The sequence below is a fragment of the Chrysoperla carnea genome, chromosome 1 (genome assembly GCF_905475395.1).
Source record: "Chrysoperla carnea chromosome 1, inChrCarn1.1, whole genome shotgun sequence".
In the NCBI taxonomy this organism is placed as follows: domain Eukaryota; kingdom Metazoa; phylum Arthropoda; class Insecta; order Neuroptera; family Chrysopidae; genus Chrysoperla; species Chrysoperla carnea.
The window spans coordinates 99153308-99277263 of NC_058337.1; the positions used below are offsets into that span (position 1 = coordinate 99153308).

The 123956-nt window shown below is 27.9% G+C and overlaps 4 protein-coding genes across 5 annotated transcripts; 2 read left to right on the forward strand and 2 right to left on the reverse strand.

The window, feature by feature from the left end:
• Positions 1–54592: 54592 nt before the first annotated feature.
• Positions 54593–55180, reverse strand: LOC123300600. Its single transcript, XM_044883200.1, has 2 exons — positions 54826–55180; positions 54593–54763 (listed from the first exon to the last, which is right to left on the reverse strand). Exons 1-2 carry the CDS (start codon positions 55135–55137, stop codon positions 54680–54682), a joined length of 396 nt encoding a protein of 131 aa, XP_044739135.1. The 5' UTR covers positions 55138–55180; the 3' UTR covers positions 54593–54679.
• A 450-nt stretch (positions 55181–55630) lies between these two features.
• Positions 55631–61170, forward strand: LOC123300586 (eukaryotic translation initiation factor 4E-1A-like). Of its 2 annotated transcripts, none has more exons than XM_044883181.1 (5): positions 55631–55768; positions 56505–56728; positions 56788–56965; positions 58801–58888; positions 60777–61170. In XM_044883181.1, exons 1-5 carry the CDS (start codon positions 55682–55684, stop codon positions 60938–60940), a joined length of 741 nt encoding a protein of 246 aa, XP_044739116.1. In that variant the 5' UTR covers positions 55631–55681; the 3' UTR covers positions 60941–61170. The 2 variants fall into 2 exon arrangements, with proteins under 2 accessions (XP_044739116.1, XP_044739125.1); XM_044883190.1 differs by lacking the exon at positions 55631–55768 and adding an exon at positions 55834–55979.
• Positions 61171–69837: 8667 nt separating this feature from the next.
• Positions 69838–71325, reverse strand: LOC123305570 (fas-associated death domain protein). The gene is made up of 3 exons (XM_044887336.1): positions 70927–71325; positions 70515–70855; positions 69838–70146 (listed from the first exon to the last, which is right to left on the reverse strand). Exons 1-3 carry the CDS (start codon positions 71249–71251, stop codon positions 70012–70014), a joined length of 801 nt encoding a protein of 266 aa, XP_044743271.1. The 5' UTR covers positions 71252–71325; the 3' UTR covers positions 69838–70011.
• Positions 71326–73499: 2174 nt separating this feature from the next.
• Positions 73500–121554, forward strand: LOC123305004 (elongation of very long chain fatty acids protein 6). Its single transcript, XM_044886593.1, has 4 exons — positions 73500–73899; positions 118172–118294; positions 120632–120766; positions 121266–121554. Exons 1-4 carry the CDS (start codon positions 73574–73576, stop codon positions 121519–121521), a joined length of 840 nt encoding a protein of 279 aa, XP_044742528.1. The 5' UTR covers positions 73500–73573; the 3' UTR covers positions 121522–121554.
• The last annotated feature ends 2402 nt before the right edge of the window (positions 121555–123956 follow it).

Here is a 123956-nt window from a genome sequence, read left to right on the forward strand (position 1 = left end):
TCAAGGCAAGCTAAATGGATTAAAAAAGTTCTAGTTTCCTAGGTAACCTACATGTTAGATTTTGGTGTCTGTTGCACTTTTTCTGGTTTTAACTCTCCCAACCAGCAAAAAAATCATAACGTGCGATAAGGAACATACTCCCAAAATTATCACAGTATTTATTAAATACGGTTGTATTACCTATACAGCAGAAGTTTCCAATCTGTGATCCGCGAAATGGTATATTGGAGTCCCTTGAAAGTTTACAAAAAAAAAGAAAAATAATGCAATACCAACCAACACTTGATGTATTCGTTGTGTGCGTAATCATGGTAGGGACAATAAAATCGATGTCAGCGCTTCCAGTGAAAAAATTTTGGCGAAAAAGGAGGCTGTTATGACTAATTTTCAATTCTTTACATGTTAATGTTATAGAAAATGTCAAATTAAAATTATTGAAAAACACTAATTAAATAAACTTAATGCATAAAAAATTGTGAAAATAAAAAATCAAATTGCACAAATAACATTTTTCTAATGTAAATTATTATTTATTTAATTTTGTGAGACAATAATATTAAATTTTGTGAATGCAATCCATACAATTTTATATGCATCCATACAATTCTATAATTAAAGTAGTGTATCGTTACCATGGAAATATAATAAAACTCACGCACGGTGCGAATAAAGCAAGGCCAAGACTAAGACTTAGTACTTATGCTAATTATACAATGCCAATACCAAAGTTATTTAATAGAAGGATTCTAAATCAGTTGTTTTAAAAACATTTAACTCCTTGCGAACTGGAGTATGCGAATATTATACATATTTTGTCTGTATTTAGCACCGCCGAATTAAAGTCTACACTTTATACATTTTCCATCTTTTATATAGGAAATTTTAATATTTATATGTTCTTTAAATACAGAGGTAAAAAAATACATGCATAATATGAAATGCCCATAAATGTAAACCAGTCCTATTATTAACAAAAATAAAATAATTTTTTTTTGTTTCAAAAAAATAAAATAAATCATAAAAAATTAAAACGTAAAAGTGATATGTTGAAATGAAACTGAGATCTCAAACGGCGCTAAAACATATTTTGTAAATGATATTATAGAAATACGCTCTCTATTCTTTTCAAATATTGCAAAATCATTCTAAAATAAAACAAAAAAAGTTTGTTTAAAAGAAATTGTTGTAATAATCGTTACAAAATGATTATAAATAGGTTTTTTTGTAGGTATAAAAAAATTCCCATCATATAAAAAGAAACCCCAGTCGCATTCTGTTTTTTTTTTACTAATTTTTGTAAATTATGTCAATTTTTTTAGGTAATCGAAAGTATAATTTATTTTATCACGATTACATACTTAAGTAATTTTTATGGGAAATGTCTTTCAGTTAAATTGGTTGAAGATTTGGTAGAAAAAAGTTCTTAAATTGTTGTTCAAATTTTTGCAGTAATGGTTTTAGAGATGTTTGAGGTCAAACGTTCCTATCTTAGTATGGACTTACAAACCTGTAAATAAAATAAAAAAATTAATTAAAAAAATTATTAACATAAATATTTTTACGTTTAAATTCTAATATTCCATGCCTGGAATCAAAATAGATTTTCGAAATTAAAAAAAAAAAAAAAAAAAGAATTAAACTGAAATGACGAAGATATGTGACATTTTCTTCTGTAGAAATAATTTGACGAGCGTAGCTAGTACAGTACAATCTTAATAATCTGGCCCTTCAATAAACCGATACGCTCAATACTACGGCGCCCTTCGACAAACGAATTTTATTTAAAAAAATTACCAAAAAAGATTGTTTTCGTACCAGTAATTACATACAATTAGTTATTAAGCTAGGATATGGATTTGCAGACTACTGAATTTCTATTGTTATTAGGATATTATCGTTAGTCAAAAATAAATTATGAAATTTGAAAAAAGTTAGTAAATATTCTGATTTCGAGTCATAAAAGCACATTTTTATTGTAAAATATTAAAATTAAAAATCGTAATTTTTTAACTGTATATCACGTGACCTAAAACGCGGGCACACTCTGCTGTGATGTGATATCGGTATGAGCCATAGACCATCAGTTAGTTCAGTGTAGACAGCTGGGTATAATATATCCATAGATAATAAGTATTTATATTTATTATAATAAGATGTCTATGAATATACCTGTCAAACTTATTTGTGTTATTTCGTATAGTGATACCCATATTACGTCATAAAATTGGATGCCCGAGTTTTTGGCAGTTTAAAAAAGGTTTAAAATTTAATTTAAATTTTTGGCAAGAAAGCGTGTGTATTTTTCCGACATAAATTTTTGGCGGCTTTTTATTAGCATAATCAACATTTTGAAGTACTTTTTCAAAAATATTAGAATACCTTTATCTCTTCTGCAAAATATATTATTAATACTTACAAATGCAGTTAACTGAAATCTGCATACAATCTCTACATCAACTCAGGTTAAAAATCCCTTAAAACACTGAAATCAAAATCAAGATGAATTTAGTTCAATTTTGGGATGAATAAATACCTACATATAACACCCCTTTCTTCTCAAGAGATGAAGAATAGGAGAATAAGAAATGAAATTTGGAGTAGAGACTACAATTAATTATAAGAATGGCACCAAATCATTCAAATCGAAAGTAATTTTTTATACATTTGAATTACAAATTTGCAATAAAACAAATAAACGATTACATAACTTACATAATTTTGACAGTTCTTCAAAAATCATTTGTTTTAATTATTAAGTCATAATTTTAAAAAATAAATATAATATATAATAATATAATATTTAAAATTAAAATAAAAACTCACTGAACTTTAAAACGAATAAGTAATATCAATAATAAATTCAAATATACATAAAATTATTATTTATGATTAATTAACATATCCATCAATAAAATAGACAATAAAAAATTATTATTTCATTAGTAAATATGGCACATAAGTCAATATTGAAATTATTTCATAATAAATATTATAATAGGTATTATAATAAAAGTACCTATCTATACAGGATGACTTTTTAAAAAATTTCACGCTACTTTTTCAAAAATAGATTGAAATATTAATTAACGGTAAAATCCCGGCCTTCTTACTTGTAGGAATTTAAAAAATGTGTCCAGTTTTATTTTCCGGATGAAATGAAAATCAAATTTATTTTTTAAATAGATCTACATACTTTTTGTAACAGTTTCTCATTCTATTGTTACAAAAAAGCAACTTTTGTCTGAAAAATCTTTTTATTAGACTTCAATTTTTCAGGGATTTTCAGATTAAAAAGTTGTCAAAGAAAATTTCACAAATCAGGCAATTCTCATAATCATAAGTTGTTTTACAAATACTTTTTTTTTCAAAACTTTTCAAACAAAACTTTTTTTTCGATAAAGAATCAGAATCTGCTACAAAAATAGATAGTTTCTATTAAATAAAAAGTTTAGACCGGAAGGCGTCCTCGAACAAGTTAAGTTAGGTTAAACATCGCTAAGAACACTCTTCATTAAATTACCTTTCAAACAAAACCAAAAAATTCAAAATCGGTTCATCCGTTTAGAAGGTACGATGCACAACCAGACAAATAGACAGACACACATAGCGATCAAACTTATAACACCTTTCTTTTTGGTTTGGGGGTTAAAAGTAAGCCTAGATACATTTTTTTAGTTCTCCATAAAAATAAAAACCCGAATATGATCGCTTTTTGACATTCCAGTTCGCTTTTAAAGAAATTAACCGAAAAGTTTCTAATAAATCACCTGTATAAGTATACCTATAATAATTCTAATTAACTAAGATTCAATACAACAAAGATACTTTCATTTTTTTGTTCATATTTCAACATGATATTCAAATAAATTTGGTTTAATTGATTTTTTTGTTTTACTTTGATTCGATCAAACAAAACCGTCTTCAAAACCTAATAACATTAGCGATATTCTTCTAAAATATTTGCTTAATATAAGAAAATATCTTTTTTGCGAATCTTATGTGATTTTCCCCATAGTCCAGGCAATTTGGTAATTAGTGTAATTTCTTTAAAAACTTACCTTCATAGCACCTGGCAAACTATATAGTATTTTGATGTTTATAGCTTAGATAACGAAAACAAAAATTAAATTATGAAAAGAAAATAATATAAATAATTAGCTCATGTATAATTTTAACCATAAAATGCACGTAAAACCCCCCAACATGATTTTTAAAGCCTCAAACAGATTGTTTAATTCTAAAATCTCAATTTTAAATTCATAAAAAAATGTTATAATTTCCTTTTAATAACGACGTCTAAAGCAGAGAGATACTTAACATATCAATCTTACGCGTTTCTATTTAATGGGATTGAGCATCGTAATTACTCTTCAGAACTTTATAAAATATATTCAGAACATTTTATTATTTTGATAAGCTCAAAAATTTAATTTTGAGCGTATTTTTATACCATGCATATATGTAATAAGCAAGGTATACTAAGTTTAGTCCCAAGTTTGTAACGCTTAAAAATATTGATGCCACGCACAAAATTTTGCTATAGGTGTTCATAGAATCACCTAATTAGTAACAAATTTCCGGTTGTCCGCCCGTCCGTCCGTCTGTGGACACGATAACTCAAAAACGAAAAAGATATCGAGCTGAAATTTTTACAGCGTACTCAGGACGTAAAAAGTGAGGTCGAGTTCGTAAATGAGCATCTTAGGTCAATTGGGTCTTGAGTCCGTAGGATCCATCTTGTAAATCGTTAGAGATAGAACAAAAGTTTAAATGTAAAAAATGTTCCTTATCAAAAATAACTTTTGCTTGAAACATTTTGTCGTAAACATCACTGTTTACCCGTGAGGTTGCAAATTAGGCGGAAATTTTATAGTATGTACCATACTTTAATATCAGTTATGTATGTGTCACATGTATGTATGTGTTATGTGATAAAGAAATCAACACTGACTATGCATGGTATTTCAACAATAAATTCAGTCAATTGTTTGTTTTCACTTGTTTAACATTGTTTTTCAGCTTTTAAAATGGCTTTTGTTTGAATTAGTTGCAAATTTTGTAGTATGCACCTATTATATAGGAATATAATTCATGTGTGTGTGGCTATCTAAGAGCGCATATCTTTCTTTACTTATGTTTACTCAGTCAATTGTTTGTTTTCTCTTGTTTAAATTAAGTTTAAATAATTTGGATTTTGCTTAACATCCAGGAGAGCGAATACATAAAAAGTCTATGACACACAAGCTGTATGGATACATTTTACTGCTACATAAACTTACTATAAAGCGTAGGTTGTTAGTATGGAATTTTTTTTTTAAATTCCGATACTCACATATTATTGTAATGTTATAAATATGTCCATTTGTATTCTTCATACTACGATATTATTACTACAAAATGAAAAACCCGTTGAAACGTTTCACATTTTCAGTTTTACAATTATGTTGTTGAATAAAAAATAAATATAAATGAGATAAATTAAATAATGCATCAGATCAGGACAAGAAAACATTTTTATTTTCAAATAATTGTATTGAATGTGTAAAACAAATGTATAGGTATAGATATTAATTAGAAAGATATTAATTAAAGAGAATTAAATTATTAAAAGTAAACAACAACAATAAGTAATAGATAGATATATTTATAAACATAAATTATTTTAAAATTAAGATTCATGAAATCTCACATTCTTGTAAAAACTTTTCGCATGTCGTTCCCACATTCGCTTAATTTTATGGAAAAGCCATGAAAAAAACCGAATTAAATCAAATATTAATTAAGGATGTATGGGCGTGTATGATCAAGTATAGGTAATTCCAGGTATACAAATAAAAAAATATATTTTTTTCAAATTTGATAGTGAATTAGGTTAAAACTTGATGCTATGAAGACGAAAACTAGTAAAGTAGTTCAGCTTTCGATATGTCGAAAGCCAAAGTAGATATCGAAAAATTGTGTTCGTATTTTTCGTCTACATTCAATTAAGTGATAATAAAATTTATCATCAAAGTTGAAAATAAGAAAAAAATCAACCATGAAAACAAGAAAAAAATACCCTACTCGTTAAAATAAAAATACCCTACATCCCTTATATGGACGAACTTTTTTTTTCCATTAAAAAGTCTTTTTTTTGTTTTCATTCGTTTCAAGAGAAAAGTATCCAAAACTTTAAAAAAATGTCGTTTTTTGAGATTTCTTCACAAGACCAATGTATTTTATATGGAATTTTAACGATTTTCTTCTCAAAATTTGCATGAATATCTAAGCTGAAATTTTCTTTGAGTAAAAGTCTACCTATAAAAAAATTTTGATCGTTTGATCGTTTAAATCAAACATTGTTGTCATGCTCAATACATCCTTAAGTTAAATAAGAATGCGATTTTTTCAATTTACGCGTTTTTCTATTATTATTTTTGTCTACCGTACAATGTTAACATATAGTTATAGGTGAGAAAAAATACATCCAAAAATGGTTTGCTGCTGTCGATAGATATGAAAAAAGGTTTTGTTTTTTACAATTGCACTCAGTCTATTTTCAACTCTTTCGATGATTGCGTTTCAATCAACTTGCTGTCATATTTTTCAAGTATTTCGAACTTATTAAATTCCTTTCAACATATACGGCAGACAAAAGGAAATCGTATGAAAACAAGAAAATCGAAAGACTCAAATATCATAAATTGGACATTTGAGATTAAAACCTGAATTTTCTCTGTTATCAAACTTAGTTTCACGGACTAACTATATAACTATTAATGAATAATAATTTACTGAATCAAAATGATACTAGTTTGGTCTAGTTTGCCAGAGCTTGTACTTTTGAGCTATTTCAAAGAATCAATGTCAGTGGATGGAACTTCGTACATCGTATAAATGTGTATTATGATTATTGTAAATGGATGTTTAAAATTATGAACAACAATTTCTATCTTTGAGAACAATATAACTACTGATTGTATTTTATATGTTGAAAAGTTATAAATTATTACTTTATAAATGTTATTTCTATTGCATACCTTTCATCATAATCATTATGATCATCATCTCACCATCATCTTCTTCTTTTTTGCATTCAAAAACAAAATAATAACAAAGCCATGGTGAAATTGACTTTTAGACGCTAGATTAATAACTTTACTTTCTACAACTTTACGTATGATAAACATTTCCATTTTAAACTTATACTCAGAATTAGCAGCTACACTTGGTCGCCCGCGTGCAGTCATTATAAACATTTCAAATTTATTAATATTAACTGCCGAAATCCACAAATTTCAATTTGATCGAGAAATTTCCATCTCAGAATCTGTTTTGCGCCTCGTTTTGACTCATAAAATGTGATCCTTTTGATTGATTGAAATGTGATCCATTTGATGCGATGAAAATTGATTTCACACAATGTTTTGGCTCGATAACGGGAACTGTCTTTTAAAGCAAGAAGAAGAGTGGTAGTAGGGTTTTCTGTTTGTTTGTTACGCTTTCACGCAAAAACTACTGAATGGATTTGAATAAGACATTAGCTATAATTTATAAAGATGCAATAAAAAAAATTAAGTTTAGCCCATAACCTTTTTCTACACATTCTGAACAACAAATTAAAGATTCCTGTAAAAATGGTGAACGAGATATAATTCATGGCCACCTGTTCTGCTATAATCAATAAATAATAACTCATTTTATGGCTCACTATATAATGTTAATAATATAGCGCGCTATAAACTGATAAATTTGCGCGTAATCTTTCCACGCCTGGCGGAAATACTTATTAGAGTATTTTTTTTTTAACTGTTACTAATATATCATTTTCGCTTTGAAAACTTGCTATATGAACCTTACTCTATTGCTAGTTGTTATTAAAGTAAGCAATATTCTAATATTAATATAATAAGTAGGTACATTCCTAATATTTATTATCGAAGTAGAAACTGGCCAAACAATGAAAAATTGGATTGAATTGCAATTCGATTTGTTTAAGTTATTTAATCGGCTGGATGTAATTTTTAAATTTTTTTTAACATGTAGTTTTTTTTATATAGATTGAAACATTTAGGAAAATTGAACGAATGAATTTTTATACAATAAATTTATAGCCAAATATATTTATTTTTATACAATATTATGAAATTGTCAATCTCAATACTGACTGTCTCAACTGACGAATTTGAAGATGGTTTTTCACGTAAGTAACCACAAATTATATCGAATGCATTATACTCAAACATCAAACAAGTTTCAGTTTCAAAAACTTAAACATATATTTTATAACTTTTATATAGTTTATATATGTTTACTTATATACATGGATGCTTATGAACAACAAAGAATAGCAAAGTTTGAGGTTATTTGTATTTGTGAAACGTGGGTGTACAGTGATATAAGTGAAAGGTTCCCCGGCTTAGAAAATTATCAATTATTCAGTGTAAAAGCCACTAAAGTGAAAACTCAAGGCCGTGCAAGTGGAGGTCTATTGGTGCTTGTCAAAAAACACATTATATGTTTATTAATTAACCAATGTGAGCATTGGGTGTCACTCAAGCTAACATTAGGACATAAATCATATGTCATAATTTTCGTTTATTTCAAACCTTCTCTAGACATTGATTTTATTATTGACTCACTCAACGATCATATTCTCTCGATTTATAATAATTTAAATAAAATTCCTGTACTTCTGATAGGCGATATGAACTGCAGAGTCGGTTTACTGGGTCAAACCTATAAAGAAATTTTTGAGCTAACCAATCTAAATGAAGTAAGGAGTTCCTTAGATAAGGTTGCCGATAGAAAAGGAAAGCTGCTAACTACCTTTCTAGAGGATGTTGGTTTTAATATTATAAACGGCAGGTCAAAATCCGATGATAGGGGACAGTTTACATTCCACAACTCCAATGGACACAGTTTGTTGGATCTTGCATGGGCAAATGATTTGGCATTATTGGAAATATTTGATTTTAAAGTAAGCGATTTTATATTAAAGTCAGATCACTTACCCTGTATAGTAACGTTAAATAATACTGATAAGAAACAATCGCACAGAGTAGTAAATCATGTCCCTCAAACTTATACTTTCAAGAACCTAAAGTGGAATGATGATCATGCTGAATTATATATTGACAGATTAAATGAGTCTGAATGTGCACTTGATAAATATTCAGCCAGTGATATTTACAACGTGATAGTTCAAAATATTACAAGTGCAGCTCAAAACTGCGACATGGTTCAAGAGAGAACAATCTACATCACCAATACTTGCACTATTAAAAATAACAAACCTTGGTTTGATGAAGAGTGCAAAGTTCATAAAGCAAAGGTTAAAAATGCGTTCAGGCAGGCAAAGCTTTCTCATTTTGATATGACAACATCTGATGGGTATTTGGCTGTCAAAAAAAACTATAAAAAGCTAGTCAAAAAGAAAAAAAAACTCATACTTTGACTTAATTAGAGACAGGTTAGGAAATGTAAAGGACGGAGGACAGTTTTGGAAAGCGGTAAATGATCTAAAAAGAAAATATAAGCTTAAATCTGATAACATATCTCTCGAAACGTGGCAAACTTACTTCAATACTCTATTTCCGCCCAAAATTCCCACAGACTATATTTTCTTGGATGTTCTTCATCCTTCTCTAGACGTGCCATTTCGTAAACATGAATTATTCAAAGCCCTACAGCATATCAAAGTAGGTAAGGCCCCAGGAGTAGATTTAATCTCAAATGAATTTTTAAAAAATTTACCAAGTAAATGGCAAAGTGTTCTACTAAATATGTTTAACGAAGCCTTCAATTCTGAAAAGGCTCCCATACATTGGTCCATTGGTAAACTGTGTCTTATATACAAAAAAGGTGATATGAATGACCCTAACAACTATAGAGGTATCACTCTGCTAAACAGTATCACTAAGATTTATACGTACATGCTTAGCGAAAGATTACAGCAATGGGCACAATTGTCTAATGCCATTCCAGAGAACCAGTCAGGATTCAGAAAAGGAAGAGGTTGCCTGGATAACATATTTGTTTTAAATAGTTTAATAAATGATCATCTCACAAAAGTTAAAGGGAAATTGTTTGTTGTATTCGTGGACTTAAAAAAGGCTTTTGATACCATAAACCATTCCTGCCTTTGGTACAAATTACATGCATTGGGTATCAGCAGGAAAGTGATATCTGTGATTTCCAACCTATATAGTAATGCGAAAATTATTTTTACTGCCAGAAATCATGAATGTTTAAACATCCACATCTCGCAAGGAGTTCTGCAGGGAGATTCGCTAAGTCCACTTCTGTTTAACTTTTTTATGTCGGATCTGCAAGACTACTTCGAACAAAATTTAATAAAGGGAGTTAAATTAGATGAACGTACGTATGTGAGTCATCTGTGTTACGCTGATGATACCACGCTTTTAGCTAACTCTGCAAAACAACTGCAAGAAAGCCTTCACGTCTTTAACAATTATTGTGTTGCTAACAAACTTATTATCAACCCTGAAAAAACAAAGGCAATGGTGTTCAGAAAAGGTGGTAGGCTACAGAGTGATACTCAATTTCGCATTGAAAATAACCCTATCGAAATAGTGAGAGCATTCAACTATCTAGGAGTTATATTTACTAGCTCGGGCACTTTCACAGAAGCGGCAAACACTGCGATTAAAAAAGGAAACGTAGCTATTGGTAGCGTCAGGGAGCTATTTGTGAAAGCCAGATGTAACTCTGAGCTAGCTAGAAATAGGCTTTTTACTACAATTGTCACCTCAACAACATTATACGGTGTAGAAGTGTGGGGTCTGAGGCATCTAAGTGAATTAGATAGGGTGCAAAGTTGCTTCTTCAAAAGAATCTATAATTTACCACGTAATACGCCACATTATATGATTCGCAAAGAACATAGTAGAGATCACTTAGGAGCGTATGCTCTTGCTATGGTTTTGAATTGGTGGAGCAAACTTCTTGCCTGTTCTGACACTAGGTTTGTGAAAAAATGCTACTTACACCTACTTCATAATGCAAATAGTGATAGCGTTATTATAAAATATAACTGGGTATCTCAACTAAAACAAATTGTTTTAAGCTTAGGGTTTGAGTCAATCTGGGCTAGTCAAAGTCTACATGAACTAAAAGAAAACCAGCAAGCCATGGTCCAGAAATACATAGAAAATATAAAAGAACAGGATGATTCAAGAATTCTTGAGTCTTCTTATTCTTCCATATACAAATATCTTCTGTCAAAATCATGTGACTATCTAACTTTGCCCATTAACATAGAACACATGAGGTTAATTGTCCAACTACGCCTAATGGGAAATTTACACATCAGGCTCCTATTAAGAGGAGTGGTTTACGAGTGGAGCAGCCAGGAGGAGTGTAAGATTTGTAATACCGGGGAAAATGAGACGCTAGAACATTTTATCCTGAAGTGTCCAGTTTTAGCACATTTGAGATGCGCATATTTGGGAGAGATAGTCAACAAACAATCATTGAACCCACTAGCCGAATTGCTTTCCCTCTCTGGACCTAATGAAGTCAACAGATTGTTCTTTTTTTGTATAAATGCTTTAAAGCTTCGAGCTTTTTCTCTAGAAGAATAAGAAACTAGCATCTGTGTTGTTTCAATTAACTTTGTGTTTGATCAGGGTACACAGTGCTGTGATTGTGATGGTATCTTTTATTATTATTATTACTGTTGTTATTGTTACTGTTATTGTTGTTAGTGTTATTATTGCTATTATTGTTATTTTTGCTATTGTTGCTGTTATTTTTGCTGTTATTCTTGCTGTTATTTTTGCTGTTATTGTTATTGTTATTATTATTATTATTAGTATTATTATTATGTTTTTTTTTTTCTCTCGGATGATATTCCTTGAATTTAATTTTATACTTGCTATGTTTTATTTTTTTTATCAATTTTATAATTCAATTCAATCAAATTTTCTATTTATTTTTCTATTTAATTTTTAGGATTAATATATGATTGTGTTTCTCTTTTTTTTTTTCTTTTTGCTGGTTTTTTTAATCAAGCAATAATAGATCTTTTTTGTATGATAAATGTCATCTCCTGTAATAATCTAATGGATTTAAATACAGTAATTTATTATTATTATTATTATTATTATTATATGTTTACTGTATAAACAATAATAAAGGAATTATTTAAGTACACTGAAATTTATAAAATTTAAATCAAAAACAAATAATTAACGAATAGGATAAAAGCCTAAATCAGTACAGTAGATTGGATCATTGTCAGAGAGATGCAAAATACTTTGATATGTTTTGATAAAGATATGAAATACTACATCGCAAACTTTCGAATGTATTGGTTTAAGCGAAGTGGGAAAGAGGACACATCCTGTAACCTTAGCCAAGCTCTAAGTAGTATAATAAATTTGAACTCCGCCTATAGCATTTCAATTTTACAGGATGCAACTTTCTGCCCATATATTGGGAAAATACCTAATATATATTTTCGAAAGTCGGCAATCATATTAATAATATCTCTCTCGAATGGTTTTTGCCTACACTGTTTTTCAGTCAGTTTTAGTTATTTAAGTTTTATTTTAATTTTCTGAAAGAAATTTTTGTAATTTGTTAAATCAATTTTCTCCTTGAATATCATATTTTTATTTTTGTAAAATATTTTGATTTTCATATTAATAAAGAATAACTCTAGGCTCTATTTTCCGAACGACCTGTTGCCCGTGATATCAAAACTTCTTGTTATACCTAAAATTAACATTTTAGGTATAACAAGAAGTTTTGATATCGTCGATTTACAGTTTTTTTGTCGTCCTGGTAAAATGTCCATCGATTCTACCAAAATATGTATAACAGCAGGGCATCATAAAAAGACAGACGAAGTTAAAATAATGATAATTTATCAATACACTTGCTCGGTAATGCTGCACTTTTCTAGATACAGGGAAAATTCTGATCGGGATCAACTCATTCGAAAGCTTATACTTTCTAATTAAAAGCTTTGAAAATTGTACATCGCTTTCTGTGTCTATAAAAGAAAAAAAAGTGATAGCTTAACTTAGTAAAACTTAAGGAAATGTTAAACTTAAGTAATTGAATAAGCATTCATCGTTTTTATTGATCATGGCTGTATATGATTTAAAGAGCAAGCAGAAATAGTAGTTGGTTACTGCATATAATTCTTTTTTCTTTATCTTTGTAGTATGTTATAATATTAAACAATAGTTCATTCATTTATATCCATCTTTATGTAGTTGTTGTTGTTGCTATTTCGTTGTTGTTGTTTGTTGTGATAGAATTGCTGATCTGAATTGAATTGGACTGAATCGAACAACTGTGAACTGACTGACTGACTGACTGTTGTTGTTGGCGCTGACAGGCCTCATTCGCATTTATTTCAAATGAATGATTGTCGATAATCAATTTTATTATAAATAAAATGTATTATGAACATTTAGAATTATACAATTTGTTACAAAATTAAATAATCATTTTTATTTTACACAAATGTTTAATTCATCATTATATGATTATTGCTTTTATGAAAGCAACAAACATTAACCTTAGATATTCATTAACGAAATGAAAGTCGATCCGTTCAAAAATAAAGACTAACTTTTTTAATCCAACCTTACCTAAACTTTTAGTATGTAGACATATAACAAGCAAGTAAAAACTACACTCTTATGTTCATTTCGAGGCTTGAAATGTATTGAATCAGCAATCATTTCCCATCGTATGAGATACAAGTATTGAGGAGATTTCTTGGGAGAAGTAAAACAAGAAGATAAATTTTTCTGGTAAGCCATTTGTACAGCATGTTTTAAGAAAATCCTTAATTTTAGCAATATTAGACCTTAAAATGACAACATAATCAAAATAATCATTATAGGCACAATATTTTAAACAGCTAGTTAAGGTAGTACGAGCGCCAAGGCAAGTTTAGACTGATGGTTGAAATTATTTGAATCTTATTTTCAACTTTAATGATGAATTTTGTTATTCATGAATTTAGACGAAAAATAAGAATAAAATTTTTCAATATCTGTCTTGGTTTTCGAAATATCGAAAGCTAAATAATGAAACAAAATTTTCAATTTTAGATATTTTGAAAATTATTCTAGATATCGAAAAATTGTATTCTTACTTTTCGTCTTATATTGTTGTGTAAGTTATAACATAATTCACCATCAAAAATTGAAAATATATATTTTTCTAAATTTGTGTCCCCACTACTGTGCTCATACATCCTTAATTAGCCGGGCACAAAGGGTTTTTTTGTTTCCAATAATTTATTAAGGTTTTACCTTTAATTTAAATAAATATTTTACATGGAAACTATCCTTATATTGATACACCAAGCTTTCCTATGTTAATAATTGAAAAATTCCCAAATAAAATAGGAAAACATCCCTTTTTCTATGTATAATAACGCTAAAATAAATCTTAATTCAAAAATCCATCTTTCCTGGAAGAAAAAAAGTTTTTAATCAGTATGATTGCAATAAGTATACGATATATGACTACGAAACATTTAACCATAATCTCATGCATTTTGTATTTATTATTTTAATATACCAGCACTTATTATTATTGAATATTTTCAATTGTTATTCATTTAAATAAATCATTATATAATACAATTCTTTTAATTTTAATTTCTTGATTAATAATTGATTACCTTTTCATAAATATTGATCTATCTATTCATTAATTTAAGCATTTTTAACACGATATTTTTGTTTAAAACTAGCTAGACATTATACAGGATATTTTTAAAAAGATTTTCACCCTTATATTTCAAAAACAAAATAAAAGTTAAAAAACAAAAAACAAAAAACACATTAGGCTCTTTTTTAAAGTATATGAAAATATGATATTTAATGTTTATACGAGGAAGTCTTCTTGGTCAAATATGGAACGACTTTGTTTTTTAAATGGAAAAACATACTTTTTGTTACAGATTCCTGTTATTTGCTGTAAAAAAGCAACTTAACGCTACTTGATTTTACAGTTTTTTAAAGCCAAATTCCCTACAATAGTATAAGAAATAAAATTTTTTAGACAAAAATTTATTGTTTCGCGATAAAAATAAGTAAGAATCTGTAAAAAAGTTTATTATTTTGGGAATTTCTTGGTAAAACTTGCTAGTTTTGGGATTAAAAGACAAGGTTCTATGATAAAAAGTATGTAGTTTCATTTGTAAGCAAACGCCTTCAGCCACATTTTTTATTTCAGATCTATTTTTGAAGATAATAAGCTTTAAAAGACAAAGCTGACCATTTAAGAATTATTATAAAACAATAATAAATTTTTGCACCGCTTATAGAGACTCCTAGTGAAAAAAGCTGAAAGCTGACATTAGCAAGTTTTTTATTTTTTTACTTGGTTTAATTACTTAAATATCATGAGTATCCGAAATTTGGGCACTGAATACCATCCATCCCTTAGCTTAACGATTTTTCACAAATGTGATAAATGTGTAGTCCAGCTCCAGATTTCTTAATACACAAACTGGTCAAGTACAACAAAATCCTCAAACGTTCAGTTAACCATTTAAAAAATAATATTCAATAGATAATATAATAACATGTTTATTTATATTAAGCACATATAAATCGAAATTTATCACCAAATGTTCGCTGAAGCTGTTTATTGATAGTTGAAATACTTACCAACCTACAATCAAAAATATAAACAAAAATACTAATATTATTATATTAGAAAGACAGAATATATAGTGTTGTTTTCAATTCTTCGATTGATTGCTTCGTTAAACCAATGTTGCAAACACTATTTAGTATAATATTTTTATCTAACACTATATTCACTTAGATAATGTATAAAAGTTGGCATTTGAAATTGTAATCTTTACGCTACAAAATAATAGTAAGAAATTATTTTTCATTTAAAGAAAGGGTCGGTCAAGTCCATGTGTGATTTGTGTACAAGATTACGTAGTTATATACAACTGATTAAGTCAGAAAACGTCAGTAATGGATGTTTTGAAAAGCCTAGTGAACCAAAAATAACTCTATCTAATTACTAGAATGAACAATATTCCGTGAAGAGCTTGTAGAAGAGAAAAGATAAAAAGTTTTAGGTTGGAATACAAGCGATCTCAATAGTTCACAATATATCGTCGCTAAGTATATTGGGAATTAAAGAAACCCGAAAAACTAGGTCCAATCTGATGTCAGAACATGATATCCCCCATTTAACTCTACAACGATTATAATTAGCCATTATAAATTAAAAGAACCCACCTTGTATAGAATTTAGGATTAATTAAAAGGCTTCAAGCAATTACGGCTCAAATCCACTTCTAATAATTTACTTCCAAAGTGTTTGTCCTTTGTTGAATCTGCAAAACTATACCTTTCAAAGCTGTTTAATTTGGGTGCTGTGCGCAAAAATATTTTACTATTTATTAGATAGTTAAATTTTCAATAAAAATTTATGATCTGTAATTTTAACGAAAAATACCGTAACATATTTTGTTCTAACACACAGCGAAAGTCTGCTCAATAAATTTACTTGGTCAATTATTGCATTGGGCCATTCATTGCTACAGACTAGGAAATCTGTTGAAGATGAAAAGAAGGAGGTAAAACCGACTTAACGTAGTTATAAATTCAGTAAATGTGCAAAATTTAGGTCATACTTGCAGAAAACAAAACCCTACTTTTCATCCATTATGTGAAGGCTCTAAATAAAACTGTTTTATCAAATGAAAAAGGCAGTTTACTAGAGTGCAAGCTGTTGCGATAGTACAAATAATGTTGTTCATAAAGTAAAAATATTATCAAACCTACTTCTTTGTAATGGTCATTACATTTATATGACACACTTCTTTATACAGGATGATTTGGTCCAGATATGGTTTTCCTTAAAAATTCAATAAAATTTAAATATAAAATTTAAAAAAAAAAAAAGAAGGATATTTTTCACCGTCTGTGGAATGAGATTTTAACAAATTTTGCATAATAAACATGCTGGAGATATCCCGAGTATAATAAAAATAGATACCTTTGGAAAAATATGGAAGAAAACCTAGACCGAAAAAAAGACACGGTAAAGACAGATCTCGAAAAAATATTTATTTATGTAGTAAAAACTTTTGAATTATTATATATCATAAATATCACTACATAATATAAAAAACAAAGTCGCTTTCCGCTGTCTGTCTCTATGTATGCTTAGATCTTTAAAACTACGCAACAGGCTTTGATGTGGTTTTTAATAGAAACAGTGGTTCAAATGGTTTTTGTGTATAATACAAGCATAATATAGCAGAGAAACATTGATAATTTTTAAATTTCTAATATGATGTCGAAAATAGACACTTTTTTGTAAATAAAGACATTCTTAGTATCAGCATCGTATCCGGTCGAAGCCGGGTGGGTCGCTAGTTATATATTAAAATCAAAACTCAATAATTTTCTTTGCGAAAAGAAAATATCAGTTATATATAGCTTACGATAATATCTTCGTCCCATTTTTGAACGCAAGGGCTAAAAACTTCCAAACAAACTCCTCTATAGTCGACAAACTCTACCTAACCAATTCGTAATTACAACAATACACAGATATCAAAAAACCATATATCAGACGTGTTTGGGATGTATACTTCCGGATCTATTGTTCCGTCGTATTTTTTCTGGGTTTATTTTTTCCGGGATTATTTTTTCCGTCAATATTTTTACGGGTCTATTTTTTCCAAGCCTATTTTTCAGTCGCTATTTTTCCGGGGCTATTTCCGATTGCTTTCGAAAACGGTTCTTTACATTATTTTCAAATACAACGTGTTGAAACATTAAATATGACGAATTTTTTGGTACCATGAAAACGTTTCTTGCTCGATTTGTCGAAAAGATAAGCAAAAAACATCTTAGTTGTGTGTGTGTGTATTGAGTATATGTACAGATACAATGTCTTAGTATACTACACTGGTATTTGAAATAGTGCAAAATTATAATAGCATATTTTAATGAACTTAACTATATCGAGTAAAGTACCTTAATTAGTTGGGAAATGTGATAACTCTGTTAAGGGTTTGAAACACTGTAAACTACATGACACAACGAACAATATATACTTAGCTGATACTCCAGAATCCTCCTTGGTATAAATTTCATATCGTGTATAGTCTACATTATAATATTTATGCATCTGGTTTATGATATTATAAATATGATGGTATTCAAGCGTGTAATCACCTATCATGTAAGATGACTTCTAATAGTACGTAAATATATTATAATACCTGAATACTAAAAAGAACTACTTAAGTTGATAACTAAATAGAATATGTAATATATTATTTTCACAATGATATTGGAATTATTATTATTATTATATTCGAGTTCAGTGGGTTTAAATACAAATATACTTATCACGGTAATAATTATTAATATTGCATTCTTGTAATGGAGCCGATGCAATGAAAATAATTCTGATATTTATCCTTAAAATAATAACACAAAATATCTATTTCTAAAGTCGTTCCTAGCTCACAAATATATTGAAGGAAACTTTTAGAAGTACAAAAAACATTTAAAAAAAACTAGGAAAATTCAAAACATTCCTAAAACTACAATTCTGGAAATATTTGGTTTTGTTTCTAATGTCTTTAGGAATATTTTCTATCTGAATTGATCCTTAATTGAAGAAAATAATCCGAAGATAATTTTTAATTCAATATATAGAAAAAAAATAAAAATTAAATTTTCATCATTTTTAATCAGTCACTTTTAAAAGTCATTTAAATACTACAATGTCATTTAAATTTCGTATGATCTTCAGGATGCAACAGGAAGTGGAGCTTAAGCGACCAATCAATTTTTTTTTTTATAATTTGTCTCGAAAACCGAACTTAGAGTTTTTAAATGTATCTCATTAAATTTGTCTTTTAATTAACTGATTTTAGTATACCTTTCTAGAAAAAAGTTCGGCAACGCTAAAATTACTTCCAAACTGCTCAAGATAAAGGCCTGAAATTTGCAAGAGTGCAAGGTTACTATAATACGGATTTTTTTACGGCAATGTCACTCAAGTAGCCTTATCTGGATAGGTTCTCAAGTTTATTTTAAATGGATTGGCTCCTTTGAAAGAGTTGAAAAACGAATACAACGGAATTTGAAAAACTAATAGTCCACAAAAAGTCGGTTTTGGTAGTTTTTACGCAACAAAAACACACGAAAAAATCGAAAATAAATTCAAAATATTCGATAATTCTTATTTATTATCTTTGATAATATTTATAAAGAAAAGTACTCCATGGCTTGCTTCTAGCTGTAATATGTTTTGTATTTGCATTGACGAACCTTTTTAAAGGAGTCACTCAACTCCACGTTCCATTAAAAAAAGTACTTTTCGTCTTCCTACCCTTCTAAGGCGGCTGTGTGAGCGGAACTCTCGATAAAAGATCTGTATTACTATGGTCCTCTTGAAATTGTTCTTGGACCCTTTAAAAGTAATTTGAGGATTTCCAAACTTTTTCCCAAATATTTATGTTATCCTTGATATATGACTCCTTGAAGAAGCATTCATTTAGGACGCCTTAAAAATAGAGTAAAACTAATTCTTAATTCTATGAAGTTTCTCTTGTTTGTGAATATGTTTGGTTTTCCGAATCTATTGATATGTTTTGTGAGGATTTTTTGATAAATGCACGCAAAAAATTTCCAAAAATTTCTAGTTTTAAAATGAATTACATTAGATACCAAAAATGTCCTCTGGCCTAATATCTATTATTACTAATTTGCATATAATTAAATTTAAAATAAACTGCTTCAACGACTTTTACTTTGTAATGTGATTGTTCCGACTTCGTTACATACATTTTCCACTGTAACTAATACTACATCCGTTTCAAACAAATTAAAGGAATATAAATAATTCAATTATATTCAAGGTTAAATTAAACAGAAATAATATAGCATTTACCCATTACATTTCCAATGAACAATACCATAAATTTAATTAACAATCTTTTTTTTTGTCAAAGATACAGATCTAACAAAATACAAGAAATAAAATTTTATGTGAAATGTCCTTAAAAAATTCTAACAGAACAACAATAAGATTATAGAAAATTAGAATAATGTGATATAAAACCTTTTTTTATAATTTCCTAAGATGATTGTGCAGGTATCTCATTCATCGTTTTTTAAGGTTGTTCCATTAACTCACAATAAAGGGACGCTGAAGGACGACTCAGCCGACTCAACGTAAGCAAAATGTAACGTGCAAGCTGCGTATAGACGAAATACCGTCTATATGCAACTTGCACGGCAGCTAAAATATATTTTCTTTCGTTTAATCTATCATCTAATTACTGCATTTCTGAAAAATTAAAATTATAGTTCATAAAGATTTTTAATTATAGCATTTTATTCCCCTCTTATTTCTTCTTCTATTGCCGATTTAATAATTTTAAAGTGAAAATTTAAGGTTTAGAATGAATTAAGCTAATTTTCGAATTTAATTTGTACTACTAAGGATTATTTTAACTCTACCAGTTTCTGTTGCATCAGATGGAAGTTTGTTTGCAAAATTACAAAGTTGTTATGATTGGAAATGTTGCTAATAGAATATTTAGATTAATTATTTGGCTATTTTGTGCTAGGAGTAAATAAATTAGGTAATGAACGATCTGTTTCTGACTCGGCTACTAATTTTTTACAAAATTGCATAAATTTTAGCTATGAATGTTTTTTTATACTACACTCCGCAAAAAAAGCGTCCCGCTCTAAAAAATACACATTTTTTGCAGTATTATATAGTCCTTTTGAACTCTGCAAAGGTTCATTTTGAAGGTGCTATTATCAAAAAGAAAAAGTTCACCGTTTGCCCTGACGCACCGCGCGTATTACGCCCCTTTTATGAAAAGTGTTGTTGGTATATTGAAATATCACATCTTCAAACGAATTTATTTACCATTAAAATAACCTTGAGGAAGGATAACAAAATTGCATTCCTTTATTATAGGAAAAGACTTTAATTCTTTCCTACACGGCAAGGTTTAATTCATGGTTTTTGCCTTCTTCAAAGTAACAAACGTCTACAAAAAGGCTAAAAACATTTGAAGCCGATTTCCCTTCTTTCAAAAAATGTGCACTTTCAAATGACTCAAAATTGATATTTGAATCAAAATATCGATTAGTTTATATATTGTTCGGATAAAAGAAATAGATGTACAGAAATAGTTGCGTAGCTAGATAAACAAAGGCCCCGTTTCATAGGGAAAAAGTGATCACCCTCGAGGCTTTTTAGCTTCGATAGCTGACTTTTCTTTTCAACGCTTAGACGACGCTGTGAGCTTCGAAGTCATGCACCACTTAGCCCTATAATAGCTATGCCACTGGATGCGCCTTTCGTAAAAATCGAGGGAGAAATCGATCTCCATTCTTAATAAAATGAGTTTGCAAGAAAATGAGTTTCATCATCTTTGCCCAGCAACTACTCTATTATGTAGTTTCAGAAACAGGGCATTATTCAAAGGTTCTTCGATTAGGCATTAGTTATCTTAATAAAATGAATTAATTTACAGGAATAAACAGTTTTTTATTTAATCCAAGAAATCGAATAACCTTAGAAAAAGATTTATATGTATAGAGCCACAAGGAGAATACACATACACTTGAATACAATATGAATTCGACGCACCCAACATTATAATAATAATCATAACAAGAAGTCAACGACGACAAATAACGTGGGCTTAGTGACGGCGCCACTAATATCGTCCCTCCCTGTACACTTCTTACCAAGTGTACAGTAACTAGTAAGTTATAATATTATATTATATTATTGTTATATGTATTATAAGCGGGTGTATTTATTATTGTTATTGTTTTGGTACTTTACTAGTTTTTATTATGCTTAAAGGTTTACTCCTCCTGTGTATAGTGTTAGTGACTAGCAATAGTGAGTACTGAGTTGTGAGTGAGTGTATTGTATGGTATTTTTCAAGTAGTTATAAATAAATACACATTAATTTTGTTTTTTTCCATTTTTCAGTCACTACCGAGTATCACACATGTTTGCAAGATTGGAATGAGAAATTGGTTAAGCCAAAGGACGTGGTATTCTATACCGACGGATCAAAGTTAAAGAGGAAAGTAGATTGAGGATTTTCTCTGAAAATCGAGATTAACGGCTTCCTAATCACTACCTGTATGAAGTTGAACTGATGGCTATTTAAGATAGAATATGAATTTATAAGACATATCATGGGCTGCGACCAAATAGCGCTAAAATCCTTCACTTCAGTCTATCTAACCTCAAAGGTAGCACATGACTGCCGAATGTCTTTAAACGAACTGGCTGAACAAACGAATTTATACATGATATGGGTATCCGGTACTAAGATACAGAGGAGTGCCAGGAAATTGTAAAGCCGGCAACTTTGTTAAAAATGGCACAGGGCTACGAACACAAGCATCAATACATATCCGGGAGTTTCATTTGCGAAATGTAAGATGCTTCTTAAAGAGGATATCTTTAAAAAGGTCAACCTTAGACAGAGGGAGAAACGTACTTTTGGGGTACTACGAGACAAATATGGTCTGAGTACAATCCTAGCATTCCTCAGTGTTTAAAATTACCTTATATAATAAGTTTTATCGAAATTGGAGATAACAAAAATTTCTCGCTTTTCACAATTTTTTTAAGGGATACCCCTTTGATAAAATCGAAAAAATCGCCAAAAAAATTTTTGTTTTGGAATTTGATGAAACTCAGTGGATGGGGTAATTTTGATCCAAAAAGTATTAAAATCAGATTAATTTAATGATTGGACCAATAGAAAGTGACAATGTCTGCGAGTATCATGGGCAAAACTTCATTTTCAAAAAAGTTAGAGTTCCCCACCAAAAAATTGAAAGCCATAAAATGTGAACAAAAGGGTGGATGAGTGAGGGCTATAACGTGATAGTCTAAAGAAGAAATTGCCCAGCAAAGCGGGTGGGTATCTGCTAGTATTCTAGTAAGCTCATGTGCTTTTCTATTTTCTAATGAGCAAATTCCAGAGAGAATTATCAATTATTGTGAAATGAAATGAATTTCTTATCCTTTATCAGGCCATGTGCAAATTAATATGTTGTGCCAGTCTTACCTTAACTACCTACGTTTTTTTTCTCTTTTTTTTAGCTTCCTCGAAGGAATGATACTGATTCTGTACTAATATTAATTCCATTTGTTGCTGCGTTGAAATGAGATAATTTTTTAGAGCAAAAACTGTTTCAAGTCCTTGAAAATCCACCAACTAACTCGTTGAGACTGTTCTGTTATGACTTCCAATATACTTTTTTTTATAGAGAATGATGAGATACTATTACAAGGTAAAAAAACAGCCCATGCCACTCCCTAGCCCGTTAAAATACTAAATAAGATTGTGCTGCCTCATGATAATATACTTTATTGAATCATTTCCTTACAGGTAGGACATCCTATATTTTCATCTAATTTTATTACAACATACAAAACATAAAGACTACTAAACAAGTGCTTTATTGTTTTAAACACAGGTTTCTCAAAAATATATTATATAAATAAAAATTAAATGTATTATGGAAGCCACAAAACCTCTTCATATATAGTACTTCCATAGAACTCAATCGAACTACCATTCTTCCTCGTTACTCCTAATCTATTACTTTCCTTCTTTCAATTTCTTATGTGTATAATTAAAAATAGTAAAAGAAGTTGACAAAAGCTTAATTATCTAAGCGTTCTCAAATTAGGAAAAGCAATTGCTAAAAAAAAATTTCGGATTTTAGAATACCTATTTTTATTCGTAAATAAGAATTTAGAAGCACCGGGTTTATCGAAGTTTCGTTTACCATGGTGACACAGTGATGTTAATCAATAGGTAATTATTTTTTCTTTTCTTTCAGCCAAAATTTAAATGGAAAGTTGTATGGAAAATATTACTTGCCAATTACGATAAATTCGACAAAAATTAGCTCGCTTTTGTGTTTATTTTAATTTTAACTAATGTCACACATTCAATATGTGCAGATCAATAGACCTATAAATATAAAAACGTTGAAAACTTATTATCGAATTTCGGATTTCCGAAAATTTTCTCTTCAAGCTTAGTTACAGATAGATTCAAATTTACCTACAAAGTATCTACATTTCCTAAAGTTAAATTGCAATTCTGCGTTTACCGTTTGTAAAACCATTAATATATTCAGGGCCGGATTTAAATTTCTGCCGCCCTGGGGCACTGAAGAAAATGCCGCCCTATGACTGAAATTTTATTTGAATAGTTTTGATACCTTATTTTTTAAGAATTAGAATAACTAATTAATTGCAGAAAAAAGAACCGCTTCATAACGAGCTGACTATCTGGTTGCAGTATGAAACTGTAAGACTTCCCAGCGATGCGTCGATGCAGTAAAAAAGTTGTATAAAGTTTGTACTGTATGAAAGAATGAAGCAGCTTCTGGGGCGCATTCTACTGCGTGAACTCCAACTAAATTCATAGAATGAGCAGCACAAGGAGCATGTTCTGCAAGATATAATTTCATGAATTCTTGCCTGTAAGCCCGAATAAATCCCTGATACATTATTAGCGTTATCATATGACTGACTTTGACAATCTGAGAGATCAAGATCAAAAAACTCAATAACAGATAATACAGCAACTAGCAAATCTTCAGCTTTATGTCCAGAGTTCTCAATAAACATGAGAAAAATAAATTTTTTTAATTCTTCAAAAAAAAAAAACTATATTTATCAATTCCAGAAAAAAAATATCAAATCTTATTTTTTCAAACCTTTATGGAAATAAATTAATTTTATTTTAATATAGTTTTCACTTAAATTTAATATATTATGTATAATATGCAAAATTTTAATTTGATACATAATGCAATTATATTTCTTGAAAGATCAAATGTTTATTTAAAAGAATTAGTTATTTATATATTGTATAGAAAATGTTTTCTCACTTTCCAAATTTTGCCGCCCTGGGCGCTAGCCCCGACTGACCCTAGTGTAAATCCAGCACTGAATATATTACGAACCAACTCCTCATGGATATAAACTTAACATCATTGCGTTGTATAAAATTTTACGTTTTTGAAACGTTAAATTTTGGGACTTCCTACAACTTTATCCATATTTTGCAAATCGGAGATATTTGCAACCAAGTATTTTTCGGGATAGGCCTCTCCTCCGAGCTCTCCAAGTGTTACCACCGTGGCAAAACTTCTTAAAATATAGAACACATTCTTTGAGTGTAAAATTAGTTCAGAGAATTTGTGTCAACAATCTCTCTAGTATACAGAGGTAAAAACGTTTATTGCTTCTTAAGTTTTATAAACAGACTGAATCAGAAATTTACACATTTATATTACAATTTTTAGAGTTTTAAATAGCCTGATGTCATCATCGTCACGACATTATTTTATAAATTGTTAAACAAAAAAAAATATATCATAATTAAATTACCTGGTTAAAAAATGAACCACATTTTTAAACGTAGTGCCACCTACTAAAATATATACAGAAAAAAAGAGTGTATAGGCATTGTAAATGGATTTTTACTTTTTATGGATAATCATTGTTACTTTACAATAGTTGACCCCCAAGTGCTTTATTTTACCAACATTAGTGACCCATCCGGGTGGCATTGGTTTTGATTTGTGAACTGTTCACATTTTAAATGAATTTTGTTATAAATGATATATGGAATATGCATCAAATCAAGGTTAAGTGGCAGCTTTTTTCACAATTGAGCAGTTCTTTTTTAACAATTGAGTTCCAAATTTGATTCTTTAAAAGAGTTTTGTTTCAGTAAAATTTTTCACCTCATTTTTACTCGCACGAAGTAGAAAGTATTGTAATTACAAAAAATTTCAAATAACAATCGGAAAGTTCATGTTGCGGGAGAGTTAGCTAGTTTCGGCTTGACGTCTACATGTATTTATATTCACCTGCAGCGTACGTTCTTAATACTTAAGCATACTCTATGTCATTATAATCGCATCATTCTATATTTTAAGTAATTTAACTCAGTATATAAGGTAATTTTGACCCAAAATGTACAAAAATCGAGTGCATTTGTTAACTGGTCGAACAGTTTTTGAGATACAGACTAAAATCGATCCAAATATTGTAATATCTAAGAAACTCTGCAACCAATCATTAAAATAACGTAATTGTTATACTTTTTGGATCAAAATTACCCCATCCACTGAGTTTCATGAAATTCCAAAACAAAAATATTTTTTCTGATTTTCACGATTTTTTCAAAGGGGTGTACCCCTTAAAAAAATTGCAAAAAATCGAAAAATTTTTTTAATCTCCAATTTCGATAAAACTCAGTATATAAGGTAATTTTGTCCCAAAAAGTACAAAAATCGGGTGCATTTTTAAACTGGTCGAATAGTTTTTTGAGATACGGACTAAAATCGATCAAAATATTGCGATATCTCAGAAACTCTGCATCCAATCGTTAAAGTAACCTGATTTTTATACTTTTTGGGTCAAAATTACCCAAAAACCTTGGTAACATTATAACATTATACGTTGATCTATATTTGTCTATAAAATTATTAACATGCAGTTCCCATATACAAAATTCGCATACCCTTCTGAGCCCATAAGGGGATGAATTCCCAAAAATCCCTTCTTAGTGCTCACTTACGTTACTTTAGAAACCTGTGTACATAATTTCAGGCTGGTCGAATAGTTTTTGAGATACAGGCTAAAATTGATCCAAATATTGCAATTTCTTAGAAACTCTCCATCCTATCAAAAATTTGATTTTTTTAATTTATCAAATTGTTCGTGGATCATCGAATACGTTGATTTATTAAACATTAAAATTTATTGGGGTACAGAAGGCAAGATGGAAATTCAAACCAAGTTCACAGTAATTTTTAGTGACTTTTTTCACATTTCTAAAGATAATATAATTACTTCGATATGTATTAAAAATTCATGAAAACAGAAATTTTTCATATTATTCAGTTTTAAATATATTTTCAAGAGAATATGGAGTCTCCCGCAAAAATTGTAATCAATACCATTTCGGATAAGTTACAAGGTTCAAAAAAAATGATCCTCTAACAAGTTCTTAGGCCGTATCGTTACTTTTGTTATACTTTGTACATAGATAGTATTTAGTTGCAATTGAAAACATTACTTGACATTTTAATGAATAATTATATAATATTACTTATTATAAGTAATATCTTTAATAATTATATAGTATTTACAATAATTCATTGATTTCCAATAAATTCTATATAATTATATGGCACTTAAATTATTAAAACATTTATTGTAGTATATAATAATTGTCAATTTATAATTTTATATACCTATAATATACATCCGTTTAAAGTAGTAATCATATTCTCTGCCATTTTATAATTCTATATAATTTATTAAAGTATTTTAATTTATTTAAATCGAAGATATTGACATCTTAAATCAATAATTTTTTTTCCAATATATTAGTTTATTGACAATTGTTACCTTATTGAAAGATATTTGCAAAAAGAAAAAATTTACTTCAATAGAATTAATTTTACAATTTTTTTTAAATGTAATAATAAATATATATAAATGAATAAAATATAATTTATTTAAATAAATTTATTGTAAATCAACTTGTTTGTTTAGAGGAGTGGATGAGCATGCGCATGACTCGTGCGCCCATAATAGTATAAATAATTAGTATGTGTTTTCTTCAGAATATTATACAAATTAATTTATTTGTATAAATTTACATGTATATAAAATATATATTGTACAGTTAATATTGAAAATATATCATACAAGATAAACTGCACAATTAATTTTTATTTGTAATGATATCATAAATTGAAATAAGAGGGCTAAGAATGAGCACAAAACAGTTTTTCTTACTTTCAAAGTGAACAATTAATTTTTAAGAGGATTAAGAATAAACAAAAAAAAACGGTTTTCGTACTTTCTAAAGTGTAAAAGTGCACTCTAAAAGAACCAACTGGATTTTTGAAAAAACCTTTAACATTGAGCTTTATACAGGATATAGCATTAATGTGGTAATTTAGTTCAGTTCCTCGACGCTTATATTTCGGTATTTTGACTGGTCTAAAAAATACCTAAAATTCAATGGGTATAATATATATTTTGATTAGTGTAAATAGGTTTCAATTTCAGTTTCAACCAAAACCAGAGGTTAAGACAAAATTTCGGTTTCTGCTTCGACTAAAAATGTATTATTCGGAAAAACGCGGAAAATTTTATTTAAAAATCAATTTTCCAACAAGTGAAATTTACTTAATTTCAAAAACCCCCGACTAATTTTGAGATATGGAAAGCTAAACTCGTACTTGAAACATGTCCAAGAACACTCTCCATTAAATTACCTTTTTCCTTAAGGCCTTTTCCAAACTGAACGAATTTTGAAGATCATTGCCAATTTTTTCAGATAGGGAACCCTTAAGTCGCGCTTGAAACATAGCTAAGAACACTCTCCTTTAAATTACCTTTCAAACGAAAATGAAAAGTGGTTCATTCGTTTAGGCACTACGATGCCACAGACAGACAGACTCACACACCTAGCGATCAAGCTTATAACAACTCTTTTTTTAAGTTAGTGGGTTAAAAAAGTAAAAGATAGGGAACAATCAAAATTTATACTTAATAACTTTTATTTGAAGTATTTTTTCTCTAAAATGCAGTTTTTAAGAAAAATTTAAAAAACCACCAAACACACGAAAAATAATAATAGGGTTAATCTCCGTTTCTCAGACCACGCCTATAACAGATATTATTTTTAATATTTATTTATTTCTAAAACTACATCAACTATGATTTCGGTGAAGTCGGTTACGACGTTCTTATTCAAGCGACGACAGTGATCGGTGATCAACTTACCGTCTCATTAACATTTTTGTTCACACTGTCGGTGCCCGGATTCAAGCCCGCAACCTCCCAGCTAGTAGATAAATCAAGTTAAAACGCCTTAACAAGAACGGCTACTAGCCTGTCTAAAATTCATATTATTCGAGTAAATGCCACTTTGTAGAAAAACGTGGAAAATCATTGATTTGTTTTAAAATTTTACATAGATGACATCGCTGACTCCAAGAGTAAATTTCACCTAATATGATTGGAGTATAATAATAAATGAAAAAATGTTCATGTAAACAAATATATAAAGTAATTCGTATTTAAAATGTACAAGTAATACAGAATAAAATATATGACATGTCCTTGAATTTAATGTTTGAAGTGTCTCCCATTCATAATTTAAATTATATTTAATAAATAGTGTATGCAAATGTATATCTATAATAAATAAATAATTTAATACTAGTTATAGTATTTTATTATAAAATCAACATTTTTATACACTACCTTTTATATTGTGAACAAACATGCGTCTACTTTAATATACAAAATTGCCACTAATAAATTTTTATGCACTGTTCATGGCGGACAGTAAAATTTCATCCCTCACAATAAAATATTTTTCCTCGAATTTAGCTCCACGCACAAAAACATTAGGTATTTATAATTCAATATAAATACTAAAATAAATATTTTCGCACTCAGTGCTTAATTAGATTCCGCACGCAATGATTATGACGGTCAAACCGAAAACAAAATAATACGAATTCATGATTTTGGTATGGAATCGTTGCCTTGTCAAAAATTCCCAATTCCCATAAATTCTAATAATTTTAGAGGGAGTTGTCCGATTATTTCAATAAATAGATGACTTCAAAAGTAGGCCTATTTAACATTGGACTTATAGGAAAACGGTAGATGGATGATATGTTGTCATAGAAAAAAAAACGATTTAAAGTTAAAGCCTTAATAAATTATTGAAAACAAAAAAAATTCGTTTTGCACAACTAAGATTAAGAATGTGCAAGCACGATAGTGGGGACACAAATTTAAAAAAATATATTTTTTCAATTTTATCGGTGAATTATGTTATAACTTGACATTATAAAACAAAAAGTATTAGTAAAATTTTTCGATATCTTTACTAATTTTCAATTTATCAAAAATTGAAAATTTTGTTTAATTATTTAGCTTTCGATATTTGAAAAACCAACGCAGATTACGAAATATTTTACTCTTATTTTATGTCTACATTCATGAACTAATAAGAAAATTCATCATTAAAGTGGAAAACATGGTTCAAATAATTTCAACCCAGTCTAAACTTGACGTACTACCCTAAAAATAGCTAACGAAGATAATGATTGATTTTTACGACATTATGACGATGAAATTTTAACTGAAAAATCTAATGGCGTTGTAAAGTTTTCATTGACCGCACCATTTTATACACTAAAAATTAATATATTGAATGTTCAAATATCAATTTTTCAATGTAAAAGCGCCAGCATATAAATAAGATTTCTTGTTTTATAAATAATAATAATAATAAACATGTTAATAAATAATAGTGGAATTTAATGAATATTAAAATTAGAATGACTCATAAGTTTGTCGTTAATCGACAATATAAAATGACATTTTATAAGTTATTTTATTTATTTATACATATACATAATATATTTAGTTATATATTAGGTTCCATACCCATAACTGTAACTGTAGGTAATACTAACTAATAACTAAATAATAATAATAAAATTTTTAAAAAGATTATTTCATTTTTATGTAATTACTCATACATATTTCGATACAAGTAAACTTGGCATATATTTTACTTATGTCAAGACTTTTGCACTTTTGAAGATACCTTGCCTATACCTTGCTCATCGTAGGATTTCTTAGAATTAAATTAAATTTACAATTAAAATCGTAAAATAGTAGTCATACAATATTATTTCCTGTAACATCTCACACGAACCATTAGCATATAGAAACTAACAAGCAGGCCATATCGATTCAACTCGGAGAAAATTGTCTTGGATTGTTGGATTTGTAAATCAAGCTTGTAGTCTAAGAACTAGTGACGCATTTAGAGTACCTACGGATTTGACCCATTAATGATTAGTATCAAAAATATTCACAGGCAGGACAGATACACTATTTACGTTGATATTAATTCATTACCCGCTTTTGGCTTCACTCTATCATAAGGACTAATTTTTAAGGGTGTCTGGCAGCTTTTTCCACCACCGAAACGATCTAGTTTTTTGACATTATTATTTAAAAAATTTACTTCTTATACTGTACTGATTTTCAGTAAACATAACTAAGAAAAATATTAAGTCAATAAACCGCATTGAACTCATTCAGCGGTCTCGAAGCTATGATATGCACTTAAATGGCTTTGTCATCGAAGGCCGAAGATGGGAAGGAAGCTAGGAAGCTATAAGTTGTATATTGCACACTTGCGCCCATTTGTATGAAGTGAAAAGAATCCTACATTTTGCTTAAGAGCTAATATTATTTAATCTGGACAAAATTGAAGCCTACTGTTTCCATTTTGAATAAAATGTTATAACATTCATCTAGTTGGGTGGCCAATTTTATATTTGATACAGTTAATTATCATTATTCAAATGCACAATACAGGCCGTGATAGGTTTGACCTTTAAGGTCCAAATCAATAACTTTCGACATGTTTGTTGATGATAAAAACTTTCATTTAACTCGGACCAAACAAGATATTCCAAAATTATTGTTTTAGAACATTAAAATTGCAAATATCTTAATAAATTTTGTTAACTGCAAAAAGAAAAGTTTAAAAATAATGTGTTCGATTTATGAAGTCGAGTATTACTTATGTGCAAAGTAGGGTTAGGGGACAACTGAATCAATCGAAGTGCTGATGTCTTATGAAATTTGTTTACATGTAACTAGTGTAATAAATGTAAAAAAAGAGTTATTGTGAAAAAGTTATATAAATTTTCAGCTCATTTGAACAAGTAATAAATAGCACAAGTTAATATTCGAAAATATTAATAAAATCTACAATTTTGTTTATGATAAATATTTTATAATATTTATAAATGCATTCAGAGTCCGAAACATGTCACATATTACAAATATAACAAGTGGAAAATGCAAATAAAAAGAATTCTTGAAATTAAGGTATTATTTGATTTTACTTTCATCAAAACAACTATAATGGATTTCCACAAATTAAAGCTCTCCAATATTTCTATTTCCAAATTTTGCGATAAGTATTGATACGTATACATACTTATTATGGTTTGTATTTCAAAAAATGATGATGTGATAAAATTTTTGATTTCGTTTTTCAAGTTGAAAACGATTACTTTCAATCAGAAAGTTTAAAAAACATAATGTAAATGTATATAAGTCATAGTTACATATTTTCAATCGCCTACCTATATATTTACAAGACTTAGTAGCTGTTAAAATAAAAAGTACTATTTTTAAAAAACAAATATTGTATACCTATGTTTTAAAATGTTTTTTACTGTCGTAATGAAAGTTTCACAATACAAGTCAATATTTATTTCTATTTTTCAAAATCGTGATTCAATTAAAATCTATTTTAAATTCTTTGATGTAATCCCTTTTTGACTAAATTATAAACTTATGGATGCTAAGCGCATTAAAACAAAAATAAGCAGTTATTTCTTTAGGCGTATTCTTCATTATAATAAATCGTCGTTACAATTAGAACAATAAAATCGTTAATTTCTAAAGTTCTAAATCCAAAAATGCATTGTAACAAAATTTATATTGTAGAACTTTGCTAATTATCAAAATTTCCATTTGAGCACTACACCGGGTGTCTGTGAAAGCTGAAAACTATAACAAATACTCGAGAAGATACTCTATTTGAAATAAGAAATAATATAATACAAAATTTTTACGTTTACTACACGAAATTAAAGCTTTAGAATAAAAGTTTAAAACAGCTAAAAGAGTATATTTTGCTTTGATGAATAATTCGATTATAAAACTGACACAGGCAATAACCTTTCGGGTGCTTTTATCAGATTTTTTGCGAATTACTTTAGTACCTCGTATACGTTTTTTAAATTCAAAAAAAATAAGAGATAGATAACTCTTGGCAACTTTTTCAACCCTCAGAGAATGCTAATTCAAAAACGTAAGTAAGTTTTCGAATGAACATGTGATTCGAAATGGATGTATCCACTGGATGTGGATACATCCAGTCATTTTTTGCGGAGATATGGCATTTTGGCCAAAAATTAAGCCTGTAATAATTGCGCCAGTTTTTTGAAGGGCAGTGTATTTAATACGCTTTTATTAGCTTGCTATGTATATATGTATCTATGTAGCAAAATCTTTGATCGTAATTTTCACTAACTTCAAAACGTCGGATTAAATTGAAATTTCGTACAATTATCAAACAACACAATACAATAATAATTTATTAATTTAATAAGTCTATCCGATTATCCTGGTCAAGATCGATTAATAACTAATTAAAAAGTCTTTAATGGTGGAAGCGCAGATAACACTCCATAATATAGAATTTAAAAAAAAAAAAAAAAAAAAAAAAAAAAAACACTTTTTGTAGCTAGCTGAACTATAAAGTATACAATAAATATAGTTAAAAAAAACTAAAAAAATGCGCTATTTTAGTCTATTATAGCTTAACTTAGATTTTTAAAAAACTTCTATAAGTTTAAAATAGGCTGATTAAAAAAAAATCATTTTATAATAAAAAGGCATGGAGTGCTTTATAAAATATTATATAATGACTTTTCTTTTACCAATGTCTGTCAATAAAGTATTCACAATAATTGAAATCAAGCATCTAACGCTTTTTTACGATAAAATGACTTTTTTCTTGATCACTATTTTTTTTAATGAATTTATTCAAATTATTTTCTACTTTTTAGTTTAGGTATATTTTATTGAGTCTCAAAAATTACTTTTTTTTCGTTTTTTATCATCAACAACCGGGCGGAGGTGATTATTACAAAAAAAAAAAAAATTTAATATGTTTTCATAAATCAACCCAAAAGGTTTCCAATTTTGCAAATTAATAGAAAATTAATGTGATAATAGTATTTTATTAACACTTTTAATGGGGTAGCAAATGAATGTTCTTAATTCTTATGTTCTTCAACTATTATTAAACTGTTTATCAAATGTGCAGATCTTTAAAATGGATTTTTTTTCTGTTTCAAAATAAGCACTACTATAAGCTATATTGTAAAAAATAGTAAACCAGTATCTAGCTAATAAAAAATATTTAATCTATAATTAAATCAAAACAGTGATGCACATTTTTTAGTACTTCTTATCTATTGTTTTTCAAAAATATAGTCAAATCTCTTCATAATAAAAGAGTATTTTAAACACGTGCCACTATAACTTACATAAAAATAAACGGGACCTCTATATCCAGAGCTCTATCTCTAAAGCCATATTCTCCCCCCCCCCCGCATTTAATATTAGAAACTGCTATGTTTTTTATTCAAATGGTATCTTTGTATTTTGTATTTATATATCAATTTTCAACACTCAAGCCTTGTTTGAAGGAGCTATACAAATATGCAAAGCCATAAAAGACGAAAATAAACATAATTTTACTGATGGAAGCTTCCAGGTAGATACCAGAGACACATCTTTGATACTTACTTTGATTGAACCGTTCTACAAACCGTTAACATCGATCCGCTTAGTTACCAACTCTACGAATTTCAGCTAATTAAAACCGGCTTAAATATGATTAACACAAATTATGATAAGAAGACATAGCCTATTTATGCATATTAGAATGCTAGACTGTATGAATCCGTGGAATAAACAGCAAATTTCTCTCCCATTTATAATAAACCAGCACGCGCCGAATCAGTTACAATTTTCTAAACTTTAAAATATCTTAAATATCAAATAAACTGTGGAACGCAATCAATTTCCCAAATCGGAACATTTTAAAAGAAATACCTTAATAACTAATTATTTCAACTATAATTTAAATGATTGTTTTATACCTGAATATTAAATTTAAATTTTATTACGAAAATCGAAAATCCCACATTTTAAATTCAAGACTTTGGGTATGCTATTTATGAAATATGGGGTATTTAGACAATTAACTCTAATGGTTGTTTATTTACTTTATTTCTTTATTATATTACGTTATCTACTTTAACAGCGTTTTATGTATTTAAGAAGTTTCACTGTTTTAAATGTGTTTAAAGAATCTATTTTAAAAAAAGGAAAACTAATAGAAGCAGGTGCATTGCTTTGTTTAATGTTTAATTTTGAAATTCAGTACCAAAATTATTTAGTTATTAAAATTTTATAGTATACATTAATACTTAATTGGCTCAAATAAAAACATTTTTAAAAATTTTTAATTTCTTCTTTAAGCTGTGATATGAATATTAAAAAATTATCTGGAAAGTATTAGCGATAATATCACGGGGTAGGTATTATGGGAAATGTAAAAGCCAAAATTCAATGTAGGCGTAGTCTATGAACCTAGAGAAACTTTAGCTACACCTTATTCTTACTTTAATACTAGTTTTTATACCATGTATATACATAGTATATTAAGTTTTGTCCCAAGTTTGTAACGCTTAAAAATAATGATGCTAGGAAAAAAATTTTGTCATAGGTGTTCATAAAATCACCTAATTAGTCCATTTCCGGTTGTCCATACGTCCGTCCGTCCGTCTGTGGACACGATAACTCAAAAACGAAAAAAGATATCGAGCCTAAATTTTCACAGCGTACTCAGGACGTAAAAAGTGAGGTCAAGTTCGTAAATGAGCATCATAGGTCAATTGGGACTTGTAAATCAATTGGGTCTTGGGTCCGTAGGACCCATCTTGTAAACCGTTAGAGATAGAACAAAAGTTTAAGTGTAAAAAATGTTCCTTATCAAAAATTAAACAACTTTAGTTTGAAACATTTTTTCGTAAACATCACTGTTTACCCGTGAGGGCGCCAATTAGGCGGAAATTTTATAATATGTACTATACTTGATTATCAGTTATGTATGTATCACATGTTTGTATGTGTTATGTGATAAAGAAATCAACACTGACTATGCATGGTATTTCAACAATTAACTCAGTCAATTGTTTGTTTTCACTTGTTCTAAAGTTAAAATCGAATCGTATGTTTAGTTGAAACACAACTAGTAGTTTCATCATGTTTACGTAACCTTCAAAGTAATTAGCTACAGCACACTTAACTGATCAACTGTTTTTGCTAATAAATAATTTATGATTATTTTTACTATAAAACTATCATCATCTTTTTATAAAAACCAAAGAGGTGTCTGTCTATATGGCAATTATTTGCTAATAGTGTGAAAACAATCAAATAATAATAACTATTAAACAAAAGATACGGTCAATCGATCAAATGTTACCTACTTTTTTAAAACTCAACGCCATTCCACAAAGATAATAATCAACATCCCAACAAGCCATTTATTTAAAATAAAAAAAGTTAGTTGGCTACTTATTAAAAAAACAACGATTTTATGCCTTTTAACCATCTTATTGATAGGTTATTGTTTCATCATTTTTCTATTAAATTTAGCACGTGTTAAATTAATTAGAACATGATTCTATAATAATAAGCGGCAAGTTCTTCTAAAATCTAAAATTCTCACTTTAAATAAGAAAAAAGAGCTGATTTTATAATTTAGATTGTAAGTTCAGATTGACTAACTGTTTATTTTTGGCGATTTTGCGATAAATTTTAAGGCAAGCATGGGGACAAAATTGGTCAACAAATATAACTTATTACTATTAATTTTTTTATTTTGTTTTAACATTTATGTGATCGATTGGCCGAGTGGATAGTGTGCTGGTATGCGAAAGTGTTTCAAAACATATATCATGGTTCAATTCCCGCCAACAATGGTAAAACTTTTATTTTATGTCCAGGATACTTCTTATTAATATAATTAACTTGTTAACATAATTTGATTTATTGGAAATTTGTTTAATATATTTACTTAAAACACAGTTGAAAAGTTAAAATTAATTATCGTACAATTAATTATTTTAATATTAGATTGATACCCGCCCACTTCAATAGGCTTAAAAGTAAAAACCACCTCTGGGTGGAGGCCTTATAGCCTCCACCCTCTCTTGATTTTCAATTTTCTTAAATGTAAAATATTCATAATTCATTGAGTATATCAGAAAAGTTGACAATGATTGGTTTGACATTTACTATTTTAAATTTTACAGAATTCTTTAATTTGTGGTTCAAAATGTTGATCATAGTTCTGATCCATCTATAATCATCATTTTGAAACATAAATTAAAGATTTCTGTAAAAATTTAAAAAATGGTAAATATCAAATTAAATTTAATTAATCTTTTGTATTTATATCTTTATAAATTATAGTTTATGTGTTATTCTGCTATATCAGCTGTGTTGCCGTACAGTTTTAGCGTGAAAGCGTAACAAACAAACAAACAAACAAACTTGCTTACTTTCACATTTATAATATATAGAGATAGGAATTTTCTAAAAAACTTTTTCAAAAAACTAAATATTTTAAAATTTTTTAATACTTATTTTAATTACAATATTTTACTATTCTTACGTTTTTTAAACTAAATTATTTAACATTTCTTAAACTAAATTACTTTAAAATTTTATCTCACCCAATACAAGTATCCCTAAAAAAATTTTTTTAATTAAAACTTGCAGCTAGAATACTGGAACTTGAGAGTCTCCTTGAAAAAGCTTTTCTAAAATTGAGAAATGAATTTAAATATGAGTTGACACAAGTAATAAAGAGTTTAAACATCCCAAAGATGTAATTTGATTTAGTTAAACACAATCAAACTTTAAAAAAAATGAAAGCGAATCTTATAAAACAAGAACGGTCTTCCAGAACACGAACAGGATGATATACTGGTGGACCGGAAATAACAAACATAATAGACTTTTTTCACATTTTTTTTTAATTTTTTTAAAATGAAAGTAAATGTCTTGACAAATGGGCTAATTTTTTTCCTCGATTTTTTGGAACCATATGATCGAGAAAACAGACAATGAAAATCATTAAAATTCAAATTGGCGAAAACGATCTGGAAGCGCACGATGTTACACGAAGGTTGGTTTGACGTCATTTAAACTTGATAATAATGATATATTAATACGACTGTTGACACTATTTTATTGTCATTGCTTGTCGGATTGACATCACAGATCACGTGTGCGGTGGAGCCAAAAAAACTCGTTTTAAATTATTTCAAATATTGTGAATTTTTACAATATTTTTCATAGTGTTTTTATTATTAAAAATGCGTAATTTTTGAGTTACAGGCTTTATTCGACCTATATTTTCATAAAACAATATCAAAAAGCATTTCTCTTTTTCACGAAAAAGGTCTATTTTGTACGGGACAAATTGAATATCATATATCTCGAAACTGTTATTGGATTCGTTAAGATGCACATATATAAATGACCTAACAAATAGATAATATTTCAAAACAATAAGATTTTTTCATAAACATTTTGATATATTTAAAACAAATACATAAATTTTATAAATTAATTTAACTGAAATGTATATTATACTTGGTTTTGATTTGAGACAAATGTTCTCACCTACGTAGATATGGGCGCCATTCATAAATCATTTACCGTCGAATACTAACACGCATAAAGGTGTATTCACATCGAATATGTATATGTATACAAAATGGTCCACATTAATATTTTATTTAATTCCTTTCTCAATAAATTATTACTATTAAGGCTAAATAGCCATATCTATATATATATACATATATATAGATATGGCTAACTGATCAAAGCTGACTGATCGATCAACGGACAGATGAAACCGCTGGGTCTAGAAACCTGAAATTATTTACACAGGTTTCTTAAGTAACGTAAGTGAGCATTGAGAAGGGATTTTTGGGAATTCATCCCCTAATGGGCTCAAAAGGGGATGCGAATTTTGTATATGGGAACTGCATGTTAATAATTTTATAGACAAATATAGATCAACATATAATGGTATGTTACCATGGTTTTTGGGTAATTTTGACCAAATATACCAAAAAATTTAGTATAAAAATCAGGTTACTTTACCGATTGGATGCAGAGTTTCTGAGATATCGTAATATTTGGATCGATTTTCGTCCGTATCTCAAAAACTATTCGACCAGTTAACAAATCCACCCGATTTTTGTATTTTTTGGGACAAAATTACCTTATATACTGAGTTTTATCGAAATTGGAGATTAAAAAATTTTTCGATTTTTTGCAATTTTTTTAAGGGGTACCCCTTTGGAAAAATCGAGAAAATAATTTTTGTTTTGGAATTTGATGAAACTCGGGGGATGGAGTAATTTTGACCCAAAAATTATAAAAATCAGGTTACTTTAACGATTGGGTGCGGAGTTTCTGAGATATCGCAATATTTGGATCGATTTTCGTCCGTATCTCAAAAACTATTCGACCAGTTAACAAGTGCAGCCGATTTTTGTACTCTTTGGGTCAAAACTACCTTATATACTAAATTTTATCGAAATTGGAGATTTAAAAAATTTTTCGATTTTTTGCAATTTTTTTAAGGAGTACCCCTTTGGAAAAATTGAGAAAATCGGAAAAAAAAATTTTGTTTTGAATTTGATGAAACTCGGTGGATGGGGTAATTTTGACCCAAAAAGTATAAAAATCAGGTTATTTTATTAACGATTGGATGCAGAGATGCTTACTGTTTAAATTTTCGAACTTCAGTGCTTCGTTTCCGCGTCTAAATGCTGCAAATATGAGAGAGACATTTTTAATGACCACTCTGCAATATCCATATATTTCATTATGTTATACTAATAAAAATTGTTAATACTAGGTGTATAAACAACAACACTAAACCAGTCAAGCTTTCAGCAAAAGTCGTTCACTGTTAAACTCTTTTAAAATACATTATTATTTGGATGTAATCTTTAGAATATAGTCAATGATAATTACAATTTATGTTTATTATTGCAAATAGTGGTTTTAATAACTTTTATTTTCATATACTTAGGTATAGTATTCTAGTACAAAGACTTATCACTTTTACATTGCAGAACATCCATTAAAAAATTTAATTTTGTCTTGAACAAGTGAAAACAAACAATTGACTGAGTTAATTGTTGAAATACCCTGTATAGACTGTGTTGATTACCCTGTCACATTACACATACATACATGTCACACACACATAACTGATATACCTACCCATATAATACTACAATTTGCGCATAATATGTATAATAATAATAGTTGTTTAATTTTTTATAAGAAACACTTTTTACATTTAAACTTTTGTTCTATGTCTAACGGTTTACAAGATTGACCTATGTTGCTCATTTACGAACTCGACTTCACTTTTAAGGTCCTCAGCACGCTGTATAAAAATTTCAGCTTGATATCTCTTTTCGAGAGAATAATTAATTATTAATTAAAAATACGCTAAATAAATATCTAAAATCTTTGGAATCTAAATGTTTTTTTAAACGAATTTTTAAACAAAATATTTCCCGCCTAAAATTGGCCCCTATGAAATAAGAATCATATTACTATAGACTCACCACTATTTGAAACTATCTAGAAATTTTCAACTCTCTGTCTTTAGTAGTTTTGGAAAAATGGAAACTATAGTTTTGTCTTAATTTGTACTCTCAATAGAAAAACAAAGATATTTACGAAAAAATATTTCAAACAAAAGTTTACTTTTTGAAAATCAACAGTTTTTACACTTAAACTTTAGTTCTATCTCTTACGGTTTTACAAGATGGGTTCTATGATCCATGATGCTAATTTACGAACTGAAATGCACTTTTTACGTTCTGAGCACGCTATCAAAATTTTGGCTCGATGTCTCTTTTCGTTTTTCAATTATCGTGAGGACGGACGGGCAGATGGACAAACGAATATGGACTAATCAGGTGATTTTATGAACATCTATAAACAAATTTTGTTTGTAGTATCAATCTTTCCAAGCGTTTCATACTTTGGACTTAATATACTCCACACATAGGGTATAAAAATAGCTATACAAGGCTCAATAAGCATAGTAATGTTCACAAGCCACTCGACTACACACATACCTGACTAAATACAATATAATTTATGCAATAACCAGATGGACATGATACTTAATTAGATTTTTTGATTAGATAACAGATATTTACAATGTTATAATGTTATTTCATTCAACAATACAAATTGTGAATAAACTCTATTGTAATTACCTTTTAATTATTTTATAATTAGTTCAATAGGTATTATCAATATGTTTTTTATCTCATAAGAATTTCATACTTATTTAATTAGTTTCTTTAAAATCAATCAATAATTTTTAAAATACTTAAGTGGACAAAAAAACTCCTATTTTTCGAATCAGAATCTTTATAGTAATATATTATCCATTAGTTGATTCCAGTTTGTGTAACAAATCCACAACAAGATATTTCTATATAGGGTGTACAAAGGGGATGGATAAGTAGATACACAGTTATCTTGTTATTACTAAAAGGTATTAGTTTCTTTATTAAAATAAATTTAAATTTTAAATTAAATTAAATTTTTTTATTTGATTCAAGACTTTACAATCTTTTTACGAATAGTTCCTGCATTAATCAACGAAAACAAAAATTATTCGAAATTGTAAGAAAATAAAAATAACTCAGTTATAACATTCTATATGCACGTAAACAAATCATAAGATTTAAAATCTTATTGTTAGAGACCAAATTATAGTAACTACACTTACAGCATTAACCTGTTATTCATTTAGAAGGAACGACCAAATCATCAAAATTGTTCGAAGGTAATAAAAAACTTTTTTAATATGGGAAATATTCTCAACATATAGCAAGCCATACAAGTTTAAAGCATTGAAAGAGAATTTTCTGAAGAAACTTTAACGCTCTACTCATACAAAGGGCAAATAAATAACAAATGATTAAAGTTTTCGACTTCGTTACGGTTACAAATAGTGCAAACGGCAGCCAAATCAATTACATAACTTATTTTGTTGATGACGATACGTAAAATGTGGTTGTTATAGGTACGAAGTTGTGCAAAAACTCGAATGAATGATAGGGGACAGTTGAAAGCCAAATATTTCTCGGATCCACCCCTGACTATCAAGTCTTTGTACATCAAGTTGTGATATGATAAAGCAATTCTTTCACGGTCTTGTAGGGCATAGAAAGTTTGAAAATTGTTAAGAATTGTTTTTAGACAGGAGTTTCTTTATTATTCGTTCGTATGATTTGTAAGAAAATTTGATCCTCTTGTTTCTGAAGCTATCTGAATACATGCCTGCGAAAATAACGTGTGCGGTAGGTGTTGACATAGGGGAGTTGCAAAAATATTTTTAAAACTATTGCCTCTTTTCTGCAATTAAAATATATCCCATTCCGGGATAAGTCATTTTGGTTTTATCATTCCCGACAATTTTCACTGGGATATTGACCCACACGGGTCGTTTTAGCATATTTAGATGATGGTGGAGCTATTTGAAAATCCTATGAAATCGTGATGACGAACCACAAAGGCTTTACTTTAGTATTTTACGTTTTTAGAAACGATAAAATCGGATTTTCCCTATATTGGGAAGTTAATGTCCCAACGTTGCCTCTCTAAGCTACATCTAGTAATTTAAATTACAATATAATAATAATAATAATAATAATAATGGGGTTTAACCTCCATTCCTCCGGCATAAACGTCTATAACGGAGGCCACATACATCATTATTTTTAGTCTTTATTTATTCATTTATTCTTGCTGCCTGGATTCGAACCCGCAACCTATGGCTTAGTATTCAAACGGTTAAAGTCGATTACGCTTTAACTCGCTTGACATCTTAGCCTCTTTAAATTGCAATATCTTAAACTTGAACAGAAAAAGCATGATTGTATAATTGATTTTTCAATGAGTTTCAATAACTATCGCATTATATTTATGTCATCTTTTTCATTTAATCTCTACGCTGCAATCTTAATTTAACTTTAGCATATAAGGAAAAATCATATAATCGATTTAATTGCATTAAAAGAATTACATACTATCTTTTAAAATACGTAGGGTAAACAAAAGTAAGACGAACAGACATTTCATTACATTGAAGCTATTTTATGCAATCTCAGAATAAGATATGTCACTAGATACGTCATATTCTTCTGTAAAAGGTGTATGTCTTTGATTATATAATTTATAAATACATATTTTATTTACTTATGTATAGTGCCCTTTTAGCAACCGAGACATTAGCACGATGTCAAGTGGCTTTTTACGTAACACTTATAAGAATATCTCAAAAGTGATCCAGTGACTACCAGATCTACACTCCTTGTACGTCAACCTAGTACTCTCTTAATCCCGGACAGGGGGTGAAATACTTCAATAAATTACAAATTACCCCCCCGATCGCCAGACAGCTAATGAAGAAATTTTTTAGGCATACAACTGTAATAATTATATGCCATCTTTGAAAAACCATTGATTTGACGACAAAGTAAGACGCGGCGACTGTAAAATCCTTTTTTTCTTATTCTAATAAATCAAAAGATTAGTGGCCTAAGTCTACAGCTTAACCAACTACGCTATTGATACTATGCTATAAAAATGACCAATATGCTTATTTCAAACTCTCTGTTAACTGGTAACAACAATCTTCATGAAGTTGACTCAATCACATATGGACTAGACATGATAGATATGCGATCATAGTAACCGAATACTCTATTTAAAGAAAACGCAAAGAAATTTTCTTTTATTTAATCGATTCGCTTTATTTACACGATTTTATTTATTCCAACTAAGTATAACTTTATTTTCAATCAATAAAAGGCATGACTAAAATCAATCTCTTTCATAGAAGTAATGATTTTGTTTATTTAACTTCTGTGATTTTGTATCAATAAATTCATATTTTATATACAATCCCATTCTATTGTAAACGCAAATATTTAGCTGTAGGTACTTGTTCCATTCATTAGAAAATTGTTTGAAAGTATTTTTACTTTATTTCAATATGAAACGACCAACTTAGGGATGAGGTTATTATTATTTAAATTTTTTTTCAGTGTATATTTATTCTTGCCGGTACCCATTGCGACTTTATTTTAACCATAAACACATCGATAAATACTGAAAAACAATTATATATGTTATACCTCGCGACTACTTTATAAGAAATTTCATAATAATTGGCCTAGTTTACGATTATATTATAAACATATAAATAATATAATTTATATTATTTTATAAATCTTACAAAATTTATATTATTCTAAATGTGTTGAACAATATTATTATTATTATTATTATTATTATATTAAAGACTTTTATTGATATTTAAATATTATAAAATCCATCTTATTTTAATGATTTATACTTTAATAAAAACATTGATTAAATATCTATATATATTTAATATTTATCTTGTATAATGACTAACACTAATGTTTAAATAAAATTAATTTAAAAAATTTACATAATTTAATAAATTAATGTTTCAAACATAATTAAAAAATATCAGATAAATCTAGTTGTTATAGATATTATACCTATTACTTATAGTCTATTATCGTTTCATCTAATATAAATATAAAATCCCTTGTGAAACTGACTCAGTCTTTCATTCACTCACTGACTCATCAATTTAAATTATAATTCACTTCTAGATATGATAGAAAGATGCAGTTTTTTGCATTCGACGGAAAATGCCCTGAAACCTCCGGGAAAAAATCAGACAATAGACAACTTAAATTTTTTAATTTCTCCCTTTCCGAAAATCGTAAAAAACCCTCAAGACTATGTTTTCAGGCTTTTTATATTATACTTCAAGTTCGATAAAAAATACTGTCTTTTACTACGGCAAAAAACCAAAAAACTTAAATTCTAACGATACCTCAATAAATGAAATCCATTTAGTCGTTCGGATGTAAAGTGTTAATAAATAATTACACATATATATTTAGGTCCAGAGGGATACTTCAACATTAATAATGTCATGCCAACTTTAATTTCATTTCCAGAATAACATATCAACCATACAGAAAACATTGCTTACTTTGTAAATACAGTAGAATCTCGATAATTTAAACCTAGATAACGTAAAAACCTCTAAGTATAAATTATTAACTTTTCTCCCTTCGGAATATAAAACTTCTTTTACATAAAATACAAAGCCTCAATAACTTAAACGAATATTTCGAATAATTTGTGCATTGGACCTCAGTAACTTCAAATAATGTTTTCATGGCCTGAATAATTTGAAGCATCTATATAACCTAGTGTATCTATGGACACACGTCAACATAAATACGTGTAAACACTTCATTTGTGGCTATAAAAACATATTTAAACTAATATAGGTTCAAAAAATTTTCCAGACCTACGGTTTAGGAAGCATTAATGTGGGCTTAAAACAGACTATTTATTTTCCCGAATTTTACACCGTTTTGATCACTTTATGAGCAAAAGAACACAATGTATTAAAACCGTGACTCAACTGTAAAATTATGATTTGATTTCAGTTAATTTACGATATTTAAAATGTAATAATATATTCCGCCTGCCAGTAATTGATATCCCGCCCAAAACTAAACTAAATAGATTAACCGTACACACATTATTATATCGATTAATAATTTCACATACAGATAGATTATACCGATTTGATAAAAATTCTTCAACCTCTATATTTTGTTCAGTATTGCAAAATTATTTTATACTTTGCAGAAGTGATGGAAAAATAGTTACTTGTAAACTAAGATCTAAACATATATGCTTCAGCGTGATATCTATCAAGGCTAAACCCTTGGTCAGCTTTATTCTGCATCTCTCTAATCCCCCTTTTCTTGCGCTTGCGAGAAAAGCCTGTGGTTCCATAGCAGATAGAATGCTTCAGGGGACCCATCTATTCTATATGGATAACTTGAAACTCTATACTTTTTCTAAGAGCAATATGTTTGATGCTCTCAAAGCTGCCCATCAGTACACGAAGGCCTTTGGCATGAAATTCGCTCTACACATACTTAGGTGTTGATGAAAGCTCCATACAGAGCGTGGCTACAGAAATCTCTTCGGGGCAGTTATAGGCACCGTTTTAAACAAAGCTTTGAATCAGAATCGTCCGGGATACATTAGATTCGTGCTACTGTTATGCTTGTCAAGCTCATCTTACTCCATTCTTTTGATCAATTGGGCAAGAGCTTAAGGAACTTGACAGATGCGCTCAAAATCATGAATATCTGTCGTAGTTTGTATACATGTTTTTCTGTGCCCCGAAAGTACCTTCCACGTCACCCAGTAGAGGTATTCTGTTCGTCGACTCCTCTTATGGCACTCGTGCAGCATCACGAGTTGCAGGATAAAGGAGCATTCTTCTTCTCTGCAGAAAAACACATAGCATTTAACTGGGTTTTGTGTTTGATCCGAATAATCATAATCTAGAATATCTAGATGATTAATTGTGTCCTTCTCTCCAAGTCTCTTCTGCTCAGCTTTGAAACGAGCTGAGATACGCTGGCTCTTTGTAGATTATCGTAATCTCGACCATCAGGATATGTTCTACAGTCATCTTGACACCTGAACGTCTCCCCATCAATCCCACGTTCTCTTTCCTTAGATTAGCAGGACTCAAGTCCGAAACAGAAGGCTTTGTCTGCCCAAGATGGTGTAATAGCAACTCTAGCACACCAAAAGTATGTACATACATCGCCACAACGCTTCTTTTCGAGTACCTACTGTACTGCTTCCTGAGATACAAATTTGAAGCGGATCCTACGCCAGTTCTACCATATGCACAAAGAAAGATCTAGTCAGTCGTCAAGAACGATAAATGCATTATCTTCTAGAATTTGTTCTCTGCGCAGCAGAAACAAAAATAGTCCCTAAACAGAAATCGTTCTGCACGTATTCCACTCAGTATTTCATTAAGTAGTTTGAGCCATTTCGGCTGTTAATTCATAATAATAAAATATAAAAATGATAAGATAATAATAAAATAAAAATGGTTTGATCGAATGTTAAAATTATTCAAGTTGTTTAATTTAATCTTGATCGAAATAAAATTATATTCAATAGGCTGGCTGTATTTGTTTTTAGTTAAATCAGTTAAATATTATTTAATTTAACATCATAAATATATTGATTAGAACATAAAATAGGTTTAACATTACAGAATAAATAGCTTAGTTTACTTATATTTTTAACCAGTATTTTTCTATTATAATATATTGATACGATTTAAAAGGTAAGATAAATTGTTGTACCTTGATGTGCTCCTAGGATCTTTTTTCAATTTCTTGAAGAACCATAAAGTTCAAATTTAAAAAATGTTCCTTATAAATAAATAAAGAACTTTTGTTTGAAACATTTTTTCGTAAACATCACTGTTTACCAGTGAGAGTGCAAATTAGATGCAAATTATATAGTATGTATTATGTGCTAATATCAGTTATGTGTTTTTGTCATGCATGTATGTCTGACTATCTTTATTTATTTGATGTAAAAAACAAACGATTGCATTATCAACACTATCTATATATGGTATTTCAACAATTAACTCAGTCAATTGTTTGTTTTCACTTGTTTTCAAATGGCTTTAAAAAGCATTTAAATTTAAAATGTGATCGAAAGGACAGGTACAAGACTCTATCATACGATATAGCGTACGCAAAATATGCATAAGAAATTAAAACACCCACTAAGTTATGATTTTATGTCAGTGATGTACACTACCTGTTGCATTTATAATGGTCATTGACTTTTGAAATGGAATTCGAATTGTATCGTGATATAAAGTTTCATTGGTATAAAGCAAAGCAAAACATAATTTCTGAACTTGTTTGTTACCATTGATATTCCTCCAATTCCTAGAACAAAATGGTTAACATTCATGCTGGGTATTTTCTTATTTTATCTATTAGTTCAATAATATTCTCCAAAAACACAAAAATTCATCGCCATAGAATTTTGTTACCTCAAACAATTTTGTTCCTTTTGATAATAATGTGACTAACCCGAAGTTGTCGGGCAAAACGGTTTTTGTATTCATTATTCAATAAGCTCCCTACTATAATAACAAAAAAGAGCCATTTTCGTCGTTTAGACTGTGCATAACTATGCCATACACTATTTTCTAAGAGAGTACATTTTTATCAATGAAAATTATGCAGATGGGCCACAACACTAAATAGCTAGTAATGAAACGTCCGTAAACGTAGAAGGTGGTTCATCTGTAAGTCACATAGAATCTCTTTATCGTCTTTTTGAATACAAAACATAAAAAAGTTGGATTAATCATTGTCGACATCATAAAAAACTTGATGCAAGATCTGATAGTTTAATATATGGTTACTGTAATATTAATATATCCATTATTATTAATAGTATAGTTGCCTTACATAAATTATCATTAAAGCATCGATACAATTATTAACCATCAGAAAATTTGGTTATAGAAGCGTTTTAGAAATAAATTTTACTATAAATTATCATCAGGCCATTTTTCGGATAGTTTAGTACTTACAGAAAAATTTGCGTTCAAAGATCTAGAAAATAAAATTTTTATTATTTATTTTAACTTTATAACTCTGGAATAGATAGAAATTTTTCTGTAAATAATAATTTTACAGAAACAAGTGAAAACAAACAATTGACTGAGTTAATTGTTGAAATACCATGTATAGACTTTGTTGATTATTCTATCACATAACACATACATACATGTCACACATACATAACTGATATTACTATACATACTAACTATACAATTTGCGCCCTCACGGGTAAGCAGTGATGTTTACGAAAAAATATTTCAAACAAAAGTTGTTTATTTTTTTAATGGGAACATTTTTTACATTTAAACTATTGTTCTATCTCTGACGATTTTACAATAAGACCCACTTGACCTATGTTGCTCATTTACGAACTCGGCCTCTCTTTTTACGTCCTCAGCACGCTATAAAAATTTCAGCTCGATATCTTTTTTTGTTTTTGAGTTATCGTGTTCACGGACAGATAGACAGACAGACAACCGTAAATGGACTCTCGGCTCTTACTAACAACAATCGACTTTTCCTGTAACTGATATAATAATTAAAATGTATATATTAATATTAATTATAATTTAATAATAAAATTAATATTAGCGGGAAGTTATTAGAAATTTAAGTTCTAAAAGCCATATCCACACGACTTATTTATAATAAATTCATGTAATTTACAAACTAACGTCTATAAAACTGTTATTATTGCAATATATAAAATAATTTTTTTTAAATTTATCATAAAATGATATCATGTAAAAAATTAGATGATTTTAAGAAAGACAAGTTGACAGATTACATACAATAAACCAACTGCAATGTACTTCTAGAAACTATTGGTTTAGTAATAATAAATATACAGCTAGATATAATAAGGTATTCGTTGTGTGCGTAGTCATGGTAGGGACAATAAAATCGATGCCAGCGCTTTAAGTGAAAAATTTTGGAGTTAAAGGGGGCTGTTATGACTAATTTGCAATTCTTTACATGTTAATGTAATAGAAATGTCAAATTAAAATTATTGAAAAACACTCATTAATTAAACTTAATGCATTAAAAATTGTGAAAATAAGAAATCAAATTGAACAAATATTATTTTTCAAATGTAAATTATCATAATTATTTATTTAAATTTGTGAGACAAGCATATAAAATTTTAAATGTAAGTCTTAAATGCAATCCATACAATTATATATGCATCCATACAATTCTATAATTAAAGTAGTGTATCGTTACCATGGAAACGAAACTCACGCACGGAGCGAATATAAGTACTTACAGTTCAATACATTTTCAATCAAAGATATCAGTTTACATGGAGAAAATAACAACCTAACATAAACGCCATGTTATATGTCACGTGCTCATTTGTCGATTACATCACAAACACCAACATTATGTCCAGTTTTTTATTTTACTTTACTAAGTATTTATTAGAATTTTATATATTTTCTAGGGTTCAGTTTAAGAATCATGATTTAGAATCAATATTTTATTTGGGGGCAAACAGTAGTAGTCCACGGAGCAGCACCTTTTTTGTTAAATGATCAATACTTGGAACTTCGTGAGTGGTCAAACTTTCTCTCTACGACTTTTTTCAAAATTGCTGCGTTTTCAAATTAGCATGACACTGCAGGGAATTTGTCAGACACTATGACATCAATAATTATTAAACAAATCAACAAAAAAGGACTATGTATGTATTGAAAAACAGAAATACGCTCATTTAAGCTAAGTCGTGAAGGGAAAGTTTGGTATACTCGTCTAAAGAAAACTACTCGTGTAGTCTCAAGTATGTATTAATCATTTAACAAAAATGATGCTGTCCCGCGGACTATACAAATTTGCTAGTCAGTTACGAATGATTTTAAAACAGTTTTTTTAACTAAAGATAAATTAAGGCTTTAGTTAGACTAGAAATGCTTATTCGAATTTTGAAATACTAATAAGAAAACAGGCAAAATATATTATCAAGCTGACGAGTCCTTCACAAATTGTACCCCCCTTAACTATCAAAAATATTTAAACTGTTAGGTTCCAACGCTACAATTGACAATTATTTTTGAAAATAAACTCAGAAATAATAAGAATCAAGAAAATATATAACTTAGATTAATTAATGGTCATGACAATTGATCACAATGGACAATATTGGCTACAAGAGAAGAATGGAATTTGAAGATAGAATTTGCCCATTAAAGGTATGGCCAACCCGTGGGTCAGTGAGCTGAAATTTTTATAGCGTACTAAATCGTAAAAAGTGAGACAGTCGAGTTCCTAAATGAGTAACATAGGTCGATAGGGTCTTGACTCCGTAGGACCCATCTTATAAACAGTCAGAGATAGAACAAAAGTTTAAACGTAAAACATGTTCTTTATAAACAACTTAAATTTGAAACCTTTTTTCGTAAACATCACTGTTTACCCACAACGGCGCAAATTTTATAGTATGTATTATATAGAAAAATCAGTTATGTGTGTGTGGATATCTTTCTTTACTTACATGACGAAAAAAAGCAAACGATTGCGTCATTAACACTGTCTATACATAGTATTTCAACAATTAACTCAGTCAATTGTTTGTTTTCACTTCTTTTTATTTGCATTTACTTTGCTACACAAACAGTACAAAATTTGGCTAATTTCGGGACACCAAAACTAATTTTTTTTAGCTAATTGATACTAGCTTCTTGATTATGGAGTTTAGAATTAGTAATTTTGAAACTTTTTCATTAATTTAAGTTGTCTGGAAATTGACCGATTTTGTGTTATGAAATAGACAAAAAATCGAAAGCAAATGTTTCATAAAATCAGTAAATAGGAAGAATACAGACTCGACTCACGCTTAGTAAAAATCCAGTTAAAAAAGCCAATGGTAGTTTTCACACGTAGATACTTATTCAAATAATGCAATCAAATTTTTCGGCGTTAATAGCAAAAAACATAACGCTTTATTATAATTATTTCATATACCTACAGAATCCTCATAAAATTATGCTAATACGGTGTAAGTTCGTTGCACTAAATTGCATGTTCTTTATTAAAATAGTATCATTTTATTACTGATTGTTGTGAACATGAAACACGCGCATAAATTGAAAAAAATAATTAATAAAAATAAAATATAGTAAATAAAAGTGAAGATAACAACTAACAGAGTTAATTGTTAAATATTCTGCATATGTTTGGATATTAATTAGAAAAGTAACGAAAACATACTTATCAAAATTGACCCATGTTGGTTGTTTCCTGAAGTTGGTCCAGTTGACTGCGCAGGATTGTACAAAAATGCTTATAAAAAGATTTGGTACAATAAAAGATGTTACAAAAATCGGCTAATAATGAAAAAAGAAAAAAACCGCTCGTATTTTGTTAAAATCTCATGGAATGTGTTTCTTAAGTGTCAAATGTCATTATAGTAACTTACAAAATTAATAAATAGGCAACTTGTATGACGTAAATGCTAAGCTTTTGTCAAATGATCGAAAACTATTATGCATTTATAACTTACATGTAGTACAAGTTGCCTACATAACTTAACTTTTGCATTGACCGTTTCACTTAATTAACAATTTATTGTTTATTAACAAATAGAAACATTTGCGCCACTAACTCATGCTTTAGTAATGATATTTGACACCTAAGAAACACATTCCATGAGGTTTAAGCAAACTGCGGACGGTTTCTTTCATTTCCTTTTATTTGTAAAATCTTTAACTGTACTAATTATTATGTTTTAATATGCTTCACGATTGTAAGAATAAAGGTCATATAGGCACGGCTAGTTTTACTTTGGATGGGCTATTTTGATTTATAACTAGATATTCGTTGCGTACAAAAGCACAAGCTGAAATACTTGTAAGTTCTATATATTTGCATTCTATTATTAATAGCTTTACACAATGGTTTCCTCAATTTTGTAATAATATTGACTAGTATTTTTAGTAAATTATACAATTTATTTAATATATTATTGAATAAATTATATAATTTATTACAAATTGCTGGGAAACTTTTGCAAAGTTAAACATTTAAGGCAAAAATTTATAAATTTAAAAAAAGTATTAAGCTGAAAATAACTAAGGCAATTTCTAGGGATCTATTTATCACTGGCAATATTCGCCGCTGGGCACCGGTATAATTAATTGAATTAAACGTTTTTTATTATAAAAATCATTTTCAAATCATTCATTAACTCAATTTAATTGTATAAAATTTTTCAGAAAATTAATAAATAGCCACTACGCTTCACAATCTACAAAAGAAAAGTAGACTTGTGGAAATTGCATAAGAGCCCATTAAATTTAATACACGTATGTCCCTCAATTGGTGTTTTTATAAACTAAGCTAAATTCTGTTTCATGTTCACTGTGCAACTAAGGATACTTATTTTTTTAACTAGTTCATAAAAGTTTAAATAGATGTAGCTTTATCCAACAAAAGACTGTAATTGTGTAATTATAAATGAATTTAATTTTAAACAATTTTTGTAATTTTATTGAATTAATTTTGAGAATTATGAATTTTTTAATTTGGTAAAAATCGAATTTAAGTAAAACAAGTGAAAAAACAATTGACTGTGTTAATTGTTGAAATAGCATGTATAGACAGTGTTGATTTGTTGATTACGGAATCGTTTGTTTTTTTACGTCACGTAAATAAAGAAAGAAAGCCACTCTTAGATAGCCACACAGAACTGATATTCCCATAAAATGAATACTAACGAAATAATATTTCAAACAAAAGTTGTTTACTTTTTTATAAGGATCATTTTATCATTTAAGCTTTTGCTTTATATCTCTAACAGCTTGCAAGATGGCATTTGTTAATGACTCAATTAAATAAACATTCACTGATAATGATGTTGTACAGCTACTTAAATATTTAAAAAATGATCCAAAACGATCAAAACCATCGGTTCCATTGTCAAACGAAAATGGATGAATAAAAACAAAAAAGTCTCTAAAACATAATTATAAGCAAACTTATTACCCAAAGGATGATTTTGATAGTAGTGATAGTGATGATGATTATTAGATAATCATTACCATTAAAATTAAGTAATGCAAATTGAAAATATTAGTACATGTGTTTTATATTAATTTGTCAAAATTTTATTTCGTTCGGAAATTCCAAAAAATTAATGACCAATCTTTCCAAAAAAAACAGTCAATTATTCATATTATAAGGAAAGCCTAGCCAAAATATGAAGTCATTCCTGTTCATGATTTTCGTGAAAAAACGATTACATCAGTCTTTAATTGTTTCCAATTTAGTACCTACTTATACTTTCAAAATGATAATAGCAACTTATGTCAAAAGCTCATAGTTTTTAAATTAAACTGCAAAAACTGAAAAAAGTCCGAAAATTTTTCAATTTTTTTACGTATTACGCAGGAAGCACAACTTTTTTGCTTGCAAAATATGGTTTTACACTCGACCCCAAGGGCTCCAAATAATTATACCAAAAAAGTATAGCTTTACATCGTGTTTTGTGATTTTAGCTTTTTTTTTTTGTAAACTTTGACTGGCGTAGATGTTAAAGTTACAATTTTAAAACGGGTTATTACAGTGTAATGTTGAATGTCATGTAAAGTACCCTGCATAAAAATTATATACATATATAGGTCTAGAATACTGGAAACTGTTGTTATAATAATATAAGAACTGTCAGATGGGATTTGGACACAGAACTGATAATTGTAATCTCTAGTCCTTTTAATAAATCGCACACATCTTTTAATGAAGTATTTGTTTTATTATTTATTCGAACCCAGTACCTATCAGTATTGTAGGGACACGAAGATAAACACATACTAACTTAAGGTTCATAACTCGCGAGACCCAGAAATAAAAGCTTTAAAAAAATTCCCACATTAATTATTAAATGCTTATCATCCACTATACTTATATAATCATCCACTCCAAATTATCTTAACGTGAGACTCGCGCTAAACACACGATTTTGTCCGAATTACCTCACCCTAATTTTATTTATTGAAAAAATTTGTTTCAAGTAAATGTAAAAACCTAATAACTCATAAAATTCATAATTATATTTGAATTATACTCATGTCTTATACATTTTACAATTAAATCGTTTAAAAACAAATAAATAAGTAACTCTTAATTGATTATCTCAAAACAAAAACAAAGAAAAAAAACTATTGAGCTTAAAAATTATTAAATTTTATTAAATAAGAATACGGTTACACATTGATCTAAACTAAATTAAATATATACATCGGGTAGCAATAAAATCATGAGCTTCCTTCAGCGTACCAAGCAGTTGCAATTCTTTCCAAATCATCCCAACTTAAACTGTCAGCTTTCAGCTTGAAATCCTGTAACATAATATCATATAATTAGGCGGTATTTCTTTTAAATACCTATAAGATTAACAAACCTTCATAAAAGCATCTGTAATTTTTATACTTTGTTCTTTTGTATACCATCTACTAAGAAATCTTAATAAAGCTTCATTTAATGGCTCTGGTTTTTTAACAACCAAATTTAATTTCGTTCCATCTTTAATACTTGAATAACAATCAATTTGCTTATCATCTAATAATGTTTTTCCAACATGTAAAAGTGTTAACTGTGATGCAGGAACTTTCAAACTTTTTGAGATTTGTTGTTTCAAATCATAAATTTTATTTTGTTCACTTATTTCAACTTCTAGAGTTTCACCTTTTAATTGCTTTATTAGTAACTTCATGATTAAAATTATTTGTCCTTTTTAATTTTTTCTAGGCTAAAAATATTTTTTACGTAGAAGAAACGTCAAACAAACTTGTAATTTTTTGTGTATTTTACAGTTGGCAATACTTTAGAGGGAAAAATTTAAAAATAAATGCATATTAACTTGTAAATTCATGTAAAATGGAATTAATAAAAATGTGATAGAAAAAACTTTAGAAACAAGAAACAAGTTTCATTACATAACAGCTTACCAGATTTTTTACAATACACCAGCAATGACAATATTCAATAAAAAAGTATTAGGAAGAGTTTTAATCAAACTAGCGTTTAATACTGATTAGCGCATCCATGACACTTTTTCATTTGCCAGAGATTTGGATACTTTAAGGAATATAATTGAGGTTTTGGAATTTTATTTATATAATATGTGCATAATATAGATTTCAAAATGCTTGATTTATTCCTGCATAAAACAAAATATTATAATCAGTGCACACTAAAGTGCAAACAACACGAAACGATGTTGAAAATTGAAATATGAATTATGAAGAGTTGGCAATATGTATAGCTATATGCGCATGTTTTTTAAGTTAATGCCGTATGTCGTGCGCTCTTTCACCATGTCCGAAAATTTTAATGATATTGAGGTATTTATTCATTTAATAATTGTCATTTAAGCAGTTTACTTAATTTAGAATATCTAATATTAAAATAGTATTTCAAAATTACCGAAGTGTTGGAATTCTAAAAATATTATATCAAATTTACTAACACATAAAATTTCTAACCAAATTTGTCTTACGTATTGATAATTCTGAAGCTTCTATTAACAATTTTATAATTTTTTTACTGAAATTTGTGAGTAAAATTATTAAATTAGCTCGCAAGGAAAATTAATATCGATTATACAATAGCTTTATTCAAAATTTATACTATTAACCTAAAATTTGTATTATTATTCAGGATAAGTGAAAATTGCATTCCTTAAAATTTCACACCCAAAATTGGTAACATATTTTTTTACTTTCTACTAGTTTCGTGTTTATTAGAAATAATGGTATTTTCGAAATTTCAAATTTTTGTTGTTTTTGTATACTTAAGTAGGGCATTTATCCATATGTTAAAATAGTTAATTACCTGTGTATCCAATTCTGACAGTACAGTTAAATTTTTTTTATTTATTATTTTATTCATAGTATTCAATTCTAACGATTGATTTGTTTCAACCAATCTTTTTAATATTATCAAATAATTTTTTTTTATAGTTTAAATCAATATTCCCAAAAATAACGAATTTCTGTTAGTGGAATATTACAAACCCAATTTTACGAGCTTTAATTTTTACTTAAAATGACAATAATTAATAAGAAAATATTTTTTTAGAAACCTGCAGATGAAAATATAGTGAAAGAAGGTGCTTCCGAAACAAATATTAACAACGCTGGTGACGCAAACATGCCTGTGGGTGCAGATGCAATTCCTGAAGGTCCAAAACATCCGTTAGAACATACATGGACATTATGGTATTACGAGAATGATCGAAATAAAGATTGGGAAGCGAATCAACGAGAAGTTACTTCATTTTCAACTGCAGAAGATTTTTGGAGGTAAATTTTACATCAAATAAATTAAATGAACCTATTTTGTTACAGATTTACTTTTTTAGTATCTATACGCATGTTAAACCAGCAGGAGAACTTCGACAAGGTTGCGATTATGCGTTATTTAAAAAAGGAATTCGTCCCATGTGGGAAGATAAGCATAATAAGAAAGGTGGACGTTGGTTAATATCATTGGAAAAGAAGCAACGAGTACAAGAATTAGACAAATATTGGATAGAAATTGTAAGAAATATATTCCTTAACTTTTTCGAGCCATAATGGCAACGTATTTGCATGAGCTTTGTTCACATACATTACGAATTTAAAAAAAGTTTTTTTAACATGTTCTGTCGTCTGTCTCTGCTTGCTAAATATCGGATTCTGGTTGAACTAAATAAAATACAGCCCATAGTTATAATTTTGATAAATATACAAATTATCACATAATGTCATCTTAGAAAATAAATTTTTTTTCTAAGTCATCTATATGTGAATCTTTCCAACTATTCGATAAAGAGGTTGGATTTCAATTGCATTAGGTGGATAGGGGTAAAAAATTTCTTTTATAGTTCATTTAAAGCTAATACTCTCGAAAGTAGGAACTTGATTACTACCGCTACCCATGCAGTAAAAATTCTTTCAAATAGTATTTCTTTCAAACAGACAAACATTGAATACCTACAGATTGGGTTTCAAATAGAAAGTTAGAATTACATAACTCACGCTTTCATTCAGAAATTGATGAAATTAAAATTCAGTGTTAAGGTATATTCAATTTTTCAAAAAAAGAAAATAAATGAAATTTTTCAATTGATCATGAAGCGAGATATTTATAATTAAAGTGAAACTAGCCGATAACAACCGTTTTTAGCAAAGCTATAAAAAAGTAGCATTTAATTAATAATAATAACCAATAATTAAGGAAATTTAGTAATGAAAAAATATATAAATACGCAGCTGTGTGTGTATTGAATGCAAGTATAAACACTATGTCTGAGTATTATATACATATATATTACTGTTGTCAATTGTCACAAATAATGCACATGTTTTTATGAACTTGACTATAATGACTAAAATACGAAATTTAACATAAATTTCGACTTAATTCATCACTGTATCGGATTTAGAGCTTTCTGCTAAAAAAGCATTTAGGAAAATAGTAGTCTTTTTTGGAAGGATGGACGTTAGTCAAGTCTATAAAAACATGCCTATATACAACCCGTATGAAATATCAGTTCAGTTTAATACCGATCAGTTATGGAGTGGAGATTTTGTCAAGCATGTAGCACACACACATATAAACGGAGTTTAACATGATTCAATACTTAACGTTGAATTCATAACGGGCATTATATTCAACACTCACTCTCTCAGTATGCGTTAGAGGGGTGAAACTCAGAGGGACAATTATGTGCGCCGTCTACACAATATCAACGACAAGAATCAAAAAACACATCAAAATTATACATTTATGCTGTAATGTTGGTATTCAAATAAATACCTCTGGCCAAATAAGACCGACCCGTATAACATTGATTTCCATCCTCTTGGTATGCGTACACTATTTGTGCAAACAATTGTGTTATGTACGCAAAATGAGATTTATGAAATCGATACGATACTCATAACTGCATACTTATTAAGTTTTTTCTTTGCTTATCCTTTCAACAAATCGGACAATAAACGTTTTAGTTATACAAAAAAATTTGTCACAAATTAATGCGGTGTTTTTTTAAAAAGTTAAAATGTAAAATATGTCACTTTCAACTTGATCCGAAAGTACTCTATGTTCAAATTACGAAAACAAGACGATGGAACATGTTAGAAGCAGCGTAATTTTTTCCAAGTTAAATCACACCCTCTTCTATGTTCTCGATGCTAATTATTTGAACTTTATTTAATTTATATCGAGTTAGAGACGGTCAATGGACTTCAATTTTTTATGGTAATTGTGTTATAATATACTTAACTTGATGGTTAACTTTTCGTGTATATTTTTTTGTCGCCTTAAAACCATGAATGTATACAGCTATCTAATGTAAAATCATTTTGATTATTGTTATTTTTATTTTTAGTTACTCTGTTTAATTGGGGAGGCTTTTGAACATGCAGATGAAGTATGCGGAGCTGTTGTGAACATTCGAGGAAAAGGAGATAAAATAGGTAAACAAACTTTTTTTAAATTTACCAGATAATATTTATTAATAAGTTTTTTTCCGTATTTTTACGATAATTAAGATTTAAGTTTTCACGTCAAAAATTATTTTCTTTTTTACCTAAATAATTTGGCAAACTGGAATTTATAAAATTTAAAAAAAGTTCCTAATGTACAACAGCTATCTATCTGGTTTTAACGAGGAATATTTTTTAATGTTTTTTATTTGCCAATTTACAAACAAATTTTTTAGTATTTTGATTTCATTTTTTTAAATAAAAATTGCTATGCTAGGGTCCACTTTCCAATTACCAATATGACCTACATTATTTTGGGACTAATAAATTTTTTAACTGTTGAGTCATGGAAGGAAATTTAAAATATGCAAATAATCTTAATTTAGATACATTAACTAATTATAATGTAATTTTAACATATTAAAAATTAGTTATTTTAACATAAATGAATGTATTTATAAAATTTAAATTTTTTTGAAAGCTGTATCCTTTTTAATATAATCAAATTATAAAAACTGTGTTCCGTTTTTGTAACACAGATCTGTATGGAACATACTGTCATTTTTTTAAATTTATGACTTTAAAGTTGTTGAAAATATTGTTAACAATTTTTGTGATAACCATTTTTCACCCAAGTCGGAAAAGAAAATTTTTCGATAAAAGTTGTAGATTACAATGTTTTCTACTAAATCATTAGACTACTGATAAGGTGATTATTATAATTTTACATCTAAAAAATTAGCACCATTTCCTTAAAAGTGCACTTGATTTGAATAATGAGTATTTTGTCTTACATTTTTTCGTACTCAATCTTTTTTGAAATTAGGTTGTTTAAGTATATTCGATAAAGATAAAAAAAAGAGTATAAAGAATATGAAAACGTTAGGTTTATCTCATAGATATTCTCCTCAAAAAACTGAAAAAACAGTTGTACTCACTGTTATAAATTTATATTTGAAACCTGGTTTAAATAGTAATGTTTTTAATTTTATGTTCTGAGGAAAAATTTTATATAAAGTTCGGTTAGTGTACGATTTCTTAAATTATATAAGTTTTGCTTCATAGAGATTTTAGGATAGTCGGTAACGTAGAATATTGGGAAAATGAGTAAGAATGTTGTTGGTTTTTTAAATAAGTTTAGATCATAAAGATGATTAATGTGAAGTTGTTTTCAAATAAACAAATAATGTAAAATACAGATTAGTAATTTTATTCTCATGATAAAAATTATCAATATTATTGTAAAAATCAATTACCTTAAAAAATAATTTTTATTGTCTTACTTGTTTCTATTGAATCATTTTCAGTTAAAAACATGTATCTCAGTTACCAGAGCTTTCTATGCCCATAATCGTAGGTCTATATGTAGGCAGTGGTAATAATTTTGTCAGCGTAATCTTCTACTGACTTCCAATTTCGTAATAATAAGTGTTCTTAATAGACCAAAACGCCTAATAAGACCCTTATCATTATGTACCGCAGCAAGATTGCTCCAGATTTCTTTTTCGGAAGTAGCAGGCTCAATATGAATATATTAATAAAATCTATTAATAAATCTGGATCTATTAACAAAATAATTTTAGAACGACATTTTTTATTTTTTGTATTGTCTGTTTCCATCCCCTTCGACACAATTTCATAGACCTTGATCTTCTAAATAAATCAATCTGCGAATATATATATGTCGTTGATGGATTACCGAATTAGCTGTTTTTCATAACCGTTAGTTGTTTTACAAGACAGAAAACTTATATCGGTTTTTCATAATTCTTGAACTTTAACACGTATAATTGCATAAACGCTTTACATTTTTCGGGGAAAATATAATTAATAAATTGTAACTATATTCAAATTAAAAAACTGTTTAATTTTGTTGCAGCTCTTTGGACAGCAGACGCAAGTAATACTAAGGCTGTATTAGAAATTGGAAAAACATTAAAAGAACGATTGAAAATTTCGCCAAAAATAACAATTGGCTATCAAATTCATAAAGATACAATGGCTAAATCCGGATCTGTAACTCGAGTTACTTATACCATTTAATTAATATATGTATATATATATATATTATTAAAAAAATAATAATTATCATTAAACAATCAAATCATTTGAAAAATATAACAGAATTTATCGCGCCGACATACATGTGTTGATTTAAATAGTCCAAGACATTATAATGTTAAATCTAATTACATCTAATTCATCACGCAAATAATAATTAATAAATTCATTTCATACATTAAATAGAAATCAACACATGAATAATAGAATTTATTTTTTTTTTTTTGTTATGGCTTCTGAATTTAAAATTAATTTAAATTCAATTTATTATTGATCAATGCAGGTTTATTTTGTTTTTTGTCTTTGCTGTCATAACATTTGATTTTTAATATGTTTTCGTTTTTACTTAATAATTTTTTGAATGAGACAGCTTGCATCTTATAAAAATATCAAAATACGTATTTACATTTTTTATGTACTTGGTGGCCAAAAAAAAAACCAAATAGATTAATCGCTGGTAAACGATTTTATAGATAACTTATGAATCCATCCGAGTACTTTAAACATTTATTTATAAGTTTCCTTTGTTACTATACCGAATTTGATATTTTTATTTGAAGGCGACTTGTACCAAAATAAATGAAAGCATATTATTAGTATGCTGAAAAAAGATACTCTTCATTAGAAAAAGAACAATCATATATATATACATTATTTATTTTGATAATTATATCCTTATTTTCCCCCCTAACTAAATGGACGAAAATTTGTATCTTCGTACACGAGAACATTTGGTAAATTAATTTTTGTATACAATTTCGACGGGAAATAATTTTAATGTCAATTAATATAACATGTCGCAATCTTTTTTTGTTACAAATAAATTATTATTTTATGTAACTTAAGTTCATGTAAAGATGTAATTTCCATACACTATTTTCAAAAATTTTATTAAAAATTTTTAGTAAATGTATGGAAATTATGTCTAGACAAAATGAATGGAAAAAATAATAAAAATTATCGATTTATTTCTTTCAATTTTAATTTAATAGTAATATTTTTTTATCATTTTCTTTTGTAGGCTTTGATTTAGTTCTTACTCAATTTGGTAGTTTCTTTTTTTTTCCTTTTTTGTTTATAAAGTTATTTAAAGATATTTATTATTTAAATATTAAAAAAATTCAGAGATTGAGTAAAAATGTTTTTTTCTTTTAAGTAACTTTATATTATTAACAAAAAATTTTCTTATTATCCGACGTTTTTTTATAAATTTTATGTGTTAATTTGTTGTAAATAAAATAACGTATATGTATGTGCATACATGTATGTATATATATAAGAAATTTTTATAATGGACAACTTTCGTTACTAATTGTTTCTTTTCATTTCCACAATTTTATCATTAATTGGCGAACAGAGGTTGGGGTGTAGGTAAGGGGTGTTTAATGTTAGTTAAATTGAAAGTTCCTAGAATTTTTTTCTAAATCAAATCGTTTTCATAATATTGCCGCCCAAAATTAAAAAAAAAATTTTTTTCGTTAATAATTCTAAGCAGTACAAACCTTCGAATTAAATTGCACTTGGTTTTGTTGATTCTTTAATTAGAGCGAATGTTTTTGCAGCCTCCAAAAAACGTGGAGATGTGCTTGGAACCTTTAAAAATCGAAACATAGAAAATCATCTATATATTGATTTCATCACCTCGGGGTCCGCAGAATCCTTGCTCGTACCTACGTAACTCGGTAACTCAATAACTCTAAAAGTACAGGAATTTTACAAAATTCCTTTTTCTAACTTTTTTATTCGGCATGCTAGATTTTGCCAAGACAGAGTCATCTAATTCGAAGATTTGTACTACTTAGAATTAACAATAAAAAAATCGTTTTTTTGAATTTTGAAAAAACCTTAAGAACTTTTGACTTAGTTAACAGAGATACATGTACAAATTTTTAGGTTGGTCGGATGAAGATATTTTTGCAACCCTCCAAACAGTTGGGGGGAACCAACCGGCGTATGTGATATATATAAATCTCTTCTTAGCCACAGAACCCTTGTTTCCGCCTGGAGTGTAAAAATCAATTCTCGAAACAATTATCGATTAGTCTTAAGGAGCACGTACAAATTACATTGAAAAGTTCCAGTCGAATTCATTTTTTATAGGTAATTTTGTAAAAATATACGAGAGAATTGACGTTTGAAAATCAGCCAATTTAAAATTCTTTAAATCAATACAAAAAAATGTTCAATTTTCAAACTTTTTGTTGAAACATTTTTTCAAGAACTGAGTATTGGTTTACATTGAAAAATTCTTGAGTATTTTTGTACATGATAAAGCTGTAAGATACAACCTTGACAAGAACCTCTCAAATTTCTAATCGTTCTGAATATACTCAAAAACTTCAACTGTCAAATTTGCACACGCAAATTACAGAAAATACGAATACATGTAAGATGTTTCAACCGGTGATCTATTCTCAAACATTATAGAAATATATGACTGCCTTTATTTCATACCAACTTTAACGTTTATTTTAGGTAAGTATTCAGGGAAAATAAACGTAAGTTTAGGTCAAAATTTCTCATATAGGTCGAGAAATTTTGAAAATTATAATAAAACACAATGTTATTCTAAAATTTTTTATTTATTAAAAATAAGACAAATAAATGATATCAATTAAATCAAATGGTGAATTTTTAGGTACCATCTTTCCTGTAAGTGAGATGATCAATTATTTTTCACTTTTTGAATTAGTAGATCATTTTAGTCAGTTTTATTTAAAAATATCATAGAATTACCTTAGAATTTAATTAAATAATTTTATTTTTTAAGACATCAAATGTTATGGCTTTTGAAAATGCTAACTCTATCCAAAGGATGGGATCACTTGTATCGGCTAATTTCATAAAATTTCTGCACAAACTTATTACTATTAAAACTTATTGATTTCACGTTAAAATTTTTTTTAAATAGTAATAATTCAATAATAATTTTATAGCAATTTTTGTCTAAAAATGTCGAATTTTTTTTAGAAAAATTGTACAATTTTTACTCCAAAGATTGGCAACAACCTGACATCGGTCTGATTTTTTCTTAAAGCAGAAATATACGGAATTTAGCTCTCATTGTTTATGTTCCCATTGTTAAGTTTTTTCTGAGATCAGAAAAATATACCCAACTAGTATAAAATATCATTTTACATGCCAAGATTATGGGCGTTGTTGAGGCAAATTCCATCTTAAAAATATTTGCAAATACCGCCTACCCTTAATTATTTTCAGATCAGTGTAAATTATGCTGTAACATCTTTTATCACAAATAGCGTGAAAATTTAATATCAAATTTTCAATCTTTTCCAAAATTTTCTGCTTTAGACTTGGTCTCCATAGGCCGAAGTATTGATTAAGTATTAACCAAATTTGATTAAAAGATTTCCTTTTCCTAGTAAGCTAAATCTTACCTTTGCCCTTAAATCATTCGATTTATTCTCATGGTACACATATTTATCAAGGACTTGGCAAAAATGTATTCTATGTCGTCTTATCATTTTGTTGAAAGTCAAAGTCGAAGTGTGTAGATAAATTTTTGATTATATTAATTACTTTTATGGTGTCAAATTTTTGATTATTTAAAGATAAACAAAAAAAAAAATTTTTTAAAAAACATTTTTCACCTCTTATTAGATGCATTTAGTTTTATACCGGGTGTCCGATTTTAACTTTTATTCTTAGTTTGAGAAAAAATTAATTTAAGTTATTGCAATCTCGAATCATAAAAAACATGTGCAAAAAATTTCTGGTCGACGAACGCATAAGATTTACAGAGGTTTTCTCCAAAACTGTAAGACATAGAGAATTGAAAATGCCTAATTCCATACCAACACAATCTGATTTTATGAAGAGGATGATTTTTCCAAATTTAGTACCCCGAGGATATTATTTATAGTTTTTAGGAAGCTTGAAAAAGTATATTAAGCTTCGAATATTGAATCTATTATAAATACCTACCGTGCTGACTTGGTAATATGGTGGCAATTAAAATTCAATTAGCCACGTAATTTTCTTTTTGTATATTTTTTGGCAAAATGTAATAGCGGTGTATGGATATTTAATTTCAAACATTGGGTACTTTTATATTTTATGAACGCCAAATGCACAATGTCCTCTTGCCATAACTTTTGAAAAATATATGGAATTTTGAAAAAAAATTATGTTTTTGTTTACAGGAGCTCATAAAATTTCAAAATCTAAAAAAAAGTACTGATCCTATAGAAAATCAAATAGCTCTCATAATAGATGTTGGACCAAAAAAATTTTTCCCTTAAAATAAACAAGATTAAAAACTATTTAATACGTAGTACATTTCTAAAATGTGCCCATCGCATATAGATATTATATTTTATTTTTCAAAATTTCGTACCCCAACTAAGAAACAAAAGGGAGTGGAATGTCAAAACTGATCACTCTGTATATAAAAATATTATTTTATTTATAAATAAAAAAATTAACATATATTTATACATAAAAACAATTATTAATTAATTTTAGCTTATTTATACATATAAAAAACGATTATTTAATTAGCTATATGTATTTCAGGAGTAATTAGAAATGTCCGCAGCTGACACTCTTCTTTTTTGGGTAGTTAGACAGGAAAAATATTCTGAACTCTCAGGCAAAGCGGTGAATTTTATTTTATCCTTCGCAACAACATACCTATATGAGAGTGGGTTTTACACCTCGTATCGTGATAAAAGCGAAACACGGAAATTGAATTGATGCTCAGTCAGGATTAAGGTTCAAATTTTCCAAAATAACTCTTAAAATCGACTCAATTTGCGACAAGAAACAATCCCACCTATCACATTAATCCTGAATATATATTTTTTCGACACTGTATTTGTTAACTTTGATTATAAAATAAAAAAAACTTATTTTATATAAGGAGAGATATTCTTATTTTTAGGGGAGGGAGGGTTTCACTGTCGTCTGGAAACTTTTACAGGGGTACGTGGGGCCGTTTGTTTGAGGAATTCTGATCTATGGGAAACCATTTAAGAATCCAAGGTCCAAACCCTTAATTAGCAAATGAGACAGAACAATTCAATGTAATAAACACAAAAATTAAGTAAGTTTATTATTTTGAAAATTTCCGAGGAAATGAATAGGTAATTAGAATAACAACTTTAATTTTTAAAATACAGTATGATAATTGTCTCCTTGGGCAAAGCAAGTTGAAATTAAGTTTATCAATTGCACTTACATAAAAAAATTAATTAACTTTTTAACCGGATAACAAAAATTAATTATATTAAATTAAATTTCATATCGTCATAATAAATTACTATCCAAAATCGTTCATTAGGTATAAGCGCGACATTTAATGTATCTTGTTGTGATATCCATGCGATCAACAAAATTATAAGGTCAAAAGTTTCGTTTTAATAATATAAAAAATTTACAAAAATACATTACAGTAATGGACCACACTTTGAATGTCGAAACTCTAATTAGTCGATTAAATTTTTCAATATGATCTAAAAGTTTTTTTCTCCAGAAACGATTTGCTTCATTTTTGTTTTATTTGAATTTTATATTTGATCATGATTTGTATTGTAATGTAGGTATATCAGACATCATCGAAAATCATAAATCGTGTTCTAGCTAGGCATGGGTCATAGAATGCAATCATTTTCGCCCTGGAGCATGGTTCAAAAATTATGATCCGTCGAGATATGGACGAGAGATAGATGAGGTTTTTGTAATCAATCTCAATCAAGAGGAGTTAACCCTTAAAATCAAAGTAATTCGTAGGAGACTTTTTCAACATGACTGCAACTGTCGAAACAGGAAACACATGAATATCGATCGGCAGCTATTTCTATGAGATTCTTTTTTTTTTCACTTTTAGGATGCGTGTATATCTCCCCTAGGATTGAAAGCAGCTGGATGAAACTTAGTGGTTTATATTTTCCTCCTGATCAGAGGTGAGATTGTCTTAAAATTAGGTTATCTGTATCGTTTTCAAATAAATGAACTAATACATTATTATTATAACGGGTTATAACGTTGGCTAATACGAATCGAAAAGCATTTCGAATAAAACTAACTTTTTTTAACATGAAAAATGATAAATACGTACATTCAGGACATAATATAAATTTTAACAAGTTTTTAAGTTATTTTTTTTTTTTTTTTTTAAATAGAAAAATTGCTTTTAGCTAAAAAGAACGCTCAGCTCAGTTAAATTACTGAGCGCTCGCCCGTTAGGTTATATTATTCTATGGCGCTCGCTAAGAAAAGTGAAAGTAGGTACCGGTAATCCATTATTTTTTTAAATGAACTTTATTAGGGGAATCCCATAAAATTTAAGAAATGAGAATATTATCTATAATTTTGTATTTGCTGTGATGTGGTACCTTAGATCATATAATTTAATATTTTCAAAGTGTGGTACAAATGCTTGTGTTTAATTTTAAGTGCAGTTAACGTTATTGAATTGTTTGAACGTTATTTTTATATAATCAATTAATAATAATAAATTATTATTATATTTTTTACTGTTGTGGAAACACCTATATCAGTTTTTTTAATCATTATAATTTTTAAGTAGTAATTTAGATATTAACCTAATAGAATAATACATTTATTCGAAATATTTTGTTAATTGTTTCATTTACCAATGATTTTTTTAAAAATGTTTCATTTAATAATTGTCAGGCTGAAATTTTGTTTGCCTAAATTGATTAATTTTGTATTCGAGGTATCTATTTTTTAATTTTAATTTTTATGTTTTTGATATCCTGGAATAAAAATATTTGGTCTTAAAATTTTGAAAAAACCTTAAGGAACTCTATAACTATGAATTTTTCAAGGTTTTTGGATTGTCTAATTCAGACTTAAGACTTGTACAGACCTTTTGAAGACATCCTCCATATTAAAAATGTTGCTAATTCATAACTGTTTTCAAAATATTTTTATTTAGATAATAAAATACATAATTTTAAATTTCAAATTATCAATAACATTTCCGACATTCACAAGATCATTTTATAACAAAAATAACTTTCGTTCCTTTATTAACATCAGTATACTGTCCTATATGATGAGGGCATCGTTATAATTTATAATACATAGTCCAACCGTGCCGGACAGCATACTGGCATTAGTAAAAGAAACTTATAATAAAATTTAAGTAAAAACGTTGTATAAAAATTTTTACGACATTCTAATAGTTATAAAGTTGTTTGGGAGCTGTACGGCCCTAATGTTTTAATTTTGAAATATTTTAATTAATTCAAAGCGGATTTTTCTATTTCCCTAATAAATCTTATTAAAATTATGATTAGTATCAATCCAGCAATGATTTTAGTAATTGACAGCAAAAGATAATAGATATACGTAAAAAATTTATAATCAGTTAATTGTTTATTAACAATAAAAAGTATTTTTAGTAAGATTCGATTAATCTCATGTGGTACTCGAAATTTTTAATTTTAATCATCGGCAGCGAACAATTATGCTCAATATTCTTTATATTTAGAAATATCTGTTAATAGAGCAGTTAGTACTTAGAGAACATGCCATGCCAATATCATAAGCACCTAGTTCATGACCTCGTATACTTTGGTTCTTAAATGCCCCTAGACTTTAGTCGATTTGTTAATAAGTACAAAGAAATATATTTTAACTATCGTGCTGGCATACGACGTTTTCTAGATACCCTACCAAAAATATTTTACATATCTACAGAAGAATATCACAAACAGCTTAGAATTGCTATAAATGATTATTCTCTCATTGGCGTAGAAATGAAATAATTAATTACTAAAACCTTCATGTTCTAATTAAACTAATCACAATTTTGATATGGTTTTGTTTTTCAGCCACGTTTTACAATCCACTTAAATTTATTTTAAAAAAATAATTTCAATTTTAGAATCACAAAGCTCCCAAACAAAACAACTTTGTACCAATATAAGTTTAGCTAATCTCCTTGTATAAATCACATTTTTGGGCTCAACATACACTGATCTAGCAAAAACAATGTTATTTAAAATTCTGTTTTGTACTTGCTTGTAATAGAAATCATCAAATATTGATCAAACAAAACGAAACGTTGTTTAACAAATAGTTTTGTTGAGTAAAAAATTTTTTGTTTAAAAACAATAGGGAATATTCATGAAATTTAAATTTCGTTCAAATATTTTTCTTCCGTAACTTTAATGACTGGACATTTCAACTAAACCATTATTTTAGTAATTAATATCTTTTTAATAACTTAAAATTAATTAATCAAAATACAAATTCAGTGAAGGCAATTAAAAATTTCTAAAACGGAAATTCAAATTTTTATACGGACGTGACATCAAAGTACGGGCTTGTCAAATTTGTTGACATACTGTATGATATTAATTACTTACATTTTATATGGTATTTCATTAAATTATACTATTCTACGGCTTTTTATTAGAAAACTTAATAATAACGAGTGTAAATTCTGTGTTGTAAATTCATTTTTTTAAAGTAAAAAATTGACAGATCACATACTTATACGTCATCAACAGAGAGCGCCAAAAAACTGCGTTTAAATATCTCAAAATTATAATGTATTTTAAATATTTTTTTACACTTAAATACAGCATTTTTAAGCAGTATTTATATTTTTTACTTTGTTATAACGGTGTAAACAATGAATAAAAAATATAAAAAAAATACATGAATATTCCCTATTTGTCACTGTGTGATGGCATCGAGTACAATATTTTTTAAAAAGGTTTTGTATAATCTTGCCTATCAATATATGGTACAAAACAACAGCTACTTTTTATATAATACTTTCTGAAAAATATTTTCTTTATTGTAACAAAAGGTATTATTTGATTACTGTGAATTGGAAATTTTGTTAAACAAAACATATTTACACAAATCGTTTTGTTTAAAGAAATTTGTTTGATCAGTGTTTTTTAAAATTTTTGCATTGCTTCCTTGTTTTGGCTAACAAGGTTTTGCTGGATCAATGTATATCAAGTCTTGACCGTAAAAATTTTTGTATAAATATAAAAAATTAAAATTAAATCAACATTAAATTAAATTCGACATTTTAGACAGAATGATTACGGATACGAATCAAAAAAGTGTGCGACAGCTATGATCAAATCCTCTCGCTTTGCTTTTCTCAAAGCGTGCGTTAAATTTGTTCTTAATTTTCTTCGTTCATACATAGGATCTTCTTCGAATGTATGTAACATCTGGAAAAAAAATTACTGTAGTTGTAAGATAATATAATCGGAAGATCACGAGTAAAAAACATGGTATATATTTAAACTTAGCGATTTTTCTTAAAAATACTCCTAGAACATCAGGAAAAACCAAATTAACAGACCCTGTGAATTTTTTTTCCTCCCGGTCTAGAAGCATTTTTAAGATTGCTGCTATTGCCACCCGCCAGGGATATCCGTGTCTTTAAGGATCACAATGCGTGTCTGAAATTATAGGCAGGGATATATTTTATATTAGTTATATAAATTATAGGCACGGATATCCGTGGCGGCAATAGACACTTTGTGTTAAGAAAAGTCGCTTAAGAGTAAATTTAATAAAACATTTAATTTCAAACCTCCAATATTTGCGTTGGCATATCATTTCTATGCTTTCTATATATAACGTCCATTGTACCTTCACGTAAGCCCAAATATCGACCTACTATCTTCCATTTATTACCTAAACGTTCAGAAATATGTTTAAAGCATTTATCTCTTACGACATCATCATATTGTGTGTTTGGTCGTGAGGTAGGAAGGTCATTTGGTGCCATATGCGTATGATCTTGAGGGACATTTATTTGTATTGATGGCATGTATTCAGGAGCACTTGGTCTAACAGGTGGCATTTGTTGAGTACCATTTGATACTGTCGGAGGTTCATGGTTAATTTGATTTGATTGACTATAGTTCAAACCTAAAAATATTTACAAATAAATTTAGTAATTACTAATTTTTCTTGTTTCTCATTTGAAATCAGAAACTAACATGTATTTGTTCGAGCTGGAAAATGTCTGTGTTCCCTGTATTGTTGATTTTCGTAAAAGTGAATATAATTTAAAACCTCTATAAGGCTTTGTTCTCCAATTCTTAATGCTATTTGTCGCAGTGGTGCAACATTCTCTTTAGTTAAAATATCTGCTTTTTCTAACAAATTAATTAAATCTTCTAATTTATCACAATAACTCAAACGTCGCACTGAGTTCAAATCTTTTTCATAAAATTTTTTCAGTTCAAAGAAATTTATGTTATTTATGTACTGACTGCACATTGTAATAAAATCAAGTTTTAAACGATCATAAGAGAGAAACATTTTATCGCTGAATCTTTAAATACTTTTTCTGTTTTAATCACTTTTTTTGGTTAAATAACTGACAATCGTAACAACTGTCACCCAAAGACTATAGGATGCTCTTTGCTGTCAACATTTCACTTGTCTTGTCATTTGGTAATTTGGTATGCATTTGTTAGTTGTTTAATATTCTTTGATTTTATCAACCGAATCTTAAAAGTTGACATTTTTATATTGTCTAGTACTCTAGTAGATGGCGATAAATTCTAGAATTCAGAAAAACGTAAATTTTGTATTTGTATGTATTTTTTGAGAAAATATTATACATTGATAATTTTTAGCATAGTATTTGAGAAAAACTACATCCGTTTTTTAGGTGCCTGATTTTTTCATAACAATTGACAAAAACATCAATGATTTAAAAAGGCGCCAGAATGTGTAGAAAAGTTTCTGGTCCGTAAAAGCAAAAATATTTTCATAATATTCTTTTGAGAAAAAGTTTGAGCAAATATAGTTTTACGAAAAATAATTGTTTAAAATTTGAAATTCTATAATTAAAATTTTAAAAAGAAGAATACAGTATTTAAAATAAAAAATCGGTCAAGTGCAAATTTAACTTCGTTGCACTGGTTCGTAAAGATGATTTGGATATAGAATAAGTTCACATTCAATATCAAATAAAAGTTTATCGGTTTATATTTAATGTTTTACCAAATTTAATGTGTATGATAAAAGTGACTTTGATCAATTCGAAGTTTTTATTTTGTGAATTTTTAGTCTGCAGTTTTCATTAGAAAACAACTGTATTCATAAGAAAATTTTTATTGCGTCCCCAAGGTTTTAATCGTCGGTTTTTCGTTTTTTTTTATTCTGATAGGAAAATCATCAAATAATAATTATTCGATAATCTACCTTTTAGATTAAAAAAAAAAAAAAAATTGATATCCATCAATTTGAAGCTTGATGCAATTCAAAATTTTTTGGGTCCCGTGATAGAGCTTCTGAGAATTTTCTTAGGTAAACATTTGTTCAAAATAACATAAAAAACACGTATTCGCCCCGTGCATGAGTTTTACTGGAGGCGTTTCCATGGTAATGATACTCTACTTTATTAATATAATTGTATGGATGCATATAATTGAATGGATTGCATCCATAGCTTACATTGAAAATCTAATATTATTGTCTAACAAATTTAAATAAGTAATTATGATAATTTACATTTAAAAAATATTATTTATACAATTCCGTTTCTTATTTTCAATGCAACAAGTTAAATTAATTTTTATTTTTCAATAATTTTAATTTGACATTTATTGACATTTGTTGACATTTACTATAACATTTAACTGTTTCAAATATGTTTTTAGTCGATACATTGAAATTTATTGGTGACATCACATTTTGTGCATTCTTTTACCCGGAATTCCAATGTGTATAATTGGATATCGCCCTTCTGTTATAAAAATATCAGTCAGCTAACAATTTTGCATACAATCGAAATTATCATATTATCATCTAAAAGTGATACGTTTTTAAAACGTTGGTACGGAATACTAAAAATGAAATTCGAATAAAAACGTGTTCATATTTTAATTAATATTCGTTTGTCCATAATATTTTAATGAATATTTAATCCGAAAAGATAAAAGAAATCTATACATCTGTAAGATATTTGTGTTTTTCAATAAGAAACATAATAAAATTTTTCAATCAATGATATCACCTGATGTGTTCACGATTTATGATATTTGCAGAACATAATTAATTGATGAGTTTTAGGTACTAGTCGAGCCGGTCAAAGTTTATAATAAAAATAAATGTACATTGGAAAATTGCACCTAACTTATCTAGAATTGATGATAAAAAGTATTTAAAAAATCGAATGATCTTTAGTGAACTATCTCGCCATAAAGTAAAATTGTCATAATCACTTGAGGAGATTATCAAATGAAAACAATTAGATACAGAAAATTTTTTTTTGCAGATTGTAACAAATGAATTCTGTGAGTCATAAATATACGATACAAGTGTATATTACAAACGCATGCGCATTTCAATGATTTGAATATGGGAACCTCCTCTTTAAAGCCAGCCGAACTGATGAGAAAACGGTTAGCTTGTGAGGTGTGCTTGCTAAAAATCAGTCACTGATACATTATTGCTGGTCAATTAAAAAAGAATTCACTTAAAATATTCATTAAAATTATGTTTAATTTATAAAAACTATAAAACCGGGAGTGAATTTTTTTTATTTATAATTTATTTTCATATTGTGATTTTATTTCAATATTTTTTTTGTGATATAATTAAGTATAAATTAAAATCTAAATCACATTAATAATGGCTAGTGTCAGTAATATGGAAGTAACAATGCCAAATTATTCTTATATTTTTAATTTTGAAGAGGATTTCATACATCAAGAAACCAGGAAATGGATGGTGGAAAATTGGACATTAGGTTTTTATTATACGGGATTATATATGATTATTATATTCGGCGGTCAACATTATATGCAAAATAGACCGCGATTTGAATTACGAGGTTTACTATCATTTTGGAACACATGTTTAGCATGTTTTTCTATAATCGGTTTTACTCGAACTGCTCCAGAATTATTTCATGTTTTAAAACATTACGGACTTCATCATTCAGTATGCGTGCCAAGGTAAGTTTGAAAACAAATTTTTTATCCTTTTTAATAAATGACACAAAATTCTTCTTTTTTTTTTTTGTTGTAATTTGTGAATAAAATGATTGAACGGCATGTACTACTTTAGAGTAGAATTGAATGTGAGGTATGCTTACTTTCACGTTGATAACCTAAAAGTGATCATCAGTCAAATATTTCATTTAAAAATATTCACCTTTTTAAAAAAACGCGGCTAAATAAATATTAATTTTGTGTTATATGCCTTCGTTTATTTAAACACCATGAAAACAAAAAAAGTTGATTTATGTTAATTTTTTTTGATAATAACTGTAATTAAAAATTTTAAAATTAAGTTTTTTAAGTATCTGTTAATTTAAATTTTACTTAATTTTTAAATTTTCGGTCTTGTTGTTATGTTTTTAATTGTAGCGAATTGATTTATTCATTGTACGAAAATTTTTACTGTTTGTTTATATACATTGACTTTTATGCAAACCCGTTGAAAAATTCTAATTTTTCTAATCGTTCACTTTTTAAATACCCTGCTTAGTGTTTATATGTAACAATGAGGGGTGTATTAAATTTATTGTGTAATATTTGAGGGGTTGTATTAAATTTAGTCTAAGGTTAAAGTTACACTCAGAAATATTGTTGAAGGGAAAACATTTTGCTACAGGTGTTCATAAAATTATTGTATTATTCGATGTCCGCCTGTCTATAACTTAGTGTGCCATTCTTTGAGATCGTGATATTCACCTTAAAAAATGATTTAATGTTTTTGAACAAGGAAACCTAAACTACGGATAATTAATATGTGAGATCCTCAAAAATGATACAGTAGAAGATAGAAGAAAAGTTAAAAAAAAAAGAATGAAAAAAATAAATGTTCATTAATCTTTGATTGAGAACAAGTTTGAAGTGAAGATATTTAAACTAATGTGCCGTTTTCGAGAAAGTTTCCGAAAAATTTGTAGGCTATATACAACGATTGGTTGAACTTATTTATTCTTTCCAACCTGTTTTATGTTTAACGTATGTACAAAACTTGAAGGATCTGAATACCACGTATATACGGGGTGTTAACTTCAAACTATGGCATTAAAAGAGCAAAGTTTTATAGAGGACTAGCTGCGAACTATCCGCTTCGCTGGACAATTTCAGTTTAAAAAATACAAAGATTATTGTATTATAACCTTAATTTCATATGCCGTCACTTATTCTCCTTTTGCTCACAATTTTGTCGATCTTATTATTTTGATGCAGACCCTAATTTTTTTTAAACAGCCTATGTTACACGCTGAAAATGAAGCTTTCTATACTTGAAATAATTTTTCAAATCGGCTAAGTAATTCCCTTTGTCATCACCCAAAAACTTCCATTAGGTACCCTATTTTTACCCCCTTCAGGGTAAAATTTTCAAAAACTTTGAATGTCGTATTTATTTATATCTAATCAAAAGCCTAAAAATATCTTTCAAGCTTCCAGCTTTAAAAATAACGTAATTTCCATGCAAACTTGCAAGCCCTATGTCCACCCCTAAAGCCCTTTTTTCGTATAAAAAAGTAGTCTCTTTCGTTTCCCAGGCTCTTCACTATCTCTGTACCAAAGTTTATTTAAATCGATTTATTCGCCTGAGTGTTAGGCGTGATTCCCTAACACACAGGCAGACAGAGTTTTTTTTCGCATTTATAATATTAGTAAAGATTGAATTCTAAGTTTCCCACACACTTTTTTGGATCATATTTACTATTCACAAAATAAAAAATGCATAGTTGAAAATTTGATGCTTAATAACTTTTATTTAAAATATTTTCTTTAAAAAATGCACGATTTTTAAGAAAAATTTAAAAAAATTAAAAACACAGCAAATTGTAGTTACGTTTGTGGATGAATTGTGGATTGACTTTTCAGAAAGTATGAAAGATAAGAAAAAGTTTGTACGTATAAATCAATCGGAAATTTTCACCCGATTACTTTTGTCCGAGCTAATTTTTCTCTAAAATGCATAGTTCGAGTAAATTGCAAAAAATTGTGAAAAAAACGTGAAAAATCGTCCATTTTTTACCTAAATAATTTTTTTTCTGCGCACATGAAAATTTTTATAATAAAGGTAAAAAAGTTCAGTAAATTTCTTCAAAAAATTCAATAAATTTCACCTAATTTGATGGGGAGTATAAAATACAAAATTTAATTTTTTTGCCGAAAAATTTCAAATTACGAATTTTAGAACATTACTTTTTATTTCACTTGCTTCTATAACGTTGCTTGTTATAAAATATTTATTTACTGAAATTTGAATCGATTTCAAAATTACAAAATTAAATTAACAAAGTTCTGTTGTTTCGTTAAAATTGCAACGGAACCCTAAAACTGCCAAGAAACTATGCTGTAAAAATTGTATTCTGCAAATCTTCTAATGTGTACATGTATAGATATAAATCTAGCTTTACCAAAGATGCAGTCAGTACCTTTATGATTTTTTGTGTCGACACATGAGCTTTGAGAGAGATTCATAACAGATTTCTGTTTGATCTTGAGAACGTTTTTGACAGTCAGAGCAATTTTATTTATAATATGTAAAACATTTACGGACAAACTCAATGACAACATGAGGTTAATGAGATTAATGTGTAATTTAAATAATTTAAAAAGTCAACATTAATTTATTTTTGCTATATCTATAAATAAATTAATTCCATCGTTTTTTAAAAAAAACTAAAGCTAAATGGTTTCGGATTAAATTTTGACTTTTGATCGAGAATTTATAAAAATCTAAATAAAAATACAATTTTGGACTCTATATTTAAAAAAAAGAACTTATTTCCGGTTTCAAGAAAATTCCAGAGACGGAAATTTAGTGATCTTCACACGATCAAGATGTAGTATTTTCCAGAAATCCTTTAATAAGATATGAGTCCCATTTTGAAGGCAACACTGTTTTCGATAAGAAGGGCGTTTCAAGATTTGGTCCACTTTGTATATCTTAATATATATATTTCTTGTGTGCGTGTGTATGTAATTGAACTCCTCCTAGACGGCTGGACCGATTTTGATGAAATTTTTTGTGTGTGTTCGTGGAGATTCGAGAATGGTTTAGATTTACAATTTGGTCCAGTACAACTGTTTTTGAGGGCTCCGTACCAAAAAAATGAAATTTCATTAAATGGTGGGAGCGCATATAAATCATATCACATTATGTATACTATGTGTACTATGTATTTTTAATAGTATTCAGGTATTGTCAATAGGCATTTATTAGAGCCATATGCGAGCGCAGCGAGCTCTACTATCAAAGACCAGGCCAAAGGTCGAAGGTCAGGCCACTCCAATAAATAGGAGTTAAATTGGGGTTTAGCGGGATGGGTTTAGCGGACAGGCGAAACGTAGTATAGGTATTAATGAATTTGAGTTACGTTTTTACGGGACAGGACAACGTCTGTCGGGACCGCTAGTATGTAATAAATATCAAATATTAATTTTAGCCCCAAGTTTGTAACGCTTACAAATATTGACGATACGAAAAAAATTGGATATAGGTATGTTCTTAAAATCATCTAATTACTTCATTCCCGGTTTTCCGTTTGGCCTTCAACACGATAACTCAAAAACGAAGAGAAATATCAATCTGAAATTTTTATAGCGTGTTCAGAACGTAAAAAGTGAGTTTGAGTTAGTAAATGAGCAACCAAAGTCCATTGTACCCATTTTGTAAACGATTAGAAATAGAGCAAAAATATAAATTTAAAAAATGTTCCTTATAAGAAAATAAACAGTTTTTGCTTGATATATTTTTTCGTAAACATCATGGTTTACCCATAAGGGCGCAAATTAAGACAAAAATTTCGTGTCCAATTTTCCAAAAAAAGGTAAGGAGTTGAAAATTTGCAGGTAGCTTCACCTAGTGGTCTTGCAATAAATTCTTGAAAAACGAAAAAATAGGTTCAAAAATTTTCTTAATTATCGAAACCTAAACAAATGGCGCCATTATTGTGTTGGTTTTTAAACTCTTCTAATTTATTAAAAATAATGCAAGCATTGACATTCAACACATTCTATACCGGTTTTTCCACAATTAACTCAGTTAATTGTTTATGTTCATTTGTTTCTATATATGGTAGTTAGCTCGGAAATTAGAGAATATTTTTTATTAGATTTGAATTGATTAAAACACATAATTAATTTATTGGAAGATTACAAATATTAAAACATGGTAGTAATAAAAACATACACTTTTTTTTATAATTATTATGATCAACAATTAAAACATATTTTTAAATAAATAATAATAGACATCTTGTATGTTTACACCACACAACCTCTGTACAGTAATCCAATCTATAAGCCATGTTACCTAGTTAAATACTAAAGAAGAGGTTATTTAAAAAAAAATTAAAAACAAGTGAAAACAAACAATTGACTGAGTTAATTGTTGAAATACCATGTATAGACAGTGTTGATGAAGCAATCGTTTGTTTTTTGACGTCACGTTAATAAAAAAAGATATCCACTTTTAAATAGTACACACACACTGATATTCCCATATTAATGCATACTATAAAATTTGCACCTAATAAGCGCCCTCGTGGGTAAACAGTGAAGTTTACAAAAAAATTTTTCAAACAAAAGTTGTATATTTTTTTATAAAGAACATTTTTTACATTTAAACTTTTGTTCTATCTCTAACGGTTTACAAGATGGGTCCTACAGACCCAAGACCCAATTGACCCATATTGCTCATTTACGAACTTGACCTCAGTTTTTAGGTCCTGAGTACGCTATAAAAATTTCATTTTGATATCTTTTTTCGTTTTTGAGTTATCGTGTCCACAGACGGACGGTCGGACGGACAACCGGAAATGGACTAATTAGGTGATTCTATGAACACCTATACCAAAATTTTTTTCGTAGCATGAATATTTTTAGGCGTTACAAACTTTAGACTAAACTTAATATATTATGTATATTTCATATATACATGGTATAATTAGGGTAAGCGGATTATATTAGTGTATTATTCTAAGAAAATTTCAGAAAGAGATTTATGGCCATTCCTTACTAATAGGGTATTCGACTATTTTTGAAAAAGTACTTCAAAATGTTGATTTTGCTAATAAAAAGCAACAAAAATTTATTTCGGAAAAATACACACGCTTTCTTGCCAAAACTTAAATTAAATTTTAAACCTTTTTTAAACTGTCAAAAACGCGGGTATCCACTTTGATGACGTAATGTGGGTATCACTATACGAAATAACACAAATAAATTTGACAGATATATTCATAGACATCTGAGCTGTCTACACTGAACTAACTGATGGTCTATGACTCATACCGCTATGACATCACAGCAGGGCTTAACCGCGTTTTAGGTCACGTGATATACAGTTTAAAAATTACGATTTTTAATTTTAATATTTTAAAAGAAAAATGTGCTTTTATGACTCGAAATTAGAATATTTAAGTATATTTTTACATAAATTTTAACTTTTTTCAAATTTCATGATTTATTTTTGACTAACGATAATACTCTATTACCACTAATCATTTTTATTTGTTAATTTATCTTTAAACTTTCGATATGGTTAATTATCAAGTTAAAATAAAGTTTTTTTCGAAAATAATTCGTATCCGTAAAATTGATACTTTTCTTAAATTTTTGGAAAAGCAACAATATTTCGTTCTTTAAAAACGAAATCAAGACCATCCATAAATTACGTCACAAAAATTTTATGAGTTTTTTAAGGCCCCTCTCCCCGTGTTTGTCATATATGGTCACATTAGTGTACCCTCTCTGGTATGAGTCACATATTTATCAATTTTATATTTAGAAATAATTAAAACAGCAGTTTCAAAATTTTTAAAAAGTCATAGAAAAAGTATAGATTTCATGTTTTAATATTTTAGATTTTGACATGTATCCCTGTCACATAATGTCACATTCATTTAATCCCCTCCGCACTCCTTAAAGTGTGACGTAATTTATGGATGGCCCCTTAGTCCGTCCAGCAGCCGAGAACATTTAAAAGACAAGCGTAAAGTTATTATCCACTTACCTAACCAGCAGATGAACGGTTAGGTTTCTTATACGTCGTAATCCTCAGTAAATCGAAAATGCCATCTGCTGAACCCCAAAAATGTACCTCGAATCGGACTTTGTAACTGGAACACTTGTGAGATATTGATAGTACATATTTAAACTCTGTAACTCGAATTTCAAAAAACAGACTCCGTAAGTCGTTAGTAAAATATAATACCTTTGTAGTTAGTTAAATATAACTTTCTAAGTCGAAATTTTAGCACTTATATTTTCTGTATTTCGAACTATACTTGTTTAGTTTAAAATTAATTAACTAGCAGCTTTTTGCATTTCTTTTGAGGTTCGGGGTATCGAGGTTCCACTGTATGACTTTACGCTTATATGCTATACAGTATCTGTGATTTTAATCATTAAAAAAATTTTCCAGATCGGTTCAATTTATAAAATTTGAGGAAACGTAAACATTCGTGTCCAACGGATTCTCCCTACCATGACTATATACAGATACAATAAAAAATCTACACTGCATTGCATACAATTAAAATTTGGTACGAGTGCAAGCAAGGTTTTCGATTTATTTTAAGATGGCTGAATTTCGAATATTTCTTTCTTTATTGAAATTAGAAAGGTATGAAGAGCATTATCTGAGAGCGATTGCGTTAATTAACGATGGATTCTATTAAAGCAAACTAATTTCTCTGTTTGACATTAAAATGATTTAAATACGTTTTTCTATACCCTGTTTTTATGAAATATATATCAAGGTATACTAAGTTTAGTCCCAAGTTTGTAACGATTAGAAATATTGATGCTACGAACAAAATTTTGGTAAAGATTTTCATAAAATCACCTAATTAGTCCATTTCCGCCTGTTTGTACGTCCGTTCATCATTATGATAACTCAAAAGCGAAAAGAAATACCGAGCTGAAATGCTCAGGACGTTAAAGTGAGTTCGTAAATGAACAACATAGGCCAATTGAGTTTTGGGTTCTCAGGACCCATCTCGTAATCCGTTAGAGATAGAACAAAAATAATGTTTCTTATAACAAAATATTAAAAACTTTGGCTTGAAACATTTTTTCGGAAGGATCATTGTTTACTCGTTAGGGTTCAAATAGGAACAAAACTTTAGTATCCATTTTCTCCAAAACTACAAAATCTTGTGAAAAATTTTCGAAAAATAGAATAACATTCTAGAAAATACTTTCATAATTTTCGAAAACCAAAACAAATGGCGACGAAAGGCCGCCAAAAATGTTTTGGTGTTTTAAACTTTTAATTTATTAAAAATAATGATATATAATAAGTAATAAAAGTATTGACATTCAACACTTTCTATACAGGGTATTTAACTCAGTCTCTTGCTTGTTTGAATTATTAGATTAATATCTGGTGCGTTCTTAGTACCGGGAAAACCTTATATTCCTAAACGGGCATAAAAAATAATTTGATACAAATTTTCTTAAAATAATTTTAAAATTTAGCAGTTTTTGTAACTTTTTCTTTAATGCATACTAGTAAACGCAATCGCTCTCAGATGCCAGACATATATTCCTGTCTAATTTCAAACTCAAAATAAATATCCACATTCCAGCCGATTTAGCGACATCTGTACCAGATTTATTGAGCCACTATTTAACATCACTGCTTGAAATTAACTTTTTCGTGATGCTACTTTTTGCTTGAATCAGCTTTTACACAAATAGTATTATTTAATATTTAAGTGTGGTGTATTTTATAATTAATGAATGGTATTTAATATTTATTGTTTCGCGTAAAATAATTAATAAACTAATTATGTGCATTAATTGCTGTGAGTTAACATTAATTAGGGTTCAGTATAATTAAAAACGAAAAAATGAATTTTTTTTTGCATGGTGCATAAATATTTCAGTCATATTTTAGCTTTATTAAAGTGAGCCTTACTGCATCGAAATTCAACCCGGGGGGGGGGGTTGGTTTGTGTTGTACATGCATTGGATAAGCCGTTGTATATCCTAGATTGAACAAGGATAAGGTAATCCTTAAATGACGAGGAAAAAAAATACACACTAAAGTTTACATTATTATTTCAATTTTAATCGAAAATTAATACAAGTCTCCCTTGAATAGTCATATAAAATGAAGTTAAAGGATAATTAGTCCAACCGACAGGTTGGAAAAAGTGGGGATTTATTCAAAATTGCCCTGGCGCTCGTACATCCTTAATTAAAGTCATACAATAATTTTAAGAGGAGTATTTATCAATGCCAACATATGCTGACGGGCATCCAGGTTGCTATTCGTTGTGTGCGTAGTTATGGTATGGACAATAAAATCGATATAAATATTATCGAAGATAATAAATGAGAACTCTAGGATATGTCGAAATAAATTTCGATTTTTTTTTTTGCCCCAATTCCTATCTAGGAATTGGGGCAAAAATCGAAATTTAATAAAATCGATGCCAGCGCTTCCAGTGAAAAATTTTGGCGTTAAAGGAGGCTGTTATGACTAATTTGCAATTCTTTACATGTTAATGTTATAGAAAATGTCAAATTAAATTTATTGAAAAACACTAATGCATTAAAAATTGTGAAAATAAGAAATCAAATTGCACAAATATTATTTTTCAAATGTAAATTATCATAATTATTTATTTAAATTTGTGAGACAATAATATTAAATTTTCAATGTAAGTCTTAAACGCAATCCATACAATTTTATTTGCATCCAAACAATTCTATAATTAGTGTATCGTTACCATGGAAACGCCTTCAATAAAACTCACACACGGTGCGAATATTGTGCAATATATTATAAGCAATATTTAATAATTTTCTTACATTATTTTTCTCTTACAAAATACATACCAATATTTATATTATTTCCGGGAAAACTATTATTTGAAGAGAATAAGTGTAAATATATTTTCTTGAATAAACATAGAAAATTAAATCTATAGATTTTTAATATTAGTAATGGAAAATTCTTAATCAATATTATACTATATTTTTTTTAATACTTAATTGATTTTGTAAATTTCCTTCTTTTTATGAAGATAAATATTATATATAGTGATATTTCATTCGCAAAAAATCTAGCCGAGATAATCAAGGTCTTTACTTCTTACTTTAATCCTCAATAAACACATTATATTAACTTCACTTATAACTAACAATGTAAAAAAATCTTACTGTTCTTTAGAGTGAACTGTATCGATTACGATTACATGTTGAAGATATAGCCATCAGGTAAAGTTGGTTGGGCTGATCCTAGGTACATTAGGATGTTTTTCATGTATGTACCATGGTTCACATATTTTTATCAATTAAAGTACCTGGAGGACCGAGCTTGGCTCGTTTTTTTGTTGAGACTTAGCAATAAATCGATCTATTACCTCCGAAACCCTCTGCATTATAACTTTCATGAAAATCGTTGGAATATTTTAACATATTGGTACATTAGGTACAACACTTTCCCCTATTTTGTATATAATATAATTGTTAGACATATGAAAGAAATTAATTTTTTTAAACAAAAATTTCTCTTAAAGGTAAAAGTATACACATACTTATTCTTCCTTCCTTTTTTATTATGTGATAGTATTTATAAATATGCAAATTAAATTATTGTTTTTCATAATACACCGATGGCATCCGATTACATGCCATATAATTAAAACTAATGTTTATACTAAATATATTTCAAATATTTAAGGTTATTTGATCATTAAAATACAGATACCTAAAATATATAGGTAACAAATAACCTTTGCTTTACGACCCCCCCTGCAGGCCTCTAACGTCCACAAGGAGTCGATATCGCCCACTTTGAGAAACACCATCAAGAATACGTGGTTATGAATTCTCATTTAGAAAATACGTTCTGTAAATTGAGGTGGCTCACGATAAATGATAAACGGACACACTTAGGGTATAGAGCCCATTGTGATACCATATATGTGTTTTACCACTTTTCCGCTGATAATTTCATTTATCAGCTCCTCAATTTCAGAGGCTGAGTGCACCTCCTTCATATATATACCATGCACTACACCAGCTCATCACAACTATTAATTAAATTAATTTTGTTGCGACGGCGGGAATCGAACCCGCTACCCTAAGCATAACGCGGACGGAATTGGTTACGCCTTAACCAACTAAAAAAGATATAGTGTTGAGAAAAATATTGGTAACAGTTTTCATGAGTTATCGTGCAAGAAAATTAGACCAATTGCATCTCTACATCCATATGCATACATTTTTTAATAAAAATATGAATCCTAAGGGATATATTAGAAATATTAGATGCAAGATATGTACATCCAACTCATTCAATAAAAAGAAAAAGGATATAGAAACAGGTTTTAAACAGGATGTTGTGTCATTGTCACCTAAAACTATAAAATTACTGATTAAAAATGTAATTAATAAATTTAAAGGTAAAAAAAATTTTCCCAAAAAAAATTTCGTTTTTACGTATTTATTAAATTATAGTCCAGTCATTGACCATATTTTCCGTATAATGTTGCAAAAACACCTATTTTCATAAAAATTTGGATTTTGGTTCTACTTACCTTCAATTACAAAGTTGATCCGGTACCGGGGATTGCTTATATCGTGGTTGCGAATGTTATCCTTTCTCGGGAGTGAAAAAAGTTTTATTGAAAATAAGTCCTGGTATAGATGATAGATTGATTAATTCTAAGGTACGTTGGTTCTATAAAATTTTTTTGAAAAATCAATACTTTATAGAACAAAATTTGCTTACAGTTAGTCAATTTATCCATTTCAGGACTTATTTACAATTAAAAAATTTTCACCCCCGAGAAGGGGTGGAATCCAACCCCAGAGTTAATTCAACCCCCGGTACAGGATAAACCTTGAAATAGAGGGTAAGTAGAATCTAAATACAAATTTATGTACAAATCGGTGCTGTTTGGATATATTATACAATTTCGCTGTATTTTGCCTTTAATGACTGGACTAAATTTATAAATTTATATAAATCATTTCAATATTTACGTCATTCTTCCATTCAACAAGAGATGATATTTAATATGCTTGCGGCAACATTTTAGTATTTCTTATATGTATAATTATTTAGTATACTCCACTCGAAATAGGTATAGACTGGGAACGCATTGTAATAATTTCTTACAACTAATTTTTTTTGAGGATGCAGTGTATAAAATAATTTCTTATATTGTTTGGCTCGTAAAATTTGTTAACAATCAGTATAAGTATTCCGATTTTTTCTAGGTTTACTTTAATTTATACATGTTTGAGACAAAAGTACTTTCAATCGATTTGCATATTTGATTTTTCCAATCTTTCGTATTTGCGCCAGTAGAGCGCACAAAACAGTTATGTTCTCGCTCTATTGGGAAAAAAAAAGGCGAATAAATAAATATATACGACGTGAAAGGAAATTTTACAGTTTACAACTTTGAATTGAAGTACTTTTTATTTAAAGTTATAGCACTGAGTAAACTGTGAAAAACTTTGGAAAATTGTATAATTGTATTTCAAAATCATTCTTTACTTTTTCTTTGCATGGCATGGGTGGTATTGCTTCTATTTGTTTTAGTTTTAAAAGTAAGCGATATTTCATCTATTTTGAGTGGAGTATGTATATCTGTATTTATAAAAGTATAACTTAATAATGATTGACTGATTGGCTGACTGACATATCAACGCACAGCCTAAACACCTGGGGCTAGGACCGTGAAAATTTTGCATACGAGTTTCTTTGACAGTAGGTTAGCACTGAGGACTTTTAGAAATTAAATTCCTACGGTGGTGAAAAAGGGTATGATTGTATGAAAATTTGTCATTATGAAATCTACTACTTCAACCAATTTTATAAATTGTATATTGTCTATAGACAATTTTTATCACCACTTAAAATCAAGCACCGGCGAAAATTTTTAACAGAAATAATACGTATGGAAAATTTTGATGCAGCCTTGGACATTCACAATTTCCGCTTTGACGTCTTGGGTATAATTAAAAGACAAGAATCCAAAAAATCCAAATCATAACATAATATATATGCATTACTAACAAACAGAAATAATTTATGATTACATCCTGTAAACATATATATGATAATTTTCTAAGTATAAAAAATTCTATAGAATTCCGATAATTCTAAAAATACTGTACCGTATATGCCTAGTCTATTTTCTTTTAAATTAAATAAATGTTATTCTTATTTGTAATTAAACTGATTTCAAAATTTAACTAAACAAGTGAAAACAAACAATTGACTGACTTAATTATTTAAATACCATGTATAGACAGTGTTTATGGAGCAATCGTATGTTTTTGACGACACAAAAGTAAAGAAAGATATCAACTTTTCCAACTGGTATTCACATATACTATAAAATTTGCATCTAATTTGTGCTCTCGTGAGTAAACAGTATGTTAACAAAAAAATGTTTCAAAAAAAGTTGTTTATTACTTTATAAGAAACATTTTTTACATTTAAACTTTTTTTCTATCTCTAACGGTTTACAAGATGGGTCCTACGGATCCAAGACCTAATTGACCTATGTTGCTCATTTACGAACTCGACCTCACTTTTTACGTCTTGAGCACGCTGTAAAAATTTCAGTTTTTGAGTTATCGTGATGACAGACGGACAGACGACAGACAGACAACCGGAAATGGACTAATTATGTGATTTTATGAACACCTATACAAAAAATTTTGTTCATTATTTATAAGCGTTACAAACTTGGAACTTAACTTAGTATACTTTGATATATTTCATATACATGGTATAAAAATTTACTCAAATAAAAAAAAAACTTTTGAGTTAAAAAAAAATATTTGAAATTATAAAAATGCATTATTAAGTTAATTGATTATGTTGAAATTGATATAAATTTTGTTTAAAATGTCTTGGGTTATTTTTATCTAAATGATTCCTCCGACAATCATTAATTTTGCTTTGACGTTTTAGTTTACCAAATTTAATTATCACCACATAAGTAACATTTCTATAGGCAAGTGAATTGAATACAAGTGAAATATACAAAATTTAAAAAACCTCCGACAAATGCGAGTTTTATTTTTGCAAACCGATTTTTGGAAACTTCTATAAAATGTTCTCAATCAAGTCGGTTCGACCGTTAAAGGGCTACGTTGTCACTGAGAAACATACAGACACACAGATAAACACTTTAAACTTATAACACTCCTTCTTTAATCAATATAAAAGTCATGGTCAAGGTCATCAGATGAGATGAAAAGGATACTTAGTGAGATATCATTTTTTGGGACAAATTTTTGGAAATATTTAAATTGAAATATTTGAGTTGACTTGGTTCTTTTGAATTATTATTTTGAATTAATTATTTTACCATTTTTCTTTTCGAAATGAATTGAGCCAGGTTTATTTGACCATTCATTTCCATAGTAATTACTTATATGTTAAAATTATGTCATGCCTTTTCAAAACTGAATCGATTTTGAAGATAATCGCCAATTTTTTAATTTTTTCGGGTACGAAACACTAATATCGCACTTGAAACATAGCTAAGAATACTCTCCGTTAAATTACCTTTCAAATGAAACCGAAAAAAATTAAAATCGGTTCATCCGTTTAGGCGCTACAATGCCACAGACAGACAAACACACAGGCACATACACACACATAGCGGTCAAACTTATAACACCCTTTTTTTTAGTTCGGGGGGTTAAAAATAGCTTCTAGTTAAAAAATATTAGGAATAATTATTTTGCTTTCGTAATGTAAAGAAACCCTTCTGTAGATCTAAAAAATCAGTTTTGTTAGTTTATGACATAAATTTGTAACATAAAAAATTTTTTTCTCTAAATTTAGAATTAGTAATTCAAATTTTATTTAAAAAAAATCTATATTTTAATAAAATATTTTGAAGGTAACAAAAACTAGATAATGTTTTAAAAATATTATTGCATTATATCATAAACGCCCTCGTACTAAGCCTTGATCCAAAATTAATTATTCACAAATTCAAAAATTCTTTTAATATTAAAATACTAATAAATCGTTTAGCCTTAATTAATTATGTTTGTAGTATTTAACATACAAACTATAGCCTGATTCCTGTATTTATATACGCATAAATAATTAATATTCTGTGTTAAATATCATTTGTATTAATTTTTGAATAATAAAATTGAAATATAATTCTATCGAATATAATCGAAATTTAATTAAGGTTATTATCTCCCCTCTTCATTTTGACTGTTAATTTTATCGACATAGATTTGTATAATTGTTCATCTGCAATTAACATTCTAAAATTATCATAAAATAATTCATTTTTATTTCAAATTAACATTTAAAAAGTATTTAATTATGTAATACTATGTTTTTTTTTTTTTTTTGTTATGATATTAATTATCGATAGCATTTATCGGCAAAGGTGTGTCGAAAAATTTCAATCAAAAGCTATGAAACATTTCCCTCTCTTTCGTGTATTTAAGCTTGAGCTGCTCTTAGGCTAAAAAGCGGAGTAAGGCACGGGTGACGTAAATCATCGCCTACTGCCTCTTGCACTGTGGAATGCGACACAAAAATTGTTCTCTCTCATTTGCCCCGCCACTGTCCGCAATGCTCTGTTATTGCTAAGTTTGAAACAATTTTTCACATATTCTGCAATAAATTTATTCGTTGTGTGCGTAGTCATGGTAGGGACAAAAAAATCGATGCCAGCGCTTCCAGTGAAAAATTTTGGCGATAATGGAGGCTTTTATGACTAATTTGCAATTCTTTACATGTTAATGTTATAGAAAATATCAAATTAAAATTATTGAAAAACACTTATTAAACTGAATGCATTAAAAATTGTGAAAATAAGAAATCAAATTGCACAAATATTATTTTTCAAATGTAAATTATCATAATTATTTATTTAAATTAAATAATTTTTTATGAATTATAGTAATTTTAGATAAATAACTAATCACTTTTATTTTTGTTACAGGTAAGCTTAAAAAATAAATTTATTTTCCAATACATTTCGGAATGCGGGTAAGTCTCTAGTTCAAAGTAATGAGAAAACAAAGAGGGTAAAGTTATTGTTTTGGCACTTTCTTGTGGATAACAGTCTCGTAGGAATTCGTGTTAATCCCAAATATTTAATGTTTAACATTTATAATTCTGTAAGGACACACTACTGAAATCGTTAAACATGGTTAAATAAAGATTTGTTACCATTTTGCTATCATTGAACTTGTCATGATTTATAAAGATAAGTTTAAAAAAATATTCACAAAAAATAAATATGAATACCATAATTTATATACCTGATGGTTTTTTGACATCATCATTTTTTTAAATACGCTTATTAGCATTGACGAAGAAATGTAAAATGTCAAATTTTATTTAATTAAAATAGAAATTAATATAAAAATTGAAAGCAAAAATGAATTTATCTGAACTCTTTCGCTGGTTATAGGCTAAGTGGCGTCACATTAAATTGAATATCGCGCCCTCTAAAGGACTTAGTCAGGAACTAAAAAGAAATTTTAATTTAAGGTAGCGAGTTAGGTATCAAATAAAAGAGCGTAATGAGCACTTCATAAATATTAAAATAACCTCAAAATAATATAAATAAAAAAGTTCAAAAAACTAAAACTCCGTCAACCCTACAAATTCTACAAAATCTGGCTCTAAAAAGTATGAAAACAAGAAAAAAAATTAGTCCCGGAGGACCTCTTTTCCGTCCTGTGGAAAACTTTTTAATCTTAGAGGTCTCCCGTAATGACGATATTACTTATCATAACAATTTCAGATGAAAGTGTTTTCTTAATTTCATAATTTTTAGATCGTGATTTTATAGTGGTAGGGGTTTTAGGTTTTTATATCACGAGGGCTTACCGTCACATTTTATTCTTTTGATATTAAAAATAAATAATTGGGGGCCGGCCGGGCTTCTGTTTTCGAATTTTAAAATTTTAAGTTCTAACGCAAAACCTTAAATTATCAATTTTTTTTTTTGCTAGCACGATTATCTGAACTTTCTATTATGTTTTTTTTTTTTGCCAAAAATGTTTATGCTATGCTAAAAAATAAGAACAAGTTTTGATATTTAATATTTTAATAAAAATCGCGATTTATCATTTCAAAATTTCCAAGGTTACAACTATTTTAACAGGTGTGTTGCCTAAGGCTGATTCTGTTAGAGAACTTTTGCAAAGTTCCAAATTATATTTGGATATGGGTATTATTTACAAAAAAATAACATAAGCCCATTACTCCTTTTTTTGGATCATATCTAATTTTTTTTAAATTAATCTAAAAAATTGAACAAAAACAATTAACTGAGGTAATTGTGGATTAATCCTGTAGATAATGCTAATATAGATAGCATAGGATAACATACCCGATAATATTACCGTCTTGTATACTCTTTTTGCCAGATAATATTCCTATTTGACTTGCCTATTAAAAACAATTAAATAAATGTGTATGAAATTGCATTTGTCATAAATTTCTTAAACTCTTAGAAGCAATAGCAACAGTTTTTATTCAATGAAGTCATAAAAATTTATCCATTGCCTTTTAGTAAAAATTAAAATGGAAAACCTTATTACTCATCATCTGTATTATGAGCTGAACAATCTCTACTGGCCAGTAATGCAATACATAATGTACATGTATTACGTATGTTTTATGTCTAAGGCACCATTGGTCTCCATACTATATTTTGTGGGATGTTAAATCAGCCGATATGACGTCACATTATTACATTTACTACTAACATGAACGTTGATAAAATTGTACTATGTGTGTGATTTATCTGTGGACTATATTTAAACTTCCACTGATTTGAAGTAGTTCTTCCATGAAATTATGTAGAACTTCAAGCAAATATACCGGATCGATAGAGGCCATAGAGACCTATACCGGACACGAAGGGAATACGGTTGGATTTGTAACTCTTATTTAATTAGTGTCATCAGCATAAATATAAAAATCGTTTTTAAATCAAAATACCATGAACCAACCACTAAAATTAAATAAATAATAGCTAGCTGAACTTAAAAATAGAAAATAATTAAGTTAAAAAAATAAATAAAACTTTTAACAAAAAGAAAACCGACTTCAAAAGAAAAACTTTTCAACAGATTAATATGCACTAAAAAGTAAAAAAATAACGATAATATAATGTACTTAAAATTATTGTTATTTTTGGAGTCGGTGTTAGCCAACTAAATAACTCTGACAGAATAGTTTGCTACATTAGCTTGGCTGACACCGGCTCCAAAAATAACACTAATTTTAAGTACATTATATTATCGTTATTTTTTTACTTTTTAGTGCATATTAAAATGTTTTTTTTTTAAATCGATTTTCTTTTTGTTAAAAGTTTTTTTTTTTTATTTTGTGATTTTTAGTGAATCTGAAGTACACTTACTAATTTGTCATTAAAAAAAGAATCATCGAAATCGGTTGTCGTGATTTTGAGTTATTCGCCCTCTTGACGTGCATACTCAATGCAAATTCAAGGCTTTTATGGTTTTCTCATGGATCCCGTTGTCAGAACTGGACCAAAATGAAATGGGACCACACGGAAGCACCAGCTTTCACATAGATAAAATAAATAGTAACACTCTCTTTTGTTTGAAGTCGGTTAACAAAAACCATGGTGAAAATTAACATAATAAATAATTAGATGTTAACTAAAGTATCGACCAATTCTTACCTATAACAAAAAAGCGATTAAATTTAACATAATAATGAAATTCAAATTTTTGTACTATACAGATCGTTCCACATGTTCGTTAACACACACTGTATATAACATCAATAATAATATAATGTATATTTGATATTACACAAATATTAATTAATAAATAAATAATAATAATATTTATTATATTTGACGGATGACGGAAAAATAATCAAATAAAATAATATTTAAAAGAAATTAGTCCAGGAGCTATTGGAAATACTAACAAAATGATGACATTTTTTGGAGCAATATTCCCTCTCTAGAAGCATTGCCAAAATTTCTTTCAAATAAATCGGAATTTTTAAAGTAAAAAAAATCATTTAAAGTAAAAAAGTCCGGGCTTATTCACAAACACAATACAAATTCTATATTTTACTTTGTCTAGGTCAAACAAGCAAAAGTTTTTATATAAATATTAGTCGGACCAATTACCGTACCATAATTTTTTTGGACTGTGACTGCCCCATTAGGACACTAGTTCCGTGGGGTTAACGTCACATGCGGGGGCAACACTTTCTATCTTTGATTCGGTCTAGATAATATTTACCATGTTATATTTCATAGAGAGGTATTTGCGAAATAATCTAAGCTATTTTGATATTTTTTATTGCATTTTCCTGTTCTTTGTCCTGCAGACACAAAACTCCTATTTTGGGATTTTACATTTCAGATTACGTAGATTCTAAAAAACTAAAGAAGTTCATTCTTACGCAATAGTATTTCCAGAGATTTCCACATTAAACTTTCTTAAAGTATAACTTGAACTTACCTACTAAACGGGAATTTCCGTTTCGGAGAAAAGCTCTAGAAACCTAAGCGCAATAATTTGCATAATTAAGTTTCCAAAGATTTTCTTCGAAATTATGAAAGATAAAAGGTTTTTAATTGGTATGTAGATTCGAGCTATTGACCTATAATTCCTAATTTCTTACCAACTCTATCTTATAATATTAAGTGAAGGAAAATGATTTTCCCAAGTTTAGCTTCCAGGGCTTTTTTTGTGAAACTTAAATTTTATGTATTAAAATTCGTTTTAGAAACCGTAGATTAGAAAAAAATGTTTGAAATTTTTAAGGGAAAAAAAGCTTTTAGTGTCGAAAAATGCAAAAATAATTAATTTATCAAACAATCAAAATTTCATTGTAAAAAGAGAATAGAAGTTTGTGTAGAACCATTTGCAGTGTTTTTTTATTATGTTGTATCAAATTTCTGTCAAATTGATATGTCGGATACCCGCCAATAGCTTTTGGACTAAATAACTTATCTTGCAAGTGCTTTAATATATTATTTATTCTTTTCTTTATATCAATTCTATTTTAATATTCTTGAAAATACACCTGTTGAATTGTTACCAAATAGTACCTATGATTGAATGGTTAAACTGTATTTGTTTGGAAATTTTTAATTATAATAAATGAATGATAATTCATTCATTTAATTTCAACTCTAATTTTCATTAAATTTTAATTTGAACCGACTCGACATTTAACACACCACTTGCCAATAGCTTCTGGATTAAAAAACTTATCTTGTAATTGCTTTGATATTTTATTTATCCTTTTTGTTCTTATCAATTCTTTTTTTACTCTCTTTGAAAATACACCTGTTGACAATTGTTAGTGGTGTGATGATTTATTGTTTAATTTATTATTTAATTAAAGATTTTTATTTATTTTATTTTATTTTATAATATTGCATTGACGTCAGTGAGGTCAATAGGAATTTTTTTTTCTTTATGGTTTTTTAATTAAAATGAAAAAGGTGCGTTGATGAATTTTGAACTTCTTGGAAAGCAATTTACGTGGTGCATTATTAATACAGTAAATAAACGTCGATTTTATTCTTACCTTGAAACTTTTTTTCGCTAAGCTTATTGTAAGTGAGAGAGATTTTTTTGTATTTATTAGAAAAAATTATTCTATATAGTCTATAAAAGTTCTACGTGTACAAAAATAAAAACAAATGTATGGGTAGGGCGCAATAGAAGTGAAACATCACTCGCTTTGAATTGAAACAAATTTATATAAATTTATTTTATTTATTTAAGGTCGATTTTTAACAACTAGGTCATTAGCGATTTATATAAACTGTAAATATTTATGATTGATTATGTAGAATGGCAATAAATTGCCATTTGTGAATTGGAAGTATAACTATAAAAAATGTAACTAAAAAGTTAAATTTTAGCACATGAATGCTATCTGTGAATAGAAAATGGAACTGTTGTTAAATTTTAGAACACGAGCACCACCTGTGAATGGGAAATAAAATTATTGTTAAGGTAGTCCGGCTGTTTGAGCAAGTACGATGAATGTTCAATTTTTTTTGCGGTAGGTGATTTTCAAAGTCCTTTGATCACAATAAACACAATTTTGGGGCCTCTTGTGGGGCAAAATTTTTAATTATTTCATTTTAAAATTGTGATTTTTAACATAGTACCTTATGGAAGAACTCATATTAATGTTAACTGTACAAAAATTAATCGGTGATTGAGCTTCAAAAAAGTTTTCATCACGACCAAAATTTATCACAAATTATGTTTATGCGAAAGAAACTTTACCTTACGACGCTTTACAAAAAGAAAACATAAAAAAAACTTTGGTTTTTTTAGACGCTTTTACTATATTTTTAGAGCATATTATTACATTTACGTCCTACAAATTGCCTAGTTGACTAGTCACGTGACGACTGGACTATTTTAATATTAGAGAATGAGAAGTAAAAGGGCGGAGTTTCAAGTTTTGTAATGTTCCAATGTGATGACGTTACGTATTTTTACTGATTCACTCTGTACTTCATAACTCTTAAAATAAGTATTTTTCAAAGAGGTGACAACGATAATCTCAACCTTGTCTGTAGTAGGACTTAAAGTGTTGAATAAATCTTATAAAATGTACATTTGAAAAGCATTTTTTACACAAAAATTTTTACTGATGTTTATTACACGTCAATGTTAAAGAAATCAATTATAAAATTGGAGCTAAAAATGGCGATTAAATTTAACATCCTGTTTAAATTATTATTATAATTGTAAACGCACACAATTCATAAAAATTGCTCGTTTAAACAGTCATACATATTATTATTGTAATTTCTATATAATATGTGTGTTTATAAAAGTGAGCATTCTGGCCAGTGATTTATATTATGAATTTAATGAAAATTACACGATTACTACTCCGCGCTGGTTAAAAAAGCAGCAATGCCATCAAACCCAATCATCTTAGTCCAAATAAGTGATCCACCTCGGAATCTAAAAGAATAAGCTGAATTTTTGTACAAACCTTTATTTTGATAGTACAAATGTTGTCACTTGTGGCCACGCGTGCGCGTCCTATATTTATGGTCAAAGGTCTCGAAAATCAGTTTTTTTGTGAATATTTCGTTTCTTTTGCCTTCCATCGCATTAACAAATATTATTAAAGTTATAGAGGATAGAATTGTCTACAAAATTTGCCTGAAAGTTTTTTTGTTTGTTGAACCGTTTTAGAAATAGAGGGTGCAGAAGGTGTTGCGCTCAGCTTAACGTACTTCAGTGCTAGGTCACTATTTATAAATATAAGGTATTAAATAATTATTTAAGTAGTATTTAATGAATAATTATGGAAAAAAACTGCATAATAGACCGGGATTCGCGGTTGACTTTGTCTATTATACAGTTTTTTCACTTAATTATTATCGAATATATACTACTTAAATAATTTTTTAATACCATATATTCTGCCCCCTCTATTTCAAAAACGGTCCAACGCATACAAAAAGCTTTCAAACAAACATTATCTCTAATAAAAATAAATAGTATTTAATGAATAGTTAAGGAAAAAAACCGCATAATAGACTGGGATTCACGATTGACCCTGTCTATTATGCGGTTTTTTCACTTAATTATCGATTAAATACTATTTAAATAATTATTTAATACCTTATATTTATAAATATTGATCCTGCACTAAGGTACGTATCTGAAATACTGTTTGTCTGAAAGCTTTTTTTTATAACGTACCTTATGCAGGGTCAATAAATATAAAGTATTAAATAATTATTTAAGCTTTCGTCTCTAGTCTATTGATTTTTACTTATATCAACTCTTGTCAGTTAGCTTAGGTAACTTCAATAATTTTTATTCAATTTTGCTTCGATATATATAATAATTTTAACTTGACGTCTGAATCGACGTTTGAATCAAAATTTTCTGTACTAGAATTACCCGATTATTGAATACCATCATAATATAACGTCACAAACTTAATTTTCCATCTCTATTCCTATATTATACAAGCCGCCTCGTTAATTGGCACCATATCATGTCAATTAGTTTGGCGGTTTGTATTTAAGAGCAGAAAGACAACGACCATTGATGAAGTCATATAAAAATAAGCCAACATAAGCATTATCGTCATAAAAAAGCCAAGTGTGCGTTAAATCGAAGTCGGAAAACTTTTGATGATTTCAAATTTAAAATTGAAATCAAGTAATTAATGAAATAAGAGGAAAGCAAGCGTGGAAAGCAAAAACAAATTCCTGCGGATTGAAAAATTTGTATGACCTCAGACTTTTACACGAGAAATCAGTTAAATAGGAAAATTTGCATAGGAATGTCGCTTTATATCAGCGTGACGAAAAATATTTCTTATCGAGCTAAATTTAGTAGAACGTATCAACAAGAAGTTATGTAAATCATACTCACATTACCGAATTTATATTTTTCACGTACTAATCTACACTTATTTTGTCCTAGATTGTCATTACACGTGAATTCTCTTAACTAAGTAATAGTCAATTATAGGTCAACGTCGTGTACTCATTCAATTTGTATACAAAACCGTGATAGGCACCCACAAAGATTGGATCTACACAAAAACCATTTATAACAATTGATTTTAATTTAATAGCTGGCGCACAGTTGTTATATTATAAAGAGAGAATTTTTATGCGAAAATGAATTAAGGGATATTCCAAATGGATATTTTCGTTGAAAAACCAATTTTAAATTTATTTGCGATTACAATACTTACTTTATACAAGGAAGGTATAAAAGGTAGGTATGTTATAGTAGGTTAAATCTTATGTCGGGGGGTGGTTTCTATAAATTTTTATTTGATATTATTAATAATATATCATCAGTGGGTCTAAATTACTTTTGAAACTATAGAATTTTCGAAACCAGATTCAATTCACGACTGCTGGACTAAACATAAGAAAATTTTTAAACAAACTATTGTTTATTTAGCTTTTGTAAATAATTATGAAAATTATGATTCAAACAATTAACAATTTAATATGTGGGTAAGATGATTGTCGTTGTACCTACCTTGAAAAGTTATTGAGATTTTAATATATTTATTCATTAATAACAATTTTTCTATTAATTAATGTATATTTTATAAGGTTGTTAATTTCTTAATACATTGGAAGTGATATATTAATAATTAAATGAGTTAAAATAGTTCCAGCAAAAGTAAATGAACTTAATATTTCTCTATATCAAAATATTTCAATATCTTTCTATTTTCTAAGAATTATACTTTAATGAAAATTATACCTCTAAATAATATGACAAAAATTCACTTACTTTTTTATATTATTTTCATATTTATTATAAATTAAAATGTTTTCCTTCAAAAATCATTACATAGCAAATAATAAAAATGAATAGCGGTCGCGAAGAATATCATTATATTTAATTCTGGAATTTTTGGATATATTTAAAAAAATTATTTTTAATTACAATATCAATTGTTTTTTTATTAAATGTAAAAAATTCCAAATTTAAAATTGCGTAATTTATTTTCGAAATGATTAGTCACTTTACTAAATACTGAATATATTGATTTTAAAATTAGATGGTAACAAGTGAAAACAAACAATTGATTGAGTTAACTGTTGAAATACCATGTATAGACAGTGTTGATTTTATTGCACTTAAAAAATTAAACAAATTTTTCCCCTGAATCACCATGTAATTAACACACTTTTAGCAGCATGACTCAATTAAAATCGCAACAACAAGCAAATTTTCGAGATTTACGAAGAAAAATAAAACATTATACAAACAATGCATTTTGTGCATAATTTAATGGTGATTAATCCGTATTTAATTTTTTACGAATGTGTACACAATTCATTAACAGCATTAATGAATTTATACAAAAGTAATAATAAATATAACATAATAATAATTAATAATTGAGTAATATTTACATTTTACGGTCAAGTGAGTTTTATGTAAAGTTCAAGGGATAAATAAATTTTACATAATTTCAACTAATAAATTGCATATCTATTATATTCTTAATATATATGAAAATCGTAAACAAGTGTGTGTGTCTATTAATTATTTAATACCTGTAAAGTATGCATTTTAAATTAAATATTTGTATAATTCTTTTATTAATTAATGATAGCAAGGTTATGACACAAATCTTTAATTTCAACTTGTCGGCTCACACAATTTTTCAATTGAAACTGGGTAAGTATCATCTAAATATTAAAAAAAAAATCACCAAATTAATTTTTGAAGATTGGCATACTTTTTGAAATATCGAACATTCAACTTTGGTATTGATATACAAGGTGTTCTGTTATTGACTGCAGATCGTTGGCCTACAGAATAAGCTCATAAAGACGAAGGAAAAAGTTATTTTAGAACTGTGATTGGATATACTTACTATTTACTTTTTATTAATTTTTTTTTTTTTTTGTTAATTATCTCGCAAACTAGGCCTCAGATCCAAAATTGGTAAATAACTTTTTCCTTCGTTTTTATGAGCTTATTCTGTAAGCCAACGATCTGCAGTCAATAACAGAACGCCTTGTATACAACTCGTCTTGTGTGTAAGTTAGGAATTGAATCATTCGTATAGCGTTCTTCTCTTATAAACGACTTCCCAGTATTAGATAGGAAAATAACTTTCTGTAAAACTTTCTAACCCGCCATTAAATGTTCTTTGGATCATTCTAATCAAAAGGTCTCGTGGCCACAAAACTTTTAACGAGTAGTTTTCGAGCTGCGGGCAAACAAAGCTACACATATATTATATTTATAGTAACTATATGACTAGGAAAATGGCTTTCTGTGAAACTTTTTCAAACCGCACCCAAAACGTTCTTCGGATTGTTCTGATCAAAAGTTCTCACGGCCAAATAATTTTTTAACGAGTAGCTTTCGAGCTATGGGCTAAATAACTAATGTGTAGCTATGATCGCCCGTAGCTCAAAAGCTACTCGTTTAAACTTTTTGTGGCCGTGAGGGCTTTTGATCAGAATAATACAAAGAAAATTTTAAGGTGGGTTAGAAAAAGTTCTACAGTAAGTTCTACATGTAATTGGTATAGTAAATATCAAATAAAAATTATTGAACAATAACAATTAATTAAACTTGTTACATTAGAAACTGTGAAAATAAGAGACGAATATTAATTTTAAATGTAAATTAATTTAATAACCTATTTAAATTTTTTAGAAAATAGTGTTAAATTTTCAATGTAAACCATTTATATAAGCCATAGACTTAATAATAATAAATTCATCGATAACATTATATAAATGAAGAAGTGTGTCATATGACCATGGAAATTCCTGAAATAAAACTCATCCCGGTACGAATAGTGTACCTGTACCAATTTTCGATTACAATTTGCAGCCTCCACGTGTGTGAATACTTCACAACATTTGAAACAACCAAAAGTATTTAAAACATACTAATTTTCAAAGTTGCAAACATAGGAAATTGAAATTGGATCACGTTTTACATGTAAAAAATTTTAAAAGAATTTTCTACTCAAATTTTTTGCCAACCTAAAATCAATTTTTTTTAATCACTTTTATGAAAATTATATATAGATAACAGTCAAAATATTTTAATTATATAAAACTTGACTTTGAAGAAATGCATTTTTAAATTATCACAGAAATAAATTATTAACAAGTGAAAACAAACAATTGACTGAGTTAATTTTTGAAATACCATGTTTAGACAATGTTGATTACTCTGTCACATTACACATACATACATGTAACACACATATAACTGATATATTCATATAATCCATACTAAACAATTTGCGCTCTCACGGGTAAACAGTGATGTTTACGAAAAAATGGTTCAAACAAAAGTTGTTTATTTTTTTATAAGGAACATTTTGTACAAGAACTTCTGTTCTATCTATAATGGTTTACAAGATGGGTCCTACGGACTCAAGACCCAATTGATCTATGTTGCTCATTTACAAACTCGACCTCACTTTTTACGTCCTCAGCACGCTATAAAAATTTAAGCTTGATATCTCTTTTCGTTTTTGAGTAATCGTGATGACAGACGAACAACCGGAAATGGACTAATTAGGTGATTTTATGAACACCTATACCTAAATTTTGTTCAAAGCATCAATATTTCTAAGCGTTACAAACTTGGGACTAAACTTAGTATACCTTGATATATTTCATATACATGGTATAATAATTATATCAACTAAACACATTTTTTATTTTTTTATCACAGCAATTAATTCGTGTAAAATATTTTCAAACACTTAATAATATGCATACATATCATAATTTACGTTACACAATTGTTCGGCGATGAAAGGAATGATAAATAGCCTGATAAAAATTTTTGAATAATTTTTATATGACCTTGGTTTAAAAATAAAAATCCATTAGTCCTTAGCTAGTAAAACAACACTGAAAAAGCGTGTTGTATGACAGTGCTGCGCTTTTTCAGTTTTGATTCCTTCAAAATTTAAGTAGCACCCCCACTTTAAAATTGATGAATATTTACAATTTTCTCATTCTAATAGGAAGAGAATTCTGCAGCAAAATTATTTTTTTCATAAGAATCTAAAAAACTGGATGAAACCTTAATTTTTGGAGTTTTTTAATACAATAAAAACTTGTCCCAAATAATTATTTTTTATTTAAATTTTTAATTTAAAACTAAAAAAAGTATGTATATTAATAAAAATGATGGAAGCGATGGGTAAATCAGGTCATACTTACCATAAAAATGGATTTTTGGTAAAATTTCAGTTCAATCGGGACATACTGAAATTTAGTATAATTTTGATTACAAAAAACGAATAGGTGAAATTAAATAAAAGCTTGTATAATTAAACAATTTTTTATTTGTATCAAATGAAAAATACAGGAATATTTTGTGTTATGTGTTAATAGAAACATAAATAGTTCCGCATTTGAATTTTGTAAATATAATTAAAACATGCTTATTTTTTAAAATTATTAATTGTTATTATTATATGTTAATTTTTGTTAACATAAACAAACTGAAACATTGTCATTTAATTTAAATAAATAAATTACAATTTCCCTCAAAATATTATTACATATAACAAAATTATATTTAATAATTTGTTGTAAAATTAATTATTTATTAAGTATTTGAATATAAATTAGGAAAATCAAGGCTTTATTTGAAATATAATTTATGAAAATTATTTTGAGTAAAAATTTAAAAAATAATATTATTTAAATTGATGATAAGTATTTGCATATATAAATTAGGAAAATCAAGGCTTTATTTAAAATATAATTTATGAAAATTATTTTGAAAAAAAATTAAAAAACAATATTATTTAAATTGATCGTATTTTGAAAAATCGCATGTGTAATGAACAATAGCAAAATTACTTAATTGTGTTTAATTATTACAATAACACGCGTTTATATTAGCATAATTTACATTTTTGCGTAGTTTTTAAATTATGTTAAAAGAGGCTGCAATCTGGAAGAAAAATATTATATATCCACCAGAATTTCTAACCAAACTGAAATCGAAAACAAAATCCAGTTAAACCATTTTTTTTAAACCGAAATCTACTATTTTTCATAAACCAATTTTCAGCAGACTTTTGTCAGATTATCAATATTAAATTAAATAACAATTTGAAGCGAAAGCTATCGTTGTGTTACAGCGTTGTTTCAACCATCCATTAAATACAGGATGTTAATAAACAAAGTTATAATAATTGCTCGAAGTGCCCACCATTCAGACGCATACAAGGATTGATACGACGAATAAAATTATAACAAATTTTCTGCATAATTTCTTCGTCACCTCTTAAAGTATTTGTAGCGTCTTCGATTCGTTTCCATAATTGCACCACATATTCTAGTGGTCTCCAGTAAACCACCGATTTAAGATGTCTCCATAAAAAATAATCCAATGGATTCACATCAGGAGAACGTTCCAAAACCCCCAAGTAATAAAATTAAACATTTCCATTGATATTTAGTGTCATGTCTCCCTCATCACTTTTGTTCACAAAGTTTGTAGACTCTCTCACGAGTGAAATGCAAAAAACCACTTCTCGATCTGTCTTCCTGCATCCAAAATCGACAGTTAACAGTTTATTTCTTTGTCTATTTTCAAATAAAACTTGTATGCTTAGCTTAGTTTAAGAGCAATTTATTAATATTTACGGAAAATTTTCTAATATAGTCTGTATTTAATATCAACTTAATTAAAATAAAATAAGTAAGATACGATTCTGTTGCGTGTCTGACATCTAATTAACTAAAACTAATAATTTTAGAAAAATATTTTTCTAAAATAACAAAAACACATCACAAAAGATTTTTATAAATTATGTGTTCGACTAATGTTGATCTGGATTACCTTGTTATGTTAAATCCAAATCTAAACAAGAAAATATTTCACCCAAGGTCGAATTAAAAGTAAATAAGTAAAAAAAAATATAAATCAAATCATCGTACACTTTTCCCCCGTTAATTAAGTATTATTTAACCAGTTTTATAATTGAAATCGAAGTTGCCTTGCATACTCAAAACTATATGTAATCGATTAAGATTTCCGATTTGTTTGGTTTTTTTATAGCCTATATGTGGAAATACCTGCGTAGTGGTTTTCAACCAAATAGGGAATATTCATGAAATTTAAATTTGGTTCAAATATTTTTTTTCCGTAACTTTATTGGCTGGACATTTCAACTAAACCATTATTTTAGTAATTAATTTCTTTTTAATTACTTAAAATTAATTAATAAAAGTACAAGTTCAGTGAGGGCATTTAAAAATTTCTAAAACGGAAATTCAAATTTTTAAACGGACGTGACATCATAGTACTGGCTTGTCAAATTTGTTGACATACTGATATTAAGTACTTACGTTTTGTATGGTATCACATTGAGTTATATTATTCTAAGGCTTTTTATTAGAAAACTTAATGATAACGAATGTAAATTCTATGTTGTAAATTCCTTTTTTTTTAAGTGAAAATTATACATTCAACTGTCACCAATTGACAGATCACGTACTTATACGTCATTAACAGAGAACGCCAAAAAACTGCGTTTATTTTACCATTTTTCTTTTCGAAATGAATTGAGCCATGTTAATTTGACCATTCATTTCCATAGTAATTATTTATATGTTAAAATTGTATGTCATGCTTTGTCCAAACTGAATCGATTTCGAAGATCATCGCCAATTTTTTAGTGTTTTTGGGTACGGAAACCTAAGCTTGCACTTGAAACATAGCTAAGAACACTCTCCGTTTAATTACCTTTCAAATGAGACCAAAAAAAAAAATTAAAATCTTAAAAAAAATAAATTAACTCTTAATATTCAATAATTAGTTATTTCGCCTCGGTGATAACCAATCCAAACTGTTTTCAATCATATCACAACCGAAAAAAAAATTAAATTTTTCGAGGATTTATTGAATAAATAATCCGTCATTTTTTGTCAGATTACGATAAATGAATTTTTAAATATAATGTATACAAATCAAATCAATCATGACAGTATATCAAATAGAAATCTAAAGTTGACACTCTGTATATATAATAAGATAAACTCAATTAATAGACAATGATTTTAAAAACATCGTTATAAAATTCTTCAAATTAATCGTCATTTAAAAAATAATTGAATACAACAAAAACGATTTCTCAGGTGTTTAATAATATATCTGCATTTTAAATTTAATCATCAATATTATTTTGCAGATATTATTCAGATTATTATTAATTATTTTATTTTTTAATAGAAAATATTTTTATTACAATTGTTTGAATTTTGATTCTCAAATATGATAAAAATTATTTTAAATATTATTGTTTTTTAAATTTATTGCAATGTGAAAATTATTTTTATTTAACTTTTATGTATATGATTGATAATTTCACTTATTTTCAATCCTTCATCTGATTAAAAAAATGGAATTATACACGCAGCCACCCCCTCCCCCGCATTTACATTACATTTTTTTATGTCCTTCGAAAATTTTTGGATCATTTTTTCATGTGCATGCCCATTTTCCACCTTAGAAATTCAGATTCAGGAGGCAAATATACATAGAAAAAACCGAGATTCATCAAGCGGCCTCAATAGCCTTGTTTTGTATCGAAGAGATAAACAGACACTATGATGCAAGTTTTTCCGGAAATAAGTTTCTGTAAATTAACATTAGCTCTTATGAAATAAAATTCCGGGTTTTCATATAATAAATAAAAACAAGTGAAAAAACAAACAATCCACTGAGTTAATTGTTGAAATACCATGTAAAGGCAGTGTTGATTACTCTGTCACATTACACAAACATACATGTCATACATATATAACTGATTTTCCCATATAATACATACGCTCTCACGGGTAAACAGTGATGTTAACAAAAAAATGTTTCAAACAAAAGTTGTTTATTTTTTTATAAGGAATATTTTTTACACTTAAACTTTTGTTCTATCTCTGACGGTTTACAAAATGGATCCTACTTACGGACCCAAGTCCCAATTGACCTATGTTGCTCATTTACGAACTTGACCTCACTTTTTACGTTCTAAGCACGCTATAAACATTTCACCATGATATCTCTTTTCGTTTTTGAGTAATCGTGATGACAGACGACAGACAGACAGACAGACAACCGGAAATGGACTAATTAGGTGATTTTATGAACACCTATACCAAAATTTTGTTCAAAGTATCAATATTTCTAAGCGTTACAAACTTATGGCTAAACTTAGTATACCTTAATATATTTCATATACATGGTATAAAAAGATTTTTTTAAACAATTTTAATGTTTAAAATTATGGCTTTCCTTTAAGAACTAATGTTAATTTATGGTAACTTATTGTTTGAACTTAGTGTATTTCTTTCTGTAGCGCTCCAACAATCTTAAAGTCTCTATTTGAAAAAACTTTAGCGAACTATCTTTGAATGATTACATGCTAACTAATTTTTAAACTTGATTGATTTTTAAAAAAATATCTAGTAATTTGATGTGAAAATACTTTGCATTAATGTACATTAATTACATATAATTCAATATTATTTTTATGATGTATACTCTGCGTCACAAAGTTTGCACAAGTTGATTATCTATTTTTATTAATATAATTCAGTAAAAATTTTAAGATTTCTAAGGTTTAAATTTTATAAGGTTTGTTAAAAATAGTTATGACATGTAAATGTCACACTTATATCCCCAAATATATTTTAGAGGAAAAAGTATGGCACCTTTTGTATATTTGTTTTGTGCAAATTTTGTGATGCAGGGTGTACTTAATAAATAACAATTTGCATAATGCCTGATTGTATTTAATGCATTTCTGTATTCCCATAATTTTTTTAAAATATTTTTAATGAATACGAAGGTTTCTAGTTTATAACTTTGTATAATATACAAATCTATCATTCTCAATATTAATTACATCGACCTTGCGAATTTTCGGTTATCTTTTGGCCGGTATTATATGTCATACTCTTCCAAACAAAACAAAGTTTCAGTGATCTCATTTACAACTTTTTTAAGTTTAATAGTCGGACATTCTTAATGGAAAACCTTATGACAAAGTAAAGATTAATTTTAAGACAAATCAATTGATAAATAATAATACTAAGTCTTTATCATGCAACTGAGTTTTTTTTTAATATATATTATTAATTTTTATAATTAGGTTATATAAAAATTTATATGCATGTTATTATTAATTCTTTAAATTTATCAAATAACCATACCTACTTAATCAATTTAAAAAAAAATTATATTATACATTATGCATAAATATTTTTATAAAATGCGCTGCCAATTTATAATTCATGGTCGCAATTAAATTTAGTCCTTTAACAAGTGAAATTGGCAAAATTATAAATCACTCGACAAAACAAAAAATTCCAATCCTCCAATATCTGGAAGTCGCCAAAACCTTTTAAATTGTTTAAAACACTGTTAAAAGGGGGTGGAGGTGTGAGGTAGTTGACAAACCCAATAGACACTTCTTAGGTACTATCTGAACTGACATACAAAATTTCAACGCTCTTTCCCAATTTGGAGTCTGTCAAGATGAACAAGACCCTTAAAACGTCAACAAATGCGGCATTTCCCTGGGAATCTCAAAAATCAAAATCGATTAATCCGTTTTAGAAGCTACGGTCCCACAGACTGAAGCACAGATACAAACATTAAATGTAAAACACATCTCTTTTGGTTTCGTCGAGGGTTAAAAATAAAATCTTGCAACCATCTGGTACTAGTTTATTTGTTGTTGACGCCACATATTCTATGGAATTTGTCTTATCAATATAAATCTAGCGATATTCCATTAATCGAAATCCATTCAGCCGTTCAGATTATACGGAGTACCCAATAAAGAAAAACAATTAAGCCCTTACTTTATAGTCGCATAAAAACAGAAATCAATTAATTCAGCAAGAAAACAAATCACACAAACTTAAAAAATCTGAAGTGAAAATAATTTCTTGTAGAAAGTTATTCCAATTTCAAATTGTAGCGCCACCCTGTCATATATTAAAAACATTTCATAAATTTGTAATTGTCTATTTTAAAGTCCAAGAAAAAAACTGAATATAATTCAAATTTCCACCGACAAAAACTTAAAATTTACATTATTCAATATTTCACCATCTTTGAAGTCGAATAAAAACAACATTTACCTACATATCTTAATTTTTTTTAATATTCAGTAGGCATAATTCGATCTTCAAAAAAACCTTAAAAGTTAGCTATTTTACTTTTGTTTTGAACATAAGAACTGTTTTACAAAGTCTTTATAACCAAAGAAATATTAATATTTTAAATATTTATATGTCAATATCTTATTCACTGAAGTATTATTATTGATCAATAAATAATCTATTATATATTATATGATAAATAATAAATTTCAATAATTGCATAAAAAATAACCATTTGTGTTAGCGCAGTATGTAACGGAGTTTACTTAAATTGAAAAAAATTAAACAAAATCGTTACTTCTATGAAAGAAATTGATTTTAGATTAAAGTCATGCATTTTATTGTTGGAAAATAAAATTGTATTTAGTTGGAATGTATAATCATAAATAAAGCGAATCGTTCAATTAAAACAAAATTTCTTTGCGTTTGCTTTAAATATAAAATTTACTTGTTACGAACACATAGCTGTCATGTCTAACCCATATGTGATTATGTCAACTACATGAAGATTGTTGTTACTATATTACAGTTAATTTGAAAAAAACTTGATCATTTTTATAATATATGTAGTATGTATGTGTAACACCATATAACAACCATCAGTAGCGCAGTCGGTAGAGCAGCGGACTTAAGATAATAAAATTAATAATATTCCATGTGTCGCTGGTTCTAATCCGACTCAAAGAACTTTGATTTTTTTAAATTAACCTAATAAACCTCCTCATGTAATTGTGACAATCACATCAGTATTTGTTATAATATTTATAAGTGGTAGAACCAATAAAAAAACAGTTGTGTAAAACTATGTTGCATTTCAAAACAACAATATTTGAAATTTGTTAGACAGTATATTACTTTCATACAAACAATTCACGCGTTTGCGTCAACTTCACCACTCAACCCCGTACGGTAGTTGTATTGCATTCGTCGCCTCATTCGCCATATTTGATCTCGCGATGAGGTTGAGACAACCTCATATCGGTATTAAGAATTTCTTTTCAGTCTACCTCAATAATGTTTGCAAAAAAATTAATTTTCCGTTATAGTCATCGTCCCATACATCCTAGACTAATTACTAATATTGTAATATTAGAATTAATAATTTAATAAAATTCCATTTAAACTAAATATCACTTTCTGGTTTATTAGTAATTTGTTGTTATTTAATTTTTTTTAAGATAATTATAATAAAACATTTCTTTTATTAGTATAATATTTCTAAGTTTATGATAATTATATTCCAAGGTTTAATTAATCTACCTGTTTTACATATGTCAAAAAATTATATTGAAAAATTTATTGTATAAATTTCCTTTTTCAAAATAACATTAAAATATTTCCATTTATTGCGCCCATAGTGAACTGAATTAAAAATTAAGTTAATTTTTAATTAATCAGGCGAGGAAATAATTTTGAACTGGTCCAACTTTTGGGATATCCATTTCAATGACCTTATAACAACAAGGAAAATTATCTCCATAAAACCAAAACTGATCACAAATTTTAATAAAAATAAAAATGAACTCTTGATTAAAAATGGCATCTCAATTTACACATTCTGGAAATTAAAAGACTTATGCTTTTTTTAATGATGTACTCCAGCAAAATTTTCCCTAAATTTTCTAATTTACCTCTCGAAAGAAGCCTCGAAGTAAAATTTTTTTGTTTACCCTGTTATTCCGAAACTGGATAGGATAAAAACTTTCCGTTGGAAAGTTTTCATTTTATCTCTTGAATATAACGATTGGACGACATAAGGTTAATATGTATAATATTAGCCGAATCATAATTTTTCAGTCATTTTAAAGGGTTTTTTAGGCTAAAAATTTAGTGTCAATCGAAGCGAATTAACGCCAGTATGATCCGAAAAGAATTACATAATATTCGATCTAGTCGTTTCTTTGTTTAACCAAAAAACCGAAAGTTATTAAATTCTGAAAATTTTGGAAACAAATTTATCTGATATACTTCTCAAAGATAATTTATAAATAAATACTGAAGTGATCTATAAACATAGAAATGTGTTGAAACTTTTTAATTTTTTTTTTTTTTTATATAATTCTTTATTATACTGGGAAGTTATTCGTGTGAACCTCAAGGGTAGCACCAGCCCCACTCCACGACTTTGTTATAAATGATTTTATAGTATATCCCAGAAGTCCTTAACCACCCGATAAACGATTTTTACTTTTCGTGTCTGAATTTAAGCCCTTTTTTTTAATATTTTAGAATATCTGCTTTAAATTTATATCCAATAAAAAAAAGAAGCGTGTCAATATTAATTAATAAGTATTATCTGTTAATTAAAATTTTCATATAATTAATTACAACCTAATATTTGTAATTTTAAATATGTCCTTAGCGTGAACATGAATAAAGTGAAGGTTTTATGGTTATAATTTATGCTTATCATTTTTCATTTTTAATTACATTTATATATTAAACTCTATAAATTATTTCCTAAAAAATTTTTTTCTCTCTTCGTCGAAAATTATTATTTTCGAGTCTAAAAAACATTGTTAACAAATTTTTAGAATCTTAATTTTTAACATAATTTTAATACAAAATCCCTACAGAAATATCCTTCTCGCCAGTCAGTCTAGTTTTTTAGAGATAAAACACAATGAATTTTGCAATAATCAATGAAATTTATTATCAATTAACAATAAAAATCGATCAAGTGTGAATCAAAACCAAATTTGTTTGCAGTAACCAAAAAAGTGTGTGGTTCTAATAGAATTTTTTTTTTTTAATTTTTATTTTCTATTCGAATTATTTCAAAAAATGATGTGGTCGTAAAATCATGAATCATTTTTAATATTAGGGATTTCGATATCCGTTATTTTGTGAAATTTTCCACTTTCCACCTTCTTTGAAAATAATTATTTGGCCAGGGAATTCTTGAATTATTTTACTAGAAAATCTGGAAAAGTTAGGGAATTTCTTTTTTTATTAACAGGCGTCACCATGATTTTAGACAAAGTTGGAGTTTCAATGAGAAAAAAGAGAAGATGGCCGATTTTCATAAATGTATCCAAAGAAAAATATTTTAAAACGTAATAATCCGTTGAAAACTCATAACAAATTTTAGGATGGAAAACATTTCCTTTGTATTACTACATCCGTTACACCAGCCGTTTTTAACAAAACAAAAATAGGATGGCAGATTTCGACCTGCCCTTTTATATACTCAATGTGAAAATTTTTTCGGCCATAAGTATTATATAAAGCAGCCAGATAAGTGATAGAGCAAAATTTATTTTAAAACATTATTCTTTATAATATAAGAAACAAGTTTTATTAGACACTCTTTTCCGGCCAATTTATTTCCTGAGAAAATGTTTTGGTCAAAAATTGTCAAAAACTTTACAAAGAATAACGTTGGAATATAAATATCCCTTTCTCTTACCAGTAACGAATCTGAGCTTTCACCTATGCCCGCATAAAATTTGGCATTAAGGACTATCACTATTTCAAGTAGTCAAAATGGCAATTCTGCCATTTCATTTTTTCTGTTAAAATCATCCGATCTATAAATATAGAGGACAAATCAAATTTGGTTTTCACTAATGATTGCTTCTATATGTCAATCACGCAAGGACATCGTTAAAACGATCATAATAGAAATTTTACTAAAAAATAAATAATGCATCAATTTCAAAAATAACGATAAATTGTTTTTTCATTGGCTATAATTTATATTATAACAAAATTAAAGAACAAATTTTTTTTTTTAATAACAAGTATCGTCCCAATGTCATTATTTTTAATGCATGATTGTTAGATTTTATTCACGAAAAATTCAAAACCTTTGGCTATCCATTTAATTTGTATCAAAGTTCTTCAATTAATAATAGGTAATTATTATTTTTGATATACAAGTATTTTAAAATATCAAACGAAAAATTTTTGTCAAACGTTTAAACTTTGTTTTTATATTTTTATAAAATTATAAAGGCATTTATAAATACAAACTAGCTGTGAACTACCCGCTTTGCTGGGCAACATCCCCACTTGCACCCCTCCCTCCACATTTCCTTGCGTTGGATAACAGTTTTGTAATGTACACGTCATGCTCTTTTATTTGATACCCCACTTAGGTATATTTGTAAATATTCGATAATTCCTTCCCACTTTCTCGCTACACCTCCGACCCTACTTCTACCCTCCGAAGGTTAAAAGTAGATAAAAACAATAGATCTTTGAAGCTGGTTGTATATCGTGTCAATATTTTAGCTTAATCGATGCACAACTTTTTTAGTTTTTGAAGCATATCCCTTTCAACCCCTTTCTCTACTATAATATGGATGTATTATACATAAAAACCTTCCTCTTGAATCACTCTATCTATTACAAAAAACCGCATCAAAATCCGTTGCGTAGTTTCAAAGATTTAAGCGTACATAGGGACAGAAAAAGCGACTTTGTTTTATAATATGTAGTGATGTTAAATTGCACATATAACAAGTTTTACAAGCTTTTATTTCATTTCACTTGTCCCGGTGTCTGTAATTAAATCTTTCCAGTTAAATTTGACCCATTCCCCGATTTTCGATTGAGCTGTAATTTTGAATGCATAATTATATAAATCTGTATATATTTACATACATACATTTTAGTTATACATACATTTTTAACCAACTTCAAAAAAGGAGAATATTCTCAATTCGACTGTATTTTTTTTAATGTTTGTTACCTCAGCACTTTCGACTGGGTGAACTGATTTTGATGATTTTATTTGAAAGCTAATGCTTCCCGCGTGGTCCCATTTCAATTTGGTCTAGTTCTGACAATGGCATCCGTGAAAAAACCATTAAGTCTTGAATTTGTATGAAGTATGTGCACGGCAAATTGTCGAATATCATGCCAACCGATTTCGATGATTCCTTTTTTAGTGACAAATTAGTTAGTATAGTCAGGTTCACTAAAAATCAAAATAAAAAAAACTTATAACAAAAAAAAACCGACTTCCAAAAAAAAACCATTCCAAAACAAAACTTTAATCTCAAGTTTGTAACGCTTAGAAATATTGCCACTAACCAAATTTTAGCATAGATGGTAAACAACGAATTAATGTCTGTTAATGTCTGTACCATCCGTGAGTACGATAACTCAAAAGTGAAAAGAGATATCGAGCTGAAATTTTTATATTGTATTCAGACTTTAAAAGTGGCCTTGTGTTCGTAAAGTAACAACATAGGTTGTCAATTGAATTAGGCTGTTGAACCCATCTTTTAAACTGTAAAAAAAAGAAAAATTTAAATGCAAAATATTCCTTGTAGAAAAACTAAACAACTTTTGTTTGAAACTTTTTTTTGTAAACATCATAGTTCTCCTTTGACAAAAATTTCTGTCTGGTGCACGCAATATTTGCATTTTATGATTATATTGTTTGAAATCAACATCTTTTGAAACAAATTTTCAGTTTTCTTTGTTTTTGCAAGTTTAATAAAAATTTTGCTCAAAAAAAAAAATTTTTTTTAAAATCTTTTAACATGAATTTTTATAAAAAAAATTTTTGTCAAATCAAATTTGATCTATTTTTTCTGAGACTAATAAGCTTTTTCATTTATTAGAATTTACATGTTTTGAAATGGATTTTAGCAAATACCATTTTCGAAAATCTAAGTTCGAATTAAAAAATAAGAATTTTTATTTATTATTTTTATGCGTAAAATATTAAATAGATCGCATAATTTTTTCGCGGATCATCGTGTGTCAAAAATTTGATCACAAACATTTTTCTTGACAAGCTATATATTTTTTAAATCAATAAAATTAAAATCGTGTTATTATTTGTCATTGAATGTATGGATGTCAAATCGTGGTAGTAGTGATGCGATGCCTATTTGTTTAGTTAGGGTTTTATTTTTTTAATCTTATTCTTAATCAAATTGTAATTACATATATCATTCAAATAACATTTATTTTATTTTAGGTTCACTCATTTATGCGATTATACATCATACTTACTTTTTTTTTTAATTTCCCGGTGGAAAATTTTTATAATCACTTTAAAGATTGAAATATTATGATTTACGTTTTGAAGTTTATACAGGGTGAACCTAGAAGGTCTTTGCAACGCTCTATCACATATAGCTTAGCTAGCTCAAAATAAGACGATTTAGCTAAACATATCCAAGTAAAAGTAGCTCCGTTTTGTTTAGGGACATCCTGTGTAATGCTCGACTAAACATTTTGAACTCATGTGCGATAAATAGGGTACACTCTTTGTGTACAGTTTTCCGTGTAACACCTAATTTTTTCCCTGATGCGTGTATCAAATTCATGTTTTTCGTATTCAAATTAACATTTGTCAATTCCAAGGACAAAAACACTTAACTTCATTTCTATCACCAACTTTGTCATTCCAAGCTTTGATATTTTTGTGCTTTTTATAATTTTTTTCAGACATTACAACAATAATTTAAAGATTTCACAACAGACTTTCTGTTTTGTTTTTTTACGATAAATTAATAAGAGGATAGGTACTTAAATATGTAGTACTTTTTAAGTCGTCACTTCATAACAATTAGATCTTTTAAAGTGTTTTTTATCAAGAGATTTATTTAATCATACTAAAAATTTAATTATACTTTTATCTTCGTATTTTCACTACTCGCTCCGTGCATGAGCTTTATTTCAGGCAGTTACCATCGAAACGACACACTACTTTATTAATAATATAATTGTATGAATGGAAATATAAGTCTATATGAAACAAAAAACATTATGCAATTTTGTCTCTTATTTTCACAATTTTTAATGCATTTTAATTTGACATTTACTATATCATTTACATGTAAACAATTGAAAATTAGTCATAAAAGCCTCCTTTATCACCAAACCAGTAAAGAAAACATACAGAAATTCAGGTCCTTTGAACTAAAGAGGATCGCTTGTGATGTTCTTAAGTAGCGGAAAACACCTCCACTTTTCCTTGTTGGCTTTCGATACAGTGTATAAGTCTAAATTTTCGGAGAAAATATTACTATATTTTTTGGGTAAAATGCGGACGGTAGCTATAGTATCCTAAAAGAAACTAGTAATCAAGTAATCAATAGTTCTAGGATCAATAAACACATCTAAAAAGTAAGACCATGAAATGTATAAAATTATTAATTAACTAAAATAACGTTCATAAAAAGTTAATATTATCCCTTCCAAATCAACTTCTGAGTTAAACTTTCCACTAATTATTATTTATATACATCAGCAATATTATAAAATTATAGAGGATGATTTTTTACTGGGATTAACTTCGTTTTTTTTTTTTAAATAAAAAAAATACATATTTTTTTGTACCATTTTCTTGTATTTTGCAGAAAAAGTAAATTTTTTTCTAGCTAAATAGAATAGTATTGGTAAAAAAGTTTTAGACAAAAACTTTCTGTATAGGATAGAAAATAAGAATTTGTTAAAAATTTAAAAAAACGTTAAAAATTTTGTTGATTGAGACCTAGGAAAAACATTATTTTTATTTTAGCGAAAATATGTAGCTCCTTTTAAAACAATAAGGATAACCTCTGTTTTTTTCATTCTTCCTAAAAATGAACTGATACGTATTTTAGGGTTTTTTGATTTTTCATTCTGTTTTCGAAATATAAAGGTGGAAACTTTTTAAAAAATCATCCTGTTTAATAAAATATACATTTCAAAATAAGATGTGTGGATAGTAACGCTATTAATTAATAAATAACATTAATAATGTTATTAATAATATTAATAACATTACAATGTTTAGATAAACTTTACTTGAACTTGTCAACCACGTTGTCAAACCATAACTATCATATTTTGAAAGAGTGTATTTAGTCCGGTGTCCGTTGCCTTACCATAATACTAAAATTAAAAATCTAGTAAATAATTGTCATTGAAATAAATATAAGGATACTCGAAATAAAATTGTATATTAAGAAATTTTATTTAAAAAATATAATTTAAAAACATACAACAGACTTACATTTCGCTTAATATCGATATTTCGCTTGCAACGCAACCATCAGCAGTAGCTAAATTTAATCATATAACACATTACAAATATTTTTTACAAAGCTAAAAGTAAATATGTAAAGCATTACCAACTTACCCAAACTTATAGTAACACCTATAAAAATACAAAAAATAATTTGATCCTGGAATAAATATGTTCAGAAACAAATATACTTACTCATTAATTGATTTAAAACAAAAATATTTGAAGAACAAAAAAACTTTTGACCATATTTTTTAAATCCAAATTATGCCTTTAAAATAAATATACAATTTAAATAAAATATATAGTTGATTTTTCAACGAGTTTCATAAAGTTATGATTGATATAAATAATAATTTCTATATTAAATTACCTTTAATAAAATGTAATCATTTATTAAATATTTTTTATGATAAAATACATAAAAAATATGATCTATAACCCATCATGTGTGTTATTTATCAGATGTATAATATCGCCTGATATTTTTGTTTAGTAATGTAGCTAGACATCCGCCCGATTATTCAGTATATAATTATTCATTTTCCGACAAAAATTGATTTTAACAATACACTGAATTAAAAATTTTATACCTATCATACTTCTTTGTGGGACATTATGGTTGCACGAAAATAGATGAGAAGTAGGTATCTAGTTTTTATGAAATTTGATAAACCTCCGATAAAAGAGTTCATAACTTTTAAACGGCTGAACTGATATTCATGTAACTGACAGTATTTTAATGAACACATCATGCCCTTTTATTTGATACAAGACTTGGGATCCTCACTTTCGATTAATTTTTTATTATTTTTATTTAACAAATATTGGTATTTTTATTTTATTTTCCGCTTTCCGCTGTTTGTTCTAAAACCTAATTATTTAAAAGTAATCTCTAAATAAAATTTAAAAAAAGATATCTTAAGATATTTCGTTTAGCAGGTAAAAAATTTTAATTTCAGTGTACAGTTGTTAGATAATAAACCAATTTATGTCGGAAAATGAATGAAATCAGGCGAATGTATAGCTACATCATAAAAAATAATATCATGCGATATTGATATTGTACATCTGATAAATAAACACACATGATGGGTTATAGATCATAATTTTATTTATTTTATCATAAAAAATATTTAAAAAAGATAAAGATTTTGAATTATGATATTTAAAAAAATATATTTTATGCATTATGAGCTAAGTCAAGGGTATCAAAAAAAAGATGAATGTCTATTTTTATTATGAAGTGGATTGAAGAAAGCTTTGTATAAAAAAAAGTTATTCCTTGTATAAAAATAACTTACTTAGTCGAATCTGTCAAGTAAATTGTCACTCAGTAGATGATTCTAAAATTTATGAAATACGTTCCGAAAACCACGAACTCAACGACAAAATTAAATTGGAGTAAAAAAAAACCCGCATCAGATACCGTCAGAAAGAGGCCCTGAAAACACAACCAGTTTTACAATTTTTAAATGTTATGAGTATTTTTTGATAAGCTGTACAATTTTCACAACAGGTTAATAACTCGCTTTGCTCGCAAGGGGCTCCGCAAAGGGTTATGTTTTTCGCATATGTGTAGGGTTGCGAAGGAAAAATTTACGATTTTTATATAATCCTGTTATTTTGAACCTATTCCATGTCGAATGGATAAAACACTATCTTTCTAACATGAATAGAAGTGTAAAGGATAGTTTAAGGGGTGTTTTTTTTCCATTTTCGGAGGTCACTATTTAGGAAATACAACTCTTCAAAGTATATTGCTAATTTGACCTTTTTTTGGATCAATTGGTGGAATTTTCATCTTTCTAGGACATATAGAACAAAAAAACGTAATTTTGTGGGTTTTTTTTTTCGATTTTCCAAGGGTTCGCAATAAAAAGTTGAAGTTTTCTAATTTTTTCGTAGGTTTTAAGCAATTTCGCGTTGAATGCAAAAAAATTGCTTCTTTCCAGCACGTCTAGAAGTGCCTTAGAATTTGTATCGGTTATTAAATTATAGTAATTTTAATTAATATCTCATAAGGATGTGACAGCAGGGCGGATACATAGACACGCGGTATTTAGCATAGTATTATTGCATGGTGTACAACTTTATTATAAAAAAAATAAATAAATTATAAATTATAATCATTATTTTTATTGTAATAATCAAACATATGAAATGAAAATAAATATTACGAAATATAATCAGACGACTTTGCAATAAGTCAGAGATACACACTATATATAATATTGTCTAGGTCAATAAAATAGTCGAAAATGCTCTCAAAACGTAGTTTTGAGAAGTCAAGTTATCATAAAAAAGTTTATTTTTAGAATGAATACTCTATTATCAAGGCCGGATTTAGGGAAGACCTTCAAAAAAGAGTGGAACCTACAATAGAGACTCATTCTAAAAAATCTTTCGAACTCCGACGAGTAAACACTAGGAATCAACTTCTTTAATGAAATTGGAATAAAATATTTTTAATTCATAAAAACTTCAATTACTTAGCATTATTAAATTACAAACGTAATGATTTGCATAAAAGTAATACATTTTTGTTTACAAAATTTGTATTTATTCAATAAAATTTAAAATATTTTATCAAATTTATATTTGTGTTTTATAACCACCATTGAAATTCAAGATATATAAATTGTATTACAATTCACTTTTCTTTAACTCACTCATGAGAAAACGACCACGCCAAAATAATTATTGAATTCATAAATTATTGAGAGTATTTTATTTAGACGAGTGGCCTCAAACTTTGAAACAAATGTAACGGGATGCCAAATTATATTTTCACAAGTTTCCGGTTTCATTACCGCTTGATTCATATTTTTGTTAGACACAAGTGAAAACAAACAATTGACTGAGTTAATTGTTGAAATTCCATGTATACAGCATTGATAACCACTTCTTACACACAAAGTAATTATAATATAACTCTATAGAGTATCTTTCTTTTCACTTTTTCAGTGTATATATAATACAAGCTATTAAACAAACAAACACATACATAACATATGTAACGTATAAATTTAAAATATGTACAATACCTGCATACATACTATATGATGTTTCTAACCTAATGCGCCCTCACGAGTAAACAGTGATGTTAACACAAAAATGTTTCGAACATAAGTTTAACGTACATTTTTTTATTTTTAAGCTTTTGTTCTATAAAAATTTCAACTATATTTCTCTTTTCGTTTTTGAGTTATCGAGTTGACAGATGGATGTACAGACAGACAGACAATCGGAAATGGACTCTTTAGGTGATTTTATGAAAACGTAAACTAAAATTTTGTTCCCAGTATCAATATTTTTAAGCGTTACAAACTTGGGACTAGACTATACCATGATATATTTCATGTATATAGACTGCAATCGAAGGAATTCTATTTATTTATTTCAAGCTGTGTACACTCGAGTTTAATTTGTGAACTTGATTGGAAACCATATGAAAATTATTTTTCTGATGTTAAACATGAAATAATCCACAGGAAATTGTTTTACCACAATTTTTAATATTTTATTTAATTGGTATTAAGAATTTAATCCCTTTTCGATTATTACTAATTAATTTTTTTTTTTTAATTTGTTACAGTTTCATTGAAAACAATCGAGTGAGTGGGTTTTGGACATGGATGTTTGTATTATCAAAATTACCAGAATTGGGCGACACACTTTTTATAGTATTACGTAAACAACCATTGATATTTTTGCATTGGTAAGCATAACAATAATTTTTCAAGAATATTTTTATAAATATTATATTAAGAAAATTTTAGTTATTTAAAAACAAAAACAACTATTCTATTATATTTCATACATAAACAATGACTTTAAAAAGTTTGTTCTCTTTTACAAAATAATTGAAATTAACTAATAAAAATAGATACAAAACATCAAGATGTGGAAGAAATGTACAAAGTCACTCAGGCAAGTCAATAGAAACAAGAAACTTTTTTTTTTAGTAAGAGAACATTTTATTATCCAAATGTGCTATTCAGACACTATTTTTCAAGTTAATTCTGCGAGGTACAGAAAAAACTTGAAACTCTGCGGCTAAACCGTTTAGCCAATCTTCAGGCCGATCTAAAGTACATTTTGAGATGACGCAAAGTTGTCAAGCAACAAACGATATCAATACAATATTCTTATCATATTAACTTTAACAGCATCCTTAACTTTAACAGCATACTTACATTTTCGATTTCAATAAATTCAATGCGTGATTTTTACACAAAAAACAACGAATATCCATTGGCAACAGTCTCAAAATCAAAAATCAATAAATGTAAACAAATTTCTAAAAGTTTGAACTGCCAGTGGTCTTTAGTTCAAATTTTCCCGTGCGCACGGCCCTAGAGTCGCCATCCACCTGGTAAGTCGGTTAATGTTAATAGTAAGAACCCTGCTGAGAGAAACTACTTGAAACCGTGAGCTCAAACCCCGCATAACTGTAAATATCTAATAAACTTTTTTCCGTTATTCAATACAGTTTGCTTCCACATCTTCAGCTTCGCTAAGACGAGAACATACAAGAAGGGGTCTAATTTTTCATAAAAATGTTTATACATATAAATATTTTAAAATTGCATTTAAATTGCACCTTACTCAAATAGAACAAACTTTTTAGCTCTTAAATAAATTAATAAAATAAAAACATTATACCTTTCTTTTTAATGGTTTTCACTATTTCATATGCATTTCATTTTTATTACTTGTCTGTTTTAGGATTCCGTAATTATATTAATATTTCTTATAAGCAATTTATTAACGAAAGTTTAAAGTAATACTTTTCGTTTCTTAATAATTTTTCGGTCATTACAAAATTATTATTTTGAAAAACTTACTTAAAGTCTATTAAATTTTCTGGAATCTGGGAAAGAATCCAAAAATTTGCTATTTTGATTGCGAAAATTTTTTTAAGGAGAATAAAAATTAATTGTTTTTAAAAAAGAGCAATTTTTTATTAAATTTTCCCTCTTCGATTAAGAATTTTAAAAAGCCTCTATCGCGCTTATTTTTTGAAAGGCTTTTAGTCTTCGTCAGAAAGGTGGAGGGCAATTCCTAAAGGTTACCCATTCGTTTTTCGATACCAGAAGACACTGTTTCCATCTACAGCTAAACCTGTACCAATTATCCCTTCCTGGACTTAAATATACACTTTTTTGTTACTGCACTTTATAATTATAATTCTTTTACCAAATAATAATTTTGCAAAATATCTAAACAATTAACTATGTTAGTTATTTTTACATATAAATTCGGAAAATTTAAATTTTTTATTTACACGTACGATTCATAAAAAAAACACTATGGGTAGTAGATTTCCATTATTATTTATAAAAACTATGCATAATAAATTTTCTATTATTTTCATTTCAAATATTTATTTATAATTTGAATTTTTTAAATTATTTAAAGGTCATTGTCAAATTCATTTCAATTAAAATCAGGTCTAGTGTGTAGAAGTGAATACTTTGTTAATGGAAATATTTTTTGTTTTAATTTTTTTTTTAAATACCGCATTGTAAAAAAATGTTCCATCTTTTGTCAAGGTTATTTAACAGATTAGAAGATGTTTGATAGAGTAATTGTACTTGTAAAAAATTAAACCATCAAGTAGCCAACCATTCAAAGTAGTTTGGCTTTCGATTGCTTACCACTGGTCGACAAATTTTGATTTTTATTTTGTCACATTGATGAGGAAAAAAATTTCTTATAATTTATAAAATTTCTTAAGTACTGAATTCGAATTCGGCTTCTAAATTTCTTTATTACATAAGACTTTTGAAATATTTTAACCCAAGAAGGAAAAGCCTCCTTCTTCCACCCCTCTTTCATATAAATCCACTTTGAATTTTCCCAATATCCATGCAAAGTGGCTCTGTTTGGACGCTAAACTATTTTAAAGATTTTAAAATATTTTTAATAAAAAATTATTAAAATACAAGATAGATAAATTGTAGATTGATTCCAAATTTCCAAGCTCATCTAACTTCGTACGTATTTACAGAATAAATTGATAAAATAATAATAATAATAATTTTTATTTCAGGTACCACCATATTACCGTCCTTTTGTACAGTTGGTTCTCATATTCTGAATATACAGCCTCAGCAAGATGGTTTATTGTTATGAATTACTTCGTTCATAGTGTTATGTACTCATATTATGCTCTCAGAGCCATGGGGTTAGTATAATTTTATAACTTTTATATTACAATAAATCAGTTCATCAAGTTTTTGTGATTTTTAATATTAAAAATCGTATAAGTTTGAAATCTACAAGTATTCCGATGACGGTATTTTTATTTGGTTCTGTTAACGAAAAGCTACGATTCTAGTTTGAAGTCATTTCATCCAAAACAATCTATGGCCCATGTAAGCCATGCTAAGTGAAAAGGCAATACCGGCAACCCATGTATCTTAAAAAAGGATTATCATATATGGGATACCGGTAATGTCACATTTTAGCGAGATTATTCAAACATAATTCAACTCAAAGTAGATTTATAATCACATTTTAAAACAAAAATAAAACAGAATAATTTATAAGTCATAATTAAATATAGTTCAAAAAATGAAACTTAGATGGGCCTACGGTTAATTTGACAACCTTGACTCGATCTGACAACGATATATTCGAAAAAAAACTATATTTTATTAATTTCTAAATTTTTATATTTTCAGATATTCACCACCTCGCCAAATAGCAATGGTCATCACAACATTACAATTAGCTCAAATGGTTATTGGATGTACAATAAATGTATGGGCACATAATTTCGTAACAGCAGACTCCGAATGTCATATTTCACAAATGAATATAAAATTATCATTAGCAATGTACTTCAGTTACTTCGTACTGTTTGCACGATTCTTCTACAAAGCATATTTAAGTGGTGAACGACGTAGTAAAAAACAACGTTCTGTTAAACAAGATTAATTTATTTATTATTAATTTATCTTCTAGTTGTTTTTGTTTAAGCAAAAATAATTCAATATAAAAATATTTAAAATTATAAATAATTGGGTGTATTTTACATTTATATAATTATATTGATGATAAAAACAAGTAAAAAAAAGTCATAAAGAACAACATACATCATTTATTAAAATAATAAAATACGCGCTTAATTTGTTGTTTTTGTGTTGATAGAAAAAAAAACAGTTGCCTTCATCAAACAAAAATAAAACAAACAAAAAAACTGTCATCGTTTTTTATGTTAACAAGCACATAATATTTTAAATAGAATTATTGCAAACTGCCAGTAAATTAAAGCGGTTATTTTAGGAATTTACTTTTTTTTTTAGTATTACACAGTTTTCTAAAATTGACTTCAAAACATTTGGTACTCAAATGTAATGCTGAAAGTGCTCCTCAAATAAAAGTTTTTCTAGTGATAGATAGCGGTTTGATTTTTAAAATGTAAATGATTGCCTTTAGTCGATAAGAACGTTACTGAGAAAAATGGCGACTTTTTAGTGTGAATATACTAAGTGTCATTCTATGTTATTAAAGCTAATAAACTGAACGGGTTCCTCCCAATAATGTACTAGACGCTCGAGAGCAGTCACGGAATAAACAATAAAGAGTTTATTAATTGCCAATAATTAATCAACGATGAAAACTAGATATATATTCAGTAAATTTAGTCAGTAAATTAATGACTATTACATCGTTAAATATTAAAAATTAAAAAGAATTAAATAATCCTTTTGTGAACGTTTTTCTGTAGTCACCTTTACTTATATCTCTAGAAACGATTGAAGTTTCTGAGATAAAAACTATCCCTGTTATTCAGTATAAAAAATTATCAAAGCTTAAAGTGAAAGTCTATCACTAGAGAAATCTATTTTAAACATTCACAAGCACGTTTTCTTAATAATGTGACCAAGAGGAGTAATGCCATTCATTGTGATTACAAACTACCTCTGTTAACGATGACTTGAGTCTTGTAAATAATGAGATGTTTTTGTAATAAATAAGCCAAATTTGTATATACTCAAAATAAGAATGTAATTTAAAAAAAGAAAGAAGTCTTTTAGAAAACGCTATGTAACATAAGCCTAAGCAAACTGTTTTTAGAATTAATAATTATATTTATGATACATATGCTCAGTAATAATTATAAATTTGGTTTTGGAATATGAAACCAGAAAACGAATAAAATATTATCGAAAAGTCACTATTATCAGTTTACTTAAGCCTATGATCAAATTAATTATATAATTAGTGATGGAAGAACAATAGAAAGAAATTTTAAGCCAGTAATACAATACCCTCAGAGTGGGTCAACAGCACTGTCAGCTTTTTTTAAATATAAATCTTATACTCGTTTTTGTTTAGTGGTAGAAAAGTCCGTAAAAAGAATTTCGTTTAAGTAAATAAGTCCAGAGAACAAACATTTTAGCTAAAAACTGAAAATTTCGAACCCCTCCCCGATGCCATGACTGAATCTATCTTAATTTAAAGATCAATCCACCGTCTATGCTATATAACTAACGATTATAAGATAATTACACACAAAGTGTAACGCTTGGTGTAAAAGAATAACGAAATATAAACCTGTGTCATTCGTTCCGAAATTTTACACACGTGTTTGACTGTTCCATATCTCCCCCTACACATACTAGCTATCGAAATGTTAGAAATGTAACATCTCAATTTTATTTATTTTTAACTAAAGGTTCTTTATTGTAATTCAAATGAAGACAGGGGAGATTCTTGTACTATTTATAAATAAACATACTTATTTTTCTTTAAATTGATTGTCTAGTAACGAATTAAAAATCGTTGTCAATTTCTAACACTTTTATGGCTAGCCTTCTATGCCAGATTGCCAGCACACCTAGCATTCATTAATTAATCTTGATTAAAGGGCCCATCACTAATTATGGAATTATTGAAACAAGTGTAATAGGTTTAAGCATATCAAAATAAGAGAGTGCCAAAAAATTTGGCATTGATTTAAAAAAAAAATATTTTTATGTGCAGGTTGTTAATTTAAACTATAAATACTTAACTCAATTAAAGTATCCTATTACAAACGAAAAAAAACCCAGATTTTTACTTAAGATACTTTAATTCGAGGAAAGATTAGTGAATTTTTACTGCTTAAAACAAAATAAACAAAAAATTATTTGCATACAATTATTATTAGTCTTAAGTTATCGACAAATTTTTTAAATTGCATAAAAATATGCAATTGTTTTGATCAATGGGTGATTGGTTTTACATCCAAGGCATTTTTTTTTTACATGTTGTATAAAAAATTGAAAACCAAATATACAATTTCTAAAAATAATTGTATTTTTAGAAATTTTTATTATTTAATATTTAGATAATTTTCTAATGAAACTTTTATTATATTTTTATGT

What these genes read in the sequence shown, in the direction of transcription:
- LOC123300600 (XM_044883200.1), bottom strand. Translation starts at nt 55,137, where the DNA reads ATGAAGTTACTAATAAAGCAATTAAAAGGTGAAACTCTAGAAGTTGAA. An exon ending in TTACAGATGCTTTTATGAAG is followed by an intron (nt 54,764 to 54,825) that starts GTTTGTTAATCT and finishes ATTATGTTACAG; the next exon opens with GATTTCAAGCTGAAAGCTGA.
- LOC123300586 (XM_044883181.1), top strand. Translation starts at nt 55,682, where the DNA reads ATGTATAGCTATATGCGCATGTTTTTTAAGTTAATGCCGTATGTCGTG. An exon ending in ACAAATATTGGATAGAAATT is followed by an intron (nt 56,966 to 58,800) that starts GTAAGAAATATA and finishes TTTTATTTTTAG; the next exon opens with TTACTCTGTTTAATTGGGGA. An exon ending in AGGAAAAGGAGATAAAATAG is followed by an intron (nt 58,889 to 60,776) that starts GTAAACAAACTT and finishes ATTTTGTTGCAG; the next exon opens with CTCTTTGGACAGCAGACGCA.
- LOC123305570 (XM_044887336.1), bottom strand. Translation starts at nt 71,251, where the DNA reads ATGTTTCTCTCTTATGATCGTTTAAAACTTGATTTTATTACAATGTGC. An exon ending in TCCAGCTCGAACAAATACAT is followed by an intron (nt 70,856 to 70,926) that starts GTTAGTTTCTGA and finishes AAATATTTTTAG; the next exon opens with GTTTGAACTATAGTCAATCA. An exon ending in TGCCAACGCAAATATTGGAG is followed by an intron (nt 70,147 to 70,514) that starts GTTTGAAATTAA and finishes TTTTTTTTCCAG; the next exon opens with ATGTTACATACATTCGAAGA.
- LOC123305004 (XM_044886593.1), top strand. Translation starts at nt 73,574, where the DNA reads ATGGCTAGTGTCAGTAATATGGAAGTAACAATGCCAAATTATTCTTAT. An exon ending in CATTCAGTATGCGTGCCAAG is followed by an intron (nt 73,900 to 118,171) that starts GTAAGTTTGAAA and finishes AATTTGTTACAG; the next exon opens with TTTCATTGAAAACAATCGAG. An exon ending in TATGCTCTCAGAGCCATGGG is followed by an intron (nt 120,767 to 121,265) that starts GTTAGTATAATT and finishes TTATATTTTCAG; the next exon opens with ATATTCACCACCTCGCCAAA.